At 40.8% G+C, this 130,514-nt stretch overlaps 5 protein-coding genes across 13 annotated transcripts in view; 1 reads left to right on the top strand and 4 right to left on the bottom strand.

The window, feature by feature from the left end:
• Positions 1-2,042: 2,042 nt before the first annotated feature.
• Positions 2,043-36,932, bottom strand: LOC146714994 (RNA-binding protein with multiple splicing-like). Of its 6 annotated transcripts, none has more exons than XR_014918899.1 (9): positions 36,415-36,932; positions 23,013-23,090; positions 22,259-22,297; positions 19,746-19,808; positions 16,462-16,612; positions 13,784-13,911; positions 10,123-10,192; positions 2,642-2,761; positions 2,043-2,146 (listed from the first exon to the last, which is right to left on the bottom strand). XR_014918899.1 is itself a non-coding variant. In XM_085451348.1 (8 exons), the coding sequence occupies exons 1-7, from the start codon at positions 36,475-36,477 to the stop codon at positions 10,130-10,132; spliced, it is 585 nt and encodes a 194-aa protein (XP_085307474.1). In that variant the 5' UTR covers positions 36,478-36,932; the 3' UTR covers positions 3,175-3,223; positions 10,123-10,129. The 6 variants fall into 6 exon arrangements, 1 of the variants encoding a protein (XP_085307474.1); XR_014918900.1 differs by having other exon boundaries at positions 10,129-10,192; XR_014918901.1 differs by lacking the exon at positions 13,784-13,911 and adding an exon at positions 3,066-3,223.
• Positions 36,933-48,878: 11,946 nt separating this feature from the next.
• Positions 48,879-53,860, bottom strand: dctn6 (dynactin subunit 6). The gene is made up of 8 exons (XM_085451347.1): positions 53,150-53,860; positions 52,874-53,029; positions 52,574-52,638; positions 52,362-52,467; positions 52,125-52,213; positions 50,207-50,254; positions 49,551-49,693; positions 48,879-49,442 (listed from the first exon to the last, which is right to left on the bottom strand). Exons 2-8 carry the CDS (start codon positions 52,906-52,908, stop codon positions 49,344-49,346), a joined length of 585 nt encoding a protein of 194 aa, XP_085307473.1. The 5' UTR covers positions 52,909-53,029; positions 53,150-53,860; the 3' UTR covers positions 48,879-49,343.
• A 211-nt stretch (positions 53,861-54,071) lies between these two features.
• On the top strand, positions 54,072-112,975 carry LOC146714992 (zeta-sarcoglycan-like). Of its 3 annotated transcripts, XM_085451345.1 has the most exons (9): positions 54,373-54,435; positions 55,974-56,112; positions 72,646-72,840; positions 81,472-81,573; positions 91,238-91,325; positions 93,586-93,708; positions 94,758-94,830; positions 108,598-108,721; positions 111,826-112,975. In XM_085451345.1, the coding sequence occupies exons 2-9, from the start codon at positions 56,074-56,076 to the stop codon at positions 112,015-112,017; spliced, it is 936 nt and encodes a 311-aa protein (XP_085307471.1). In that variant the 5' UTR covers positions 54,373-54,435; positions 55,974-56,073; the 3' UTR covers positions 112,018-112,975. The 3 variants fall into 3 exon arrangements, with proteins under 3 accessions (XP_085307469.1, XP_085307471.1, XP_085307470.1); XM_085451343.1 differs by lacking the exon at positions 55,974-56,112 and having other exon boundaries at positions 54,072-54,435; XM_085451344.1 differs by lacking the exon at positions 54,373-54,435 and having other exon boundaries at positions 55,768-56,112.
• Positions 112,976-117,181: 4,206 nt separating this feature from the next.
• LOC146714991 (uncharacterized) lies at positions 117,182-126,718 on the bottom strand. The gene is made up of 18 exons (XM_085451342.1): positions 126,536-126,718; positions 126,353-126,375; positions 125,224-125,290; positions 124,942-125,129; positions 124,781-124,861; positions 124,625-124,693; positions 124,377-124,544; positions 124,012-124,179; positions 123,420-123,483; positions 123,228-123,318; positions 123,006-123,147; positions 122,027-122,131; positions 121,707-121,806; positions 121,292-121,544; positions 119,331-119,405; positions 119,109-119,211; positions 118,419-118,534; positions 117,182-118,038 (listed from the first exon to the last, which is right to left on the bottom strand). The coding sequence occupies exons 1-17, from the start codon at positions 126,558-126,560 to the stop codon at positions 118,427-118,429; spliced, it is 1,830 nt and encodes a 609-aa protein (XP_085307468.1). The 5' UTR covers positions 126,561-126,718; the 3' UTR covers positions 117,182-118,038; positions 118,419-118,426.
• Positions 126,719-127,749: 1,031 nt separating this feature from the next.
• The window catches only part of mfsd8 (major facilitator superfamily domain containing 8), a 9,312-nt gene continuing 6,547 nt past the window's right edge, over positions 127,750-130,514 (bottom strand). For both annotated transcript variants that reach the window (XM_085451340.1, XM_085451341.1), the window contains exons 7-12: positions 130,034-130,092; positions 129,674-129,782; positions 129,107-129,241; positions 128,924-129,027; positions 128,554-128,780; positions 127,750-128,481 (exon numbers count right to left, since the gene is read on the bottom strand). In XM_085451340.1, the coding sequence (XP_085307466.1) occupies positions 128,275-128,481; positions 128,554-128,780; positions 128,924-129,027; positions 129,107-129,241; positions 129,674-129,782; positions 130,034-130,092 (841 nt within the window). In that variant the 3' untranslated portion in view covers positions 127,750-128,274. The remainder of the gene's footprint in view (positions 128,482-128,553; positions 128,781-128,923; positions 129,028-129,106; positions 129,242-129,673; positions 129,783-130,033; positions 130,093-130,514) is intronic.

Genomic DNA, 130,514 nt, shown 5'->3' with positions numbered 1-130,514 from the left:
ACACAGCTACACACGCGGTATACTAAAACAAGTAAAGAAATGATTTGTCACTGACAAAAGGAGGGGGAGGAGTCGTCTTATTCGTTTTTTCAGGAACTTTTGTACGGTACCGCTGGCGAAACACAAAAGACCCATTCGTTCGAGGAGTATATCTTCTTCTTCTCTGGATTTCACAGTGAATGATGCAGGTAAAACAGTATTCACATGTTACATACAGTATGCTCCAATCAGACCGATACAAACGAAGGAAAAAGCTCTAGTAATTCTTACCAAATGAAAATACAATTAAACTTACAATAATACTTACAATGAATTATATGATGGGCGTTTTCTATGAACCTTAAAAAGACAACACCCATTAAAAAACACACATAACATTCACGCACGTTGTATAAATACTTGTTCTAATAAATCTGAGTGCCACACTTGGCTTAAAAATGTCTGTAAAAGCAAAAATAAAAACCAAAACAAAAAAACCCTTCAGCTGATTTAATAGATATGATGCATATTATCATTAATTACAAACACTTGGCTACTGTATGATTCAACCAGTCCGATATAAGTGTACACAGAGGGGCTAAACATCACAGGGGACACTTGTCTCCTTACGGCGTTTGATTGTCACATCAGCGTGAAATGCGACTTGGCCTTCGGAGACTGGTTTCGTATTAGCGAATGAAGATTTTGGCGTCAAGATGTCACAGAAATATGATCACTCGATGATATGTCATACAGCAAAGACGTTATTGCAAGATTACAAAAGACTGTTTTATCTTTTCCTTTTTTTATACATCTCACTCCAATCATTATTATGTAAATTCAAACTTTACAAAAGCAGGTTGAATCACAGCGGCTCCCTAAAAATAGACAAAAGACACAAATCGCTTAAAGTGAATATCCTTTCAGATGCAGAGTGGCTCTTTGGAGTGACACCAAAAGGGACATGCTGCAAAAATAATGTCATACTTCATAAGAAATCAGACTGAGGACTACAAAAGTAGTCAAAAATGGAATAACCACTAGCCTAGATAGCTCTCCAGTGTAAAAAAAGAAAAAAGAAGAAAAAGCTTTGGTCTTGTTTCTCTATACTGTGCTGCTGTCCTCCTGCTACACAGCGAAGGAGCGATTTCCTAATTATAGCAGAGCTCAGTTTGCCGCGTATTGCCATCACGCTATACGTGACATTGGGGTCACGCTACCTTCCACCGGCGATGGCTTTTTCCTGTCAGTGCCTCTTTTCACACATCTGATTACCTCAAACAGCCAAACTACGAGCTGGATCAGGTGCGTTTTGTCACTCAACGTTAAAATCGCTTCAGACAAAAGACTTCTGTGTTTCGTTTCGTCGGGTAAAGACGCCACAGAGGGACAAAACCCCCCCCAAAAAAAAAACAAAAAACACAACACATATGAGCGAATCAAAATTCCTTTTGGAGCAGAGACAAGAGCAAACTGGCAGGACTGCTTTGGTATAGCAGGGCGACTTGTTGTTTTAAAATGGCACCGAACAGAAAGGGAACAAAAAAAGAAAAGGTATAAAACGTCCTCACAAGATTTAGCACAACATAAATCAACCCAAACAAAACCGTTTCAAACATCGTCTTGATTACAAAAATACCTTTTTGTATTTCTTTAAAATATCTAAAAATGTACAGCATTGTTTTTTCGTTGTTTTCTCTCTCACGCTCTATTTTTTTTGTTTTTTTTGCAAAGTCATGCGTCAACATGTAATTTCATAATCATAATAACATTAATATGAATGATATACAGAATAGTAATAATTATAGTCATATAATAACATTACTCAGTAGCACTTTAGCCACACTTCCGGGCGTCTGCAAAGTGGCTGCATAAAACAACGTTTGCACTCCTTTTAGGTGGCCGGCTTTACACCCGCACGTAGAGGATGCAGAGACCAGCTAGGCGGGCGATGCAGTCAGTCGGTAAACAAAGAGCGCGGACGCCTTTGTTGTGCATGCCTGGTACCTTTCACGGAGGTGTCAGAGGAGGTGTAGCCAAGCGCTGCCTGTAAATTTACGTAACAGTATAAAAAAGATTTGGAGGGACTTTCGGGGAGGGGGGGGGACTCGATGTGTGATGGAGGCTGGGGTCTAGTATGTCCTGAGGCCCATGAGGCTGCTGCTGCCTGAAAGAGAAAGACAGAACGACAGCGGGGTGAGGCTGAAGTTCGCAAATGTATAATGGGAACACCGGGGATTACGTGGAAACACTAACAGCCGTAAAAGTCACACAGATTTTTTTAAATCCCCACCCGATCCAGTGCCAAGACCACACCCACATTCAATGCACGCGCGCTCTATCTCGCGCTTAAATTCTGGTGTATTTGTTCAAAACATTTCGCAAATCTCAAACATGCACAGATGAAAGTCGACACGGTGTCAGTACCATTTGGCGCTGCTTCCTTCATTCAAGTGGATGTTTTTGACTGATGCTGTCTCTCAAATTTGTATTTTTTATTTTTTTAAAAAGGACTTTCACACCTTTTCCTGCAAATCTACACTTTCAAAATCCCCCCTCTCCCCTGCAGGGGCCCGCTACACGGGCGACGAGGTGCGATCTACACCTTTTGTCCTCGCCTGTTGGGATCAACGGTTGTGACGTTCCGAGACGTAGAACTCACCGACGGTGCGCTGCTCCAGCAGCTGGAGTTAGGTCGGTCCTCCTGGTTTCTAATAGGACACGAGAGGCAATCGGCAACGCCCGTCACAGCCGGCCACGGCCACCATCACACATCAGGAACCTGAGCACACAAAAGGAGACAGTTGGAATAAATCCTTTTGATGATGTTTCAGAGGAGTGAATTTTGGTTTTATTTCAACAAAAATGTATGATTTTTAAATGTTCTCAAGCTCTTCGATTACTGGTATGACAAAGTTCAGCTGCATTGAACACACTGGTATATGTTTGAAGGGCAACGCAGCAGCTTATTAGTGTCAGTTTTACAAAGTTACAAAGTTGTTAATCGCATGATTTTGTTACTTTCACTACACAAATTCTCTATTTATTTGCAAAAGAGAGAAAAAAGATAAACACAACTGTCTAACCTCATGGAGCGAAGACAAAAATGGCAGAGAGGTCAACAACTTTCGAATGGTGGTGATTACGTGGTGGACATTACTTAGAATTTGTTGCACAAAGGGGAAATCATTTCTGACAGTAAAGGGACCCATGCCCAGGAACGAGATCCATTCTTTCCGATTGCCTGTAAAGGCAACACAATACACAATATTACAGAGCAGGTATCAAAAGACCCCTGGATCCAGAGCGATAATTAAGCTGATTGTACAGTGTGGTGCAAAAGTCTTGAGCCTCCCATAATTTCTCTATATTTTACGTCTGAGGAACAAGACTTTCTAGTCATTTTTAAAGTGGTCTTGTGCAATAGTTCTCCAAGCTTTCTGAAAGTATTTCAAAGTTTTTCTTTGAACACTGGCTGCTGTTTCACTCATTTAGTCCAGTTCTTGACCATTTCGTTTATTTGCATATCCATGTAACACTGACCTATCAAACATAGAAAAGGCACAAAAATCAAGGGATGAACTAGAGTTTTGTCTACATAACTTGTTCTCGTTTATTTAAATAAATCTACAAAAATGTCAAAGATAATAATTTTGAAGGGTATAAAATAGTTATTTCTTCATTTTTCAGCACCTCAAACACACTTTTACAGAAACATACCTAGATGGAAAAACACACAATGACACAGTATCAGTCAAGGACTGGCCTCGAAGCAGTGTGGGATCATCGTGATAGGAAACAGAACAAAGGGTAGCCGACGTCTAAAGAAGAGCTTTGAATGTTCTTCAAGAAGCCTGGAGAACTATTCCTGAAGACTACTTAAAGAAAATTTTAAAAAGCTTTTCTAAGATAGTTCAGACTGTGTTGAAGAATAAAGGTGGTCATACCAATTATTGAATTTCAAGCTTGTCACTGTTTTTTCCTTATATACTGTATTTCCATGTATTTTTGCACGTATTTGTGCAAATTTCTGTGCCTGTTTTCAATTATCCTGGCAAAATATAAAGAAGTGAGGGGTGACTCAAGACTTATATATGTATATCAATCTGAAAGACTGATTTTAAACAAATACAGAGATATGCACTGGTTCAGACATAGTAAAGGAAATCTTGCCTATGTTATACTACTATAGTGACTTCTGTGTAACATCCTTTCTGGCTGGTTTTCCTGTGTTGACGCTAAAATAACAACACAAAAAAACCCCACTATCATATGTCTGCTCTACACATTAAATTTATGCCGGTATGTGTGCACATGAAAGGCTTAATGCTGTGTCATAACCTGGCACTTATGTGGAAATGTATCCTAGGCAATGTTGTGGAGTAACACGACAGTGATCTAAGCAGCAGTGTAACTAATTTCTTTGTTACAGAGGAAAAATCAATAGTGTATCTTGTTTCTTTAAAATCAGTAGCTCAAAAGAGACGAAACCAAGCAGCAGAAGACATCTTAAGTCAAGACTCGAGCCACATACAGAAGCCCATTGTCCAGCAGTTTTGTCAGGACGTGTATTACACAGTTTTATTTGTGAACTATTATTGTAATATCATGTCCATTCAGAAGTCTTTCAAGCTCAAAGTTTTGCATTGTCACAGGATGTCTGCCTGACATGATCTTCCACAAACCCCCAACCTCCACACTTCAAAGAGAAAGGTCAACCATGCAAGCTCCCACACCAGATGGATCACCAAAAATAGGAATTTGAGTTTGGGGGGACTCGGTGGAACAATAAACAATTACTAATCCAAATATGACCTTAAGAGAAAGAAGGAGCTGGATAGACTGTTCAGAGAACAGTGCGTTTTTGAAGGGGGATGGCTGGCCTAGCTAATGCCCCATTGCGTGTTCAATCAGGGATGAGGCAATCGATGCGTTATACAGCCGCTTGGCTAAACTGATGCGACGCATACTTCCAGAGCACCCTATTTGTTCTGGCTGAGACACCAAGGTTAAAGATTGGGTTGATCATTGAACATGTCTGTGCGGATTAGGGAAAGGTTTAGTGATTTGTCGGCTTAATGTGTTACATCCAATAACTCGGCCTGGGCGCATGATGTGAGATAAGTAAACAAGCAGTTCTGAGTGTGGGAGGTGACTCGGTTTCTCGTGAATGTGTGGGTTGTTTCCTTTTTTTTCCAAAATTTTCAACCAGGTTTCGTGTCGCAAATGTTCGTCCCGGTGTTATCACTGACACGGTGCTGCAAATGAAGAAGAGAGGACCTTTTTGTTCTTTCTTTTTATGTCTGTAAAATTTCTCTTTCAACATGTCTTTGTAAACTTTGGGTTTCAGATGAAAAAAACCTCCCAAAAATGTCCCTCGGATTCCTAATCTGCCTTTAAAGGGGTCAAAAAAATCTACAGTTTACAAAATGAACTCAGGCTTGATGTCAGTTTTTGTGAAAAAATGATGAAAAAGCAACAGCAACAACAAAAAACTGTAAAATATATCTAATATCGAGCTAAAACTTCAAACACACCCATGTGGTCCTTTAAGATCTCTACCTGCGCAGCGTGGCCATGAAAAAGATCGCCGTCTGAAACCCCTTTAATCCGGGGAAAAGCCTTTAGGCCCTGGCTGTGTTTCTCACATACCAGCAATAACTGCTGGAGCTGGGTGGTGATGAATGCAGCTGCTGACATGTATCCAGCTCCTACAAGCTGGTGCCACAGTGCAGCTACACTGTACTATACACTGTGTGTGTTTGTGTGTGTGCGTGTGTGCATCTGTCAGCAGGGGGTGGAAGAATAAAGTCCCACTTCCTTATTAGAAAGGGCCCCAGCTGGCCCTCAGCTCTCCTCCAGTGGGAGTTAGTGCAACATTGTGCAGGAACCATGGGTTTTGTCAGGCTATTGGCCAAAAAAGCTCCTGAAGGCAGGCAGCCAGGCTGCATACACACGCACATTTGTCTCTTTCAGGGTCACACACAGGCATGCATGATAGGGGTTTTACACCCCCCCTACACTTCCTCACCATGTCTTGTCAGATGGAAAATCCGGATTACCTTTCCCTCCAGTTCACTGGGCATTAATGTCCACTATTAGGTTGTCTTTGGAACCTAAGACCAGAGCACGAATGTCAAATATAGTTCAGGTTCTCAAACAGCCAGACGACTGACCAGACAAAGCCTCCTGGGGGGATCACAAGAACAAAAACTTAAAGCCTCTAATAAAAACCAGTAGCTGCTTAAACTTGCATGAGGTGCTGTAAATAAAGTTGTTGTTTTGTTAAACAGCACTTTCCTAGAGAGGCAGGAAGCCAGGTGATTGGGACAACTCATTACCAGTCACGCCTGAATGCTACCTCACTTCCAGCTGTTCACACATGCACATTCAGGCCTGCAGTTACGCTTCCTAAGTCGCATACTCAGACAGTGAGTGGTCTCCGTTCGTCGACAAGTAGCGACCGACCACAGGCCTCTCTGAACCGCAGAGCTGCGGGCTTTTGTGAGCGTGCATCTCTCAAGTTTACCCAGTTAGCTTTAGCAACAAATTCACAAATCTTGTCCTTTCTGCTGTTTTTGTAAAGACAATATCAGACAGATTGCACAACAGTGGTGCAACACAGACGCCTTCTTTCCCTAACCTCTGTTCAAGTTTATTCTTGTAGTCATGCAGCTAAAAATATTTCACAAGTATTCTGCCCAGCAGATTACATTGCACAAATCAGTTATACCCTCATCACAGCCAGCTTCGAGACATCGAGTGCAAGTCGACTGCATTTATTTGAAATGCGACGAAGGCCTAAAGACACTTGTATGGATTAACTGTTTGTTTGCTAAGATGCAAAATGTCAGGGGCAGCCTTCAGTAGTAAGGTTAACTCAACAAGGCAGACACTGAGCTACATAAGTGTCATTCAGTTTTACTATGGCAACATGGTTACTGGGGAGATGTGTTTTAGAGCATCAGTAATATCCCTGCAGCTCTACTTTGAACACAAGTAGCACATGTGTAACATAAGCTACTCTTAATAGATTTATTTATGAGACTGCTTTTGTCCACTGTAAAACCATCTCTTCTATCATTTTAATTAATACTGTAGCTTGCATTATGCTACAATACACCTGTATATAATATATATTCTTGCTTCCCCACCTATGGTTTAGGATTGTGTTTAGGAAAGCTTGTCTTTCTAGAAACCAGATTGAGGATCGAGGGAAAGAAACCTTTAGAGGTCCCACGTAAAAATTTGTGTTTAGTGATTCTAGGAGGATGTTAAAGTGTTTATTTAGAAGCATTCAGGCAATATTGGAAGCAATATAATTGGAGTGAAAGAAACAAAAACAAATCCCCTTAAAGCCGAGGCAAGTAAATCAAAAAAGTATCGGCGTGAATAGATGCAAGTAAGCGTGAGCTGTCTTCTGTAATGTTGATGAACCGAAGCTTTTCTTTTGTTTGCATACCGTGTGTGCTCGTCTGTCTGAAGCTTTATGTTTGAACATGTAGTAATGCTGCACACTGCATAATTTGTGTGCTCCTGCACCAGTCACCTGTAATTATAACAATATTCTGACTGGATGTCTCGGCTGCACTTTGCCCTCCACCGTGAGCCGGATGTGGGGTCGTTGTTGTTTCACTCAGGGCCTAATATCCACTGGGGCAGCCTGACCAGCCAAACGACTTCCTTCTGGTTTGATAGAGAAGTAATTATTTCCTCCAAGCCCCTCCCTCCTTCCTCTTTTGTACACCCCACCCACCCCCCACCCACCGCAGGCAGAGAAGGAGTCATAGAAACATCCAAATTACTCAAATGGCTCGTTTTCCTCACACAGCATGTTTACATGTCAAGAAACGGACATGTAAGCTATGATGTAGGCTTCGAAGGAGGTGATGGAGGAGTAGCACCAATCAACAGCTTGATGAATGTTAGGCTCCACACTAGCACCTCCACCACCACCCACCCACTCCCTGCTGACTCCCTGTGGGGTTGGGGCAACATGTTTCTTCCTGTCCTGAGACTGAAGGGAGGGTACTGGTGACAGTGCGACTGGCGCCACATGCACACACACAGAGTCAGAGCCAACAGAGATACACAGACTAGCAGGGGATTTGTTTTGCTTTGTGGTTTTGTTTTTCTGCAAGCACAACAGCGTTCAGTTTGTCTGAACCCCCAAGCAAAGCACACGTGCTGCATTGCTCATGCGTGGTTATAGCTGACTCATGTACTTATCAAAGCACTTATTAGAAGCCATCGGCCCTGTGTACCGTCTGCCGCTCCACTAAAATTAAGTCATCTGTAATTTATTTGAAATAAAGATCCCACGCTGATCAGTTTCTAATAAAGATTCATAAAAACGGCCCTTCCAGCAGTACCCAGGTACCTCAGTGGTTCTGGGTGAATATTTCCCATTTACGACCTTTTGGATCACGTCCTCCGTCTCCCTCGGCCCCATCTTTTTTATGCTTCTCCACTGTGCACTTTGTCAGAATGCAGAAATGCCAAAAACAGGGTTTTAAATTAAAAAATGTATTTCATCCTGCCAGGGTTTGACAAAATGACAAACAGCACCTAATATCTGTGCTATATAACTAACAACATTACACAACAATATTCCGTGTTTATTATAGCAATGCAAGAGCGGGTGCATAATAATAAACTTTCCCTCACACACAAGTATAATAAATATCAGCCGTCTTTCCGCTAGGCAGGTCTAATTTCCTCTGATCCTCCATAGAAAAACGACTGAGCACATGTAATCATATCTTAGAACTATTTCACTGCAGAAACCTGATGCTTGTCCTGAAATTGTAAAAAAATTGATCCTCATTAACTAAGGATGAAACACAAACAAAATCCAACTGTGTGGCTGCTTCAAAGACAGAGACCAGTTCAACTCAATTCAGTGTTATTTATGTAGTGCCAAATCAAGGTGCTTTATATTTTAAGGTAAAGATACTACTGATGCAGAGAAAACAGAGAACTCCAACAATCATATGACCACCTATGAACAAGCACTTTGGCAACAGTGGGAAGGATAAACTCCTTTATAACAGGAAGAAGTCTCCAGCAGAACCTGGCTCAGGGAGGTGCAGCCATCTGCAGTGACCAGGGGAAGAAAAAAAAGATTTCTTCCTGCTAAAAAAAAGAGTTTTTCATCTCCACTGTCACCAAAGCGCTTCCTCGTAGGGGTTGTCTGATTTTTGGGATTTCCTTTATATTATTGTAGGGGCTTTACTTTAAAGTTTTAAAGGATTCGTCTGTCAATGCATTTTAAGGTTTTCAGAGCTTTATTCCCACTGTGAATGGACAACTTTGAAATAGCTTAGAAAAAATAGCTTAGCAGCTTTGGTCGAGACAATTTGAGCACTTGACTTTACTTTTCAAATTAACGGTTTAAATCTTGTAAATTTTCTTCTGAACTTTGGCTGGAGTAGAGCTGATGTAAAAAGCAGCACAGAACAGAAATAGCCAGGTTAAATGTCTCAAAACTGTAGTGCGAGTAGTGAAAGAACTGAGTGACTTTCCCTGCAGCTGTGTTGCCTTTCAAAGCAGCTAGCATTAGCATTTTAGTCATATTTGCAAACCTCTTCTCGGTCTGATTTATTAAACGTTGGCATTGGCACTCATTGTATATTCTGTTTGACTTGCTGCTTTTGATGCCTGAGATCAACCATAACATCAATGGGAAAAGTCGACCCTCTGTACCTTGTGACCAGAGTGGGGAAAATAATGGAGTTCCCCTTTAGATCGCACCTTTCATCTCCTATGATCATGTGTGAGGAGCGTGTGTGGTTTCATCGAACCACAGGCTGTACTTTTGTTAGCAATTAGCATATATGTTTTTGACGTCTACTAGAGGAAACGTGACTAATTAGCCGGTTAGTTTGGCAGTTAGCAGGATGGACGTTTTGTGAGGTTTGAGGGCCAAAAGAGGTAAACACGCGTGAAGTAACACCCCGTGATATTCCTGGCATGTGTTTAAGATAACTCTACTCCTGTTTATGCAAAGTGTCATAACATTTACAAAAGAGGTTTCACACCAGAGTATGTACACTTCTTTGACGCAGCAGGGCAGGGAGCTATGTGTGCGTACGAGTGTGTGAGTGTGTGTTTGTGTGTGTGCATGTGTGTGCTGTTACTCACACATACTTCAGCAGAACTGCCTGGACTTCCATCCCTGAGGAGTTCCATCTGCAGGCGGGAGCCAACGAATCTAAACACACATAATCACATATTAACATAAAACTGTGGAGCCTAAAAGGTGAGCTCATGTTAACAGAAAGTAGATTGACCATCTCGCAACATCACACGGCAACGATCACTTTGCACGTGTCAGAATGTGTGCGTGAAGGGCGGCTCAGTCGTGGCCGCAGAGGAGACTGCTCGCCCTCTGTTTCTTTTGAGAGACAAGAGGGAGATCATAGTATTTAAAATTATACAAATACAGATCGTCTCAAAAGTGAGATCTGCAGGGAAGAGGCAGAGGGTCAGTCAGTGTGGGGTCGTTGGGGTCAGTCAACTGGCCTGACATGAATATACGACTCGATGTGTGCCATCTCAGGTAAGCAGATGCACACAAAAAAGATGCATTTAAATGAGTATTCGCAGTTTCTGTCGCTCTCTGCAAGCTGGTTCTGCCAAAGGTTTCTTCCTGTTAAAAGGGAGTTTTTCCTTCCCACTGTTGCCAAGTGCTTGCTCAAAGGGAGTCAGCCGATTGTTGTGGTTTTCTCTGTTTTATTGTGTTTACAATATAAAGTGCCTTGGAGTGACTGTTGTTGTGATTTGGCACTATATAAATAATACTGAATTGAATTGAATAAAAAAATAGTGATGCAGCTAAAAGTGGCTAATGCTGCCAGCTGGGAGCAGAAGCTACACTGCTGTAGCTCAAGATCAGTCTCAGTGAATGTGTGTGAAGTTTTTTTGTACTTTTGTTTGATGCCTCAGTTTTAAAATTGTTTGAATAGAGTATCTCCCTCTGTGTTTAAAAAGTATTACAATGGCTCGTTCTTACTCATAATATCCTACTCATTGTTATTTTCGTCTAGCGTCTTTACTGTTGTGGTTATTGATTATCTCCACTCATTACACTCATATTTCAGCTGTAATTTACTTGCAATTAAAACATTTAATTAATTGACATAAGTAGTTTTCTTTATTTATTTTCGAAATCTCATTAAACATCACAATAATAAGATTAAAGAGAATTCTTTTGGCTAGATGTGATTTCTGATAGCCACATATTGTTTTTCCTTAAACAGCAGCCAGGGTAAGGCAGCAGAATTAGCAGTCTGATGGTTTGCATGTACAGAGTAGTCTGAGAGATGATGTCCCAGCCTGAATTATAGCCTCAGTTCGCCACTGAGTCTGACGTCCTCAGGGCGGGACCTCTTCCATTAATTTAATACACTTTGGCTTCGTTCCTACTACTCTGTTAGTGAGCAGAACACGTAGCATGATGCTCTAAAGGAGGACAACCTCAGCCAGAACATCCACAGTAAAACACTGACACTGTGTTCTTCCACTCGTCAGATCTCTTCCACTATATTGTACAAACGTGATTAACTTCGTGACATTTGATTTGGGTCTTTTGAAAAAAGTGCAGGACATATAGAATTTTCCCCATTTCATTTCTCTTTTTAAAAATCAAGCAGTAGCTAGCTACTTGCACTAGCCAGTGGTAACATTAAGGCAACCATGAAGGACTAGCATAGGAAATAGATTTGGACTGGAGTGACTGGATCCCGTTGGGCAAAGGGTAGAGAGCTCTGCAGTGATGGCACAGCTTTAGCCCTCATTGCTTAAATGGTTTGGAATAAACTGACTCACTAAAATCAAAAACATCTTTCTTGTCGTACTTATTATTTTTCCAGTTTTCCCGTTTAGCTCAAGGTCGGTATCTGCGGTAGTGATCACGGTATCACTAATGTGCACAAGTTTGACCGCTCTAAACATCAGTAACTATGAAAACATGGCAATATGTAGGCTGGTAATTAGTTAACTAATTATTTTGGTGTATTATTATTGTGGGCTTCACAGAAATGCGCACTGCTGTCTGTCCCTCTGGTCCATTTAAAGGGCCAGTTTCTTCAAAATGACCAAAGCTGGCAGGCTTCAAAGAATACATACATCATTCCCATCCAGAGCACAGGCACTGTTTTACTGCTTCACCACGAGAAAATGGAAATATACTAACTATTATAACATAACATGAATTGATTTTCTCGTCCGTCCTCGTTTTTTCAGTTATCAGCTGCCGCTGGTGTGAATATACTCGATGCATGTGGGAAAATGCCAGCTAGGCAGATTCTTGCATTCATTTCAAATGCTGACATCATCTGAGCTTCAGCTAGTGTTTTCGCCCGGAGGCCTTTATACTTAAATAACCTTAGTATCTATATTATAAGTGGAAATGCTCAATTTTCCCTCGAGCAGAGAAAAGCAACACCACATGACTGTATAACACATTGAGTTTGAAACACTGCAAAGTGAGCAGTGAGAGCTTGCATTCAAAACCGTACATACTGTATGCGTGGCATTAAGACTGCATGAGGGCCTGCCTGCATCAAACGCTCTTCATGAGAAGAATTTCAAGAGATCGATAATGAACTTTAACATGAACTCACAGCAGAGCTGCGCAGATTAGAAGACCTCAATAAACTGGATCATGGCTGGTTGGAAAAGAAGGATTTGCTATAATTAATGAGGTAGATGGAGGTAAAATGATCCAAACCCTTTGTACAGCTGCAGATTTTAGCTGTGCAGATTAAGCAGCTACAAGATCTGAAAACTGTGTCCTGTGATGCCATTTTTAACATTATCTTGGTGTTGAATTCTTTATTTCATACTACCTGGTGGTGCAATGGTATCACTGTCATCTCATTGCAAGAAGGTGTCTAATTTGAAGCCAGCTGTGACCTCTCTGTGTGGAGTTTGCATGTACTTTCTGTGTGGAGGTTGTCACACAGTCCAAAGACTTACACAGTGGGTTAAGTGGTGATTCTAAATTATATGTGGATGTAAATGTATCCATGCATGGATACATTCAGGATTTTAGTCTAAAATAAAAAGCAAAACAGGACAAATCAGTTTCAGTTTGAGGAATTTATTTTTTACTGATTTAAAAAAGTATCATTTGGAATTTGTGGAAGAGTTATTTTTCCTGCTTGGACCTCCTAAAACTCAGCCCAAACCACAGGCTCCATTATGTGACATGCAGTTTGAGAGTGAGGTGAACAGCTAAGTTTACTTCGATTTCTGGAAGGTGCTGGGATCGGGTAACAGCTCCGCTGAGAAGGGTTGGTGAAAATGGACTGACAATTCAATTATTTATAAACTCACTAATTTCAGCACCAATGTAACAATTAAATTATACCAAAATTCTGCCTTCACTGTGCTACTGGTGCAGCAGATGAACATGACTGATCAGTATCAGCGGCAATAGTTATATATATGTTTGCACTTGAAAGTGTTTCAATAAAAGTCAACATGAAAACCTGCAGCCAAAGAAAATGTGTATTTAGATGCTTTTATAGAGAAGCAGCTTGTTTACACTGATGAAACTGAGTGATGCTGGGTATACATTTCCTTGTCTGTAAGGAAAATAACTCCCCAGCCCCAAAAATAGATAGACATTTGATTTAAACATGACTGTGTTTAACAGTGACAATGGGTCATGTGTGCTCTGAGGTGCACCTGTGGGATGAAGCAGAGAGTGATAACAGGGCTGACGGCAGCAGGTCTTTGTGAGGTGGGCTAGGTGACTGAGGCGGCGGTGGCGGTGGGGGAGGGGAGGTGGGTTTACCTGAGCGTGGAGCGAGGAGGGGTAGGTGAAAGCGGGTGGAAGGGCCGGCGACAGCTCCGCCGGGTACAGCGGGTATGAGGCCCACACGTCTGGGCTGCTGGGATAGAGAGCAGGCACTGTGAGCTCATCTGTGGAAAGAAGAAGAGGAGGAGTGGAGTGAGGAGAGTGGCAAGTGGATGGGTGGGGTGGCTAGAGAGACAGGGTGGAGGTGGCGGTGATGGTGGTGATTGTGAAGGTGGGTGCTGGGGGAATGTCAGTTGTCTGAAGTCGCTTCCTCTTGTTTAAACCAGAGACTGGGAGACAGACAGAGATACTCAAAAAAAGGGTTTTTTTAGAGGTAGGAGTAAAACTTCTGAAATTTGAGTTCATTTAGATAAGTTTTAAAATAACTACCCAAATAAAACTAGCCCAAATGCCGTTCTACACAACAGACCTTCTTCACAGTGGGTACTTTGATGTAATATGGTTGGTAAATACTGTTACAATAATCGTAACTGCAATCACATTACATATATCTACAATATTGTATGTTAAAGGCTGCTGTTAAAGGCTACATAAAGCTTTTGTGTTTAAGCATCATTCAGGCATCGAATAACCTCAAAATACATGAGAATAATAGTTTACTTTTTTGTTCATGATCTAATTATGATGAGGTGGTCAGGCTTTTCACAAAATGATTTTATTTTCTCTTTTTGATTAATACCTCCTGAAGAAACACAGGTGTTACTACTCACTGTAATTAAGGCTGCGTACATAAACAGAACAATGCCCTCATTACTGACATTAGTAACATCTGTGTTTATTTCATGTCAATACAGCCGAGAAAGATTTATTTTCTAAACTTGCAGCTTAACTACTGTCACGAGACAGAGACTGTCTACATAACTTTGAGTGTTTTTGTGGTTTGCTTCAGGCTGGAGTAAGAATGATCCATTCATTTTTCCGTAATAGAAAAAATGTTTCTCTCGTCAAAGCTAACGTTAGCTTTGAGGAAAGCTAAAAGCTAACAGCAATTAGCTGTTAGCTTTACTACCTACATGTCTAACCCAGCATTGCTTAAAATGCTCAAGGCTATCAGAGGCAGCTAGAAAACCCAATACTATCAGCCACCACTAAACTTCATTTACATGTTCCTACATACGAGTGTTTCCATATTATAGCAACGAGTCTGGTTCCAGTGATTGTAAAACACATCGTTAAGACGCTTGAGGCAAAAGGATAATTTACATGAGTTAAGAGGCTGCTCATCTCTGAAATATAGTTATGTTTTAGACAGAACTATGATGATCCTCTTAACTCAAGCATCGTGAACAAGCAATTAGCTAGAAAAGCTAACAGCTAATAAATACTGCATTTATTAGCTATAGCTAATTGCTACAGCTAATATTAGCTGTTCATAATAAATACAGTATTTATTTGCTATAGCTAGTATTAGCTTGTTGCTGAACTTGATGAAGTTTCTGCTTTATCATCCCAAGCCAACAGTACCTATGAAAGCCTTGCTTTAGCCAGGAAAACTGATGTCCATCAGCCACTAATGTTATTATCTAGTCGCTTCTGAAATGCAGGACCTTTAGTTTCACAAATTAAAAATTTCAAGGGGAAATTTTATTAATTCAAAATGCACATGTATTATGCAAAAACCTTGACAGTATCTGAGAACGGTCATTGACACTACATGATTAGATTTCATACTTTAGGAGAGGTTGAGAGGAAACAATGTCAGACATCACGATTTACTTGCTAAATCAAGTGCAAAGTGACTGTGAAAAACGAGCATCGGTGCATGAGTTAGGAGACGGTGCTGAGTCGTACAGAGCGGGTGAGCATTTAAAAATGCAGGGAAAAAAACACAGCAGCTCATTGGATAATTAGCAGATAATCTCGAGGAGCATTCCCTGTGCTCTCCATGTCTCCTGGTAACCATTTATCCAAGCATGATCACAAAGATGGCTGGTTTAAACATCTCTTATCAGGAAATGACAGCAATTTCTCTCCTAGTGATTACGTCACGGTTTCATTAATCGTTTCCTTCCATTTTCCTCCGGGGCCTCATGCACACACCCTTTCCCCGGCTATAAAAAAATAAAACGATCTAAGATAAAAGCAGCTTGGTCATACAGGAAGAATGTACTACCACAGCTGGCCTATGTTTAAACTATCAATAGCTGATTCTTTCAAAATCCTTAACTCTTGGAAAAATATTTAACCACAAGAAAAAAGAAAAAAAAAAAGGTGGAAAGTCGCATTAGCAAATTATTATACACACATTGTACTTGAAGACCTTGAGTCCAAGTTATTAGAGTAAACGGTTAAAGCTGAAACATGCTCTGTTAATGAATCACTAGTCTAACATCATCAGTTAACACATCACAACGACAAACAGCATTACACGCCCGCACAAAATTAACGTTTCACAGAGGGACAAATACGTAAATGTTTAATTTAGGGGCAAACAAAACAGCATTCAATGAAAGGGACCTGCAGCAGACTCAACAGTCTCCTTTTCATGCACATTTACAACAACAGCACAGAAAAGCACCTCGATTACAAAATAATATCCTAAAAGGAAACAGCTGTCCAGTCCAGTACAGCCAGAGGAAGTAGCAATGCAGACGGACAATATGTAAAAGTAAGACAAACTCAGCGACAGGCGGGTAAACAGTCGGCGTACTCACATGGGTCTCTGCTTATGAACTGTGGCCCGGGGCTCTGCTGGGAAGGAGGGGGGTTGGGAGTGCCAACCAGCTTGTTTTTGGCCATCTTGGTGTTGGCCTTGGCGAACTCCAGCCGCAGAGTCTGGGGAATCTCTGGGTCAAATCGTACCCCCTGAGATTAATGAGACAGATATGTTAGCGCAAATATTGTTTAGTGGAAAGCTTTTAGGACAGGTGAGTCAGAACTGAGGGAGCACACTGACAGGGGGTAATGCATATGGACAAGTCTTTAAAAAGGAAATATGAAGCATTTTAGCCGTGAGATTGTATCCATGTCTTAGCACTGAAAGCAGGTGTCATGAGTCATTCATCCCCAACCCCCGGGCCACGGACCGGTCCATGAGTCGTTTGGTACCGCGTCGCAAAAGTTGAGTCTCCGGTGTGAAATTTATGGTTTTCAGGGTTTTTATCGTTAACTCTGTTTCCCTGGGTGTTGTAGTTGTGTGTCTTATTTTGAAAGAAATATTTACACGTTATCAAAGCGACCAGAGCGCATTAAGGGGCAGAGAGGAGGATGTTACTCTCAATGTTTTTGGCGTATTTCAGGAGGACGCTGCTAATAAAGTTACACAATTACACAGTGAATTCGCGTTTATTATTATATTTATAAAATACCAAAGTTTTTGTCTTGGCAGTATAATTTTATTCTGTTGTATTTATTCACGACACCTCAAAGGCCGCTCCGTGAAAATACTGTCTGACTACTGTCTGACATTAAACTGGTCCGTGGCGCAGAAAAGATCGGGGACTGCTGCATTAATCAAAATCTGAGTTCTGCCATATCTGATATTCAGGGGTGCTTGAATTATGTTTTCATTATTATATGCAGTTGTGTTGAGGAATAATATTTCCTCAACACAACTGCATATAATCAGATTTATTGTTGTGATTAAATCAAGTTCATTTTCACAGCTACTATAACTTCTACATGCATGTTGTTGAATAGTAGACAGGTTGTTGTGGCACAGACAGAATACTGGAACCATGGATATTTCAGTTCTTGCATTTGGTTTCAACTTATCTTAAATTTCGACCGTTTACATATTTAAAATGTTTTTTTCCTCACATACTGCTCCCAGTCGAAATATAAGCACAGACAAGCTGTTTATAACGTTCTTATCTGTCTTTTGCTTTCCTGGAAGGTTTAGTGAAGTGAAATTAGCGCATGATCAGCATATGATGACGCTTTATGATGTTAAAAATGCAACAGCTAATACCTTGGTTTGGCAACCGTGCATTAAAGAGGCTGACCAAATAAATAAGTCTGCTCATCAGTGAAGCGATGATGTTATAAATAATAGGGAGCGACTGACCTTGTGCCTTTAAGTAGTGACGAAGCAGACTAATTTAGCCCACAGAACTTATTAGATAACGCGTACAGTTTCCATTGCTGCACTTCCTGTCTTGTTATCTGTTGTTTAGCTTGATCTGGAATTGTCACTTTGTACAGTACAATTTACTGCTGAAATCTTGGCGTGACGAGAGCGTTTTCATTTGTTTAGCCTTTGAAGCTGCTTATTCTGAGCGACACATGCAATGGGAAATCAGAACTTGATGACACAAACCTGGCTGGCGCATGATGTCATTTACAACACAAGCAGACAAGCCACAAGGCCCTCACTCTGTTCCCCACTGAATGCAGTGTAATTTAATACCATGACATCAAATACCCTGACATACGTCAGGCATCACCGCTTAGAGTGAGCCAAACATTTTGGCGAATTCTTGAGATGCCACTGCTCACGACAGGCCAAAGGAAAAAGCTGCCCTGCCATCAGATCTTCATCAAACATCTCCACATATGGGGATTAAAAAAACAACAGGAATGTGGCATCGTCAAAGTTGCTATTCATTTACTCCACTTGGACACATTTTTACCAGGAACTATAAACGCCCTGAAATTAACCTCATTTGATTGCCTGTAAACGATACAGAAAAGCACGAAGGTCAGATCAGCGGAGGAGAAAAGCAGCCAGGAGTGCAAGTTCTTGGCAGCAAACGAGAACTTGCACTCATCCCTGCAGGCTCGGGCGAAGCAAGGCTGAAACAAGCGAGGGATGACTCTTCTCATGAAGGGGAGGGAATTAACTGGGATTGCCTCGGCTCAGCGCACTCGCGGCTTCTGCCAGTAGAGGCTGCAGAGGTGTAATAAGCTACATGGCAATAATGAGGCCCGAGCACACCTCTGCTTGAAATGTGTTGGAATATCTACCTCGAAATGTCTTTTTATAGCACCTTCTCCATGTAGAGCTTTGATTCTGACTGTTGGAGGTAATTCAGTTTTTTGTTTTCGAGGCTCACAGCTTGGAGGGAATATAAGAGAGCTACTATGATAGGAAACAAATCCCCAAATTCTCCCACAGTTTTCTGCGTCTTGCCCATATTTCAATATGCAGATGGATGTTTGCAGAATCTGGCTTATCTCCATATGACCCCCCGGGACGTAGCTTTCCCTGAAAAACAAGAGCAGCGTTGAATTCTCAGCCCCACTGAGCCCTTCTACGGAAACAGTCTCGCTGTTGTTGGCTCATAATAAGATGATAATTTTTATCCTTTGTTCAACTCTCTGCTCTACCTTTGACGAGCACCGATATCTCGACATCTGAGAAAGCTGACACACCGCTCGCGCTGTCACGGTCCCACTTAAGAGGAGGGCCGTTAAAGTGATCCGCTGCCTTGATAAAGACATCAACAAAAACTTAAGAGGCAATCGGAGGAGGGCGGTGCATGGTGAAGACAAAAACAACAATGGAAAAACAAAGGTGTAGGAGACAGGCGGCGTTCATTACCGTCCGTCTACACTTTGTTTCAAGAGAGTCGAATAAAAACCGCGTGAGAAGATGAGCTCTGTTTTGTGTTAGAGTCTGCCTCATCAAGGCTTTCTACTGAGCCACATTCTGAAATACGAGAGATTAAAATTAAACCCTAGATCAATATCTTCTATTTTTATGTGGAAGAACAGCTAATTTTCTTCTGACCTTGCAGGATCTCTCGCAGAGCTTAAAGTAAAAAAAAAAAAAGACTTTATTTACTCAAACAGAAACATTCAGACACACGCTATTTTAGAGCAGCTGTGATATATTTGCCTTCGCTGCTTCACTTTTCAGCTTTTTCCTCATGTGATAGAAAACGCTTTTCCCCCGCTTTCAAATACATTTGCACTAAAGGCAGTAAAAAAAAGAAAGATGAGATTTCATGAGAAACACTAGAGCTGAGCTGGAGCACAACGAGGGCATGACACTTACGTTCAAGGCATTCTTAGCAGCCTCCGCCTCTGATCGACTGTCAAAACTGACAAACCCCACTGGCTGGGGAGACAAGGAGACAGAACAAAAGAAAGAAACATGGTTTAAGGCAGAAAACTGAGTCGGCATTTCTGTCTGAGTGACAAAGACATGTTTTTATATATATATATATATATTTTAACATCTTAGCATACCCCACCCCCTACCTCTCTGCCTCCCTCTCCCTCTCTCCTGTTTATAAAACCATTGCGACAGAGTGGGGAGGGGGAGGCGGAGGGCGATTGGAGGCTGGACGCACTTTCATTGTAGAGTTCATCATTCGGCTCCCCTTTGCCCAAATACGGGCAATGCAGGAGTGAGAACAAGCATGTAAGAGTTTAGTGTGAGACAGGCAGAGAAGGGAGTAAAAGCTGAAAAAGGAGAAGAAGATAGAAAGGGAGGGGGGGGGGGGGGGGGAATTTCAAGGGTTAAAGGTGAAAATGAAAGCAAGTGGGGCAACGGGTAGAAAAAGTTGGGGGGTTTTTTCTTAAAGACCTCCTCAAACAGGCCTGTCAGTGCAGCATTTTCTCATTCGCATCTGTTTCACCCACACTTGTTTTATATTCCAGCGACATCGCTTCAAAGCCAGTAGTAAAGGTGAGGAGAAATAAAACAAGAAAAAAAACACACACTCACAGGGGTGTAGGTGCGGCTGCAGGATTTCTGACTGCAGATATGAACAGAAAATACATATTTTTGTCTTGTATGTGGATGGGGACGTTGGGAGAAGGTGGTGGTGGTGGAGGTGGTGGTGGGGGAGAGATTGCAGAAAACTCTAAACATGTTATTCCCATGGGGTCACACTGCTGCGTGTGATCTGGAAAAGCAGTCTAGGGTTATGGGAATTCTGAAGAAGTGCAGTGGAGGAGGAGGAGGAGGATGTGGAGGAAAAGAAAACCCCCGAAAAGTAACACAAAAAGAAAAGAAAGACTAAGTGAAGACGTCAGGAGGAGGAAGCATAACAGGAATATAAATAGAAAGGCTCTGAGATCAGGCTTTTGCTATATATGGACATGGCTGGGAGTTCTTGGACTGGAAGACAGAGACGGAGATCGATTGATTTGCGTGGCCATTGTCATTAACATTAACAAGGAGGAGAGCTGCTCCAAACAAACCCTGAGGAAATGGGGGGCAGCACTTTGTCTTAACATAAGCATCAGTTCACAGCAGTTCTCTCGCTGAAGATGCCACTTAGGCTGGAGAAACATCGCTCCGAGTCACAGTTTAATCACAAAGGTAAAACAGGTTGTGAATTCCATCATAGTCTAAAAGCCAAATATTCTCCAGGGGCTGAAAATTAAGCTAGTGCAGTTTCTCTAGTGACCACTTGAGGCTGCCAACAAAAGCGAGTCAATCCCCATAGACTCTCATGTTAAAATGTCCTACTAAACAGCATTAAATAGCATCTTACAGCAAGCTGTTCAAGTCTCGGTTCATAGTTTCTTCCTTCATAACAACTATATCATACATGATGTTTTTAATAATTGATCCGTCTCGATAGGGTAAGGCTGAAACTCAGGGGAGAGGCTGCTTCGACTGGCAGGTGTCCCAAAACAGGTAGCTGCAGCTTGGCTAACTTAGGTGGAACTATCTGACAAACAACACAGTCTGCTGTGAACAACACCAAAACAACAAAAGTATCGAGCCACACCTTTTAATCTTTGAATTCGGCCACTTTCAGGCCCACTGCCACACGTGTATAAACCTTGACTGTAAGAAAATAACTGGCAACAAAATCACCAAACAAGTGAGAAGAACCGTTAATGCTAAATTAGACTTCAATCATAGATACATACATTAGAATGAGTTTTTCTGAATGCACGCAATAGCAGTGAAACAAAAAGAGAGAGCCTAAAGCTTTCCTTTGTACTTGGTTTCAGGAATAGTTTTAAGGTATTACACTCAGCAAGTTCAACCCAAATCGCTTTAAACCCTTCTAATGAGCATGTCATGTCTTTATGAGAAACAGTGTAAAGTGGCAACAAGTAAGCTGACATGAAGCTAAATTGCTCCACTCTGGACGTGGACACCTGCCAGCTGGGCTCATTTTCAGTCCCGCAACCCTGGAGGCAAAACTCAACCATCAGTGCTGCTCTTGTCAAAACGCTCACTTTGACACCTCGAAACTCTTTCCCCGTCTCTCTTCCTCGTCCTCACACAGCCCACCAGTCGACTCGCTGTAACTACAAGCACTACATCCGACTGCCAAAGGCAAGTTGGTGCAACACTTTTCCCCTCCTATCATTCTCCCTCCCCCCGGAAACCTTTGTTATTTGTTATTTTCTTTTCTATTAAAGGCACTTCCTGCTAATCCTTCTTTCTCAACAAGCTAAACACACAAAGAGAGAAGAAAAAGATGCAAAGGTGTCGATGAGCAAGAAGTAATGTGGACAGTAACAGTGTGACCAGAGACTGACCGGCTTCATTCAGGAGTTTCTTTGAACACAACACAGATCCAAGACTTGTTAGCATACCTGTTTAGAAGTGAGCTTTATCAAGGAGCCTTCATAGCCCTGAAAAAAACAGAAAACAAAATGTCAGAAATACACATAACAAAGCAAAAATTCAACTTTAGTGGCTAAAAAGCTGCAAAACACGCAGGCTGCTTACACTTACAAAAGCTTTTTTGCTAAATTACTCAAAAATGTTGGCATGTTGGGGTCACGGAGGACTAAGCTTGGCAGTTTCACAGGTCACGGCGCTCTTATGAAGACCATATGGACTAGATTGTTGTGTCTTACCTGATTAAGCAAGATTTACTGCTTTCAACACTCGTGATGCAAACCATTTACTCAGAGCACATACCATGAACATTGCTTAAGTGAGCGATTAGATGCATTAATCACTTAAACAGCGCTGCTGCTGCTGCTGCACCATTAAGGCGCGTTAGTCTTGGTCGATAGTTCAAAAAGCTTGCAACATCTACATGTATTCACCTGAACTAAACTCTGGGGGTCTGTGTTCTTGCAACAAAGTTGGAGCTTCTGAGGTGAAGCAAACAGCTTTGTTTTTGTTTCGCAGGCATTGAGCCATTTTTCCATGAGACATAAGCTTCTCATGGATCAAGATGTGATTGAACGTCGGCTTTAAGAACACAGACACTTGAACCTCGCGGGAGAGTTTCCATTGCCGTTTATTTCATCACCATTAATGGAGGTCCCATTGACTGCTGGAAAGTAAGCTGCTAAGAATAGCAGCAGGCCATCCATTTAAAACATACAAACATACCTTAAATGGTCTGAAGAGGAGATAGAGCTCCCGCGGTTTAATATCCAGTGGTAGCCCACTGACAAATAGTGTTCGGACCTGAGGAAGACACGAGAGAGACAAAGATCATGTATTTTTCATTAACCTCCACCAGTTATAAATAGCTACATTGCCTTTCTGACAATAACAGATGAGGTTAGGAGGAAAAAGAACAATGAGCATCAGTTAAACAGTTACCGAGGCTGGCTTTACACTGAAAGATAAACTTTTTAAATCCAGATACGGGTATCTTTCAGCTCTGCAAACACACTAAGACACACAGTGCGTTCTACAGTAAGAGCATTGTGTTCTCCTGTGTAATCTACAACCTGCTGTGTTTTATGGTAACCCTCCCTCGCAGCTCTAGCCTCTGTTTTACATTTGAACTTTTCAACTTGAAACTTGAGCTGGCATTGCTGGGGAATTATAATGTAAATGTTAGCTACAACAGACTAAATGGAAATGTAATTGTTGTGGTCCACAGCCCATAGTCAGAGAAGGTGCAAAACCCCCAGGGTGCAAAATAAGAATAACTACAAAAGTGCTTTCAGGGAAGGACGGGGTTCTTATGTTATTACATGCGATGATGAGGAGGAGGAAATGCACGCAGCGTGATCGCTGGAGGTGTGCTGAAGGTAAAACTTTTTAAAGCTTTTCATTTCAAGTGTGGAATCTCTAGTGTTTTTTAGGTTTTTTTTAGAGGATACAAAGTGCATAAACCCCCTAAGTGTCAAACCTTAGATGATAAAAAATAGTTAGGTGACGTCAAAGAAAGAGATACCAGACATGCTTGAGTGGGGGTTAACTCACCTGCACAGAGACTAGCAATAAATCTGGAAGTTACACAAGAAGTTTGGTACTGCTGTCAGATCTGTATAATATATGTAAAGCAAACCTAAGCAGCAAGTTAGCTTAGCTTAGCATTAAGACTAGAAACACAGAGTACAACCTACTATGTGTTTGTCTGCAGATTAGGTTATTAATACTTCTGAAGCCGCTATATTGATCTCGTTTCTTCTAAATGCTTTGCATGGCTTGACTCTTGTTCAGTTTGTAAGCATGCTAAAACATACCAACGAGTCCAATATTGATTTCCTTGCATTCCTTTCACAAGTTAAATGTTTAGTATGATAAGGTGAGCACCTCACCAAGGCCTCAGTCACACAGGCCTTTGCTTGCTGACAGAACATTTAACTAAACAATACTTCGTAGAGATTTCCTTCCTTTCAAGATTCATGAATAATTAATACCATCCTGGTTTGGCAAAACAATAACAGGAGTTACCTTAAGTTAATTAGTCAGGCTCGCTATACATATCAATTATCCCTGACATGGAAACAGTATTGATCGAATGGTTGGGTGACAGATGCATTTGTTCCACATTATTGTTCAAAATAATATTTCTAGTGACGCAGAAGGGGTGTAAAAGCACAAATCCTTCAGTTATGCAATCGGCAACCTGGCTACCAGATCTAAAAAACAGATGAATACAGCAGTAGCCCTCTAACACACATTAGCCCCAGCCGCAACATTTATGAAACGCAGAGCAACACTATAGGATGCAGATGCTGGGATGCCCCACCACAGCCCGTGAACGCAGATCCCGTTACACTCTGGAAGCCCTTGGTATTTCTCCAGTTTCTCGTGTTCCTTCTTCCTGATATTGCTGTCATTCGGAACCGCTACATCGATCACTACGGCCGTCTTCTTCTGTTTGTCTACCACCACTATGTCCGGTTGGTTAGCCACCACCATTTTGTCCGTCTGTATCTGGAAGTCCCACAGGATCTTAGCTCGGTCATTCTCCACCACCCTTGGGGGCATCTCCCATTTTGACCTCGGGACTTCCAGGTTATATGAATAGGATGAGGGACCTATATATATATATATACCTATGAGGGACCTATATATATATATACCTATGAGGGACCTATATATATATATATATATATATATATATATATATATATATATATATATATATATATACACACATATATATATATATATATATATATATATATATATATATATATATATATATATATATATATATATATATATATATATATATATATAGGTGTGCCAGCATGCAATCTAAGAAAACAAATCAATCCTCATACCTGGAACTTTCACCGAATCAAAGATCTTGGTTCAGGAAGACAAATGCTTCAGCGCACAGAAGACAATACAATCAAACAATGCAAACACACACCCCTGCAAACGTCACAACATCCCACAGCATGATACTGTAATCTGATTCTGTACAGGGCCCAGTTTAGAATAAAACCGTAGCTATGCAATTACACAGAGTATATTCAAAGCTCCCAGATTCATTAGATAGTGGATTCACAACTCAGGGGACAAAGGAACTGCTGAACTCACACGGCACCTCATTCCCACATGTAACCTGATACGCAACAGTGAAGCCAAAGGCAGAGCAACACACAAACAAAGGAGCTTAGCAACTAGGAGAGCGAGAGCTGGCGAGTGCCAAACCACCCATCCATCCGGAAGAAGAAAAAAAAGAGAAAAATCTCACCTCAGCGACTTTCTCACCTTTGCTCTTATCTTATCTGAGCTGAGCTGAACCCTGCAGGGCCGTCACTGCGCTCTGTCTCTGGCAGTTCTGTTTAAGTAAACTCAATTGAAGGTCTCCTTATATGGAGTTACATGGGAACAAAGAGTCAGAAAAGGATGGTATCAATCAGACACAAGCAAGGTCAGTCTCTGACAGCTGTTGAGGCTGATAAAACTAATAATGCCGTAGTAAAAAAAAAAAGTGCTGTAAAAATAGAAACGGTGCTCAAGCTCTAAAAATCTAAAAAGAATAAGAAAAACTCTTTGAGATGAAGACAGATAAGTCAAAAGAAAGACACCAAAGCTTTCAGATTTGAAATCTCTATCAGGGACGGTGTTTGTTTTCTCTGTCAGCTTTGCCGTTACAGTGAGTGAGCATTACTCTGCACACGACCGCAAAAATAGATGCCAAATTCATCCCAAGTGAACGACGTCGGGCTTTCGCACCGACGCGGTTAAGACGACAGATTTATACGACGCTCTTTTTAGGAGTTGTAATTTTACTCTAGGTGGAAAAAAGCCAAGAGTGAACGTCAGAATTGCACACGTTAAGAAAATCTTAGTCGTCTAACCCTTCCTTGCCAAGCTTCCTAAGATCTTATCTGTGATTTAAGTCCTGTCTTCAGCCTTGATAATAGCCACTTAGGAGCTGGATGTGATGCACGAGTAAGACAAACACAATGACTCCTGTGCACACTCGGAACAAAAGGACATTCTTGGCTGTCTTGAACCTCATTCCTGAGACTTCCTGACGTCAGCTGTTATGATATATGATCATTTTTTCCGGTGTGTGTGTGTCCAGCGTGGAGCTGGCTGCACACACGCTGGATACAGGATGATTCACAGGTAAATCTATCAGCTGCTCTCTTCTTCAGACATCTGCTGCTGATTATAATATCAGTCTATATTTATGCCTCTATCAGGTTGGCTTAAAAGAAAGAAATAAATAAAGGGAGGGAGCTGTAAAGATGCTCCCACCAGGTAAAGTGAGACATCAAACTTTCATGATGCAGTAAACTAAAGCGAAGGTCAAGCCGGAGGTTGAGCAGATTGTGCAGATTTGTAAAAAAAAGCAAAGACAAACCTTCGGCCGCTGTTTTATTGGGTCTGTTTTTATTGGTTCCCCGTGAGTCACATACCTATATTTCCATAGTGCTGAGTGGCCTGGTTTAAGCCTTTGAATCGCTGACCATTTATGGCGTGCTCAAACACTATCACGCAGGCAGGTTTCGATCAAAAACAGCAGTCCCTACCTACCACAAGCCAGCTGAGTACTTCCCAGCCGGCGTGCCAGTGCAGTTCCCTGGCAACGCCTTAGCGGTGCACAGCAGAGTGCAGAGCCCCAGGCCAAAAACATCAGATTCTATTAAGGCCACTTCTGCAGCAAGTCCTAGGGGATCTGTGCACCTCTAATCAGAGATCTTTGACTCAACAAGCACCGGGTGAGGTCATCACCCTATTGATATGCTATCATTGCCGTTGTTGCATCCTATGGATGGAGGGAGGAGCCTGTGCTCATAATAAGACTCAAGTGCTGTGTTGAAGAGGAAATCTGTTTTGTTGTTGTTGTGGGTTCAATCATTATTTCACTATGATTTGAAAGTCTTTCAGCTGGCACTAGTATTTCAGCATCAATCTATGACAAGTATCAAGGCTAGCTGGATCTCTGTGAGATGTCAGAAAACAGTAACACAATGAAATCACGATTTCCTAGATCATACGTCAACATCTGCATGTCCCTTATTGAAACAACAAAGATATACTGTATCTGTGTCTTTGTATATGAAACTGGGAGATCTGGATGGTCGAGTCAGGTTATTCAGATTTATTATTTCTGTTAACAGTGCCATGCATTGGGTTAAGCCCCAAATAAATACTTTATATTTTGCTACTCTCAAAGAATTTTCACTTTGCTTATATTCCATAAAATAAAGATGGGCATCTCAAGAAAAGATCACTGCTCACCCGACCCCAAATTACTCTGAAATAACAATTTATTGGAGACTTGTGGCATCCTAGCTTGCATTTGGCAGATCTTGCACTGGACTTCATTTTTGTTTATTTTCTGGTGGCGATCCACGCAGAACTCTGTAACAAACTCGGGGAGCATTTGCATTTTTTCTACTGTTAGTCTAATCTCACACACAGTTTTACTCTACTAAGTAGTTAATAGTTAAACTGCTGTTGGAAAACAATGGAAATACACACTTTAAGACATGAACTAGGTTCTTTTTGATGATTTATGGAGTTTTCAAATATTAGGAAATCATAAAAATAATCAAACCTTTGCACACAAGTTTTTTGAATCAATAGTAATAATAAGAAGAATGTTTTCGTATGACTGAACCAACAAAAGGCCTCAGATGTACTTCCACCAAACAGCCACAATTTTATGCAGATTTAATCACCAAAGCCACATCTGACACCACAGCTGTTTCACAGCCATAACCATGACTGAAGGCAACACCAGTCGAAATGTGTACAAATGAACGTCAAATTTTCTCCAGTGAAGACGCTGCCGTTACGAAGAGGCCCGATTTGTCTAAGTGGACAACCCCGTAACATATTAATGTGTCATTTCTATTCAGCTTACGTTGTAGACTGTTAAATTTGTTACAGCAATTGCCTGAAATGCCTCATTATATCCGGCTGCACTATGTGGCTCTCTCACATATTTGCCCTGACTTTAATTGAGTGCTTTTTTGACCGCTCGTTCTGGCTGAAATGAGGGACGCGACCTTGGTGCAATGTGAGAAGATTACTATGTGTTTCGTTCTCCCTCCCTGCGCGTGTGCGCGTGCGCGCTCGACAGCCAAGTTAATAAACGGAGGTCCTTCGAGCCAGAAGTGGCAGGACACGGCTCTAACCTTGAGGAGAGGGTACAATAGCATAACGTAGCAAGTGTGCATGCAACAGTGAGGCGAGTACCTGCACATGAAATAATAAAAGAAGAAGGAGAAGAAGAGAAAAAAAAAAGCTCAGAGGAAATGTTTCATTGCCCGTCCACCACGCGGCTTGCTTTCAAATCCACCCGAGTCCTTGTTCTCTGTGACCGAGCTAAAAAAAAATCAAAGTGAACCCGTAAGCCTACGTGAGCACAGGGCAGGTTGAGTTTTCTTGCATCAGATGAGCAGGGCGTGATTAAAACCCAGCCCGACTGACAGACTCCCACACCCCCTGAACTGTCACTGCTCCGGCTTGACATCACTCTCCATCATCCTCACAAGTTTTTCCTCTTCATCTTCTATCAGGGAATGTGAGGAGTGAGCGACCGCAGGCCCGGGAGGTGTCAAACAACCATTAATGGATGACTCGGTTTTGCCTCTTAATCGCCAGGGTTCAACGGGTCAAGTTTCACATTTGGGGTCGGAGGTCGCAGATTAGCCCGGGGTTACTGTGCACGTCTGGGGTCAACTGTGAGACTGAACACACTCCTAACGGCTTTGTTTTTCCTCTGTCTCTCTCTCTTACTCCCACAAGTGCTTTGGATGAGCAGTTCCTGCTCAGTAAGGGTCTGTAAATGTTCCAACAGGTTAACCTTTAAAAGACATTTAAAACAAACGGCCTAGGAAAAGCGAGCAGGCGCCCGCTTCAGTTTTTCCTTCTTTTGCTCTTTTCTTCCTCCCACCATAACACTTCCACTAGCTTTTAATCTAACTTAGAAAATAACCTCTTCTCTTGATCATGCACAGATGTCTTTTATTTCTCATCAACCCAACAAACGACCCATTCAAAGAGTTCATCAAAAGTCTTTCATACAAACGCCATTCTCGTCTTTCCCTTTGTTATCTGATGACACTCGCTGAATGGACTTTAAATTCCTAAGTGCTCATTAACGTGAACTAATCTCCGCATCAGCCTTTCCCGGACTTCCTTTGTTGTCGCCTACCCAACAAGGATACCTTAGACTGTTTAGTGTTGTGGTTGGTTGGGTGGGCAGAGGGTTAAAGCGTCTTGCGCAAGCGGAGGAACAAAAAACAACAGGAGGATACTCAGTCATCCTCGGCGTCACCATGAAGAAATCCTAGCCTGCTGCTAACAAGTCGTTTCCTTTATGCGTTGCAGCTGTTTCTTTTGGTTTGTCATTGATGGCACTAAGTGATCCCATATTTTCATCTGCAAATAATGACTGCTTTTTATCCATCCGTCCATCCATACAGCTTCAGCATTTTTGGTGCAATTCATTGTTTTGAGAATCAAAGGTCAAAAAAGGAAGGCATGATTGCAGAATATTACCCTATAATAAAAACCACAGCAGCTTTTCTTAAATCTTTCAGCAACTCTTTACAATTTTTTAAGCATTTGGACAACACAAAGGGTTTGGACGTGTCAGATATTGGCCACTAACACCGGTAAATGGTTTTAACCAACCAACAGAGAATGTTAAAGACTCATATAGGCTTTCTAAGACTGATACCAGTGATTTAAAATTATAATATAATAGATGATTTTTTTTCTTTCAGGTACATTAAACAAACAGATTTCCATATTATGTGTAGTTATTTATGAGTATTTACTAATTACTCACAAGTAGGGCAGTTGCAGAGCGCCCTGTAAAGGACAAACTATGCAACATCAGCACTCATAACATGGTTGAACTGTGTTTCTACTTTTTCTTTTTTCATCACTATTATAAATGTCAGTGCTAATATTACTGGCAAATAACTACTATTGGCCAATAATATTGGCCTGCCAATAATCAGTCAGGCTGTTGTACATGGCATCTTATTTTCCAAGATGGTCAAACCAACAGGGCCACGGTGTTATCAGCCAATGCAGATATTTAGCTGATATCTTGGGGATATCTAGTAAAAACACACAAAATCCCAAACATAATTAGTTTGCTAGCATACACAACAAAACAAATAATACATTTTAGAATCTAGAACTAGAAAAATACCATTATTAATTATTAGATAAGTCATTATGTATTATATTACATTATATTATATTATATTATATTATATTATATTATATTACAGTAAATTCTGAAGTCCTACAGTCAGCAGCTTTACTGTGACAAGAGAAAAAGCTAGTTTGCTATGGGTAACATTTTCTCTAGTTTTTTCAGGTCTGACCTTGGATTGCTAATTCTTGCTGGTCAGCCAAAGGGCGGCTGGCACGCAGCTGCATAGTCAGACTGGCACGTTTCTCCCTGGCTAGATTGTGTCTTTAAGGCTCTTCCATGTCCATAAATGGTCCCTATGTTCAGAGATCTCTGCGTCAAGAGTCCATGGCCCTGAGAAGGGATAAGGAGTTTGTCTGGTGGGACTAAATTGGGTGCACGGGAGGGGGGGTAAAAAGAATGGAGAGCTATGAAAGTGCAGAAGAAGAGAGAAATTATAAACAGTTACTGTGGTGGAGGGAGGGAATGTGGGAGGAAATGAAAAGAGTACGATAAGGAGGTAGCAAGGGAAGAAAAAGGGTGGGACATAGAAAAGGACGGAGGGAAGGAAACAGAGGGGAAGGGAGATAAAACTGTAGAGAGGGAGCAGGAGAGGAGGTGGGGGGGCTGGTGGCTGGGCACAAAATAAAGAAAAAATGTAATGCGCTGGGCCACCATGTGCTGCCAGCCTTGGCATTGGTTGTACCAGTCTCTGGAACTCTAGTGAGGGTATCAAATGCCATTCTTGACTTAATTTTCATCATCGGCAACCCCTCGCGGCCTGTGAAGGAAACAGACCACTGCCTTCAGGATAGAAAGGTTTCATCCCAGCATAAAGGTGATCACTCAGAACAACTTTGCATCGATTGGGAACGACCCTTCCTTTTAAACTGGATCAAAACCATTCCAGCAAAATGCAGCCTACTGCAGAAAAAGCACTGGACGGCCTCATCGTACGGCCCTAATTACTTTTGTTTCCCTTTAATTTATCGAACACCTGAGCTGAGACAATGTGGAGAGCATAAAAGGAGAGCGAAGGCAGGTGCAAAGAGACAAAGATGGGATACTGTATACAATAAGGCAGATAATTATAGCTCATGAGTAAGCAATATTAATCAGAGGTGACAGATAAAGTGCATAAACACAGTATTACCAAGCAGAACAAAATGGCTGGCGCTGTCTAGGAAAAAAGCGCACGCTTCCTTCCGCTGTGCAGCATGTGATTTATTTCAAAGCAAGTGACAGGTAAGGTTTTTAAAGAGGAGTAATATACATATAGAGGTATGTATAATTATCCACCTGGATACAGTTATTATCTCTGACTTTTGTCTTTTCCCCTCACATCTGTTTTTCAGGCTCTTTTGCCAGCCGGCTGCTCCTGACGCTGAGCCTTGTTGTTGTCTTTTCAAATACCTCTTGTCGCGCAGCTGACAAACGGCTAAGATAAGATGACAATTCCCTTGGCGCTTTTATAAATAAACGCCAAACTATCAGACGGGTAGATAGAGCAGGGTTTTACTGCTTGCCTGAGCCTGTATAGGGATTTTTTATCGTGTATATGTCTATATATCTGTCTGACATAGGCTACTTCACAGACAATCCTTTGGATGTTTTTTCCCTATCATGGCCACTTTACCCTCTATACTCCCCTCTGGTCATGCTTCTTGTCATAGAGAGTTAATATATCCTTGTGCCCTTTTCATAGATACATGCACATGTACAGACCACACACATGCCCACGCCACCGCGCTTACAGACTGGCACCGGCCTTCATCCGCTTCACCGTGCTTCTCCAGCAGCGTAGCTCCCCACCTACATCTCTTCATGGAAAAGGTCACGGTGGCCACATGACCTGCTATTTGAAGAGGACCTGCTAGATACCCAAAGCAGGCCAAGCACAATCCAATTACACCCCAGGGAGATACGCCACATTTGCTGAACTCTGCTTGAGTGATATTCGGTTTCTCTTCGGGCACTTGTAAAGATCCACTTAAATGTTTATGATCAGCTGGGAACAAGAATCAACAGATGTCTGACAAGTTTCATACTTCTGCTGCCTTTGGAGTGTTACATCCGGGGGAGAGACAGCTCCGCTTTCATGTAAACTACGATTTCGAGTAAGAGACTGTTTCACCTTGTGGAGGAACAAATAAAAAGAGGGATGTTCTGTGCTCAGTCATTTGTCAAAAGGCAAGAGGTTGGCTGGTGGACCTCCAAGTTTGGTGTGGGGAGATTCAACTTAAGTAAATACACTTTAGCTGGAGGGCAACTGACATCAAAGAGGTGAAAGGTCAATCTTCATTGGGTGAATCGGTCAGCTACAAAGCATTCCATGTAGTCATACATACACCTTTTCTCTCTGTAGTGAACTGCCTACCAAGTGCTAGAAAATCCAGGCGAAAGTTCCCCTTCAGACCCCAGAGCCAAAGGTTACGTGTAACAAAGAGAGGATTTTGTCTCATAAACTGTCTATAAGTCCAAACATGGTCCTTTCTCAGTAACAGAAGACCAGAAGACTTTATTCAGTTAATAGCCTTAATTACTAACAGATAATCAGTGTTGCAAATCACTAAAATGTGCTCATTGTGCTTACATGTGGTTTTCAAATAGGGTTGCACACAAATAACTGCCTCACTTCAGTAAATAACATGCCATTTGTCAGTATAAAGATTTTTTGCATTGCCTAAATGCTCAAAAACAGCAATTAATAAAGATTTAGTAACGTCTCCAGAAAATTTCACAGTCACTGGATTCCAACTTCTATTTATTTTCCCAGCAATCAGGTATCCGACTGATCAATAAATCAGCTAATCGTTTATAAACTGATGGGATTAATTTGAGGTGAACTGGGTTGTTTCTTCAGTGTGCCCCCGTTGTCATGGACCGTCTCCTTCCTGATAACACATCTGGAATTAATCACTTGAACTCGGGGTTTTCTGAGTACACTCCACATCGCTGCCGCCGCCGCGGTCAAGACTACAGAAAAAACACGCTAGGCCGATCTATTAAAAGCATCTTCGAGTCAAGCTTTGGAAAACCCGCTCCAGGTGTCTTGTCCATACAAGGTCTGGAAACCGGACCTCGTTCAAACTCTTATCTTTTGACATTCACCAATAAGGCGACGGCGTGTCACCTCGGCAGCATCGGCGAAGTGAAGTGCCACAGTACGCGAAAGCATCCAGAACACCTGATAATGTCGCTTATCAGAGCGGCTCATGAGATTAGATGCTGCCAGGCCCCCGAAACCTGCATACCTTGCCTGCAACAAGACCATGTTTGGTGAGCGGCGGTCCGCAGAAGATAAACATTAAGCATCGTCGAGCTTTCGTGTACACAGACGACGGCATGCGGGGTTGAGCAATGAAGCGGGCACGAGGAGCCGAGCTCGCTGCGGTGCTTTACCGGTGCGAATCAGTGATCCATTGAGTCACATACTACACTGCCCAAGAGGAGGGGCGGAGAGCTGCTGCTGCTCAGCATGTGAGAGTCATACCAGCAAGGCTGTTAAACTTTGGCTCTCTTGAGGTTATAGTTTATGGTTACCTCTGTGGTGCTGTTGCTGGCATTTTTATGCTTTCTGCATCAAGTGAAGGGACATTTGTGCAGACCAGACTTTCATGCAAACCCCCCCAAGACAAGTGAAACTAAGTCAAAGCGTGAATTAGTCTGAGTACATCCGCACGGGCCTGCAAAAAGCTTGAATATGTATCTGCGCTTGTGACAAACTCCCTGCTCCTCTGCATGCAACACACACCGTTCCACAAAAGATAAAGTGGTGCTGTCTGACCTTAACGTTAATTCACCCAAGTAAATGTAAGTCCCTGCCGGTCTGGATGGCTTCCAAACATTTCCAAAACCATTAGATCTCTCTGGCTATTAGTCTCCTTTTAAGGTCTCTGTCTGCCTGCCTTTTACACAACCTGCACCTCATCTCTGAGCTTATGGACATCACAGAATTTTTAATAGCTGGGTAGAAGTTTGAAGCCTTGTGTCTTTGGCGAACTACAGCTGCAGCTAACACAGCTTATTTCCTCGTAGACCTATCCTGCAGTTGAGATCTTTGAATAATCTGACGTCCTCATTTAACTGTTTGGTCTTACAAAAATGATCCGTAAGCGGCGTGACTGTAACCGAGTGTCACGAAAGCAAAAAGAAAAGAAGCAAATCCTCACATTTTGAAAGCTTTCGTGCTTTAATATGATCAGTCGCTCATGAGAATGAGCAACTAAACATTTCAGCTACAAAAAGCTTGTGTCGATAGTAACAGATCAAGTGCTTTTCTTGTGTTTTGCCCTATTTTGGTTTAATTATAGCTGTGTTGTGCTCAACTTAATTCAAAACAGGCAGGTGCTTAAGAAGGTGCTTTAGACAAAAAACTCAAGTATTTCTCTGGCGTCAGCTTCTGAAATGTGAGTATTTGCCACTTATGAGACTTTTAATTGGACATATTTGCAGTTTGTACAGTTAGATGGTCATACACAGACATCTTTTGGTGCTGAGTAGTCATCTTTCTTTTGTTGAATATGTTCATTTTACACGGAGTAGTTGTTTTTTATTAGATTCAATAACAAGAATACCCTCAGGGCCATGTACTGGTTACAGAGCCCTACTTGACTGACGTGTTGTTAGTAAAAGGAGAAGGTGACACAAGCTTTAAACTCAAACTCCCTAACCTCAAGAAATCAGCTCTTTGGTCTTTACCTCATCTGTGTGGTGCTACAGCAGTTCCCCCGCATCCATAGCAACCTCAACAGTGGACCAAATATGGTATTACAGCAGGCTGGCTACATCTCACTATTCAGTTACAAAGTGTCTAACGCTACACTGAGACCTAATCAAATTGCTCCAAGAGAAATATCTGATATAATCTGATACACCTTCCTTACATCACTCGACTGCGGATGTGCAGAGCTCTGAAATAACAAGTCTGTCATTTGAAGAGAGATTCATCTGAGCCAAAGAAAATCGCCTCATGCAAGGAGAGCCGTTACAGGCTTATTTACCAAAGAGGAGATATTGTTGGGCCGGATTGTGCAATGTTTACAGAGGAGAAAGGGAAGAAATGAGGCTATTATAGAGATAGAGAGGAAAACATACTTTGAGAACACGTTAAATGGATTTCCACCAAATGTTTTTCTTTCTTTCTTTTTTTTTGGGGGGGGTAAACAAAGCCATTCTGTTTGTGTTTAGATGTAATTAGAAGAGGCTATTCTTGCTCCACTGTAATGCAGTGGGCTCTCTGTTACAGCCTGCTATTACCTACATGTTGCAGCGGCAGTTGTTTCAACTTCAATTGCTCCCTCAGCTTCAGTGAAAACTAATTCGCCCTGGCTCTGAATTCCCTTTACTACTGCTTTCCAGTGCTGTGTGAAGTCTGGCTTTATTGTACAGTAAGACACAGCTAGCAATGCCGTAGCACAGCCAGGAAAAACACAATCCTGACTTCAAAGTTATTCGAGACTTGCTAGTTAGTGATTCATCAGTGCTTCGTGCCCTTCCCTGTTCTTGCTGCTGTTTTTAAATTAAAATAAAAAATGACGGCTAACTTCAACAAGGCTACAATACAATTTAAAGAAAAGTAGAGGAGAGACGTAAAAGTGAAGACAGGTGAAGAATTCAGTGCAATAACAGCGCATTACCTGCAGGAAACCGGTGATAGATGCTGTTATGAGCGAACCATACAGTCGGTCTAATAATGTAAACAGCAACACTGGAAACTTTTATGAGGTAAAACTAGATTACGGCACAGAAAACAAACAAACCAGCATACGAGCTACACCTTAATGAATACAGGAGTAGAGGAAAAGAAGCAGTCGCTGTTAGCATGACTCGGTTTTTATTAAGGATGTCATTACGGGTCAAGGAGCCACCCACAGTATCACAGACAGACGCTCGAGCACCTCGGGCTCGCATACGTACCTCCTCCTCGTGGTTGGTGAATTCACTCGGCTCGTTTTCTTTCTCGGGTTTGTTGTTATTCATTCTGAGCGGGACTCTTTCTCACTTTCACTCGGACGGCTCTTCTTTTCTTTCCTTGTTTCCCCCTCCTCCTCTTCTCTCGCTCTCTCTGAATCTGCTTCGCGCTGCGCTTCTTCTCCAGGACCCACAAATTCAAAGCACCCTCCAACAGTCCGCGCGCGAGCCCGCTGTCCCCCTACTGACCCGAACTTCCCACTAATTTGGCCACATCAATGATGACGGATAAACCTCATTAATTTTATATATATATATATATGTACATATATATAATTACAATAATTCGCTGCGGCTGATGTTGCTGTTGAGTTGGATATTCCTCGGCATTCTCTGGAAAGCCTTACTTTTCGTCTTTTTTTAATTAGTATTATTTTTCCAGAGCCTCTTGCTGTTGCTGTTCCCCAAATGAAATACAGTAATGTTCACCGGACCGCGCCGCGAGCAAACTTCTCTACCCATCTCCTGCGTGCGGCAGGGGAGGGGAGGAAGAAAGGGAGGCGGAGAGCGGAGGGGAGGGAGGGGTTTGGTGTTGGTTGGGTGGGATGCACCCTCTGCTCGGCTTTATCAAGATTTATCAAGTGCTGCAGGAGCTTCAGTGGAAAATCAGTACCAATCACCCTTTGGACCACATGAATGTTATATCTGTCACCACAGCACATATTCTTATATGTCCTGGTTTTATTCTTTGTTTTGTTTTTCATCAGCTGCTCTGGGCCTTTATTACACGTGCATGTTCTTATAGTGTGTGTTTCTTATATATTTACTCAATGTCAGAGGTGTCAAACTCATTTTACATTGTGGACCACGTACAGCTAACTTTGATCTAAAGCTCCTCTTCCTGTCAGCCTATAGAAGTTTAACCACACATTTAACCCCACTTTTGTTTTAATAAAAGAAAAAGAAATATGTGAAAAAATTAAAATTACACAAAAGGTTCTGTTAGCTGCGTAAGAAATGTGGTTATGTTTGTATTTATTTATTTGTTTGTTTGTTTTTACTGTGAAAAAACATAGGAACTTGAACCAGATTGGAGTCTTTGGTGGATCTGTTCTGGCCCCTGGGCTTTATGTTTGACACATCTGCTGTATGTTTAAGTTGTGATATTTTATATGAAACCAATTAAGCATAAAGCCAGGAAAAAGTAGAACTATTCCCTTCAAATGAATCTAAATTGAAAAACTGATTTTCCTCACATTGTGTATAAAGAATATTTTTTTCAAAAGTCTTTCGTTTGGTAATGTCCAGACCTTTATTAGACCTCTTGAGAACATTCATAAACAAAGTATGGACACAGTTAAAAACACAGTCAAAGTATCTGGGGAAATCACAGACTGTATATAAAAGATGGCATCAAACACTGTGACATCACACTTTGGTTCGTCGGCTTTTGTTATGAAGCATAATCCTCCACTGCAAAACATGAACAAGGTTTACAAAATAGTCTTAATTTATTATTCAATATGAAGTGAAGCGGGTGACTTAGCCTATAAACTCAGAGGTCAGAGCAGAAAGCTGTTTTCTGATAAACGTGTGTATGACAGGAAGTCTTTTTGCAACTACAGCTATCACCACCTGGCTTCTTTCAATAGAAAGCAGATTTAACTTTCTGCACTGGCTTCATTTGTCAGAGACAGAAGCTACATTCATGTTTATGGGTGCAGCCACAGGTTGTAAGGGATTAATCACATGGACACAGGTACTTGTTAATTAGTCCAAAAATAACATACAAAAGGCTGTACAATTAAGATAATCCACACTATCACTGGATAAATGTATAAAAAATGCTCCAAAGGCTCTAAACACTACAAACATGGACAAAAGGTCAAAAGGAGTTCATGGAGCCTGGCTGACACCTAGCAGCCTAGTCAACCACACACTTAACTTTAAAACGATGTAAACTGATCAAATGTATTTAAAAATTCAGTATCTGTACAGTTGTTATGTAGGGAAAATATGTTTTTTAAACTATGTGTTTAGTTTTGTAGTAAACTTGGGCCATTTGACTAGAAGTCTACAGGGACTGACTCACGTTTGAAATCAGCCTCAAGTGGACATTTGAGGAACTGCATTTTATGACTTTAAAATTTGACTTCAAGGTTGCTGTTGGGGATTAAATTCAGCTGAAATGATTCAGCACTCAGCAGTACTACTACATGCATGTTTATTGTTTTTCTCCCCCCCCCCACACACATCTATACATGTGAGATGTTCTAGTCACTCACGGTGACCAACACTTTTAAGTCTCACTCACATTACAGGTGCTTTTAGGACTGCAAGATGAAAACTCATATAAAAATGAATCACCAAGGCTCAAAGCCAAAACTTTATTGCAGTGGGGAAACAGCACAAATCAGCACACTGCTGTGCCACTGAAAGTATACACGAGGCGTGTGAGATTGTGAGACAGTCTTTTATACTGAGTCTTTATATATTGGTACTCGACACATGAGCAGCCTTGTATAACCGTTAAACCCTGATCAGTAAGCAGCTATTACTCGTAGTATATTTTTCAAATGCGTCTTCATGTTGCCATATAGTTTTATGCACCATAGTTTTAAAGTCACTGATTTTACTGTATGTCTATAACCTGTTGACTTATTAACCAAGTTGCACTGCAAACATGGTGAGCATAAAGGCATGCCCACTCAGGAGTATTTCTCCCCTCTTGAAACGCAGAAGTCAGCAAAATTCATTGTCTGCAAAGCAGGAGTTACAGACAATTATCAACCTGACTGCTTAATAAATTTCACGTGGCTCTCAGTTCATCAGTTCAAGGCCTCGGAGGGCTTCTGCCGTTTCACCCGAACGGTTCTTCTCAGAGTTAGAGCCCGTCTCCGTGTGGATTTACAGTGAGCAGGTTGAAAACAAAAGAGGAACTGGAGATAACACCTGTAAAGTGCTCAAGATTGGAGCGTGATTAGTTGCGTCACTTCACGGTGAGCTCACTTATAACCTCAGGGTGCAGGGGTAAAAAACAACAACAACAAAACAGCTAAACCCTGGAGGTGTGGGAATAATGGAGAAATACTAAAAGTTAAAATATTAAAAATGTCACTGGTGTTGCCTGCTGTTGTCTACGGTGAGGGCTGCAGAACAGCCTTAAAAGCGGCGATCAGGTGACAAGGCAGCCTCGAATTGTTTTTACCGTTTCAAAACATTTATTTCGAGCAACTGCCTCACTTTGTATTCCGCCGTGAAAAGTTCAGGAGCTGACAGCAGCTCCGTCGTGGGGACTTTGACTATATGTTGCGTGACACTTATTGCACAGGACAGGAGCTCGCTTTTTTATGACAGCCTGTGCAGAAAAGAGAGAGAGTCTGTCTTTTTTTGCTGAACTTGCACCTCAAAGGCAACAAAAGAAGGAAAAAGCAGTCGTCGTGGATGGGTCGTACAGATTTCTGCTCTTTCCCCTCCCCGATCACGTCTGTATCAATTACGCTGCGTCTGAAGCGCGCGCGCCAAAGAAGGGACACGGCAGAGTCTTTTTATGCTGATGAGAAGCGGCTGATGGGAGAGGGAGGAGGGTCTCGGAGCCTTCGAAGCAGATAAAAATGGAAATGTTCCCCTTTGCTTCTCGACACCCCTGTATCAAAGCTTCCAGCCCGAGTCTGGGGAGCAAGGAGGGGGAGGAGAGGTAGGAAGGCGGAGGAGAGGATGGGATAGGAGTTGAGGCGGGGTGACGGAGAGAGCGGGGTGGGGGAGATGTCCCAGCTGTGTTTGACAGGTCTCAGGGCTGAGCTGTGTGGTCTGATGCTCGGAGAGGGAGGGTGCCCACCACCATAAAAGCACACACACACACACACATGCATATATAAAGACAGACAGACACGCTGAGGATGTGTGTGTGTGTGTGTGTGTGGGGGGGGGGGGGGGGGGGGGGGTGAAAGAGGAGCCGGCAGGAGACAGACTGGTCACGGTGTCCTGGGTAACATGTCAGCAAGCTTTGACATGGTCCAGCCCAACATGAAGATATCTCTGTGTTATCTAAGGGGCTGCTGGGTTAGCAAAAAGCAACAATGTCAGGCAGGCTGCTCAGAGAAGCTTTGTTTCTTTGAGAGTTGATAAAAACAGAAATAGCGTGCATAAATCTTGTTAAAGAGTCGGGGGAAGAAGGTTAGGAGTAATACTTGAAAGCTACAATTGGGAGCCGGTAAAGTTGGATCAGCATAAACATCATCTAACCCAGCTCTGTTTGAACCTGAAAAAAAACAAAACAGGCACCTACTAATAACTCAGTTCTTACCTTATTATATTGGTTTGATATTTCACCACCTTCCCTGAAGTTCTTTTAAAAGAGCCCTGCTGGGGAATTTCCTCAGAATCAGGTCTCAACAATGTCCGAAGACTTCTCGGCTCACATGTAAAACACAACAGGAGACTACTGAAAGCACTCGAGTTTGGTTTAGCTGTCTGAGAGGGCTTCAGGAATCAGACTTCACACAGATTTTGTACTAGGGACCTGGCAACACAATGTGTGTCATTTGTGCCTTCCTATACATGCATCTCCACTGGGAAATGTCTGGGAAAGCTGAGGCCAGGGATGCATGTGTGAAAACAGCTGGCGGCTCTTGTGGAAGTGAAAATGGAAAGGCATTTTTGTAGCACTTCCCCAGTCTTACCGACCACTTGAAAGCGCTTGACTACGCCTTTCAGTACAGCCCGTAATTGTTTCATTCTTATTTTATTATTCCAAACAAAAAGTGAAAGTACGAAATTTGTTGCTGCACTGCTGCCAGATCATTAGCACGTAATAGCCCAATATGTAACTCTTATAACATAAAGTGTAATTTTTACACTCTTTTTTTTGTTAAACAGATCAAGAACACGAGCCTTTGCATAATAACTATTTGTCTTTAGAGATCAGCAGTTACCTTTTCTCTGAGCCAGACCAGCTGTTTCTTTACTGTTTCCACACTTTATGCAAGGCTACAAGCTGAAACTGAAGCTTAAAAAGTTTCCCAGTATCCTCCCATTGTTTCCCAATATGTCAAAGCACTGCTTCAAGAACCAGAGAACTTTTCTGTAACAAGCTAATCAACAACCAAAAGCAGGAGTGTTGAGACACAGATTATCTAGTACCTTCTTCTGGATCAGTGACTCATGGCTAAAATGCCAGCTTGATATTAAGCCCAAAACAAAAATCTATCATGACACATCGCCGATGTATTGACCAGCGGTGGATCCCTGAGGGAGGACTCCCGTGGATCTTGCAGTCCGCTCAGTGAGCACTGCAGTCAGATGACTCAACAATGTCTTGCTTTGCCTGTAACTCTTCCACACCCTTTCTTTGCATTCCAGCAAACTCCTTACAAATCAACAGTTAGTATCTTTATCCTGTATTACCAAAAGAAAAAAAAAATCAGAGGATGAACAATGTTGCTAGATGTCAACTGTAAAAACTGTCTGTAAACCTAGTAGATCAGTGTTTGGCAGGGCAATGCACTTCACCCCTTTGAGTGATGTGGGATAAGTGGCTCTCATTGGGCTTGGAGCCAGGTCATTCCATTCCTTGGACTTACTGATACAGAGTGTTCCTCCCTTATTCTCGCTGCCCTTTGATCTTCCTCTAAGATCACTAATGAGCAATTTGTGGTCAGATTGACCCGCTCTAATTGGGCTAGAGAGGTTTGGTGCTTTGTTTCAGTTTGATCAGTCCTTTTCGCTCTAATTAATTACCCCCACCTCCGCGCCACAAAAAAATCACACTAAGTGACAATACCAGTAATTTTTTTAAAGCTTTTTTTAATGGGCGAGCTTGTTCTCTTTCCTTTCTGTCCTTTCAAGTCGTTGTGCTCAGAGATCGCTGCCTTCAGAGACAACATTTTGCTGCAATAAAGCCTTCTCTATTTTTTACTAAGCCACTGAAGCCTTTTTTAAGCAGTGTCTTTTCAGCTATGCCTTTGCCTCTGGGCAGCCTCTGTGCATACTTATTAAATGTGCATACTGTGTTAGCTTGTAAAGTATGTTTTGATCAGTTTTCCCTGATAGCCAGAATCTGTAACTATTACGTCCATGTTGTACAGATCCTGTCACCCGCCATATCATGAAAGGAACATAAAACACAGAAGTCAGTATAGCTGACTACAAATCCAGAAAAAAATTAGAAGACAAACATTTCCTTAACAGTGTGGACAAAAGGAGGGGATGCCTGACTAAGTTCCTGGAAATCTACTAAGAATAGAAAAAAATAAAAAACATTTTGTGCTCTCTTTTCTACAATGAGATTCAGTTTTACTGTGGAGATACTGTAGCTTTTCTAAGACTTTAAGCCACGACATATCATGGGAAACATTATTTTAATCAGGGTGACCAACCGTCCTCTTTTCCCCGGACATGTCCACTTTTCACGTTCTGTCCGGGGCGTCGGGGGGGATTTTCGAGATTAATAAAAATGTTTCCTGTATTCCGACAGAGGACCCATGTGTGAGGAATGCAGTAGTTGCTCAAATATTGGTGATAAACCAAATAATTGTGCTGCTTAATTAGCTTTATTTAATTTAGCTTAGTGGTAGAAAAAAACTTAAGCAACTTGCAGAAAACAATGATTACCGTTTCGTTTTGTTTCGAGAATCCGTGTTAGCTTGAAAAGTTTATTCACGGTTACATTAATATTTCAACAGTATTAACAATATTGAAGTTGGACTGAACATAGCTTCATCATATATTGTTGTGCCACGTTTATCACCTAAGATTAGACTTTAGGGTCAATGTGAACCACAAGTCTAGCCCATAAATGTGCCTAACCTGACTCATCAAAATACCTTTCTGTCTTTATGTAATGGACCTGCAGTTGTGTGAAGATAAAACATCCTAAGCAAGAAGGCACAAACTTTTGTCAATAGACACTACCATAAACCTTAGTGGTTCGCTGGGCAGAGGACGGGTTAAGTAGAGAGCAAGGCATTGTGTCAATTCCCAACTGTTGACATAAGACATTGTAATGGACTCTGATGTTCCCTTTGAATGTTTTTGAGTGGTCCTAAAATGTCTTGGGACAACTACTCTTCTGTTGTATAGCAGAAGTAATAAAAGGTTAAAATAAAACCAGGGCCCTAAAGCCTTTCTCATTCCTACTGCCTTTAATCATTACTGAACAATGTGCAGGTTTAAAAAAAAGTAATTTGCTTTCTGCAGGTTGCTTTGACCAGCCGAATTACTTGGCACGTATGTTACATTGGCCTTTGCTTAAAGTGGATATAAATTATGTATGTATGGTCATTGTCATTTTTGCTCCATTTCGTTCTTGTTCTTTGATTCTTATTCTTGTGAAGTCACCATTTTAAGCTATCGTGATGATATTTTTTTTTTAATGAAATATTGATTTGCAGTGCAGAAAAAACATGTTCTTAAAAACTGTATTTTGAGTACAATATTTAAATTTATACAGGGGAACATCTGCGTTGAGGATGCTGAGCTTCATTTATTTATTTCACGCATTCTTGTCTTTTGTCCATTAAGTCCTTATTTCAGTGCCATATATGCACATATAAAATGGAAAAATGTAGAATTCATTTATGTAAATGGTAACATTACCATGCGAACAGGCCGGTGCTCAGGAGAGGCAAGGGCAATGGATGAGAGAAGGAGGGAGATGGAGAAACAGACAAATATTCTGTGGCAAATGGAAGCATTTAGTGCGACATTCACCTCAAAAGGTCCTGTCATCTTAATCTCAAGAACTGTCACCATTGGTGGGCAGAGTAAAAGACCTCGCCCAAGCTGGTAAACATGCTATGACTGAGTGCTTCCAGACCAAGAAGCATCACTTTTCTTGGCCTGCAATCAGAGGGTTTAACCTGGGACTTCATGATTCAGTTCTGAATCCTCTTGAAGTGTTGACCTATTTGTAAAAAACAGAAAACAAAACCCAGGAAACTTAATTAATAACCTGGAAATCTGCACCACTCGCTCATCCATCTCACAAGGTCTGGGGTCTAGCAAGCTTTATTCATCAAGATTGAGGTTGTAGGTTTTAAATAAACCTTCTAATTAGAATAATATAAAAAAATAAAATAATAAAATTGCACTTATCAACACTGAAGCAGTATTTTTTTGGATAGTCTGTATTACACAGTAAGCCTTAATATTAATCAGACGACATCATTAAATATCCAAAAATGCTCCAACAGCACAAACAAAGTGCAAAGGTCCAAATACGTGACTCATCGGTTCCAGTTTCGCATCAGGGTGTGAGAGTCGGTTCTCATTCCCAGTGTGTAACATACCGACAATTTGTCACATCCCGAGGCGTCTCATAGTAAGGTATCCTTCCGCGTCCTTATGAAACGCGCCAGATTGTGGATGGAATTCAATAGAATGACGCTCCTGGCAGTAACACAAGTTTTTGTATTCCAGCACTAACCCTAAATTTATCCCTAACCTTAACCACAAGCTTAATCATATTAGATAGTGTTTTCCAAAGTGATTCATGATGAGAAAGTAAAATAAATGTACATGTCTAGATTAATTCCAAACTGTTCTCATGTTTCCGAAGACGTAACATACTGATAATTTTTCACAAGTGTCCATCACAGCCACTGTCTGTTCTTTTCGTACTTCTGTTTTCTGATGTTTGATGTTGTTTTCACACTTTTGCCATTTCTGTTAAACTTCATTGACACATTCCCTTCCCTGCTTTGGTCTACTTGTCAACCAATCAGCATTGGACTGATGCACCCACATGGAGCATGCTATTGGGATTTCAGAGGACTGCATGTAAGCACGTTTACATTGGTTGAAAAATCCTATGTGTAGCCTCTCAGCTAGCATGGGTAAGTTAGCCAGTAAGCAATTAAGTATGCAGACTGACGCAGGTAAGTATACTCCAGTGGTACATTACATAGAACAAGGTTAACATTATTTCTTTAACTTGGCATGTCTATAATGAGGTACCACCAATGTTCCCTCTAAGCTGCGCGTGTGCGCAATTACGCAGGCACGGTCTCTGCGCACAGAAAATCTGCGTTGCGCACAAAAAAGAAAAAATCTAATCTGAATTGAAATTAAAATGAATACTTTAACAATTCTGTTTTGCAGTGTTAGTCTCTGACTGGCTGCTGCCGTATGGGATTAGAACGATGCCACCATATCCGATAGTCCAGCCAATGATTCACATTCGTATATACGCAGCTAATCAACGTCGACAGGCTATGACAGCGGTGTTTTGAGATGTGAGAGATTTGAGATGTTTAGTGCAAATCTTGTGTACTTAGTGTGTAGTGTAGTCAATAGTTTTGTTGTGTGTCAGAACAATGAGGCGACAACTGAATGTTACAGGTGTTACAGGAGCGATACATCCTGTTGTCAGGCCTGCAGGTATCAGGCTGTTGTTCTCCTTCATCTCATAGTGGACAGAAAGTATTTTTTGGAGTGGCACAAATAATTTGTGTGGCAGAAAATTTGATGCAGAAGAGCTGATTGTTCTGTAAATAGTTTGAAATGTTTATTTTAAAAAACGCCTTGGCTGCATTTTTAGGTAAACAGCTGCAAAAAACTTTGTTGTTTGCATAACTTGGATACTTTTTTGAAGAAGTAACTATATAATTAAATTGCCCAACATTGATCATTATATACTGTATTTTGCAGACACAGAGTTACAGGACTCTCTCCCAGACCACAGACTCATAATACAAGTCAGAGCTTTATATATATATATATATATATATATATATATATATATATATATATATATATATATATATATATATATATATATATATATAAAGAAAGAAAGAAAGAAAGAAAGAAAGAAAGAAAGAAAGAAAGAAAGAAAGAAAGTTGTGTTTTCAAAATTGGAGTTCAAGTTATTGTTTACTTACAATAGTGTTAACATGCCACACAGGTCATGAACAATTTTTTTTTTAAATTTTCATTGTATGTGGGCTAAAGCAGTTAATTAAAAGTAGTCTAACATAAATGTAAATGCTGTAATTGGATTATTTTAATAAACCAGGTAACTTGGATGGATTCGATGCTGGCGTGACCACAGTGCACACGTCTGCTGTTGCTCACAGTGGTCCAAGGGACCGCTCAGGGAGTTTGTGTGTTCGCTCAGACACATGAAAAATTAGAGGGAACATTGGTTACCACTACTACTACCATGACCTACCACTACTTTCATCCCACATATACTACTAAAACTAAGCTAACTTTGGCCATGTTAGCTTAGTTGGCCTGCTAGCTTATGAGAGCTTTAATTAAAGCTATTTTCTGCAGTGCCAATCATATAAAATAATTTTACAATCACACATTTAGAAAAACATGCTTTCAAGCACATGCTGCATTGTCTGTAAATATCTTTATGTTTACTGCATTACTTGGATCTAAATGTCTCCCAAGTAAAAGTGTAGGCGTAAGCTAGCAAGCTGTGTGGTTGTAATGGCTTGCTGGTACACTGAATGGAAGTGATCCATTTATCATTCCACCAGTGCTTTCCCTGCTGTAAAGTCAAAATGTTTGCCAAGCAAAAAAGTCTCTTGGCATTAGGTGCGCATACTGAAGTGACAGTCAATAATGGTTAACCAGCATCAAGCAACACCTGCCACTGGAAAGTGGCTCAATGAATACCAGCAACATACCACCCGAGAGCAGCAGGGAATGTGACATATGCCACTGAACCAGGAGTGGCATACCACTCCACACTTTTCAACAAGGGTGTCACTTGGTGTTTAGTCATAAAATAAAGTGCTGTATGTACTGAAACCGCGCAGCCACAGTAATTCAGATTTGACCAAAAGTGCTGCACTAACCGAGTGACGCTGTAAGCCACAGAGCCAGGCAGCTAACACGGCAAAAAAGGCATGACATCCAGAGGTTGTGGGTCCCCTTGTGATGAAATTAATTATTTCTGTGGGACTGCAATGGAAATCACTGCGGCCTATAGGTCACATTTCACTTTTCGAAGGTGGACCGGACCTGGATGCAAAGGTCAGCTGTCAGAAAGCTTTTATGTCCTCCAAAAGCAACTGGTGGCCTGTTTGAACATGACGGACTACAGTGGATTAGACCAAGACTCTCTGACTCTGACTGCAAGTGCTGCTGAAAGCACCATAATAGCTCATTAAAGAGCAAGAAAACACATTCTCTCACCCTTTTTTTCATACCAATAGTTACATGTTTCCAAACGGTGCTGGCTCACATTGTTTTCCAGCAGCCTGCTCAGTATCCAGCACTGTTTTCCCATCTAAGATCTCATACTTCTCTTTGTTTAAGATAAGACATTATGGAGTGTTCAAAGAATGCTGCATATTGTAGCTAAAGCCAAATAAAGACTTGAGATTTAAAAAAAGAAAAAAGTGAATACCACTGCAATCTAGAGCAGCCCGCTTTAACAAATAAGTGGAAGCTGGATAATTCAGTTTCAGAACTGTACAGTAAGGGAGGGGTATAAATAACTGCTTCCAAATATAGCACAATATTTGAACTTCCCCTCACATTCCTGCTATGAGCTGCTATCACCATGGCCATTTTGCCTGCGTAAAGAACCCACTGCAGATTAAAGGCCACACCAGCCCCCCATGAGGTGTTTGTCACTCTCCACATCCGTGCAACTGTGCGCAGCATCTGTCTTCCTTGTCACATTAAAGTAAACTGACCACTTCAGCAACACCCCAAAATAAAAATGAGGGTAGTGGAAAAAAAAAAAAGAAAGCTGAAGAAGTGAGAACAGAAAAGAGCCTAGACGTGGCCCCGGCTGCACTCCGTTGTTGAAGTAATTAGCCCCCTGGTTGACGTGCACTCCTCGTGGGACTCCACCGTGACATGTTCAAATGAGTATTGGCAGTGTGCGACACCAGCTGTGGGCCTCCTGCAGGGAGCCGCTGTAGCATGCACTGAGCACGACACCAGCCCTTTAGACTCCGAAGAGCATGAGCAGTGGCCTTGAGCTTGTTTTACAGCTAAAGGAAGCAACTGTAAACTGTGACTTCTGAACTTTTTATGTCAGGTGATTCAGGCGGTGATGCTCTACTGACTGTCCACCAAACACACACACACACACACACATTCAAATCTGTGTCTGTGCTACAGATGGGCTCAGCAACTCTAAAAGGGGGCTTAGACACGATGAGGGGAGGGCAGCCAGGCATTAATCAGACCCATTCTGCAGCAGAAATTGAACCACACCCGCTCTGTGTGGAATTCCCACTCTACCCACCCACAGCACCAATTTGGTAACCCCTGGTGGGAGGACACATGACTGGCAACACCAACATATCCAAGAAAGGGGGCTGCCACACCCATCCTTATCTTTTCAAGGCCTCACTTTTGCTCAGTGATCGCATTTATTAAATCATAAACGAGTCACAGCCAAATCACGCTTCATTTGAAAGGATTATATTTAACCACACACAAACTCGATCGTGTGAGTATTATTTCTAGAACACACACAAAAAAGATATTTTTAGTCGTGTTATTTAAGAACGCTGCTTTAATTGGATATTTTGCATCACCTGATGAAACAAAGGCTTCGTAGCCAAGAGCTGCTCAACAGTTCCTCCTAGTGGTCGAATAATATTATTAAAAAAACTGAGCTTGAAAGGAAACCTATTTGAATCTTTACTGCATTATTTATGCCATTTTATTGGAACATTTATAAACATAGATGAGACACATTAGCATAAACAGACATGATAAATTTGAGATTTCAGGTCCAAAGTAGATCATAAATAGTCACAATATTGATCTAAAAAGCGAAAGTGCACGTGGTTGTTTTCGTTGGATCCGTGAAGACGGGCATGGAGAATCAGAATCAGACAGCGAAATGCTGAAGTGTAAGATAAGTACACATGAATTCAAGTGAAGTGCACGAGTGTAAGGTGTCTGTGTGTGGAGGTGCTTGGGACTGCAGGAGGTTTCAGTCCTCTGGATTCTCATTAGTTTCTTACAGGCGTGCCGTTTCCTTTCACCGTTTTCTTCAGGTGGTGGTAGTTGGGCAGGATCTTCATGAGGAAGTCCAGCTGCAGAGTCTGAGGCTATGTGATTAAAAAATAAATTAAAAATCATCCCAGGTTATTACAAATGTGCCTACAAGCCAGCAGAACCTGGAGGATCGCAGACAAGCATCAGCGTGAAGCACTGACCTGTGGCTTTTCACTCTGCACACGCCTGATGCAGTTTGATCCGTAGACGACTGTGTTCTCCGGCACGACCTCGCACGTGTTGATTTGACAGCACGCGCCGACGATGCAGCCGCTGGTCAGGATCACGTTTCTCCCGAGATCAGCTGGGAATGAACATTACAAAAACACACTGTCAAAAATATGAAAACTGGGCTCACTGTAAAACCATATTTACATGTGAGTTTTAGTGGTTTTTGTAGATTTAAGTAAAGACGTGAACAAACAATGTGTCTTTGTGACAGGCTGCTAGTAACATAGTACCTAATGATGCGTTGTTGCAATCTTTGCTAGGTTTTCCATTATGTGTTGTGACATTGTCAAATACAAAGTTCATCTCTGAACAAAGTGACTTTCTGCTTGAATGATTTATAGGTTGGTAGTGAGTGGCTTTAAAAGACAAACGAAAATGGTTAGGTACAAGGACTGGACTGGAAATGGGTGAAAAGGCAGCCAGTATCCAAAGAGAAATTTTAAAAGACCTTCAGAAAGCCTGGAGAATTATTGCTCAAGAGCACTTTAAAACATTGTAAGAAAGTCTGGATCCTTGGAAGCAAAATATCAAGAACTCAGGGCGGGGTCAAGACTCAAGTTTTTTCTAATGTTAATGCAGTACTTACCCTTGGACTCAATCACATTGTTGTCTCCAATTTTCAAAGCTTGAGAGACTGTGTCAGACTTGTCAAGGACTTCAACCAGTACATCAGGGGAATGAAACAACTGATATGTAATCAAAAGATATTGCATACTGACTTATATTGCTGTTTTCATACGTGCTTTCCCTTATTTTCTGTCATATATATTGTTACAGTTGTGAGTAAACATGGACAAATACTAAATACTAAAGTCAGCGTATGTACAAGTAATCCCTGTGACCACTGAACTCGTTTTCTACTCTGTACAATGTCATAGCGAATGGATAGCTCAAAAATAGTCATCTCAGGCACACAGCTCTAGCTGTGACCACAGAAGCTCCACCCACCAGCCATTCAATCCTTCTGTTTGATAGGGACAGCCAATCACAAGGAAGTTGTCTTAATATGATGGTTCTTAAAATTTTTCCACAATGTCCGCTTCGGAAGCCAAAAGTTTGATTTTTTTTTAGGTTTTTTGTTTTGTTTTGTTTTTTTTACAATAAACAATAAAATAACAAAGATCCAAGATAAGTTTGAATGTGATGTGATGCAGTATGTTAAAAACTAGCCAAAAATGCATACCAAGGATCCCAGCTGAGCACAATTACAAAGAAGCGATGACACAGTGATGAATAATCAGACTTTCCCATATTTGAAATGTTTGTTATCTTAACTTCACTGTCTTCAAACATTCTCAAAACTATGTCAAAAAGAAAGTTGTTTATTTAACAGTTTGTGGGGCATAAACTGCAACTAAACATGGCACTACTTTGTCCTAAACCTCTCGGGCGTGAGAGGAAAATCCCTGCTCAGCACAGGGGTGCGACTCGGCCAGTCAGCCAACAAAAATTGCTCCCTTTGGCACTGCTGGTAACTTTTCTGTCTTTAGCCTGAGGCGATGACGCTGTGTGAGTTGTGATCATTGGTTTCCTGTAAACCTGGTGGAGTTTTTAATCAGAGATTTAATCATTTACGAATGTGCTGCTATGACTGAGTATTTTTCTACTAAATCACCGTCTTTCAAAGAATTGCCACAGTTTGACATATTCGAGTTAAAAATTCATAAAAAATAAACAAAGAGAAATTGATTAAAACTGCTTATTGGCATGGTAACCTACATGTTTTTAAATTACCGGAAGCAAAACCGTTTTCACACGCTGTGCCAAAAAAAGAAAGAAAAAAAAAACTGGCCTCCTATTTCTTAACTAACCCTTCATAAAACAGTTCATGTCACATTCAAATCATGTCCTCCAAATCAAATGAGTCTCTCACAAGGAGGCCTGCACCACATGTTTGAAAACAGCTGGGTTGAGTGGATGAATTTAGAGGCAGCACAGTTACTTTTAGAATAGTTACTAGAACAGTTACTTTTTAGAATATAATAGGAGTGTGGAGTAGATAGAAATGAGCATTAAGGAATTGCACTGTACTGTATGTATATAGTATGTGATGAGCAAGTCAAAGCCTGTTAGTGCTCTCTGGTGGACAAACTCTATATGGACAACAATATTCCCAAATGAGAAAAAGCATTTAACTTATAAAGCAACAACAACAAAATTTAAACGATAATTTAAAAAAATAATAATAATACAAAAATCAGGATTGTATATATTTATTTAATAGGCTAATAATTATAGAGGGCCACGAGTGCCAAAATGAATCAAACAAATACATCATTAAATGTGTCATTAAATCATTAAATTGGAAACAAACACAAATAATTAATTAAATGTATTATATTAATTGATATATGATTAATGATTCATGTATTTAATTAATTATTAATTTCCATTTTAATTAATTAACCACACATTTAATTAAATGATTCATTACGTATTTATTTAATTATTTTTGGCATCCGTGGGCCTACATAAATAATGGCTATTGTTACAGCAAAGGATACCACATCCAACTTCAAACACATTGTTAGTCCCGATTGTCATGGCCTTTGGCTCGACTCCCTCCGAGTCTGGCATTATATTCTCTGGATAACTATTAAGAGACATTAAAGGGATGTAAGCGTGCATGAAAATGATCACTCAGGAAAAAATAAATTTAAAAAAATAAAAATAAAAGCGAATAAATAAATAAATAAATAAATAAATAAATAAATAAAAGTCACACATCACCTATGGGTTACCTGTTAATGATAAGCGCCTGCTCCTCTATTAGATTCCCCTCTCCGATGATTATAGGCCCTGCTTCTGCTATGATCCGCGCTTTTGGGTGGACCACTGTTCTAGCGCCTGTGAATGAAGAAGAACTGGATTTACATGGAGCTTAAAGCAGCAGCTGTAGATTTCTTTATTCTTTCTTTTTATTTTGAAGGTAGTAATAATATAAAAGACTCACCGATAGTCACATCTCCTCTTATTTCGCTTTCAACACACACAACGGCTCCAGCGGCGATTTTAGCACTGCAGGAAAACACGCACAGACACACACAGATATACCGAGATCATCATTCAAATAAACGAGGACTACACGACAGCGAGAATAAGCAGCACATATAGATCATCGCCTGGCTGCTACAGTGTCAGCCAGTGCAATACATGGAGAATATGATTGAACATTTTAATTTCCTGACATCTGTCATTGCTTCAAAATACGCCACGCACGGTGCAGTGCAGGTTGGAAAGCAGGGGGGTCTACCTTTTCTGTGCCATTAGTTGCTTAGCGTCGGACATCTTCGTGATGAAGAATGAATTGATCCACGGTCGATTATTTATCCTTCAACTGGGGAGCTCTTGGGTTGATTGCATCTGTCTGGCTGGAACATCGTTTCCCCCCTCTGCTGGGACTCCAACGCTAAAAACGAGGTGCACGAAGTGCAGATTGCAACTTAAGCGACGCACAGTCTAAATTATCTGTGATTTCAAGCCCAGTTTAATGAGCACCAGAAGTTTGTTTGTGTTTTTACACACTCACGCTGACATAAAGATCGCCTCCTTTTTGCTGCACTGTCGGTGTGCCTCCTGCAGGGTGCAACAATCACCAACTTTTGGGAGCTGATGGAGCTGTACAGTGAGCCAGTGACATTGATGCCTTTAACTAACAGAGAGGAAACTCTGTGCTGACCTGCTTGTTCATTTAGTGTCAAATACTCTCACATTTTTGTGTCTACTGATTTCTCCCGGAGAGCGTAGGCTTTTTCAGAATAATCCAATTTCTGCCTTTGGATTGTCCGTTAAGTGGGATTTATATTTTGTAAAGTCAACCGGAGTTCACTAGGAATAAACCGGAAATTGAACAATGTGTTATTTTCAGATTAAAACGATCTACTTTGCCATGTTTAAAACAAGCTCAGTTCAATTTTCTAGTCATTACAAAGTGCATCTGATGTTTGTTATGTCCCCCTATTATTATTATCATTGCTATTATTATTATTATTATTATTATTATTATTATTATTATGAGAACTTGACTCGTCTTGTTAGGTCTCTTCGGGCTTCTTCAGTTCAAAAAATAGATTTGTTAGGAAATGTCATGTATTTAACCCCTTGTGGGTGTTGTGCCCTTTGGAGGTGGTCTTGAAGTCTGTGGACCCACTCTTAATCATGTGAGTCGTCCAATGAATGTAATTAAAAAGGCTTGGGTCATCATTGTGCCCTATACTCAGTGTTGGGGAGTAACGGAATACATGTACCGCCGTTACGTATTTAAAATACAAAATATGAGTAACTGTATTCCGTTACAGTTACCGTTTAAAAAGGTGGTATTCAGAATACAGTTACTTTGTTGAAATAAATGGATTACACTGCGGTACTTTCCTGTTTCATATTGTCGCGGGTCAGGACTGTTTGGGTTTTGTTTGACAGCTGTGTTCTGTTGTTCCAGGCGGCAGCGTTACGGTTGCCATGGTTACAGGGCGACGCTCTCTCTCTCTCTCTCTGCGACTGTGTGTTTCCTGGGTGAGAGAGCGCCTTTTCGTTGTTGTTGTGCTAAGCTAACAGACAGAATGCTACAAGCATAGCTTCGGTGTTCGCTGTTCGCGTTCGGTGTGAACACACCGTAAAGAATGTAGCATCATGGGCAGTGTAGTCCGTGTTGCAGGGAGAATGGACTGCCATACACGTTATGGGTCTGTGAGCGCGAGGAGGGAGAAAAAGGGGAGTGGAAAGGTACGAGTTGTCATCGAGGAAAAACGGGAGCTGGAAGCATGTAAATATAATAATAACCACTGCAGCCAAGAAGAGTGCCTGACGAGCCCAGTTGTAAGTAAGCTATTAAGACTCGACTGTACACCGTGTTCGTGTTTCCTCCGAAAACAATAAGTTCCGTTGGAGCAGCCTTTCAACGCCTCTCTCTGTCTCTCGCAAGAAAAGTTGACCCACACAACAAAGTAAAGCTATTTTTCGGCTACGAGCCGACAGGGACCCCGCCGTATTAGTCAGAGGTCCCTCTACTACAGTTCGGAGTCGCGGACCTTCAGTAATATTAATAAATCACAGCAATAGTACATTCACGTAGTTGTAAACAGCATGATAATATATTAAGTAATCCAAAGTATTCAGAATACGTTACTGTCATTGAGTAACGTAACGGAATACGTTACAGAATACATTTTGGGGCATGTAATCTGTATTCTGTAATGGAATACATTTTAAAAGTAACCTTCCCAACACTGCCTATACTATTATGCGACCTAATGAGGTCATCTGTAGCAAAGTGTGAGTGGGGGTTGAAGGGATTTCAAGATGGCATTGTGGGTGGCTGACAGCTTTCGTCATAAGCCATGATCTCCTTTTGATGATGGTCCTTTACAGTGGACATAAATAGCCTCCTTTACCCCTTTTTCAAGACACATGTCTTCTCAGTCCAAAATGTGAACATTGACATCCTTGAAAGACTGACCTTTATACTTTAAGTGCTGGTGTATTGTTGTAAAGCAGATACTTTCAGCCAGAGGTTTCTTCCTCTTAAAAGGGAGTTTTTCCTTCCCAATGTTGCCTGTGGCTGCTGGGGTTTCTCTCTATATTTTTTAGGCTCTTTACCACACATTGAGGTGACTAAGTTGAACACACCCACATTTTGATGAATGCATCAGAGAGAAACTTGGGGTTCAGTGTCTTTTCCGAGGATACTCTGACATGCCAGGGATCAAACCACCAACCTTCCAAGATGACCTGCTCTGTCTCCTGAACTAGAACCAGGACCACCCAACAAAGGACGTAGGAGAAGGAGCTTTCAGTGGGGAGGAAAAGAGGAAGACCTCAGAGGAGGCTCATGTATGTAGTAAAGGAGGACATGCAGACGGTTAGTGTGATAGAGGAGGATGCTAGGAATGATGGGGACTGCTAAATGGAGCAACTAAAGAAGATGAAGAAGAAGGTGGTCACTTCTGTATACAGATTAATTTAAAGTAAATAAAAACTCTTGTAACAACAAACAGCATGTTGACTACTGTGGGTTTCCCTTCTTGAGCGGCGCTGAATAAGCGACATCATTTTCCGACTTTTATTTTGAAGTTAAGCAGCGGAAGTCCAGCTGGTTATTCCGTCATACTTGTCGGCTGTTGAGTTTTAAAGGAGAGCGAAGCGTGTCAAAGCGAGCTGCGAAGGGGGAGCGCGCAAGTCGGAGTACATTAATTAGACCGCAGCTCGTTTGAACACCGGCTTCCGTACACAATACAGCTTAAACACAACTTAAGTGTACCGTTAATATATACATTTTAAAAAAACAGCCTTCCTGAAACAGCAGGTATATTTTTTTTTATGCCCCTTCATTTCTCTCTTGTTCTTTCTCTAATGAGAGTGAAGAAGTGGGTCTAGCGGCGCGGCGGGGGAGCTGAATTTCACGCGTTCGCCTCAACTTTGTGGAAATATGTGAAGTGTGATAAATGCCACTGGAAAATGGAGCAGTCGGCTACTCTGGACATAGAGACTCTGAAGGTAAGCCCGTCACAGTGGGAAAAAACACCTTTTTTAGTCTTCGTTTTAATTGGAACCGCGCACGTGCACAGGTGGCATTAACCATAGCTTAAGGCGCATGTCCAGTTTGGCAGCATTAAAGGGGTTTCAGGCGTGTTCTGGCCGGCAGGAGGACACCTGTGGATGCCTGTGACATTTTTATCAACGTGGATGATGTTGTTCGTTTTAAATGCAGCAGCTCAAACTCGCGCAGAGTCCTCTCTGCAACAGGTGCGCCCTCCGGCTTCAAGTGTTCCTGTTAAAGAAAAAAACTCCCAGCTAATTAAAGATGAATGGAAAGTGTCTGCTTCTCTCTACAGGCAGTAGTGTGATTAATAACAACTGACCAGCGCTCAGGCACTTCAAGAAGCCTGTCTGCATGGACTCCTTCACACATCTCCCCCTGCTCCTCCTCATCCCCCTCTTCCTTTGCACTACACCTCATATTGTATGCATCCTGCTCTTCAAGAATCACTGTAATGTGACAGCCTATGAATATTCTGCTGCTATGCTTTCTCATTATTATTCCAGCCTAGCAGTGGAGGCAGTAACCTCTGGGTACAGTATGTGCATCTTGTCAGTTCTGCAGCCCCCCCCTCCAAAGAAAAAAAAAAGAAGCTACTCTGAAGCCCATCACCCGGTGGCTGGGTGACTCTTATCAGTCGAGAAACCCCTCCTGCCCCGCTCAGAGTCCGTCCTGCAACTTTTCCTTTCACCATTTCCTCCCCGTTTCCTGCGAAGGCTGTGCTCCGTTGAATCCTCTGAATTGACACTGTGTTATCTAATTAAAACAGAGGCTTTGTTCGGGGTGCTTTGTGACAGTATTTCTGTTGATAACGCTGCGCTCAGTCTGGCACTTCACCCTACCCCTGCCCCCAGTGCGTTCCTCTGATGAATGCAAATGATGACTACGGGGTGCTGTCCAAAATGGCCCCGTTGGCTCTCGAAGGATTTGCCAGGGATTAGCAGGGAAAGCTAGTTTACTGTGGAGAAGTGTGTGCCTGTTTACATCAGCAGTTTGTCGACTGTCTCGCACACCATCACTACCACGTTCCAACCTCCCCAGAGCTGCTGAAGAGACTTCACACCAGCTCTCGACTGTAATTAACGATGCGAGGGTCAGAAGGTATCGTCGGCCACATGATAGGTGAGCCACGGCCGGCCTGCCCATGTTGCCACAGCGTCCTTGAGTAAGGCCCAAATTGCTCCCCGAGGCAGCTGCCGTTTGTGTGCGCAAGGAAAACACATTGTGAAAACACTCTGTAAGAACCCATCTACCTCTCAAAGGCTCTGTATAAGTGCAGGCAATTTGCCATTTGAGGGAAGTGTCTTCAAAAGCAGAAAGGAAACTCGCCCCCAGCCCCCCACCCAAATGGCATCTTCAAACAGCCTGTGATGTGATGCTCACTCTTGGTGCCTGTGAGTGCTCCGACTGAACAGCTGCGACCTTTTGTTGCGCTGGGCTTATTGGAGATCTTTGATCCCCGCTGGTCTCGTACTTACAGTAGAGTTACCTTGTTGCTTTGACTTTTTAAGGAAGCGCGCGCCCGTCCATCGATTTGCCTAGAAAGGGCAACCAAACCGCAGAAGATGAACCCACTGACAAACTATTGTATCTCCTGCAGAGATGAAGGAGCTGCAAAAATTGGATTTCGCGTACAAGTGGAATGACTATTGACAGCAGCACCACCCTACCCACCCCTCGCACCCAAGTGCTTGATTGTCACATCAACAAAATGTGAGAGAGTAACGTCGATGCGGCGAGCTTGGCTTTGAGGAGCGTAATTGGCTTTCCCGCTTACAGTCGTGTATTCAGGCTCAACTGTGCGACCCTTTTGATTGAACTTTCTGTCAAAATAAAAGCCCAAAGAACTGAAATAAATAGGTGCTTTAATACTGTGTGTCAGACTTGGAGCTAGATCGTGTCCATCTATTTTCCGTGCTGCTGCCTCAGCGATTGTGCAGCGCTCGCACGCGGGATGGACGCGTACGAGCTTTCCAGTCATTAGTGCGTCTCAAATGTTTTCTTACCTCCAGCTGAGGCAGCCCTGTGGGACTCCAGTGGCACCGCTGAGCGAGAGAGCGCTCGCCGATTTGCTGATTAACATTATCAAGCATTAATAATGTCTCATTTTCTTTCATTAGGGGCTTCTCAGCTGTATTTTGCTGCCTCTGCAGCATGTCGTGCATTTGATCAAAGCAGCGTGTAGAGTATCACCCTCTGTGCTAATTGCTGAAGATGAGGCACGCCAGCAGTGGGAAGGGACTGCTGGGTAATTGCTGGCTTTGGATCCAGCTTTAAGGTCTGTAGTGAAAGCAGGACCTAGTCCCACCCTCGAGGCGAAAAGTAAAGTGACAGATTCAGATCTCAGCACAAACTTAAATGGGATTGATGAAGAGGCATGTGCAAGGATAACTTTGGTTGTGCAACAAATCCACGCGGATGTTTCCAGCACACTGTTTCATCTACAGAGATAGCAGCTTTTTGGCCTTTTGTACCTCAGAGAAGCTAGTTTCTGTGTAGGCGTTTACTTCCTATGAATAGAACCTGCATGTAAAACAGGTTGTAGATGGTAAACCATCTGAGAGGATTTCAGACCCACCTGTTCACGATAATTCGTTGACATTTGTCTTGAGTGCTGTAGAACATATTTCGATGATTTCAGCACTGATAGCTCTGTTAAATTACATACAAATACAAATCGGTACCTACAGATTTTAGCCGTCAGATTAAAATCATTCTCAGACCTGCAATTGTGAACACAAACGTATGGTTGTTGTCAGTGGTGTAAAGCTTAATTGTTTATTTTCAGAAGACTCTAAAGCTTCGAGTCTCATTTTGGTTAAACTACATGAATACTCAACAATGGTCAGATTATTTTTACTTTAAAGCAGTTCTTGTGACCTGTGCAAAATTTAAAAGGTCATTATTATTATTATTATTATTATTATTATTAACAATAATAATAATAATAAATCCTTTATTTAAATTCGTGTGATCTCTTTTTTAAGAATGACCTCTGTGCAACATATTATAACGACACATGCTTCATCACAAATTTACACACGTACAAGAGTAGTTGTTGCGCGTGGGGGATCGATACAGCATATAGTGTTGTGACATGTTGCATGGTGATTATGTGTCGATACAGGGTGACCAAATTTAAAATATTTATTAAATAAATTAAAATCCTCTGGGAATAATACGAACTAGAGGGATCATCCCATGCACCACCATCCTGTTATAATGTTAGCTGAGCAAAATTACATTAAATTGGCTCAACCGAAAATCCGTCCAACACTGGGTACACTTAGTTTGACAAAGCTGCCTAATTCAGACAAAGCTGATGGAGGAGTTGCACCAGTAAAAATAGGAAGGCATCATCGTTCATCTACATCTAAAAACAAGAACCAGTGTCTGCCTGGTGATTGTATTGAATTTCAATTGTGACCGCTTTTGATGACAGGGTGATGGCACAGGTCGCCTGATAGGAGACAGCTTGTCTGCAGGCAGTCACAGTCTGACTTGGACTGACTGCAGTCACTCTCAGATTGTCAAAGGGTTGCAAATAACTGTTGTCTAATTTACAAACAGATTGCCATCAGTCTGAAAGAGTCTTTGTCGATGAGCACAACCTGAGGGGACTCAGCTCGTTGCCAGCTGCTTGTACTCTGGTTATATTCCTGTAGAACAGGAAGGCTGATGAGGGCAAATGTCATAGTTAATTGTGAGTTTACGTATATGTGATGTTTGGTGCTTTATCACAGTTAATTGTTGTGTTATTAGAAAAAGGCTGCATGTAATTGCCAGCTTGACCCCCAGTCAATCACAGACTGATATACAGTGGGGCAAAAAAGTATTTAGTCAGCCACCGATTGTGCAAGTTCCCCCACCTAAAATGATGACAGAGGTCAGTAATTTGCACCAGAGGTACACTTCAACTGTGAGAGACAGAATGTGAAAAAAAAATCCATGAATCCACATGGTAGGATTTGTAAAGAATTTATTCGTAAATCAGGGTGGAAAATAAGTATTTGGTCAATAACAAAAATACAACTCAATACTTTGTAACATAACCTTTGTTGGCAATAACAGAGGTCAAACGTTTACTATAGGTCTTTACCAGGTTTGCACACACAGTAGCTGGTATTTTGGCCCATTCCTCCATGCAGATCTTCTCGAGAGCAGTGATGTTTTGGGGCTGTCGCCGAGCAACACGGACTTTCAACTCCCGCCACAGATTTTCTATGGGGTTGAGGTCTGGAGACTGGCTAGGCCACTCCAGGACTTTCAAATGCTTCTTACGGAGCCACTCCTTTGTTGCCCGGGCGGTGTGTTTTGGATCATTGTCATGTTGGAAGACCCAGCCTCGTTTCATCTTCAAAGTTCTCACTGATGGAAGGAGGTTTTGGCTCAAAATCTCACGATACATGGCCCCATTCATTCTGTCCTTAACACGGATCAGTCGTCCTGTCCCCTTGGCAGAAAAACAGCCCCATAGCATGATGTTTCCACCCCCATGCTTCACAGTAGGTATGGTGTTCTTGGGATGCAACTCAGTATTCTTCTTCCTCCAAACACGACGAGTTGAGTTTATACCAAAAAGTTCTACTTTGGTTTCATCTGACCACATGACATTCTCCCAATCCTCTGCTGTATCATCCATGTGCTCTCTGGCAAACTTCAGACGGGCCTGGACATGCACTGGCTTCAGCAGCGGAACACGTCTGGCACTGCGGGATTTGATTCCCTGCCGTTGTAGTGTGTTACTGATGGTGACCTTTGTTACTTTGGTCCCAGCTCTCTGCAGGTCATTCACCAGGTCCCCCCGTGTGGTTCTCGGATCTTTGCTCACCGTTCTCATGATCATTTTGACCCCACGGGATGAGATCTTGCGTGGAGCCCCAGATCGAGGGAGATTATCAGTGGTCCTGTATGTCTTCCATTTTCTGATGATTGCTCCCACAGTTGATTTTTTCACACCAAGCTGCTTGCCTATTGTAGATTCACTCTTCCCAGTCTGGTGCAGGTCTACAATACTTTTCCTGGTGTCCTTCGAAAGCTCTTTGGTCTTGGCCATGGCGGAGTTTGGAGTCTGACTGTTTGAGGCTGTGGACAGGTGTCTTTTATACAGATGATGAGTTCAAACAGGTGCCATTCATACAGGTAACGAGTGGGGGACAGAAAAGCTTCTTACAGAAGACGTTACAGGTCTGTGAGAGCCAGAGATTTTCCTTGTTTGAGGTGACCAAATACTTATTTGCCACCCTGATTTACGAATAAATTCTTTACAAATCCTACCATGTGGATTCATGGATTTTTTTTTCACATTCTGTCTCTCACAGTTGAAGTGTACCTCTGGTGCAAATTACTGACCTCTGTCATCATTTTAAGTGGGGGAACTTGCACAATCGGTGGCTGACTAAATACTTTTTTGCCCCACTGTACGTGATAACAGGAATTGTATTTTTGATCTAATTTTTCAGTAAAAAAAAAAAAAAAAATACAATTAATAATTAAAAAATCAACAACTTTATCTCAGTGGATACAGCATATATTGGCAAAGATTAAGTTTAAGCACATAATTTAGAGTGGAAAATTGTTATAAATCACAATATATGTCGTTGCAGTACTAAAAATCTGAGTAATATTGCATCGTGGGGTTTCTGGTGATTATCCTGTCTTATGGTTGCCAGTGAATAGTGTCAGCAGGTAAACAGGTGGCCTTTGTAGTACAGACTTTTAAACAAGTCGTAATTCCAACACAGAATCAAGAGGCTTTGAAGTGGATGTAGAAGCAGGCATATAAACTAGATGTAGAAAGAAAATACTTTGATGAATTGCCAAATGCACTTGAATGGCCATTAAGATATCTGGGTTTGCCTAAAATGTAGACTTAAATCTTCAGTAGTTTTTGCTTAAACCCAACCTATGTATCAACTGATATTAGCTATTAGCTAGATGTATCGGTATCAGTTTCTATAACAGCTCATAAATTAAAGTTTAGAAAAGTAAAGAAGAGATGGAGGAAACACCCTTCAACAATGGTATCAGTGTTGATGTTGCCTGCTTTTTCCACTAGAGGTCACTCTGCAATTTCTCTGTTGTCAACACGTGTTTGAAACAACACAAACACAACATCCGAGTGGAGTTGGGCAAGAGTAAACGAGTAATCCACAACTTGTTGGTACAATAAAACATTAAAGTTTATAGTTTTCTCTTACTAAGGACTCATAAATAACTGCACCTAACAAATGTCAGAGATTTGCTTTGTCCGAAAGAAAAAATATATTAAAATAGATTTCTAAATCACCAAATGTCAATGAGGGGCTTAAATGCCCCGTTTCGGCTCTACTTTTACCTTCTTTCTAATTGCACAACTTGTGATATTCTGGGCCCATCATTAAAAAACTGAGAATTAGAGCAGTTCTATTTGTTATCAGTGTTTTCTTCTTAAAAGTCACTGTTGTTTCTTACACTTTGATGCAATTGGACATCTTCATCGGTCCAGGCGTGCGTGTTTGTGAGCGTCAGCTGTGACCAGCATGCTGAAATGACAAATTGACAAAGTGCCAGCCACTATGCACTCCTCCATTAGCTCTATGAATAACCAAGCTTTAGGAGGCAAGAGTGGACCAGGGTAATATATGCATTAAAAACCCTTGCAAAGAAATCACAGGATCTGCTAGCATTGGGAACAGTGGGTTGCCATAGAAATTACAAGTGCTGAAGTTTCCCCTAGCAACAGTGGATTGAAAATAGACTAAAAGTGTCCAGCAGGGCCATGGCTGTAGGCTAAAAGATTGGTTGGAAATAGTTTTTTTTTTTTTTCTTGGAGTTATTAATGTTGATAGGTCCTCTTGGATACCAGTTGTGTAAAGATCTCATGATAATTTTGAGGGTTCAGTAGCTCAGGTCAGTTTTGTGTAAACATCTTCCAGTGTTGTGAAAAGTTGTGGCTGTGAAAATGACTTGCATGACTACACAGAGAGTTGATTTTATGCCTCTGTGTAAGCACCTCTCATAGTGTTCTTGTCCCTCAGCTGTATTGCTGGTTAAATTGGAATCACTGACATTTCTAGGCCAGCGATATGGGTCATTTGTATTTGCTGCTAAGTCGCAACATCCATTTGTGAGACATCTGCCAGCACCAGCAGATGTGACCCAAACTATCCATCCATGGAAACAATCACTTGAAGAGTGGATTAGGTTGTTTAACAGCAGAAAGCTTGTGGGAGTCTTCTTTTAGATGCCGTGTTTGCAGCGAGGTATGCTGCTATTTGCAGGTATTAGTATTTTCTTCAAGGCTTAGCTGTCCTATGTTTGAATGGCTTTTTTTTTTTTTTTTTTAAAGGATCCATCACAGCAGTTAATGGCCATTTTAATTATTGAATGAGCTGTCAACATAGAAAAGGGGGTTTATTGTACTACATAGGGTGACAATGGTGGATGCTGGGCTCAGTCTGAAGTATGACTTCAAACTGCTCTAAAGGTTGTTTTTTTTTCCAGAGCAAAATAATGGTGCCAACATGGAAGTGGCAGAAATTGCAGTTTCTCTTGGTCAGGCGTGTCAAACATAAGGCCCGGGGACCAGAATTGGCTTGGCAAAGGTTACGTCCACACTAGCCCGAATAGATTTGAAAAAACGGCGTTTTTGTCGGAAAACGCTCCACGTCCCCCTAGCGTTTTCAGCCAGAGTTGTGCGTCCACATTGAAATGGCCGAAAATGCTTACGTTCTAGTACTGCGCATGCGCGAAACGCATTTCTGTCTGCCGTTTATTTACTTTCCGGCTCTTTGAAACGTCGCGGCAAAATGTTGAGCAAAAGCACCGAGTTTTTTAAATATACTGTTGGTGTTTTTATAGACTTAAAAAAGGCGTTTGATACAATTGATCATTCTATATTAATGAATAAACTAGAGAGATATGGCATAAGAGGGATAGCATACAAGTGGATGAAAAGTTACCTGGATGACAGATATCAATATGTCGAATTCAATAATGTAAAATCTAAGCAGTTGAAGGTAACTTGTGGCGTTCCTCAGGGCTCTGTGCTGGGCCCTAAATTATTTATATTATATATAAATGACATATGTAGTGTTTCCAAACTGTTAAAATGTGTATTGTTTGCTGATGATACCACTCTGTACTGCTCAGGTAAAAACTTAGAACAGCTTCTGACTACAGCGGAAAAGGAGTTAAATATATTAAAAAACTGGTTTGATGTAAATAAGTTATCATTAAATATAAAGAAAACAAAATTGATTATTTTTGGCACTAGACAAATGAAAAATGTATCTAAAATAAGGGTTAATGGAATTGAAATTGAAAGAGTGTACGAAAATAAATTTCATGGAGTGATAATTGATGATAAGCTGAGTTGGAAGTCTCATATAAACCATGTGAAAACAAAAATGTCAAAAACCATTGCTATTCTCTATAAAACAAAGCATGTCCTGAACAAAAAATCATTATACACACTCTATTGTACTCTGTTGCTTCCATATATGACTTACTGTCTGGAGATATGGGGTAATGCATATAAAACGAACACTCTTCATATTTTCAAGTTACAAAAAAGAGCTATAAGAATTATAAACCAATCAAACTATATAGAACCAACTAACATTTTGTTTATTAATCTGAATACCCTGAAATTTTATGATTTAGTTGAATATAAAATGGCACAGATAATGTATGAAGCACAAAATAACTTGCTTTGCCCCAGTACTCAGAAGCTGTTCAAAGTCAGAGAAAGTCAATATGACTTAAGGGGAACAGATTTCTTTAAAAAAAACAAGATAAGGACAAATATAAAGCAGAGATGTGTTTCTGTTAGAGGAGTTAACCTGTGGAATAGTTATGACAGTGATTTAAAAAGGTGTAGTTCATTTTCCTTGTTTAAAAACATGTTTAAAAATAGAGTATTAGAAAAATATATAAATCAAGAATGAAAAGAGCAAAAAGGAGAAAAAACAACAACAACCTCTTGATTCTTTTGCTTTGATATAGTTACTTATCTAAGGTGGAAAGTTTTTTTTTCTTTGTTTTTTTTTTTGTTTGTTTGTTTGGTTTTTGCTTTGTTTTATTATTTTCTTCAAGCCCTGTGTACAGGAGCTGCATACAAAAAGATATTTTGTGAAAAGGGTTGGCGTAATAAGCAAATGCTTCAGCCAATACCTTTTGATTAGCCTTGTCTCATGCTTTCTTTCTTTATGGTAGATTTTTGTTCTGTTTTCACTGTTTGTTTGTTTTTTCACTGTTTTCACTGAGATTTGAATTTGAATGCTAATCAATAAATCAAAAAATAAATAAATAAATAAATAAATAAATGGACTAACAATGAGGTGGAGTTGTTGCTGCGAGTAACACAAAATTTATTTATTTTATGCTTATTTATTCTATCCTGTTATTCTATTATTAATTTAGGATTTACCTAATATTTGTTTGATTTTATTCTTATTCATTTTTTAATCTTCTTATTCTATTTATATTTATATTGTATCCTGTTCTTATTTATTTTATCATTTTACCCTATATATATTGTATTGCGTCATATCTCCAGTGTTTCCTCGGAGGGCGCTCTCTGCACCGGGGCTGTTATTGACCGTGGCTGCTGGGTCTCTGGGGTCCTCTCAGCCTGGCTGGGGGGCTCCTTTGCCTCCCTCCTGCTGTGTGCCCAGCCTGGAGGCTGCGGTCTGTGACCGGCTCCCGGTGCAGACGGCTCCCTGTTATAGTGTTTCCTCACTTGGCTCATGCGAGCCCAGCCCAATTTTTACTCTTTAAGTGTGCGCGTGTGTGTATGTGTGTGTGGGTGGGGGGATATATGTGTATTGAGAGTGTGGGGAGTGAGTTGGAGGGTGGGGTGGGCTGCTTTTAACTATGTAAAGCACTTTGTGCTACATTTTCTCTGTATGAAAAGTGCTTTATAAATAAAGATTGATTGATTGATTGAAAAGTACAAAGTTGCAAAAGCGAGTGAGAATTAAAGAATTTGAAGAAAAGCTATGTGGAGCATGTACAGACTGATATTAATCTTTAATAGGGCTGTCAAAATTGAGAGCAAACAAAACAGCTGCTGTATAATGCCCTCCGCTATCTTAGTTTAATTGGTCACATGACTGCATCATCATTTTAGAAAGTCTCAGTTTTCGCTGTCCACACTGCGACGTGAAAGCACCGTTTTCAAATGTATGCATTTCGAGAGCGTTTTGAAAACGCTGCATTTTCCATGAGCGAAAATGCCAATTTATGAATGAAACCATGTTAACTTCTGGCTGCAATAAACCAAAGCGGTGGCAGATTCAATTCAGTATTTCAATAATATTTATTCTCAATATGGGCTAGAGGGCTATCAAATAAAAAAATAAAACTTCTTCTTTTACATTTCAAAAGGGCTTTTGAGAAAGTTTTCTCAAGTCCTTAAATTAACAAAAGAAAGTAGTTTGAGTTTCCCCTTTCATTCTTTTTCATTAACAACATTTCACATGTAACCAAGCTCAGGAAACACTGACAGCAGCTCTTTTCTCTCTTTCTGTTTCCCTCACTTACTTCTTGGCACGTCTGCATCTCATCTCGTCACAGACTTTTCTGTTTACGCACCTGCGCACACAGACATTTTCAATGAAGTGACATGACTGGCTGATTAGCATCATGTGGATGAATTGCATTGGTGACCTAGGTTTGGGACTGTCTGTGGGTTTGTGACTTACCAGTGTCAACTATCATAGTTAAAAATAGTGTTGTTAAGTGTTGTAAACAAAAACTGATTAATATTGTAAACAGGCGATGGTTACTCACCAGTTTATTGCATCTTTCAGTAACCAGTGCATCCTCAGCTTATTGACACACTCCAGTAGAAGAAGGTGACTGCTCCTAACAGCATTCACTCCCTCCTCTCACTGAAACTTCTCGTACTCACTAGGAAGAGACTTGCCTCCCACAGCAAACATTGAGAGTCAGACTGAGTCACTCACACAAGTGCAGTTAGGCTATTAAGTGTTGAGTGAAGCAGTTGAGACAGGCGAACTGTTGTGGACTTAATTTTGGATTTAACTACCAGTTTATTATCTGTTCTTTCTCTCTCTGCACGCTGTTTAAATGCCCCGCTGTGCCCCGTCCCTTGGCTTACAGGTGGGCCTGCAGTTTGTGCTGACTGAGTATTTGTTGTGGTTTAGGCAGGAATATTTTGCTAGCATTAGAAACATGTATTCTGGTAATGTCATTTGATATGCCACCAAGCACCTCCTTCATTCCCATAACATCAAATACCTCAATCCACTGAAATAAATGGCCATATTTGCCATGTAGTATAAAACCTATGTTCACAGTCCTCTCTTAAATGCTCACACTGACCATTTTTTCCTATTCTTGGCTCTGCATGATGTCAGTGATAAAAGATATTCCGAATACGGTCATGCTCACAGCTCTGGCTGTGAGCACAAAAGCCCCACCCACCTGCTGCTGATGAAACCTTCTCTTTAAAAGGGACATCCAGTGGGAAGAAAGTTGGCATGAAGGGGAGGGGAGAAGGGAAGGGAAAAAAAACACTTTTTACACACAGAGGATAAACTGGGGAGCTGCACGAAGGCCTGGTATAAGATAAAGAAGGATAAGTGTGAGTCATGAAAACTCTCTAGTAGAGTTCAAGAATAAAAATATGGAGCAAGGAATGAGCAGTAGAGGTCCCATTTACGTGTGTGTGTATATATAAAATATTACAGAATAGTTATAGTGTATACATGATGTGATAGGTTGCCCCTCAGTGCAGGAAAGCTATAAGATTAATTCATGTTTTGTCCCCTTGGTCTTTTGAATATCACATTCTTCAATGAAGTCACGAGTTGGAGTTGTGGAGTAAAGAATCTGAAAAAAGAAAGAAAAATGCAGGCGTTTCCATGAACTCATCCGCAGCCCGAAGGTTGTGTCTATTTCTAGCACCAACCTTTTACCACCACTCCACACACTGCCTGATGATGCAATGCTGCACAGTTGTACAAAAACACCTTCAGTGTCTCTGCTTTTATAATGACTAAAATTCATCAACCGCTCACCCTTGTAAGAGATATTGATTTGTTGCAACAACACAATACCTTCACAGACTGCGACTCTGGCCTGACTGTTAAAACAGATATTGTTCCCTCCCTCTATAAGACTCCCTCTATAAGTAAGACGTCTGCAACCATATATATATATATATATATTCTGCTTTACCGTGCTCAAACCTTGGCAAAGTAGTTGAGTTCTTCTTGGAAAAAGTCTTTACCCTGCTGAGAGTCTTTGCCCGTTCTGCCACAGCTAATGAAAGCCTGTCAGGGGGGGGGAAACACATACAAGCTAATGATGCCTGCCATAAGTGTCTTATCAGAATCAGAATCAGAATACTTTATTGATCCCTGGGGGAAATTATTTTTTGTTACATTATGCTAATGGCATGCTGAGTGTGAATAAAGCATGTGGGGCATGGCTTTACTTGTGCATGCATTACACATCTGGGGGTCTCTCAGAGGGGAACTGTGCACAGGTGTGTCAGTTATGGATGTGTGTGTAATGGAATTAAAGCATTTCATACTGCTTTGATAAATTTATAGTTTCTGCTTTGTTGGTCTAAAAAAAAAAGTAGAAAAGAACAAAATTGACATAATAAAACGGACGTTTTATCTTGGATTGTATGGGCTGGTATCTTTTCTTCATGTATATCTATGTGAGTGAGTGGCATGGCAAACTTAGTATAAATTCAGGCCAGCTACAGCTGAGCAGAGCAGCTGAGAGCTCAGCCAACCTTGCACCCTGTGATCGAGAGTTTCACGCTGTCAGCCAGCGGTCACGATCTGCTGAAGAACAGCGACTGCTCGCCCTCATTCGGACAGCCGCACTTGACAGACATCATCTTCTCTGATCTCAGATCAGAGCTCCCATGTCGCAGCTTCTTCGTGGCTGGCAGGCACCTAGTTATTCAGGCAGAGTGGTGAGGCACTTTGATGGCGCAAAATCGACCCTTCAATCAAATTCCAGTTTATCCTGTTTTGATTGATGTGGAGTGGATGGAAAAACACAGAAATGAGCATCGGAATTTAAGCTGTGTTATGTGGATGGGGTGAAGTGGAGCACTAAATTCTCTGTCATGTTTTGTTATTTTGGGTTCAGCAGACTGCATTAAAAAAAAAATGAAAGAAAAGTGTATTTTTATTTATTTTTAGTTGTTTTTAACGTTACACACTAACAGTGCCTCATTGGACATTGTTCCATCTCACAGTTAAGACCCCTAAATGCTGGCATATTGTAGAAAAAAGAAAAACAAATGTTAGTAAGAAATCAGCGTAAAGCTTTGAAGTCATAGTGTGTAGAGGGCCATCACTGTCCACGAAGCCAAAAGCTTATTGAAGTGATTTTAAGATCTGCTGGTGCCTATTTGTACAGGACAGACAGAACAGAGCAAAATGAAGATCTGAAGGGACTCTAGCAGGGCTTTAACCCCCCTGAGCACATGTTCAGATCTTTTAAGATAACGATCTGTGATGACTGAGTGTAGACATACGGCATTGTTCAAAATTCTTTAGACGCCCTTGATTTCTTTATAATTTGCTTCCCTTTTAAAATTGGTCTTGAGCAATAGTCCTACAGGCTTTCCAATGGTCTTTCAAAGTTTTTCTGTGGACATTTGGACATTTCCACGTCTGCAGAAAACGGTGGAGGCTCAGTGGTGTTGGAAACAAGCGCAGTGAGATTTTTGCTCCATTGTGTAAAAGTTTCTTGCCGAAGACAGTTCAGGCTGTGTTGAAGAATAAAGGTGACCTTACACGTTATTGACTTTAGAAATTGTTTTTACTGTATTTCCATGTATGTTTGCAAATATTTCAATAAATGTCTGAAGGCTATTTACTATTTTCCCACCAAATACAAAGTGATGAGCAGTGGCTCAGGACACTTCAGTGTCTCCGCAGTGCTAAACATGCCTGTAGCTTAAGTTATCGCTTTGGCGTGGTTTGAATCTCCAAAAGGAGGCAGCTTTAATGATGTAGAGAGAAGAGCTCGCCTTTTTAGCCTTTTACTTATTAAAGATGGCCTGATCCGGCTTTCTTCTAGTTCCATAGTGATACCTCGACTGTGTGTATCTGCTGATAACAGGAACTGAGCCGATACCAGTGTTAAATTAATAATGGGTGACCATAACTGAACAACAGAGACCGAGAATCATTGTTATATGTGTAAAGAAACATCAGACTCAACTTTAAAGATCCTTTCAAACTTTGTAACATAAAGTTTAAGAAAAAAATACATCCAAGAAATTTCCAGAATTTTTGGTTGATATCAACAAGATAAATACAATGGAACAGCAATGTACTTGTGTTATGCATCTGATTTATTTGCATCGGACTGACTTTAAAAATCACAAAGTGAATGCTACTGCTTCATTGTCAAACAGCTACGGAGCTGACAGGAGACAGCTGAAGTGAAATATTATTTAATGGCATTGACAACACGTTACTTTATCACAAGTATAATGAGAGCTTAAAGCAGCGTCCTTCTAACGTCTTGGACAAACTCTCTGAACAAAGTGAGAGTGAGTGAGAGAAAGAGAGAAAGCCACATCTGATCTTTTCACCCATGATGGCTCACTTTAACCACAGTTTGTTCTTACGTGAAACAGTTTTGCAAACATACAGACAGAAGCTGTTGGTGTAGCTACAGTGAAACACCTCCAACTCCAACAGAGAAGTGAACTGAGGGGACTGACACCGGATGATTGTCAGAGAGATTACCTTACAAAATAAAGCGCCTTGAGGCGACTGTTGTTGTGATTTGGTGCTGTATAAATAAGACTGAATTGAATTGATATGGGCTCCATCTTTTTGGGTCTATATCAGGCCGATATCCAGTCCAAATATCGAGTCGGCACAGCCCTATTACTTATGCTAATTTACCTTAGACTGTACATAAAAGATGGCTATCACCTTTTGACTTTCTGGCCACACGATTTGAAGCCTCAGAGTTGGTGCACTGGCTGGCACATTTTTGTTTTTGTAACCATAGGTGAGTGTTTGCAGATAGCTGCTGGGCACAGCTACCCATGACCAACAAAATCCAGATGATTTAGCTTTAAAAAAAAGATAATCTGTAATATTGATTTGAAGGTATAAATTCTTATCTTGTGTTGACTTGAGGCTGGAGTTGACCCATGGTCACTGTCAAAACACACTTAATAGATGAATCATTCATCACAGTAATTGGTTGTAAAAATCAGAGGGAGTTTCTAAGTTGCATACTGATCAGCAGGGCTTCGTGCATTATGTTGGTCTGTGCCGATGTCACAAGTATTTTACTTGGTTGTTAACAGTGTGTTTTCTCAAACGTTAATTTAGGTGGGCTGGATTTACAACGATGCAAAACGAGAACATCGCCGAGAAGCTGAAAATGGCACAATGACCATTTTCCTCTCGATTATCTCGTTCTCATAATCATTGGAAGTCAAATTAATTGAAAAAAAAAATAATTGAAAATAAAATAGTCTGGGCAGAACTCCTATACTTAAGTCGTGTGCTGACTGCCTGTGGCAACCGTCGCAGTGTGTTTCACATCTTGTGCTGGATGTAGCTCCATAAAGCCAGCCATGTGAAATATTTTCCACTGAAAGGTTGATGGGTAGTAACATTGTGAAGTTCTCAGCCCGAGGCGAATGCTGCACAGGTCATCTGCAGGAAGCCGTTGCTCTCAGTGACTTTCTTTTCCAAGTACTGGAATGACAAAATGTCAACAAGTAATTAGCAGTGAAAACAAAGCTGTGACACGTTATTAAGCCGGTACAAATGAAGTTTGATTTTTAAAGAACGTAAATACAAGAAGAAGAGAAAGGTCAAGGACCTTGTTTTCCAGAGTGTAGCTTACATTAATCACTATGATTAGCTCGTTAGTATCTAGTTTTGGCTGTAGATTTATGCTCATTGACTTGCAGTGTATGCTGTTTAAGAGCTTTTCCACTTCGGGGCCAGTTACTCCGACAACTGATGGCTTTTCTTCTGATCAATGAATGTTGACAGACGATCCCTCTTTCCTTCAGTGGGATGAAATGCACAACCTTTTAAGGCTTTGATTTGGTTTCTTATGTTGTTGTTTTTTAATAAAATTAAGTCAGAAAATGACTTTGTCTTTTGGACACAGCTTGATTAATCACTGGGCTACTTTGCTTGTGTTTCCAGGTTTATGCACATTGCAAACAACCAATAAATAAATTGGCTATTTGCAATTTTCTCAGTAGAAATCTGTAACTGTGGTCTAAGATGCCAGGTAATACCCTAGCTGATATTCATGCCATGCTTTCATCTTTTGTTTTTTTGCGTAGTGGCACTACTTTAAAAAAAATTGTAAAATAACACAGCCGTGCCTCAGCATAGAGTCATTTTAGCGGCACTTGCAAGGTAATAACCACTTAGAATATGGGATTGCTTCTGTGCGGAGTGAATATATCCTTGACAGCCGACTAACACACAGTTTTTTTTTTTTGGTTTGTTTTCCAGATTACCCAGGAGCAGTTTATTCTTGCATCCCAGTCCCTGCACCTCCAACGACCAGGCTGCGATGCCGTGTACCCGGTGGGTTTATACGGGTGGAGAAAAAGATGCCTTTATTTCTTCCTGCTACTGCTCCTGGTCACCATGATAGTTAACCTGGCCCTCACCGTCTGGATCATAAAGGTTATGAACTTCTCAGTGGTGAGTACAGCACGGCAAACACACACTTTGAGTTATCAGAAGGAAGCCTATGATCTCATCATTAAAGTCGACATATGAATAGATTCTGACTGATGTTAATATTTGGTGATTTAAAAAGTTGATTTGGGCCAGTAATTATTTTTCTTGCAGGCACAAAAAACATAAACAGATTTTTTTAATAACATTTGTTACATGTATTTATTTGTGAATTCTTACTAAGATAACATGACTGCTGTTTAAAAATGATCTTGTTTTATTGTCACAACAACTCGTGGATTACTGTGCCCAGATCAGCTGGTTCTTTCCAATCTTTCCAATCCAGTTTATTTATAGAGCACTTTTTATTGAAAACACAAGTTTGACAAGGTCTCATACAAAGGAGCAGTACACTCTCAAAAAGTCAGTGAAACAAAAAAACCCTTACCAATAATATTAATAATTCATTCATTCATTCATTCATTTATTTGTTCATTTCAGGCACAACAAAATACATATATTGAACATAAAGTGCACAAAACAAAAACAAAAATTACCTGAAAAGGAGTGGGACGAAGAAAACTTATTAAATCCCACCCGTGTACTCACTCATCAACAAAAAACAATAAGCTTCCCGCAACTAAATAATAAATATAAGGTAAGAAAACACCATTCTGATTTAAATACCAAGGAACAAAGATGAGTTTTAAGATGTGTTTTAAAGGGAGCCAGTTTAGCTCAGTGAGTGAGCAGGTGACCCTGTGCCTTGTTTGGTATCATCCTTTTCAGCACAACCTCAGTTGTGTTTTCATTTTGACATACTGTATTAACACAATTGATCTAAAATTAGACAAAAAAACAAAATCAGAGTAGAAAATGTTATATTTTTTACTGTAACAACCAAAAACATGTTTAATGAATCATATTTCATAACTTTAAATGCAAATATAAATAGTCAAATCTAAAATCCTATGCACAAGTTTTGCAAACAAAGTTTGCAGTTATTTATTATTTGCATCCATTTACCTTTTACCTTGATTTTTTTTAAATAACCATTTCAAACTATTTACAGAACAATCAGCTGTTCTGCATTCAATAAGATGCCACACAAATTATTTGTGCCACTTAGGGATGGGTATCGTTTAGATTTTATCTGATACCAGTGCCAAACCGGTACTTTTGAAACGGTGCCGGTGCTTAAACGGTGCTTAAAGAATGGAGAACACAAACTTTGTCCAAAAACCTCTCATGTTTAGCTGTTTTTTTGTAAAAAGATAACAATGTTAGCCTTTTCTGTAGCTATAGGTTGTATTAGAGAATTTACAGAATTTATCTGCTTGTCTTGCATAAAATGAAAGGCCAGTTTGAGACCAATATTAGCCACTGTGGTTTTAATATACGGCTGCAGAAGGCCCAGGATCAAGAGAGGAGCAGCGCACTACAGCAGTGGTTTAGGGAAGCTGACATCATTATTTTTATGGACATGTTTACCATTTCTATGCAGATAACACCCAAATTTACAACGCCATGGTTAAAAAAAAAAAATCAGTCCCAGCAGGAGACGGTAAAGAGGAAAAAAGAATTCCACATGACAGAGAGGCTAAGGAAAACAGTAGCTGTGTCCCGAAACGTAGGCCGCATCCTCCTGAGGCCGCATTTGTAGACCGATTATGTCACAGTGACGCGACAAAGGCTGTCTCAATTCGTAGACTCCTACGAATGCGGCCCACAAATGCTTCCTCCTTTTCCCCAGATTTGAAGGGTGGGTCGGGTGTATCCTTCATGGCCCAGCCAATTCCAGTTTCCAACAATGGCAGCTGCTACTAAGTTTTAATATTACTCTTTTATTCTTTGTGGGTCACAAAATAAACTTTTAAGATAGTTTCAGGCGAGAATGTAGCTGCGTAAACTTCAAATATCTGCTCGGTTTATCAAGACATCACATATTTGCAAAAGTGCTCCGATGTTTTCGGAGACGTCTGTTACCCACCAGATCGATAGCGAGTTGGGGGTTCAAGGGTCACTAGAACAGCGGACTCCCGTCTTCATCGTTTTCAGACCCCCAATGTCTTTCGCTACTCAGGTTAAACATGATATGTAAGTCACTCAGATAACTTAAAAATGTTATTGTTTGGCTTTTTTCAGTGTTTTATTTGTTCCTGAGTAAATCGGTTTGGTTGAGATCAAAGTTATTAGATTAGATTTGATTAAATAAAACTTGATTAATCCCTCGGGTGAGTTCCTCTGGTATTTTCACACAGCTGGATAAACATCAAACAGAAAACTGATTAAAAAGAAGTATGAGGTGGTCAAGAATTTCGGCAGTGTCCTGTTATATTTTAGACAGCAAGGAGCAGACAGCTGAGTTTATTAAACTCCACCGAGACAGCGGTGACGCAAATCTGAAGGCTAGACCGTCCTATTTCAGTCTTGCACTTCCGGCTTTTTCTTTGAAGGACCCGGCCTATGTAGACCGCTGCAGAGTCACCAAAGTGGACTACTTTTGTTTGTGGCTTTCCAAAAACATAATGCCTACAAGGAAGTTGGTTAGTGCCCTCTGGTGGACAGACTATGCAATGCCAGGACTCATAATATTGGTGGAATAGTGTTTCTCACCTTGCTTGTGTAATTTTTAAATGTTTATTTGCCAGCTGATAAAAATCCCAGTAGATATATATCAGCAAATGGATAATATTGGGCAATAATATCCGCCTGCTGCTATATCAGTCCCGCTCTAATCTGAAGTATGAAGAGGAGTATTTGAATAAGCCAGGGCTTGTCTGTGATTTGTGGACTCCCGTAGATAGAGGGAGCGGTCATGATTTTGGCTGCTTTGCTGCCTTCTGATTCCTAACAGGTGCCCATTATTGAGGGGAAAATGAATTCCCACATTATCTTGCAGAATAATGTCACGGTGACTGAGTAAAGTTTGCAGGAAAAATAAATCTCCGACTGAATTTCATCAGACAAAAAAAAACAAAACAGTATTGTGTTTGGGGTGGCCTGAGAGGAAATCTTATTTCTGTATGTGCAGGTAGATATTTGAGACCAGCACTAGAGATCATATATTTATACATATATTCATAGGATCTCTAGTGCTGTCCTCAAACATGTAAAGAAAACTGGTCCAGAATTTCTCCTTAAAGCTGTCCGGCTCTCCTTCAGAGCTGTCAGATGTGCACAATTAAGCTCATTGTTGCAAGGAAGGCTTGTACTCTTATTAAATCCAGCATCACTGAAATGAAGTGTTGGTCTTAGCCCGTCCTCCTGTGCCTATCAGAGGTGTCGACCGCTAACTCAGTAGGAGAACCATAATGCTGTATCCAGAACAGCATTTGTGGTGTGCGTCTTGTTCTCTCAGACACATTAACAGTCGTTGGAAGCTTTTATTGCACTTAGAGCAGGCTAACAAGTTGTTGGCAGCACTGTCTTCGCTTTACCGTCTTTACCCTCTCTGATACACTCCAGTCTGTGCTGTGTTCCAACCCTCTCCTATGAAAAGCATTTATAGTAATAACATAATTATATAAATCAGACAAATCAGCCAGTGTATAGCAGTTAGATTTGATTGAGACTGCTTTAGTGTCTAAACTAAACAAGTATTGACAGCAGGGTTACAAATATAGGGGATCAAATATATAACGGGCATCTCGTGCTGTGTACTGGATTCGTCTGGATTCTGTAGTATTAGGAAAAGCCTTGGCAGCAGAACGTGTTAATCTCAAGCAAAATCCAAACAGGCAGAAGCTGCGAGCTCCTCCCGTGACATTTTCAGGGACAATGCACACAATTTACCATTTTGTCAACAAATTCCCAATGGCAGCACCCCTCCCAACCCCCCAAACCCCCTCGACTATTACAATCACTCCTCTGCTCCTTCTTCTGTCATCAATCTATGTCATGAGTGAAAGACCTTATCAGTGGTGTTGGTGTTGCTTCAGAAAATGCACTTCGCTGCTCCAGATCTCTCAGGACTCAGCAAGTTTCATTAAAAAAAAAAAAGCATAACAGTAGCTTCTAAGAACTGCACCACGAGGGCATTGCTGTTACATTTTAAAGTTGCCACTGATTATCATTTATTAAAATGAGACGGTATTGGAGAACTTGCATTAAAAAAATAAGTCACTTTGAACACTTGGTGCACGCAACAATGCTTGATTTAAAATAAAGCAAGATTTTCCACTCAGCAGCCATATTGACAATCCTATCAAGGGAAAAAATCCTCAACATTAAGTTTCATTTTCTCCAGTACATAAAAACTGCATTACTGCATTTTGTTGCGGCAAAATGAGATTGTCAAGCACAACAACAAATTTCATTAAAACCTGCTATAAATGTTGCCAGAAAGAGTCAGTCTGCTATCAGTGAGTGATTAAATGGAGTCAAATTGGTAATATAACTGTAATAAATCATGAAAAATCTCATATCTGTTGTTGTCTACGTAGACAGAAATCCACAGAAATATAACCAGACTATAACCAGCTGGCAGTCAGTTGGGTCGAGTCCCCTGGAGTTGTGCTCACTGACAAAGACTCATTTAGACTGACGGCAACATGTTGGTAATCTGTCTATAAATGAGACAGCAAACCTTCAACAATCTCTCTCAGAGCGATTGCAGTCAGTCCAAGTCAGACTGCAGCTGTTTGCAGAAAGGTTGCCTCCTATCAGGTGACCTGTGCAATCGCCCTGTCCTCAAAAGTGATCTTGAGTGTGCAACACCCTCATGTTCTGGGTAACCACTTAGTCTGCCACACAATATGAAAAAATTCAAAACAGTCATCAGACAGCACCTGATTCTTTTTTTTCTTTTTTTCTTTTTTTGGAGATGTTGCTCTCCTATTTCTACTCATGTGACTGAGCCATTAGGTTTGGCTGAATTAGCTTTGTCAAGCTAAGTGTGTCTATTGCTGGATGGTAATTCAGTTAAGATAATTTAATGTAAGTTTTTTTGGCTAACATTATCTCTGGATGGTCGTGCATCAGATGATCACTCATATTTGTAGTATTTCCAGAGAGTTTTCATTTAATTGTTTGATGAAATATCGATATTTGGTATCCTTGTATTGATACAGTATCGTGGTAGTACAGTTTGTTTGTTTTATTGTGGTAACATGGTTTGACATGTAATATGTTGTGTAAATACAGTATAAGTAATTGCTCAATGATAATTCCATCATTAGAAAAGTAATAGACTGTCTTGCGTGTTCACTATGTTAATGTATTAGCAGGTATTCTGTTTGGCTAGAGATACACCACGGTGCTTCTATCATAACTCTGACAACCTAATCACACATTCAGTTGCTTCTGAATTTGACTCTCTATTCTGAATTTCAGTAAAAGTAGTTGTTCAGTATTTATAATCTCCAGGATGAACATTATTAGCTCAGTTCAAACAATGATGTTAAGCACTATGATGTAAGGCCAACAGGGATTCATTGCAGTTCTAGCAATCAAGCTCGTAAGACTTTGAGTCAACTATTAATCTTAGGATTAATAATCCAGTGGGACGGGATAAACACTCACCACAAAGCTGCCCGGTAAATCAGAAGTCACAACCTGAATGTTTCCAGCAAGCTGAGTGTGTGAATATCTCTGCGGTTACATCACACGGGCAGCCTGATGATGCACACTACTCAAAAGCATTGATTGTTAAAAATAAAGTTTCTCTGAAAATGCTTTTTTCCCCTCTAAATATGGGAAAATGGATTATGTGAGTCAATCCTTTTTGAAGTCACTGGTCTGAAAACCATGTGGGCTGTTTTCCCTTTTTTATTTATTTATTAATTTTTTTCTGGGTGAAGCTATGTGCGTGTGCTATCTTGGATCCTCTGACTGGATCAAATAGGATGATAAAGCAGATATGTAGCATTAAAGAAACAACTCCAAAACTTCTGCCCGTCTGTCGAGGGCAGAGGGGGTAAAGCTCAGGTTGTTTTTGGCTCTACAGTTTCTCTTTTAACTGTGGCAGGAGTTCCTCCTCTGGAACATCACCCTTTGTTTCACTGATGCTGACGGTCTCCTTTAGCCTTTGAACATTATCGAACTGGGGCTGTTTGTGACGCCCTCCTTTTTCTCCTACCTCCCATCTACTTATTTAAGTGACTGCAGCGTGTGCTGAATTCTTCACACCCACTATGCCGCCTCCTTCCAGCACAGCAGCAACTTCACAGTCTGACCTCCACACTGCCGCACACACCTCCGAAACTCCCCTGACTTTGTTCTCCTGTCTGTCCCTGCTCTTTGCTCTCATGCATGATGGCGCTCTCCCTGCTTTTCTCTGCCTCTGTAATTCACTCCATCCATTTGAGCACTATGGACTCTTTCAACACATCCCTCAGGGCCAATCTGTTCATACACATCTCTACAAAGCTGCCCTCACACTTCAGTCTGCTCATTGTGGTGCAGCTAGGCATAACCTTGTCCAATTTCTACTGAATTATATACAGCCCAAAATCAGCCCCCGAGTAAATGTGAGGTGAAGTTGCGGGATCATGCTTCATTTCATACAATATTTGGTATTTCATTTTTTTTAAAATTGATGTAGCTTCTGTTGAAACGGGATGGCAAAGAATCAATTTAAGTGCAAACCACTGGGCTGTTACCTGTGGAGAGAGGTAGGACTAGCTGTACAGCTAGATAGTTGAAAAATCAGTGTGACTTTTATTGGCGTGACTTTTGTAAAGCGCGCAGGTGAAGCAAAAGATCCCACCAATGACGTGCTGCTTTTCAGAAAGTTCAATCACACAGATGGCCAGACAACTTTTAAAGCTGAAAAGTTTAAATTTAGCTTCTTACTGCAGAAAAAATCTCAAGTGAAACAAATTCGTTATTAACGATCCCTATTTTGTTCATTCTAGCATTAATTAACAGCTACGGTTACCCAGACGTTGTGCTATTAATAATGAAAACTTAAACGTGAAATCCTGAACACGTGGAAAGGTAGTTAAGGTGGAACAAATTTCTTTTGAGAATCAATTTTTTGAAAATATTTTTCTATTTCTATAGCAAAACACAAACTAAGATGCATTGAACATATTTACAGTCCGGACAATCAGAGAGAAAAATTAATTAATTAATTAAAAGTAAAGAAATTACTTAATTAAAACAAATATAGCAATAAATAAATAAATGAACAATTTAAATAATTTTAAGTACTAGTATTGGGACAATAATGCAACACACAAAAATAAGCTGGTAATTACCAAAATCCTTTTTTATGTTAACACCATTTATTTCCAAATGTACAGTTTTACCAAAAAAGAAAAAATGAGTAAAGCACATTGTTGCTTTTTTAATCAAGATACCAAATCAGTTATTTTCTTGCATTCCTGAGTAGAAGAATCAGCTTTAGTGGTTAAACTTGAACGTTGAAGTAGTTTTAAGCAACTTTTTTGAGAGATTTCCCGAACTTCCTTGTTTTTATATATAGATATGTATATAAGATGTTTATTTGTTCATACCACATACTTTTTATTTTTTAATTTTATGAATGATGGATGTAGCCTCAATGACACATCCCATTGTGTAGCCAAATCATCAAAAAGTATCAAAGATGGTACAAAACAATGAAGCCAGTGCAAAATGGCTTAAATCTAAACACCACCACGATAGTTGTGGCTACAGAAAGACTTCCTGTCCTATAGAAGTATATGAGAAAAACAGCTTTCCGTCTTGACCTCTGTGAACTCTTTCCTGCAGAGTTTATGGGCTCAGTCACACAGTTTGAGAAGCGCTTATGTAAAACTTGAAGGTGAGTAAGATAATGGATAATAGCTGGAATATGGATGTCTTTAATGTCACGTGCCTCTCCTTTCTAATGGTTTTCCTGCTATTACATGCCAAGTGTCTGATTTGACTGTTAAATTCTAATACAGCGTGCTGCTTGAAATGTAAGTTGGTCCTTTTTCAAAGAGGAGTTGGCTGGCTCTTGCAGTTATTAATCATTAAGCCGTGTGTGGCGAGGAGCATCTTGAGCCGTTTTGATAGCAGTTAAAGAAAGCTGGTGTGTAAGTGGCAGTGACTGTCAGGTCCCATATGGTTAAAAAAGCTCTGTTGACATTGTTCGCAGCCATTATTTTCCACAGCAGTGTCTTTAATTTTGTCCAATTTATCACACGTGCCCATTTATGTAAATGCAGTGGACAAAACATTAGCAGCAGCTTTGAATGTATCACAGTGCAGTACAACACTACCCACTTTGACCTTGGTAAGAAGAAAACTCCCAAAACTTGCATATTAATATACAATATTGAGCTAATACTATTTCATGCAAATCAGCAGGACCATAAATCTAATTTCTTTCTTATTTCCATGAGTCTTCTCAACATTCGCTTCCATAGCTGCCACATTAGTCTGTTCCTCCTCAGTTTGCCTCCCACTGCATGCAGCCTGTCACCCTGACAGTGCTGAGTGTCTGTGGCATTGTCACCTCGATGTCATGTCCTACTTCTTCCCTGTCACTCAGCCCCGCTGCCTGTCCACCGGCCTGTCTGCTACACAACAGCTTGAGCTCCGTCTAATGTACTTCACCGACGCCAGGATCCTTTTTTTTTTTCTTTTTTAAAAAACGTTTGGGAAGCTATAACCCTTTAAATCAAATCAGGAAAATGAACACAGCTTCTTACAGCGTCACTGATGATCATGACTCTGTTTCAGGATGGAATGGGAAACCTCAAGCTGAACCAGGATGGGATTCGCATGGAGGGAATCAGCGAGTTTCTTTTGCCTCTGTATGTTAATGAGATTCAGTCCAGAAGGGTAAGTTGCTCCCTTTTCTCACCAGCTTCAAGTTGCTTGTTGATCAATACTCTGATGCACTAGGAATAAGTACCATTGACTGAAACGCATGTGAAAAGCTCTCAGGGAGAAAGATGTCTCTAAAGCTGCAGACAAGTTCATATTGATCTTTCACTGTTGAGGAAGTTATGATCAATTTATTATCAACAAAGGCCAACGTTCCTCCAAGCTCAGACTTTATGCATGCCTGGGTTTAAAAAATAAAATAAAATAAAAGACGACCCCTTTCCTCTCTGTGTATTACTCCTTTCCTCTTCGGCTTCCCTCATTTCCCGTCGTCCTCAAACGGCGTATTATCAGGGCCTCCCATCGGCAGGAGGTGGGTAATAGGCTGCTTCTCAGCTCCTCTCAGGCCACATACAACCTACAGGAGATTACAGACGATTACAGGGGGGGACCAGAGTGTCCCTGCTGGATTTCCAATCAAGCCAACACGATAAATTCCTCCCCCTGTGCACTTCCTCCCTCTCCTTTCTCCTCTTTGATGTTTAGTAGATTAACCAACACAGCTCCAGCCCAAAGTTGATCCAAATGTTCTTCTCCCACACAAATCACAGACACTCAGTTGGATCATCCCCTTTTTCAGTGATTAGGCATGGTGCAGAAAGCAATTTCAAGCACTGTAGGCTAGGGTTCCAGTATAAATTTGATTTTTTTTTTCTTTCTGCTTTTTCTCCTTTTTTTTTCTTTTTTTTGAGGGACATGGATGGAGGAAGTGGCTCGATTATGGCTCCAATTTGCCACAGCAGATTGAGAAACAACTCCGAATTGCCCACTCGTGCTCTTTGATGTCCTACTTGGAGCTAAATGTTGATTTAAATATAACGCTCTTGTGCCTTAGCGGTAGAAGGAAAAACCACCTCACGGCCGTAGCAGATGCCCAAAACTGAGTATTAGACAAAGCCAATATTTCACCGCTTAGTTCAATACCACCTGCAGACATTTTTACGGTCTTGTTTTACAGACAGCGCTGTGCAGGGCCCCTCTTATCTGCCGCACCAGAGATATTTGCAGGACAAAAGTCTCCATGGGTCACTCAATATTTCCTCACCTGAGGAAATATGTCAAGCACACACAGAGCAGGGATTATGGTTATGTTTACACAACAGTGCACGGTGCTTCTCTACAGTCAGATAACCAGCATTGATCAATAAGCCATTACCACAAATGGCAGTGAACTTGGTAGTGCATCAAAGGTTTCTTAAAATCAAATATAGCATGACCTTCTTTATTTATTTATTTATTTATTTTTTTTTTCAAGCTGCAGCTGCTAAACTCACAGTAAGCTGTAGTTTGATATGTTTTTTTTCCTTTTCACGAGTCAATCATTGCTTTAAATTTTAATCAGTAACTGAAGCTGTAATCTGCGGGTAACATATTGAAATACTCCCTCTGCTTATTTTGGCAGTAACTCAGCATGTACTTTGCTGCCAGCAAAGTACATGCTGAGTAGCCCTTTAAAAAGGCAGAGCAGCGTCAGAGTAGCATGTTGCGAGGTGACAGCTGTTCTCTTTCAGTTTACATTGATTAACCGAGCAAAAGGCATGGGAAAAATGCAATCAGGTTGTTTTTGTTGTGTTTGTGAGGTGTCAGCAGGTTAGCATTTTGACCTGCAGACTCTTTTGCAGGTCGAAATGATTAAAAGAAAGTCACTGTGGATGATACGCTCTGTTTAAAGGCGTGTGTGTGTGTTGTTGTGGGGTTGTTTTTTTTTTTTACTGTCATTCTGTATGATTGTTGCTGTTTGGCCCTACTTTCAAATTCAATTGAATTCAAATGAGTTGAGTTGAAGTTCAGTTTATTCCTGCACATTTAATTGCATCCACCTACCTGTCACCCAGGGGAGTGAGGCAGACAGGAGGGAAATAAGAAAGGAAGGAAGAAAGAAGCCACTGTTAATCATAAAACCAAAGTCTTGTCGGTTTTGTTTAAATCTTTATTTAACCATGAAGTGGAGCTCTTGAGATTTAAAATCTCTTTTGTGCGAGTCCGCTGGAGAGCGGGCTGCGCCAACCTAGTGTTTATTTAATGGTAGGTTAATGCAGTTTACAATCTCTGTGTGACACTGGTGATAATGGGTGGATGACTGGATATGTAAAGCGCTTTGGGGTCCTTAGGGACTAGTAAAGCACTATATAAATACAGGCCATTTACCATTTATTTTACCATAAATAGGCCACATTAATAAATCAGGGTAGTTACCCACAAAACAAAAGCTAAAGATTTAAGCAATGTTTTAATAAATATATTAGTAAGAGTTTAAATTAGATTTTTAACACATTTTATTTCATTTTTCTTGTAGTATAAATTGTTATTTAACAGTATTTATTGGTTACATGTAACAAGTTTTGTCTCGGCAGTGTACAGGATCACTGAATGTTTGGATTTCTGTGTGACTTTTGTAAACCTTTTCATATTGAGAGCTTAAAATCATGTATCATAACCATATGTATATCAGAGTTCTTGTTTTGATGAACCTACAGAAAAAGGCTCTTCAGTTTTATTTTGTGTGTGTGTGTGTCTTTTTAGTTTTTTTCACCCACAACTTTAGCGTTTTGAGTCGCTCTGTCAACCTCAGCAGCAGCATATGGCTGTTTGAGTAGAAACCTCTGATAAAATCACTGTTCACAACTTGTTAGGCACCAAACAGCAGGCAGAGTCGCCGGTCTGCTGCTGAACATTTTGCAGATAAAGAGCCCGATATATGACCGAACAGAGTTAAAAGGAAAGCGCCTAAAAGCATCAGTTCAAAGGAATGCTAATGATGGTCAGCATCTGCTGCTGTATGTGTAAATAGTGTGTTAGTGTTAATGGGTTACCCATACTAACATCATGAGATGATCATATGTCTGCGTTCACAGCTTGTTGCACTTTACCAAGTGGTCAGAAAATCAATTATTGCTGCTTTCAGTTTTGATATTATTAGTAAGTTTTTCCAGCCGTGTCTGTGTAACCTTATAGCCATGAAAATGTATTTGCTCCTTCCTGATTTTTTGCTTTTATGTTTTTTGCATATTTCTCACATTTTTTATGGTAACCTGAGTAAATAGCCACAGATGCAGTTGTTAAATGTTGATTAATTAAGAGAAAGAAATAATTCAAATCTATTTGGCCCTGTGTGAAAAAGTAATTGCCCCCCCCCCCCCCCCCGTTAAGTCATGAATTAACTGTGATAAACTGCATTTTTTGGAAAGCTGAGTTCAGTTTTACGAGCCATGCATACAAGACCTGCTGAATCAAGAAATCGCTCAAACAGAACCTGTCTGACAAAGTGAAGAAGTTTTTAAAAAAGAAGCCAAAAATGCAAAAATGCGATCTAAAGAAGTCTTTGGCATCTATCAGTCTGGAAAGTGTTATAAAGCCACTTCTAGGGCTACCGACGACTCACTGTGGAGGTCACAAAAGAACCCAGAACAACGTACAAAGAGCCGCAGGCCTCACTTGTCTTACTTAAGGTCAGAGTTCATGATTGAACCAAAGAAAGAGACTGGGCATCCACGGGAGAGAACAAGGAGAAAACCACTGCTGACCAAAGGGAACTCAAGGGCTCGTCTCACATTTGCCAAAACCCGTCTTGATGATCTCAGAGACTTTTGGAAAATATTCTGCGGACTGACGAGACAAAAGTTGAACTTTTTGTCCTTTTACGTCTGCATGAAACTAACACAGCAATAAATAAAAAGAACACCAGCATTGAGATATGGTGGTGGTAGTTTGCTTTGCTTTTTCAGGTCTTGCTGTAACTGATGCAATGATGACTTTTTCTCTCTACCAGAAAATCCTGAAGGAGGATGTCCGGCCATCAGTTTGTGCCCTGATGCTCAAACACACTTGGGTTATGCAGCAGGACAATGATCCAAATCACACCAGGTTCACTTTTGAATGCCTCATAAAAGCAAATTTAAGCTTTTACTAGTCAAAGTCCAGAATCAAATCCAATTGAGGTGCTTTGGCTTGACCTTAAACAGGCCATTAATGTTGGAAAATCCAGTTTGGCCTAACTTAAAACAATTCTGCAAAGAGGACTGGCCGAAATTCCTCCAGATTGAAAGACTCAATGACTATAATCACAAAGGCTGCCACGATGACACAACCAGTTATTAGGCTTAGGGGGCAATTATTTTTTCACACAGGGTTGAGTAGATTTCAATAATTTTGTTCCTTTTAATAAAAAATGCTTTGCCCATATTGTAGAAAATGCTCAATAACACACACGCCATCAAATGAGGGTCTATTATCTATATTCATTCTAAGTGTTACCATAATGTTGAGTTGAAGAGTTGAAATAGTAAGGACATAAATGAAGTGTAAAACGTTAGAGCCTGTGAAGGTTCTCAGTCATCCAGGTCATCGTAGTCAAAGGAGCTTGCAACGAAAAGCGTCTGGACTTCTTTAAGTTGCTTGAAGACGTTTCACCTCTCATCCGAGAAGCTTCTTCAGTTCTAAGGTCAAATGGTGGAGAGTCCCAGATATAAACCTAGTTGGAGTTTCCCCCCACAGAGGGACAAAAGGGACCCCCTGATGATCCTCTAATCGCCCCCCAGACGCTTTTCTTTGCAAAACGTTAGAGCCTAACACTCAGCTTGTTTTAATATGTGTGATAATGTTAGCCTCTTTTGCTGCAGTTCTCATATGTACCTGTGCTGAGTTGTCTGTCAAAACTGACAGGCAGATGGATGGAAGGAAGAGTTTCGATATTATTTTTTTCCTGCCCCGAAGGCTTCCTCACTGCCTGCATGTCTGTCCACCTATCTCAGCCCTCCCTCCTTCCCCGCCTCTCTCCCGTCACCTGTCAGCTTCTGCAGATAGCACATTACATGCAAACTTGAGCTGTCCCACCAAACACAGTCTTGTATGAGGACTGTGAAAACAATACCGCGAGATGACCTTAATATCAGACGTTTGGATTACAACAAAATTCAAGCATATGATTGCGAGACAATAGCTTAAATTACACCTGTGAAAGCCACAATACTGTTATAATTTCAGGCACGACAAATCAGTTTGGAACTCAACATTTTTGCCCGTCTGAGTGCAACAGCAATTTCAGGCTTTTTGAAATCGTCGTCACACTTGGAGTTTTACCTGTCAGAGGAACACTGCATTTATAATTTCAAGTGTTTGTGAAAGCAGACGTGTGAGCGGGCACTTCTTCCCCCTCCCGCTTTCATCGAGAGGAAACTTCTCACAGGGTAGATCAGTACTAATCACTATCAGTATTGCAAAGATGTTGGAATAAATAAGGGTTGGATAGCTGGTTAGTATAAACTTTTAAATGACACTGGGACTGCACAGATGAATATATATGGCTATCTGAATATTTTGGTTGGGGCAAAGTTAAAGTTGGTTAACGTCAAGTTAAATGAAAGATTTTAGGCACGTGGGATTGCATAGCTTAAAGTCTCAGCAGATTTCTCTGCAAACAGAAAATGAATGCACAAAGGAGACGCGTCTTGAGTTTAGCAATTTATCTTTTGGAATTGCTCCTGTTTTGCACATGCATTAGGCTAATAATCTCTGCTGCCTTTAAGGACAAACTGTGGTCAAATTAGATTCAGTGAACAGCAGTGATATATTTTAGCAAAGTGGCCAGTCCACTCTAATTAGTCTTTTTGCTGTTTTTTTGTAATTTAATGATGTAATTCCAAGAACTTTCAATTACTGGCGATTAAGAGGCAAGTGTTTTTATTTATGATAAGAACTTTTTTTTCTTCTGCCAGCTCAAACATTTACAGAAAGAAAGAAATCAGCTGCTGGACTGGACATAACACAAGGCAGGAGGCCTGGGATGTACACCAACTACAAATTCTCCATTTATATAGTAAAGTAATTGTAGCTGAATTCTTTAACCCTCTCAAGCCACAGCTGCTTGCAACTGTAGAATTTTACCCCCATTAGGAACGACAGTACGGAGATCAAATCTGACAGCTGGGAGGCTCTAGATGTGGGAGCAGTCAGTCTTTATTTAAAGGTAATCTTCGCAAATCATGGAGCAGACATGGATTTTATAATAACACAACATTTCTGGGGTTTTTATAAATGATCTTGTAACTTTTTAACCACTAGATACAGATGGTACTGTCGCTGATAAAGATGTAAATCAAATGAAAACTTGGTTGGAATTTGAAAACTGAACACAGTGGTACGAGTGCATCGCAGTGCCCAGATACAGTTAATCACATCTCTGCTGTTCAGACTGTTGGCTCTCGTTATCGTCTCCGGGGAGCCTGACTGATCTATAAATAGCCGCAGATGCAGGTGTATCTTTATTGGAGTGAAACTTCTCCTTCACTAAGCCTCACCTACTTGCATTTGATAAGCACGAGAGAGCTGATTGTAAGCACTATTTCTGAATTCAAGTCGGCAAAAGACGGCTTAAAGCCATCCACCTGTTAATCTCGAGCAGCTTAAACCGCAAACTGCAGCGTCGCCTCGGAAAGCTAGAACCGCTTTGATTTGCATTGCACTAAAATACAGGCAACTTTTAATATTGAATATGACTGCAGACATGTTTTTAAACAGCCTGCTGCAAGATTTCTTATTTAAATGAGGAAATTAAGGCATAATAAGCATTGCTTTTTCACGCCTGGCATTTTAAAAAAATTACATTTAGTTGTGCCGCTCAGTATGTAAATGAGCCTCCAGCACAACAATCGGTATAATTAAAATTTAAATGTATCTATGCAAATAGATAGTTAGGCTTACAGTTAAACTCTGAACAGTGCTCTTTATCTGTGCTTTAAACAGTTTTCATTTTATACTCACTCGCTGAAAGTCAACAGCGTCAGACAGCACACATTTGCTTTGTTTTGAAACTATTTCGTAGGAGCAGGGTGACGTGCTCTCGCTTTCTGCTCTGAACTTATTCATCATATGCGGGGAGGCATCCTCTGCCGTATACCAGTCATGGTAATTTTTCAGTCTGATGGGGCCCGGTACACCTACAACAACAGGCTCCGTTTACGTGCATTCACTCTGATCTGCGCTTGACCTTCCTCGGCAGACACAGTGACTTTAAAAGCCTTTTATGTGATCCCGGGGAGGTTGTAAGGAGAGCACGAGCGTCTCAGCCGTGCCCCCTCAGGATACTGTTAAACACCTATAAACTCTTTAAAGGGATACTTCAAATCAAGAAGTCAAATTTCTCCATGATGCCGCTGCCTCGTGGTGAAACTTGATGATGCACATTAACATCGGAAAGGAGCGAGCGGGGAATGAAAATGAACCAAATGACCTCTGCAAAGTTGAGATAATTATTAAGGGAACGGCAGAATTATTTGCTCAAATACTAGACTGTGATTAAATGCTTGTAAATGTCACTTGTTTTAGTACAATTGTAGAGCTAGTGACATGACGTTTTTCCTGGGTCAGAATGAGCCTGTGGTTGACTAACACACTGCAGAACGATCAGAGTGCTGCAGTAAAGTAATAGTAAAATTCTCCATCAGCACCAGTTGGTGTTTTAAAGAAAGTAGCAGCTGGCTTACCTGACTAAACATAAAAAACCTTCTACAGGTACTAGTGTACCCCTAACATGTACGGAGGTAAATTCTCATATATTCAGGCCACTAAAATAGCAAAATAAAACACACTGGCAATGAGTGCCCATGCTGTTTGGTCTGTTTGCGCAGTTGGCATCCTGCACTGCTTAATTACATTAAAATTTAAAAAACAAAAAGAATAAATCAAAGCTAAATATAGTACTGTTTATATAGAGTAAAATATATTTAAATCCCTGTGTGATCACGGGACAATGCCAGCTTTCCATTGTCTGAAAAATAAGCGCACTCCTACACTCGTCAGCCAGACACAATCCACCTCCATTTAATAAAATGTGTAATAAAATATTGGTATTCAAGACTTAAGTAAACACCCATATGGTAAAAAAGGATTTCAGAAATCAACTGTCATTATGTTTGCATGTTTATGCCTTATGGTTTACCCATACCTGTGAATAACATGCACCTGGCAAAAAAAAAGCTAAAATTACATGCTTGAAATGGACCCTGCAAAGCTCACGTGTTGTTGTACTGTATGTTGCAGCTTTAGTCTGGTCTTAACACATCATATGATCGTATTAAGGATACCCATTTTTATCGACATAGAAATAGAAGAAAGCGCCTGGAATTGACTGGTCAGCGGAGTCGCATGGATTACTTGCACATATATCTCAGCTCACATGCAAGCAGAATAGATCCACTTTTACAGAAAAGCTTTTCAGCACTGTGGCTAAAACATCGTTGGGATGCACCAGTTATTCATCTCTCTTTACTTCCTCCTGGTGACTAACTCGCATAGAAGTATCGCCCAACCAGCCCTCTGCCACTAATTTACACTGAATGGTCTTGTTGGATAGATTGAATTGTGTTATGAAACTGTGCTGAATTACATGTGTACAGGGGATCATTTTTAATATAAAAACAGCGTGTTTAAAAAGGAAACGACACACAGAGCTCTCAAAACAATTCCAAGTGAAGGGTAATTTCGCTCTGTGGCATGTGTAAAAGAGTAACTGCTTACTGCTAACTTTTCACCATAAGAGTTATACGGTGGCGCTAGGTCAGTGTTGCTACAGCTTCTTATACTGCCTGAAGATGTCCAAAAATCAATTAAGGCAGTCTTGACATACTGTCTGGGTTTGCAGCCCTAGAGCACAAGTTGTCATTATGTCACTGAGCTTCCAGCAACATCTGCTTTTACAGAATTCTTATTTATGTTGCTCTTATAGGTTTATAAAATATTTTGGTCAAGTACCAAGAGAAAGATCTCTAGCTGCTTTAGGACGTTTGACAGACCGATACAACACACAAGAAACATTGATATGTGCTTCACATTTTCGCAGACCCACATAACCCTCCCAGAGTATGTTGATGTTCAACCATATATACTTTGTGTGATAGCAAGTGTGTGATTGTAGCGGTCAGGTATTTAAAATCTAAAGTCCAGGTAGAAGTCTCCTAAATGTATTCATAAGATGATGTTACTGGGAAATGTAGACGTCTGAGGTAGAATGGGTGCATTTCAAAGCCTTTTCAAAATGCACATGTGCCATCATTCAAATGTTAACAAGCTATAAACTTGCAAAATGCAAAGCTGCCAGAAAGCAGGACAGGTCCACAGCCGAAATGTCTGCAGCGATGAAAAGAATGCACCCACGCTCATCACACACACGTCCTCGGCTGCCCCGCAAACCCCTTCCTCCTCCTCTATCTCTTTCTTCACTTCATTACTCATCTTTCAATAATTCGGTTTTAATTTGTTCCATTTTAGCCTTAATGTTGTGTAATTTGGTGGTTATTATCCAGGAAAGATCCACTTGGGAAACCTTTTTACTGTAGACTACAATCTACTTCGAACCAGCATAATTACATTAATTCTGATTTCAACAAGACAAGGCAGTCTCTGATAGCTGCTGAGTGTGGGGATTTAAATAAGTCCTGTTCAGTGATCTTACATATTTAATTTCTTCCTTCCTCTGTGGTTCTTTAACATTGAAAGAATAAGTTTAACAGTTTCCAACGCTGTTTATGAGATTTAAGCTTTTTAATGCAGCATTTTTTTTCCTCTCTTCTCCGTCTCTCTCCCACTGTGTGTCTCTTCCTCCCCCCTCCATGCTTCCCCCTAGGACAGCTTGTTGGTCTTGCGGTCAGACAAGAACGTAACGCTGAATGCCAGAAACGAACAAGGCCTGCTAACTGGTCAGCTCACAGTGGGTGAGTTTCCACTTCCTCCTTTGTGTACCTCTACACTACTACTGCTGGTGCCATTTCCATCCTGAAACTATAAATTGCTGCTTGCCTCACCTGCAAGGAAACACCTGCTGTGGAATGACTGTCTGCAATGTAGCCTACAAGTAGTTTCAGTTTTTACAGTGCTGTGCAAAGGTCTTGAGCCACCCCTCATTTCATTATATGTTGCTGTTTGCCATTTTAAACTTGTGCAAACGTTGACCAGGCTTTTTAAAGGTTTATAAAATATTTTCCTTGGAGATTGGCTGCTTTTTCACTTATTTTCCATTTTCCAATTTAAAATTTTATTTTCAAGCATTTTATCACCAGCAGGCTGTCGCAAAAAGGCTTTTCATCATGTGTATTTATGAAAATTATGATTATGAGAACACATTTTGACAAACATAAAATTTTGTTTTGAAACCTTACCTTCAAAAACTATCTTTAGTAGAAGAACAGTATCTGAAAGTTATGTTCTTAACAAAAGGAAAAAAGTCCTGACAGAGACCTGAGAGATTAGGCCACAGGTTCGACTCGAACCTTTGCTGCTCCATTTCATCCACAAGGCATATGGGCGCTTGCTCAACCAGTAACCTAAACGGGTGCCAAAGAAGCCATTCTTAAGGAAGCAAAACAAGGAGAAAAGGCTGAGTTCTGCCAAATTACAAAAGACCTGGAAAAGAAACACGCGATTAGATTTTGATCCAACATGTAATACAATCTGGAAAGCTTCTGATTGGCAACTCAATTCATTTTTCAGCATGACAATGATCCAAAACACACTGCCAATGCAGTAAAAGAATACCTGGATAGAAATAAACACACAGTGGTATGCTGCCCGTCATGGATTGGCCTCCCCAAATCCTAGAGCTGCACATTATTGAAGCAGTTTGGGATCAACTCGACAGAGAACAGAACAAAAAGCAGCCAACATCCAAAGAAGAGCTTTGAATGTCCTTTAAGAAGCCTGGAAAACTGTTCCTGAAGACTATTTAAATGACAAGAAAGCTGCCTAACAGTTCAGGCTGTGTTGAAGAATCACATTTTTATACCAGATACTGACTTTCAAGCTTGTTAGAGTTGTAGAATCTCTGTTTTTGGCTTATGAATGTTTTTCTAATAAAATATATGAAGAAATAAGATGCACTTCCAGACTTTTGCACAGCATTGTATTCCTCTCTCTTTGTACAACTTATTATTGAAAAAAACTGGTCTTGGATTAATCTGGCCACAGCTGTATAAATTACCAGATCAATACCATTTGTTGATGACTTCATTTAAGATTAGCACAACAATTTATCTTGAAGTTCTCTTTAATGCTTCTACATCTTATTCGAGTAGTTTGTTTTTTTTTTCCAGACGCTAACCTTTGATGCTCTTATTGAAAGAGCAATAGTTTCATCTCTTTATCATCAGGTTCAGCCATCAGTCAGACTAAATTACCAAAGTCATTTACATGATTAATCACCACTAGAAAGCAAATGACCTGCTTATTAACATTAATAGCTATTGATCTTAGCCAGCATAAGTAGAGAGTTGATGGTGATTTGACAAGACTGTTGATATGACACGTTTTGGTCACGCTTGACCTTCCTCTGAAAATTACGCCTGCTTTTGTGGGTACTGCGTTTCGTCTGAAATGAGATGAAACTCAGCGAGAATAATTAAATTCCCCAGCCGTCGCAGGGCATGGATTAATGGCAGAGAGAGGAGAGGAGAGCAAGAAAAGGAGACGAATTTTGTGCATGCACATCTGAAAAAACACCAAAGTCTGGAGAACAGGAATTAATATTCCTCACCAGCGGAACAGATTACTGATTTGTCTTCATTCATCAGAGAAGCATGGCTGATCCAGCTTTGTTAGGAGCCTTTCATTTGCAAAGCAAGCACTCCACAAAGTATTTCAGATTGCTAATAGTCTTACATGCACAAACATACTGTAGCTTCCCGGAGCAGATTTAAAAGACCAGAGTCGCATAAGTCAACCTTTATTTGACAGCGATATTTTCAAAAAGTGAAAGTTGTTACCACTGCAGACTAATAAAACTTTTGAGGTGGAAATTTTTCTAATCGTAACTAAAATGTATAGTTAGATCTAGAAACATTCATAAAATACTGGAAAATGCAGTAGAGGTAAATGAATACAAATAAGCTGAATCGTTCCTTTGCCGTTAAATTGAGTGCACTCAGCAACGTTTACTGAAGGTTTTCAATGGAAACTTGAGTATCTACGTCTCTCTTGCAGGTCCCGAGGCTGTGGAAGCCCAGTGTCAGAGGCTGGAGGTGCGAAGCAGAGACGGGGGCACACTTCTGTTCACTGCCGACGAGGAGGAGGTCATCATGGCAGCAGAAAAGTTCACAGTCACAGGTAAGACGATGCTGGAGTCTCACTCAGTTGTCTTTGGATATCTTAAATAAACCGTGATCAATGGTGTATTGTCTAAAACTAAAAGGGCAGATTTGAATCTTAAGTTTTTGTACTGTAGGTTTTCCCGGAGTATATTAGAAGTCCAGCACATTAATGAGTAAGGCATAAGTAAGACTTAAGACTTTAATCCACAATATGTCAACACAAGTAATATACACTATCTGGTGATTTCATTTGGTACACCCGTTTGGCTGCTTGTTTGTCAGTTTTCTAATCAGCCATGGCAGCAATGCATTTGGGCATGCAGTCAGATGACTTTGAACGTGGCGTGATTGATCTACTAGGATTTTCCCTCTAAAACATCTCTAGAGTTTGCAAAGACGGGTCCAAAAAAACAGAAAATATTCCATGAGCAGCTGTTCTCTGGGTGCTTTGTTGATGCCAGAGGTCAGACTGCTTCATGCTAATTGGAAGGCAACAGTAACTCCAATAATCACTCGTTACAACCAAGGTATGCAGAAGAGCATCTCTGAATGCAAATATACAGCAGAAGACCACACTGGGTGACACTCTCAGCTCCAAACAGGAAACTGAGGCTACAGTTGACACAGGCTGACCAAAATTGGATATTGGTCACCTGGTTGGGTGAGTCTTTTTCCTGCCACATCATGATGTTAGGGTCAGAATTTGGTGTAAACAACAGCATGAACGAGTTGCCTCCATTGGTCTTCTGGTTTTACACATTTGCTTGGCAAGTAAAAAGGCAGCAGAGCTAATCACACAGCCAGTGCTGGGCTTAGCTGTTCTAAGGATTTTAATGATTGAAAGACTGCAGCAGGAGGTTTATGTGGACAATACGTGCCCATTGCCTGCAGTCTGTTCACTTGTTTTTTCTTCTCTTTTAAATGGTGATATAATGTAATTGAATCATGCAAGTCACTGAAAAATATGGATTTAGTTTCTATGTTTAAATCGTTACCAAAAAAGTATTTTGTGGAACATAATATAAAGCTGCACTGAACACGATCTGGGATTTGTTTTATCCGCAGGCTCGGAAGGAGCCGTGTTCGGACATTCAGTGGAGACTCCTCTGATCCAGGCGAGGGCTTCTGAAGACCTGAAGTAAGTTCATATTCAATGACTTTACTGAAATTCATTAAAGCTTAATGTCATCTGTTCATGTTCTGTTAAATTAAAATTAAGATCTTTAAATAATGATGATAGATGTTCTGTGGCATTTCAAAGTCAATGACTGTGCTTAAAAAAAACACATGTGGCAGGAGCCATTATTCACCAATATCATTATCTCAAGCACCCTCTTGTACTCAAGCGTCTCCTGGTCGCCTTGTTATGATACAAATGTAAAAGAAGATTTGACCAGTTTTACAGCCGAGGGTTGAGCTAATTTGTTAGTTATTCTCTGGCAGGCAGGATTTGATTAAAGCACTAAGAGACCTTGGAGAGAAGGGGGTAAGGTTGAGCTACGTGTTGGAGTCCTATACTCCCTCGTGCATGTGATCCTCACTGCACTCTGCCTGAGGCTCTGAGCCCTGCGTCGGTCCATTAACGAGCTATAACGAGTGTGGTTTGTTGTCCACCTTACTGGTCCTGAAAGGAGGGCTGGGATCAAAGTTGGCAGAAAAAGCGGTGTTCTGGCAGCTAATTCCCCCAGAGTGAGAGGAATACTGATGAGTTTCACTTTAAAGCGTGTGCGCACACACAGGACTCACACAGACACACACAGGCTCAGCTCAGGAGCGACCATCTGCAATGTGGTCAAAGTCTTAATGAGAGGAAACCGAACAGGAGACAGTCGACACACAGAAACGGCAACATGACTTAAGCTGGGCTCTGATTTTCTTCTGTTTAAAAGCATATTCGATCAAAGATATTTAATTTATCAAAGGTTGATTCTGTTTGGGTTTAATTTAAAGATTTCCAAATTGAATTTCCTAAAATCCACGATGCCGTCTGACTGTGGACGACTGTCTTCCCTCACTGGTGAATTACTGAAGTATTTCCAAGCAAACAGATGTACAAACTGTACTGTGAGGACTAAATAAAGACTCCTTTTATATAGACCTAATTTTCTTTCCAAATGTCTTATGAAAGATTTTTATTTCTTTATTTTTTATGTTGAGTCAAACGGTTTTCTTAAAAAAGTAAAATGAAGGAAACATAATCCTGTGAGTTATTTATGACATCACTTGAAGCCTAATAACATTCTGTCTGTTTATTGAATAAGTGGGTTGTGGGAAAAACAACATTGCAGTTGATGCAAAATAAATATAAAAGTTAATTTATTTTATTTTATTATAATTCACAGAAATCTTCAGAGGATATCCTGGGGGACCTGCTTCCTCTTTAGTTATTGCAAGCTATTAAAATAATCATTAAACAAGCTTTTTAATCAGATTTTTTTCAAATTTAAATCTACAACCAAATGGATTTTTACCTGCAAATTAGCAAAATCACAATTTTTATCTCTTAGTTGCAGTCATGGAAAAAAAATGCAGGACTCTTCTCTTGTGAAAAACTTAAGCAGACCCTTAATGCTTCCATGGTAGTTAAGAAGTCACAGCAAGGTAATTCTAATCAAATATACTTGCTTAATTGATCATCAGCAAGTGTGAGCACCTCAATGAAAGCAAAGGTTTTGGCATTTTGCTGGTCTGGAGCATTTAACTGTGCGTTAACACAATGCCACAATCTTTTCAGGAGTGGAAGTGCCAGCAAATTCACACCAAGTTCAAACTATGCTCAGAGAAACTACCGAAAACCCAAGAGCTTTACTGAGACTGTACAGGCCTCAGTTAGCATGTTAAATGTTAAAGATCATGACAGTAAAATTAGAAAAACAATAACAAGCATGGCTTGTGAAGAGAAAGAATATATCAGTATGGGCTATGTTTTAAAGTGGCATCTGAACACAAGACTTCTTCAGAGAGATGAGACCAAAGTGATGTTTGGTTATAACGTGCAGCACCAAATTTGGAGAAAACGTAACACTTCATACCAGCTGTAAAGCACGGTGGTGGATGGGATGAAGACTTGGGTTTGTTTTGCAGCCACAGGTGCTGGATATCTTGCACTGGCTGAGTCGACCATGAACCCCTCTGAGTACCAAAGTGTTCTGAAGTCCAATGTGAGGACATCTGTCCAACAGATAAACTTTGACTGGACCACTGCAACATCCTGATGCTTTTCTTTTTTAGCAGATTTGTCGCTGTGCTTTGGATCATTGTCCATGACCCAATTTCAGCCAAAGTCCAGACTTCAACTGAAACTGAAATAATGTTGGGTATTACCTTAAGAGAGCTGTGCATAAATGAAAGCCCGTAAACATCAATGAACTGAAGCAACATTGTAAAGAAGAGATGCGTAAAAGTCATCCACAAGAATGTGAGAAGTTGATGTATAGATGCTGAAAACGATTACTTAAACTTATTGCTGCCAAACTTGTGATTCGTGGGGTGTTCTTGGTTTTTCAGAGATTCCTGTGAAAACTTTCTTGTCCACATGAGTGTAAATGACCAAGATTCAGATTAAAGAGTAAAAGTCTCTTGCATATTTTAAATTCAGTATGTCAGTGGTTACATTTTTTAAATACTAAACTAGGCTTTACAGTAGAAACTGGATGAAGTGGAACGTTTAATATTTTGTCCACAAAAAAATTAAAATGTAATCTTAACCTTGAATTAGTGATTTAGAAACTACTTTCCTTTGTCCATTAGATGTGTTTTTTTTCCAGCAATGAGCAGTTAAAGCAGCCATGTTTTGAGTCTGTGAAAGCGTGACTGTTTCCTAAAATAACCCAACTCTCACACCGTGCCAGCAAAACTCCATCCCCACAATCGCAAAGCAGAGACTTTTCATGATATAGCCAAACAGTAAAATGTGAGCTGGAACAGCCTCGAATGATTACACATGTAGATCTAATAAAGTAGTCAGTAAGGTGACATCATCTTCAGAAAACACTGTCACTAAAGTAAAATATATACTTAGATTTTTACTTTAATGCCCAATATAGCTCATTCAACAATCTGATTATTTATCCAAAGAAAACATTTTTTCCCACATCTCCAGTATTTCTTTTAAAAGTGGCATTTGCCTTGTTCAGCATTGTTTATGTATGCAGCTCTGGGCCTTTCCGTAAATGCTAATGAGGCTCTTCCCTCCCGCCACCTCGCTGAAATCATGACAAGTTAAGCCCTCCTTGCAAATCGTGTGTCACCTGTGCAGTAAGCCCCTCCGGATGATAAGGACACAGCTTGGCTTGCGTCCACATCACCTTTCTTTCCCCGTTTAAAGAAACATCACTCTCTTTGTGATGTGTTTTATTTCCCTGAAAGCCAGGAGTAATCTGGGAGATGAACAGAGCAGAGTCAAATCAAAGAAAGCCACATGAGAACTTCTTCCTCTTTGAAGCACCTGTTCTTCTCCTGGAGTTTACCCGTGTACGCTGGCACTCAAGTCTGTCTTTGTTTGTTATGATCATTGCCTTTTGTGATTTAATTACTTATTATGTGTGACTTTTACTGGTGGACAAGTGCAAATGACTTAGCCAGAGTGGCTTCCAGCATCTTTTGCGTTGGCAGCCTATTTAAGCGTGAGACAACTGAGATGTACAAGTTTAAACTGGAATGAGAGAACTGGAAATCTGAATTTGTAAATCTATAATATGTATATTTGTTGATGTAGATGCAGACCTAGCAGGAGAACTACATCTTTCCAAACTACAATCAAGAGCAGGAATAAAATTAGACATAGTTTCACATACTGGAAAGATTGTGCTTACTTTTCTTCATCTGCTGAGTCATCTGCTTTTTCTTAATTTGTTTTATTGGCTGGTTGCCTTGTGAGAGTTCTTAGTCTATGTGAGAATATCACCTGATAGACTTTTGTGACACAGCTTCAAGTGAATTTGTGGGGACAATCTGAAAGCCTTACGTGCTTGGGACTCTGTCCTGCTGGGGAATTTCAATGCTCACATGGTAAACAACTGTGTGACCGTTGGAAGGTACAGCCTTACAAAATAATAGTGTTTTTGTATTTGTTTTGCTTTCATGGTAATCACTTTTTCGCCATTAGTGCACTTGGCAACAGGACATCCTAAGTCAGAACTTGATGATTGATTTTATAATCATATCATCAGACCTTATGTGTTGGACACTAAGGTAAAGAGTGGAGCAAAGCTTTCAACTAATCAAAACCAGGTGGTGAGAGGGTGCTCACTTATCAGAGGCCCTGATCTACAAGATCTTCAGTTCCCACCTCCAGCAGAGCTTTGACAGCATTCTGAGGGAGACTGGTGGTCTGGTGCCTGGTCTGGTCCACTCAGTGGTTGGTGCCTGGTCTGGTGGTAACCTCAAACCAGATATTGGACACCAGAGGGCAGCTGTCAAGTTGAAGAAGTAGTCCTATTGAGTTTGATTTCACAGGCAGCCGACAAGTCAGGCCAACAGGCCAAGTGGGTTGCAACCACAGCTGAAGTCAAAATTTGGATGTTGGAGGAGTTCGGTAAGCAAGACTTTCGGTCATCCTTAAGGCAATTCTTGGAAACAGGAAGCAGGAATATCACACTGTGTAATCCTGACTCTATACTGTGCACAGTCAGGATGCAGTACCGCCTGACTGCAGCTGAGGATATTTTAAGTCCCACTGATATCCCTTATGTAGCAGGAGCAGAATTTGGGGGTGGTGGGTTGACTTGCTCATCATTGTCGTGTTAAAAAGCTGGGATTTGTAAGGCTGTTTTGGTTAACACACTTGTGCAGCATTCATTCATTCATTTCATTCATTTATTTGTTCATTTCAGGCACAACAAAAATACATGTGGAAGTTGGGGACAGAGCCAATGGAATGGGAGACTAGGGTGTTGGTCCCATCTTATATGCCAAGCTGCTGGGGAAGAGAGTCCTTTTTTTTTTTTTTTTTTAAATCAAAGTTACGATTAAAGAGGGGCAATGTGGTTTTGATTCTGGTCGTGGAACACTGGACGAGCTTTTTAATCGTCTCGAGGTTACCTAATATGCACGGAAGTTTGCCCAATGAGTCTACGTGTGTTTTGTGGACTTAAGATTTGGCATTTGACCGAGTCCCTCAGGACTTCCTGTATGCAAAGGCTGTCTCTTACTCCCTCCCAAATGAGTTTTGTCTTTCAGGAAGGGGTAAGAGACCTTGATAAGCAGAAATGAGCATTATATTAAAGATGAAAAACAAAGACCAGGGGTGTTAAACTCACTCTTGTTTATGGGTAATGTATAAACAAAGCTGCATAATAACCTGACTTTCTAGAACTACAGGTATATTGTAAAAACAGTGAACAAACAATTTATAAAGTTGTGATGAACATCTGAGATTCTCACTAATAATAATTGTAGTAATATTTAGCAATATTGATTACCACATGTGCACTGCATATTTCACCGAATCTGCAAAAGCAAAAAACCTTGACAGGTAACGTTGAACAACAGAAGTATTTCACTTTTTATGATTCAAACAACTTGTTGAAACTGATTTTCTGAGACCGACTATTTTCTTCACAGTAACACTGACATCACCTCATGTCAGATATTAATGACTTCACTGCAATTTCCACACTTTCCACCGCACTCTAGGGGGCTGAATTGGTCCATTTGGTGGGATGGTTCTAGCAACCGGTCCTCATGTTTGATGAAAACAGAAAAAGTCATTCTGAAGTAATTTCAGCCACAAATATCAAAAGACAAAATTAAATTCTTAATTTCTGAATACTTTGACAACACTGCTCTCTGCATAAGTAAGAATCTAACTAATTACTTAATCACGCTACTGTTTATGCTTTAGTCTCCTGTGTAATGAATGCTGTGACAGCAATGTGCAAGGTTTACAACTGAGTAGAGTGTTTGGTCCTCTGCTTCGTCACCTGCTAACTAAAAGGTATGCTTGCGTGCTGCGACTTGTGGATAATTGCACTTGTGCTGACAAAGAAGAGAACTCTTGATGTTAGGTCTGTAAAACGAGGGGATTGCAGTTATGAAGCGGATCTGGTCCTGCTGGAGAGGCGCCAGTTTGTCATCTCTTGCTCTCAGCTCACAGCTTCATTACCTTTAGACATAGCTGTTTTCAGACTCCGATCAGCTCCCTCGCCCCACAGTAATTTCTTTAGTTCAGTTCCACTCGTAAAATGCGCCCCCGAGACTGAGTTTGAGACAAAACGAGAGAGATAATTGCTGTAAACTTGGCTCCGACTCTCTACCTAACTGCCCTCTTAGCTTGATGATAAGGAGCAGCTTGCTTGTAGCCCACAATTATAGGCTTAAATATTAAAATGTTTCTGTCAATTACATAATGACATAATTTCACATCTCATTCTGAAGGATGGTGCTCTGATTCCTAATGCGAACGTCCCAAATCCATCAGGACAGGCAAAGCTGTGTGATACTGCTGTGATATTATCCTGGTGTAGCTGCGATACTTCTGTCATCTAGTTTGCATACACTTAGGGAGACTTCATCTATTCTTTTGACATCTCTTGACAACAGATGGTAGATTCACTTCTAATCAATGTGACACAAAGTCTCCAGGTCTCAATTGTATCAAGAACGAACATACTCAGTTTTTTGGGGTTTTTTTTTTGCTGGCTATAAACTGCTGCTTGAACCCACACAGGAATCTGCAGTGAGACAAGTCTGACATTAAGCAGCAAAGGCAGGACAGACAGGATTTGAAGGCTCTCTGGGTTCTTACAGTGCAGACATCACATGATGAATCAGGCCCAGAATCAGAGAGCAGAAAAATAGTTTTTCATTTCGTTTTCTCTGTAACTTTCTGCTACTATAAATGGCCTGGTAAATGGCCTGTATTTATATAGCGCTTTACTAGTCCCTAAGGACCCCAAAGCGCTTTACATATCCAGTCATCCACCCATTCACACACACATTCACACACTGGTGTGTACTAGAGCTCTCCTCTGCAATGCGGCCAGCTGCACGTCTGTCTACAGTTTATCTAAGCAGCTCTGAGGACAGTCCGTGCTCTAGCCGTGTCCACACATGACTGACATGTTCATTAAAGAGATAAAAACTCTTCTTGTTCCCACTTAGCTCTGGTCGGACTCTACTACTGCTACCAGTTAGGGAGCACAGAGTTATTACAGAAGTGTGCACATGTTCTTTTCCTCTTATTTTGACTGCAGCAGTGAAATATTGTTTCTTGGTTATTGCAATGGTCTTGTAGACCAGATGAAGAATGTTTGGACTGCTGATAACATTACTTACAGATATATTGGAAATAATTGGTGTAAACCTTGTTAGGGATACTGATTCACTGTCGTACTTGCTTCTCCATGTGTCTTCATAAGTAAAGACATGGACAAGTGTGTGGAGCTTTTGGGATATCTATTATCGTACCCCCTTCCTAAAGGTCCAGACGCCATCAAATCTCAGCATACGGTTAGGTCCTTAAGTATTTGGACAGCTACACAATTGGCCTCTGTACACCACCACATTGTATTTAAAGTCAAACAGACAATATGTAACTGAAGTGCAGACTCTCAGCTTTTATTTCATTTATAACAAAAGTACTCCATTAGCTGTGGCTCAAATGTAATTGGACATCATTTTAAATGTAAGGATTGCTGAGATGCTTTGCCAGGCTTTTAATGAGAACACCTTCACTTCGTGCATGTTTGTGCGTCTCTACTTTTGGCCGTTGAAGAACATCCCATTTGTTTTCTTTGAGAAGTTCTTGGGTTGCTTTCGCATTACGCTTTGGGTGATGTGCAGATTATTTTGGCTGAATCTGAGCAGAGAGTAGAGCCGTGTACACTTCACAGTTCATCCTTCTGTCAGCAGTCACATCATCAATAAACACTCGTGGCCTGGTTTCACTGGCAGCCTTACATGCCCATACATTAACTCTGGATCACGAGCAGTTTCTCTCCTTCTCTATACTTTTCTCTGTCTATCATTCTGGTACAAGTAAACCTTGGCTTTGTCTCTCAAAAGATTTTCTTCAGGCATGTGCAGGCTCTTTTAGATGTTTTCTGGTGAAATGTAAATGCCCTTCTCATCGTTTAGTGCAACGAGCTGGTTTGCACCTTGTTGTAAACGCCTTGTAATTGCGTTGAGTTGAAGCTGTCTGCAGTTTACATATTTCAATTGGTCTGAAAGATTTCTGATACTACAGCATCTGACCTGTGTCATATTTTCTGTGTATTTGAACAGTTTGAGCCATTTCAAAGCGGATGAGGATGGATGTTCCATCCTCTTTGTCTCTCCTATGGGAGATTACTAAAGGGCGGGTTGATAAGACAGGAAATGTATGCTCATGAGCAGTCGGTGGATGACGTGTCCATAATATCACATTTCTGGGGTTGGTGGTGGCGTCGACCACTGGTGATTGGCAGAGATGGTGTCTCTTCATGACTCATGTTTGGTTTAAGTTTGGGTGGGTTCTATATTTTACTCGCCTGACAGGAGATTGTGACCTGAGGAACAATTAGGTTGATTTTAGTTTTGTACTGCAAAAACCATTCATGTCCTGCCTCTTTTGTTGTGCCATTTTAGATTGCATCTGAAAGAGTTCACTGGGAGTTCAAGTAATGTCTGTGCATGCATGGCTTTTACCTTAAAGATGAGATTTCTAATAGTGTATCTAAAGAGGCCCTTTTAAATGTTTCTGATCAGCTGCTAATATGAAGCTTTCCATGTTGATGAATATGTGTCCTTCCATTGTGGCATAGTTTAAATTCTGTCCATGTTTTATATTTTTCATACTCCATCCTATGTTTTTGTGGCCACAAGCCTGAATATAGCTTTCATATTTATGGTGGGGAAAACAGTAGCATATTACCTTTTTTTCATTCTGCACCCATCACATTACTGTTTAGTGGTATGCTGTAGTAGTTTTGGAAAGTTTTTCTTTTGCTGTGTAATGTTTGAGATAGTTTTTGGGTACTGCCACACATTCACCACAACCAGTTATTGAACTTGTGCTAAAAGGGAAACTGATAAAGATGGTAGTATATAAAGCCCAGTGGATCCCTGTAAGTGATAGTAACATATAAAAATAAATTAGTCTTTCACCCCCCAAGCAAACATGCTAGATATGCACTATTTAAACAAATCTCTTTCTCTTTGGTATCACCTTTTTGGTCATCAGCACATCCTACAGCTATTTTCCTCCAAAGCTCTGTGATACAGTGACCTTTATGTGGACGTAAAGGTCAGCTTGAATACACCACAAAAGGTTGGTCAGGTTTCCCAGAGAGCGGGAGAGCCTGTCATAAACAGCCTTTACGACTGCAAATACCAGATAAGTTATCACTTGTGACGGCTTTACGTTTCAAAGCCCTGAAATATGGTGGATGCGTCAACCTCTTTTAACTGACGCCCTCATCAGTCAGCCTAATGATCGTAACGTTTTGGGGAATTGTGACATTTTAAGAAAAACTCATTTAATGTTTTATCACATTTTCCCATTCTTCTGCAAAGGCAGAAGACAGTTTACCAACTTTGTAAAAAAAAAAATGTTGAACTAATTTAAAAAATGTTTGATGAAAAGCTGTGTTTTTCTGTATTTTTACCCAAGTCTTTTAAAATGTGGTTGAAATCTGTGACACGGTAGAGAAATTTAACTGCTGATTTGTTAAATTTGAGAAGCAGAACACAAACAACTCAATCAAGTCAATCCAAAAATGTTAAATGCAGACTGTACACACTCACTGACCTTGCGTCTAGTACTGGGTTAGAGCCCCATTGTAGACTTCAGAACTGCCTCAGTTCTTTGTGGCACAGATTCAAGAAAGTTCTGGATCATTCCCCAAAGATTTTGGTCCATATTGACACAATAGCATCACGCAGTTGAAGAAGATTTGGACATCCCAAAAGGTGCTCTTTTTTTTACAATCTAAGCATAGTGAACTCATTTTTGTGTTCAAGAAACCAGTTTGAGATGATTTGAGTTTTGTGACACGGTGCGCTATCCTACTGGAAGCAGGCATCAGAAGATGGTACACTGCAGTCATAAAGGGGGATGGACATGATCAGCAACAATACTCAGGTAGTCTGTGGTGTTTAGACTTTGGTCAGTTGGTACTGAGGAGCTCAGAGTTTGCCAAGGAATTATCCCCAACACCATTACACCACCAGCCTGAATCACTGATTCAAGGGGCACTAACTCCACTGGAGTGGCTCTAGCTCAGGAGGTAGCGCAGATCACCTGCTAATCGGAAGGTTGATGGTTCAATTTGTCTGCATGCCAAATATCCTTGGGCAAGATACTAACACCAAGTTGCTCTTCGATGCATCGATTAGAGTATGAATGAGTATAGGTGTTATATAGAAAGAGCTTAGAAGAAAAGTGCTTGTGTGAACGGTGTAAAGCGCTTTGAGTGCTCAGAAAGCGTAGAAAAGCACTATACAGTGGCCTGCAAAAGTATTCAGCCCCCTTGAACTTTTCTATATTTTGTCACATTACAGCCACAAACATGAATCAAGTTTATTGGAATTCCACGTGAAAGACCGATACAAAGTGGTGCACACGTGAGAAGTGGAACAACAATCATACATGATTCCAAACATTTTTTACAATTAAATAACTGCAAAGTGGGGTGTGTGTAATTATTCAGCCCCCTGAGTCAATACTTTGTAGAACCACCTTTTGCTGCAGTTACAGCTGCCAATCTTTTAGGGTCTGTCTCTACCAGCTTTGCACATCTACAGACTGAAATCCTTTCCCATTCTTCTTCGCAAAACAGCTCCAGCTCAGTCAGATTAGATGGACAGCGTTTGTGAACAGCAGTTTTCAGATCTTGCGACAGATTCTCGATTGGATTTAGACACCAGACAGGTCAGGGATAAAGTTATTGAGAAATTTAAAGCAGGCTTGGGCTACAAAAAGATTTCCCAAGCCTTGAACATCCCACAGAGCACTGCTCAAGCGATCATTCAGAAATGGAAGGAGTATGGCACAACTGTAAACCTACCAAGACAAGGCCGTCCACCTAAACTCACAGGCCGAACAAGGAGAGCGCTGATCAGAAATGCAGCCAAGAGGCCCATGGTGACTCTGGACGAGCCGCAGAGATCTATAGCTCAGGTGGGGGAATCTGTCCATAGGACAACTATTAGTCGTGCACTGCACAAAGTTGGCCTTTGTGGAAGAGTGGCAAGAAGAAAGCCATTGTTAACAGAAAACCATAAGAAGTCCCGTTTGCAGTTTGCCTCAAGCCATGTGGGGGACACAGCAAACATGTGGAAGAAAGTGCTCTGGTCAGATGAGACCAAAATTGAACTTTTTGGCCAAAATGCAAAACGCTATGTGTGGCGGAAAACTGCACATCACTCTGAACACACCATCCCCACTGTCAAATATAATGGTGGCAGCATCGTGCTCTGGGGGAGCTTCTTTTCTGCAGGGACAGGAAAGCTGGTCAAAGTTGATGGGAGGATGGATGGAGCCAAATACAGGGCAATCTTGGAAGAAAACCTCTTGGAGTCTGCGAAAGACTTGAGACTGGGGCGGAGGTTCACCTTGCAGCAGGACAACGACCCTAAACATGAAGCCAGGGCAACAATCACCTTTCTTCCCCATTCTAGTGCTCAGTTTGAACTTCAGCAGGTACTCTAGATCATGTCTACATGCCTGAATGCTTTGGCTTGCTGCCATGTGACTTGCTGGTTAATTATTTGCATTAACAAGCAGCTGAACAGGTCTACCTAACAAATTGGCCAGCGAGTGTATAGTGTGCTAGATTTAGCTTAAAGGCCATTTTCATCTGCACCCCCTGAGCGACAGCTTCTAATGATTCACAGCTTACTAAGAAAAACAGATAACTACTGTGGTAAATTAGAACCTGGCATTTAAAAGCACAAACACAATAAAACACTTCACAAAAAAGCACAACATTAAACAAAATAACAAAACTAGAAGACAAAACAAACCCCCCCACGCACAAAAAAACAATGGTCCTTTCTATCATCAGCAAAGCAAAAAAAAAAAGGAAATTAAACATTTTATCAATGCCAGAAAGTGCTGATGCTGGCCTAAATGTTAGTGTCAACCTTTTAACATGTGGAACTTATTAAACTCACACACGGCTCTTTTCCATTCACTATATTTAATACAGTTATCAGGAATATTGGATTTAAATGAATCTAATGTTACACATGTAATGCACGTCTTGAGCAGCCATTGATGAATTCCAGTTGATATGTCGTTAGTGATTGCTGGGTTTATTTATTTATTTATTACACCAGTCAGTCTCAGGCAGAGTGAAGTGTGACTTCACGCTGCTGCGTTAGCCTCACAAAGGCCATACATGATAATGGAAGGAGTCTGAGACGGTTATAAAACCGAAGAAACATTTTTAACTTAATTCATTTAATGCTTTTTTTTCTTCTGGACTGTGCCTGAAACAAGCACTCATGGAAATTGAGCACTTTGTCTTTTGGCAGAAGCGCCTGCTCTGCTGTGTGTGTGTGTGCGTGTGTGTGTGTGCGCACAGTGGGTGATGACAGAACTGCTTTGAATGGAGTGAAAATATCACAGGCTCATGCATTACATATCACAGATTTCTTACGACACGGCTCAGTGGACGGTGTTTTAAATGGATCTTTTAATGACTGCCCTGTCCATAGAGAATCAGCAGACTCTTAACAAATAATTATTGGGGGGTTTAAGAGGAGAGATGGGATTTTGAGTGCTGCCACTGGAGATGAATGAGGTTGTTTTTTTTTTCGTTTTGGGTTTGTTTGTTTTTACACAATAAATAAAAAATTTGAAATTAGTACTTAAAATTACATTCTTGCCTTTTTTCTGTAATAAGCCGTTATTTGCATTCACAAAACCAACAACATGAAGGGTTTGAGATTAAAATTGAATTGGAAAACGTAATACGCAAACAAACATGTCATAACACTGTATGCTGAAGCGTGGCGTATCTGCTCACTGAACAGCTTTCACGGAGAAAACAATAGATGGGTATTAAAAGAAAAGCCACTCTATCTTCTTTATTCCTTCACGTCTAGAGCACAAACAATCCCGGGTCAAAGGCACGTTTTCACAGATCCCCTTCAGACTGTATCTACTGACAGGCTTTTCAAATGCAGATGAAATTCGTTTGCTCGTCTTTCTTCGCACCCTTATTTCCACTAGTGCATAATCCAAAATATGTGTCACTTTCAGAGCGTATGGAGATTTAAGCGATTTAAAGGCAGCTCCTTAAAGTCTTCCATTTAAAATTCATTGAAAACAGATTTGAGAGAGATGTGCGCGTGGGGGGGCGGAATCAATTTGAAACGGTTATGAGTTATGAAAACAAATTCCACATTGATTGGCTCTCACACTTATCTTTCCCTGTGTAAACAAATAGTCCACAGGAGGAAAATGCAAATTGCATTAGCCTCAGCGTGGCTGAAGGTCAACATCAGCTGATACAATTATGGGCTGTTTAGGACAGCCATACTGCTTTGGAATAATGAAAGCAGCTATTTAAACATGAACAGCAGCTTTAATATTCCTCCGGTAGGGAAGCAGTTGGTACGGCAAACCCCAAGCTGCACTTGCTCAGACAGAAATATCAGTGCGCTTTCTTTCCTTCTTTCTTGTTAAATTTGAGACATTTTGACTCAAATTTGAAATCCTTGGATTTGTTATGAAAACAAAGACGATTCACGTCATTAATCTGGCCTAAACACGGAGAGATGTATAAAATATCAACTGAATAACAATCAGTGTAACCTTGAATGAATTTTGTATCCTTAGCTATTAAATCCAACTGAGAGGCAACGTTTTAATAATGCAAACATGCTGAAAGTATAAGCAGAATAAATAAATGAGCTCATCCGCTGCATCACTGAGCTGCTTCTTTTTTTTTTTTTTTTTCTTTCTTTTTTTTGTCAGGCTCGAGTCTCCCACACGAACCCTGACCATGGAGGCTCCCAGAGGGGTGGAAGTGAGTGCCGCTGAAGGGTCGCTGAAGGTCAGCGGTCGCAAGGATCTACGGCTAGAGTCCACTGAAGGAGAGGTGAGGAGCATTCGTTTCTATATATGTATATCTATATATTTGTTTTAAATATTCTACCACAAGGCATGTGATATGAAGCAATCAAATGTGACTGAGTAGTTTTAGCTTTAACACAGGAGGAAATAAGAGACTTTTTTTATAGTCTTTCCATTTTCACAGACTTAAAGATCTGTCATTGTTTCTTTAATCGTAAATTAAGGAACTCACAAGTCTGGAGTTGATTCCAAGTGTTCAATTTATATTCATGAAAAATGCAAATGCAGTATTTATTCAAGTCAAGAACACCGCTGTCATGATACTCCTGATGTGATATTATTGCGATTTTAAACGTTTTGCTATATGCTGAGTATCACATTAACATATATTGCGATTTATTCCCTTTTTTTCCAAACTTGGTCAGCATCTCTTTCTTTTACTTTGTAAAGTTCTCGCATTTCTGTCATTTTATTGCAGCAAAATAGAACTGTGAAGCAGACAGACTGACCAACACGGTCATTAACACCCATCAAAATGTTGCATGCACCTGACAGACTGAGCTGTTTGTGCTACATTGTGTTACATTGTGTGCGACTGAATTCAAATGTGTGGGCTGCTGTACTATTAAAGGTATTTTAAGCAGCGGTAGCCAGTCATCTGTGAGATAATGAGCCACATATGAATCCACAGCATGTAATGTCCAGATGTCTCAAGTTAATGCAACCCTTTGCTGTACTCACATTTATGCCTAACCTCTCTGTAGAGCCTGGGTACAGCTGTATCCATCAAAGGTGTCACACACCTGGGTTCCAGTGCCTTGAGATTGGGGAGGGGAAAATGCTTCTTTTTGTCCTCCACGTAGTTGCACAGCCAGGTGTCCTTGAGTTTCTTAAAAGGCACCTATAAATATTTTCTTAGCTCTGAATTGGGAGGTAGTTTTGTCAGTGGTCCCAGTGTTGGTTGTTTTGTAGAGACAGCAGCCAGCAGTGAGGACAGAAAGTTTGCCAAAGTAAACTGTATGGTGGACCACCACGAAAACGTCCCTAATAATAAACCCAACCAGATACTATTTCACCTTCACAAACATGAACGTTTTCATGAAACTCACAAAGGCAACACGAACAAAGCTAAAGCTATTCAGAGCTCAGAGCCAACCGCGAGCTAGGAGCCTCGGTATGAGCAAAGGATCAAGACTGTGATGAGGGGAAATTATGGAGACGAGTCAAAAAAAGAGAAAAGGGCTCATCTGGTGACTTTTTAAAAACACAGTAAAAGTGATGTAAGAACCTGACATTTGTTTTGTCATGTAAATCTTTTGCTTTTGTTTGAGGCAAATATGTCAGGTAAAGGTGGATGTGCAGCAGCTCCCTTTTAATTAATTATTTGTAGCTGTCTCCAGTGTCAGAGCAGTTTTTCGGTTTCAGTGTGAGAGCACGTGCTGCAAAATCGAATAATTCATTTTAGTTTGAAGAATTTTATAATGTAGAAAATTAGATTTAGCAAAGATCACTATGAGCAGGTCACACATAGAGAATAACCGAAAATTTGCATCAGCCAAGCTAATGTTCATAGTTCTCCCAGAGTATTTTATGACACTCCCGTGTATTATATCCACCTCCTTTGTCCCTTCCTTTTTTGTAAATCCAAACATAAGTCCAAGTTCTTTTTTTCTACAATGCTGCCATCTGTTTTAAAAACTTCCTCCCGTATGCCGATGTCACTTGGGGAAAAAAAACACAAGATCACCATCTGTTGAACTGTTAAAGTAATTTCTTTTATTATTCTAGGGCTAAAAAGTTAGTATTGTCTTTGCAGATCATATAATAAAATATCAATATTTGATGGGTCTGTATCAATACAGTATTATCTCTCAAACTATTGCAGTACTCTGGCGTATCAGTACCCTCTGCCCTTGTTACCTGGATGATGGAAAGAGAGGGAAAGCAAGGACTAATTATCCAAAGCAAACATCATTACTTGTCAAATATGGAGGATGCATTGTGATTGCATGTACGGCTACCTGTGGAGCTAGGTCTGCAGTATTAATTAGCTTCAGCAAGGAGGTTATGTGGTTTGTTTATTTAGTCTGTTTGTTAGCCGGATGACTCAAAAAGTTGAAGATGATTTGCATGAAAACTTGGCCAGAGCCCGGGCTTGGCTCAACTTATTTATTTCAAATTTGTCATTTTACAAACTAGTCTAAATTCAGATATCCTTCTGGATCCAGGAACTCGTGCATGGTGCGGAGGAAATGATCAGCCTTGGCTGGGTTTTTGTAGTCTCTTGTTGTGAATGCTGATAAAAGAAGCAGGCTAAATTCTGGGCCGTGGCTCTACTTCCTGCTCAGATTCAGCCAAGTGCTGTAAAATGAAAAGGACGGTTTTTTACGGTGCAAATGAACAGTGACCTCAAACATCCCAAAACAACCCAAGAGCTTCAGAAGGCAAAGGATATTTAATGCTCTTAAATCGATGAGTCACTTGCTTGATTTTTTTAACCCAACCGAGCCAGCTGTTCACTTATCTGAGACAAAAACTGAGCCACGAACGCTGAGACAGAAGGCAGCTGCAGTAAAGGCCTGGCAGCGCATTTAGTGATGTCATTGCTTTCAAAGTCACAATGCAATCCTTATATTTATGAGTTTGTCCAGTTGCTTTGAGCCTGTGGATATGGTGGAAATGAAGTCGTTTTACTTTTCTGTTTTTCTTTTTAACATTTGAGCCTGGTGGTGGATGGAAACAGATCTCCAGAGTTCTAATAATGGTTGTTTAGAGAATTGTCAGTCACTAATTGGGAAATCTTGGCAGTCTGTTTAATAGTTGTTGAGCCATTTCAGTCTGAACCAAAGCAGCGACCCACCAACTGACACTCGGCTCCCTTGAGCCACTAGTGTGGCCAAAAAAACAAAAAGAGAGAGAGACCAATTTAATGTTCCAGGCCAAATCCACCTTCACTGCTGATCTAACTCATCAGATCAGGACTGCTGTATCTCACTCCACCTGCTACTGTATTTACTGATTGTGCCACAGTCATTTATCAGTTCCAGTTGGTACTATATCACTCCAGGACACCCCTGACAGTGTTATTTGAATGACTTCCAGCTTGTCTCCAACGTTGTGTCCTTCCAGATACTTTTAGATGCCAACGCCATTCAGTTTGGAGGCCTCCCGCTCGGCACCTACACAGTGTCGCCCAGGCAGGCCTCGCAGGAGCAGACCGTGTACGAGGTGTGCGTTTGTCCCAGTGGCAAGATCTACCTCTCTCCCGCAGAGAGCAGCTCCACCTGCCAGGCCATGAGCAACATCTGCCTCTGGAGCTGACCTGGGAGCAGCGGCGGTTGAGCGGTGACAGTTAGAACATCTGCTCTGGAGCTGCAGAGAGCGGGATGGGTCTCTCCGATGGTACAAATGACAGAGTGGGACACTGAGATGGAGCTGGTAAGAGAGACTGCAGTCAGGTCAGCACAGAAGCAGTGCGTTGAAGGAGGTCAGGACTCTTCCACCAGTGGAAGTCGCGGCGGCTCTCTGAAATCAGGAATATCCCACACGGAGAGGAGAGCCTCCATCTCCTTATTAGATTCAGAGGACACGACTTTTATTTTTCTACTCCAGGTTAAGTGCTGGCAGGCAGTGACTGTTTTTATGATAAGGAAGAAGAGGAGAGGTGGGGATGGATGAAACACAGGTGCCTTCAGCTTTAAATGGCTTCATTCTAAAACTGTCTGTGCAGCTGGAGTCAGACATTAGCTGTAATGGTAGAAAGTGGAGTAAGCACAATGATGTTTTTCCCTCTAAAAATCCCATAGACTGAATATAAAAGATGGACATAATCACTGCAAAGCCGCTAACAGGTGTGTGAAGCCTTGAGTGTAGCTTTTTGATGGTCACATCTTTGTTAGATCTAACAAACTGAGCAACACTGCACAAACACACATGAAAAACTTGCTAACTACACGCATTACCCAGTTTGTCCTTGATGGCACCAATGGTGACGTTTGTTAAAGTAGCCCTGAAAATACTGATTGAGCCCAAAACATGACAGAAAGTGGTTTATTGTGTTCATGAAGAGAGAAGTAGGATCATTTTCTCATACAGTCGAGCTTCTTTCGCAACAAGATGAGTCGCCCTCTGCTGGTCATTAAAGAAAATGCAGGTTTATCCATGTTTTATATGCAGTCTATGAAAAAATTTAGATTGTTTTTGTTTTTGAATGATCTCAATAGGTGTGTGTTTGTTTTCTACTCTGTCAGAGGCTGTGTATTAAACTTGTTTCTGTGTGGCACTCATCGTTCTTGACATTTAACTATTCCCCGAGGTTCAGGTGGACAGATTTCCAAAGACTTCGCTCTCTAAGATAACTGTGACATGACGTACTACAACTTTAGCTGGAAGACCGTCTCATTGAGAGTACACGTTTGGAGCGTATATCACATATTATGTGATATTCATTGTGTTGAAAATGAAGTTTAGCTGAATTGAGGATAACTTAAACTATAAAGAATGAACATCATGTGATCAAAAGCTCCAGAACAGCAGGTCAGTGGACCTTGTGGTAAGTGTTTCTTTGACATTTGTTCAATGAGAGGGGAAAGTCCCCCGATTCTCGAGTACTACAGCGCCACCAGTAGGGCAGAAGTTGAAAGTGCATTTAAGTCGTACTTCACAAAAAAATTAGGTGTGGTTGGATAACTTGCATCAAGCCCATTTCAAAGCACCCTATTAAGTCAGTTTCTGCCATACTGAATGTTGTTAAAGCATTTAATACACCGGGCACGTTTGTCATTTTCCCCAAGTCAGCACCAAAGAAGGCACAGACCATCTTCAGATTAAGCCTCACAAAAGCTGAAATTAGTGGCAAAGTTGACAAACAAGCAAAGCCGTGTACCATCAAAGCTGCGATTAGTCTAAACTAAACTCCAGACAAATGCACGTTGGGTGACTTAGTGAATCTAAATTTGCTGTAGACGTGAGTGTGGATGGTTGTGTGTCTCTCTGTGTGTTTTCCCTCTAAGACAAACTGGTGACCTGCTCAAGGCGTGCCCCACCTTTCCTGCTATGACAGCTGGGATAGTCTCCAGCTTCCTGCGACCTTAAATTAAACAAGTGTTTAAGAACGTGGATGGATGGAAATATATTTAATAGTCATCTCAAGGTATTTTATATAATGCATGCTGTACACCTTAACTGATATTCACTATCTTGCTTCTTCTTTTTAGGTCTTGAGGCTCAGCTGGTACTCCAGCCTCCTCTTTCATACTGGTGGATGCTGTAGGTAATACTCAAGTACTACCAGACTTACAAAACTCCAAACTAACCCTTTAAGTTGCCGTGCACGTGTCATCTGTGTGGCCACTGCAGCTTTGTCCCACAGGGTGTGTGGTGCACGTTTAGCAATGACATGTGACAGACGAAAACCTAAATCATATTATTACATTTAATTTAAACATACCTGTTTATTTAAGGTCAGCAAATGACTTGCAGAGTGTATTTAGGTTCTCTTCTCTCATGTGAAATATCTCTGGCTGAAGAAAACGAAAAGCCAGAGAAAGACACAACATGTTATCCACCGGTACTTTCATAGCTGTGATCCTTAAGCTTCTCTGCAAGTATCAGAATTCTTTCTGAATACATTTCTGCTGTCTGTTGCATCGCAGCTCTTTAACATTTTAGCCACATTTTCTTGCAGAAGGTTTGTGCATTTTCCACTCTGCATGAGAGACTATAGGGGCTTGTGTTATAGGGTGATGTCATGGTGCAAAGCCTCTATAGATTGGACGAATTACACCCACAAAAATGCATAACGGCGCTGCAGGTTGATACGCTCATTTTCCAAACCCCACCCGGTTAATCGGAGCCAGCCTAGAGTTTTATTCTTATAAATTGAGAGACAAAAAGGGAAGATTTTGGAGCACTTAAGATGACACATCCAGTGAAGGGGGGAGGAAAAAAACGCCCTGCTTTTCCAGCCTGTGGCCTGGAGAGGAATGAACAGCAGTCTGAAAAAGCAGCAGAAACGATTCAAACCTGCCTTTTAACAGACGCCGCTACCTCTCTTTTTCATAATTCTCTCTGCCCGTAATGTTCGTCGTGCATGGGAGCAGGAGCATTATAAAACCTTTTTTCTCTGCCACAGGCAGTCTGAACAGAAGAGGCAGAGGAGAGTGTTTAAGGAGCAGGGTTAAGAGCTGATATTATCGAGCCCGCTGCTGTACATTCACGGCTGGGTGCACTTCACACGTTTTCTGCCTCTAATTAGGTCCAAAGTTGCCATCAAGGAACCCGATTGGTGTCGCAGGAACTCTGTGGCTGCTGTATTTTAAAGTCTCGCTTTTCAAGAGGGGCTCTGCGGCAAGCAGGTAGTTAGACGATTCACACAATTAACACCGCAGGCCCCTTCAGAAGTCGCATCAAATCTCCAAACTAATAACTCGCTCCCCTCCACCTGTAAGAATACATAAACCCCGTATGAAGGGAGTAGGGTGACAGGTGAGAGGAAATCTGTTCACATTGGGGAGTTGAGTGTTTTCGCTCCCGGCTAAAGACGGCCTCTTTGCATTTGTGATCATGCTGAAGCATTCATTTGACTCAAACACGCACCATATGCTTAAGACCTCTGAGAGTATCCCTGCTTTGGATTCACACCTTCATATGCATATCAGTTAAGAAGCTCAGTGTGAATATTTGTTTCTGATCCCTAAGGGAGGGGGAGGCTTGATTGTTTGGCGTGCCGAGCCAGAAAAAGTTCAGATTTTGTGCTTCTGTTCAGATCTGTCCAATTCATACACCTGTTCAGAGCTTTTGCTGATGAGATGCCATGTTGTTAAAATGCCAGCTTTTTTTCTTCGTCTTCTTCGTGCACGTGGCTCTCTATTCACAGGTTGAACGCATCTTGCCAAGCTTTCTGTTTCACTCCTGTCTTTGAGTAAAATATTAAGCACACTCGTAGCACGATGCGATAGATTTGTAGAGCACTATACCTGCAGTCACCCACGTAACAAAATGACTCAAAATTGAGGCTGCAAAGAAAAGTCAGTAACACAAAACCGTGGTGTTTATTAGAGTGGGTGTGTATTAATGTTTCCAGTGGAGAAAGCATGTTTAATGATGGCAAATGTTAAAGCTGCTGTAGCTCCAGGTGCTACAAAGGAGGTGTGTGGTCCATGATTGTAACTCCATGTGCCATAAGGGTGAATTTATAAAATATAATTTGTCAGGATTTTTTTCAAGGCTGGAACACCATTTACTTCTGGCTCACATTTTCATTCGCTTGATTTTGCTGCCATCTATTGGCTGATATAGGTCTCACATTTACAGCTCCCTGTTCAAAGCTGGATTACTGCCTGAACACAAAGGGCACATGTCCCGAGAGCCACTCCCACAGTTTACTGAGAGCTAATTATTTTTGATTTAGTTTACTGTAGACATATGCACTGATCACATATATTTAATTACGTAAGTCCTGCTCTAAATGTTCATCAAGAGCTCCATCTTATGTGCACATTTTCCAAGTTTGACATTTACCTACGTCCACACACCAGCGCAGTTTTCAAGAAAAATATAAATTAGTCTTCAATCCAGACGTAATTGTTTTCATCCCTTTTCTTTTACTTATCCTCATCAGGGTCATGGGCAGGCTGGGGCCTATCCCAGCTACCACAAGTGGGATACACCCTGGGCAGAAACGTGGATTTCAGTATTCTGATTTACCAAGATTTCTGCATCTCCTGGAATGGGCTCCATACAATTTTGACTCATGTTTAGGGATGAACTGATCATGTTGGTCAAAGCGTCAGGTGACTTCACAGCAAAACAAAAGTTTAAGGCCGATTATGACAAAAGTTCAAGACATGAGCCAACAGGGTGAGTGGGTGCCCCATCACCATGGTGGTTAGCACTGTTGCCTCACAGCAAGGTCTTGGGTTTGAATCCACTGGCTGATGAGTTTGCATGCTCTCCCCGTGTCTGGGTTGGTCTCTCATGACACTTAAGACTTCCTCCCAAAGTTCAAAAGTATGCAGGTGTAGCCTACCTCTCACCTCACAGCAGCAACAGTCTTCAGCACAACTACAACCCTGTATGGGATAACTGGAAGAAGACGGCTTTGACTCTTTAGTTGTCTCTACTTATGAGTTTGAAAAATGACATTTTGCTCTGATTTTGGTGTTCCACCGTTTTTCTTGTGTGTACCCGCTGTAAGGAAATCTTTTTAGCGAGATATTTTTCTGTTTCATTTTCACCTGTTTGGATTGCAGATGGTGTGATTTGTGTAAACAATGCCCTTCTGTAGGGGGGAGCTGGAATAGCCGTAAATGTGATGTCAAGATCAAGACCTGATTCACACAGATCTGGTCCACTTCTACACTTTCAATCACATCTGTAACAGGACACCCCACTACAAGCTTTCTCTAGAAAGGTCCATCTATGCCCCATGAAGTTAGTTCATATCTTTAAAAAAGAAAAAGAAAGAAAAGGATGATGCAGGAGGCCAGAGTATAAAGAAACTTTAATTGTTGGATTAAGAACAACCTTCACAATTTGAGGACTTATATATTTTAAAAAAGAAATGTGCAATGGCCTTTCAACCCTTGAGGTTTTTCATTTAAGACACGTTTCAGGTAAAAATTAACTAGGAGCACTGAAACCGCATAATGCTTGTGTTATACAGCTGTATTAAGCGTATAAGAATTATGGATGACCATAATGACTACAGATAATTTTGGAAAACCAGCTGACCACATGTTTAGGCTCTATATATTATTTAAGTATTTCGACATAAAACTTTAGGGATTCCTGCTGCTTAACATGTTTAAAAGAAATTATGTAATACTGTATTTGATGACCAATGTTACTTGCATCACTCAAAAATTGTCCACGGAACAACTTTTTAATTAACACTCAAATTTACTTATTTACTCAAACAGACTGGTGTGCTTAGCTGTAAGCCTGCTCTGCAGTCTTAGACTAATCCGCAGACTTTAAATAAACAAATATGTAAATTATATACTGTTTTTTTCTGAATACTAACATTTAAAATACATACCCAACCCTTCCATGTAAATTGTCAGACTGAAAATTTTGGCAACATGAAGCGTTTGTTAACATCTGGATTCATCACCTTACAATAACACGATATTTTCAGACATAACTTACCAGGTAATTTTACATAAAGCTATTACATCAGGAGAACCTGTAGATACTGTTGATTAGTCTGTACTGGACAAGAAGTATTTATTGAAAACAACATTCAGGCCAAGTAGCAGCTGGGTCTTCATTCAGTAGTCCCCTCTGTGGTCGGGGATGGGTTTCTAAGGACGTACTGTCCTTTGGCTTTTCTCGTTATGCCTGCAATAAAAACAAAACTACATTTTAGGTATGAGTCACTTAAATTTAGCAGTTTAAACACATAATCGCATTATAATCCTGCTATTTATGTGTTGGATAATTAAATAGCTTGCTCCTTTATGCCAGGGAATAAAGTTTTGAACTATTCCTTTAAACTCTTGGCCCATTTTCACACATTAAGTCTCATCCTGGCAAGATGGTGTCCCCAGGTGTCCTTTTCTTATGTAGCTTTCAGCAGGACACTTCCAGTAATCAGACTGACACTGACACTCTCTCACTACTTAAAGTACTCTGTTTGGTTCAGGTGAGAGAGCCGCCCGGGTAGAGAGAGCAGGAGGCAGCACAGTCAGAGCTGTGAAGTCTGGTATGAAAGGACTCACCTCACGTTCTAATCTGGCAGGTCATCAGCTCTCAGGGCAGATCTGGAAATACCCAAGCCTGCAGGAATCCTGTCCGGATACCTGACAGCGAGCTTGTTGTGATTCAGCTCAAAGCCCTGACGAGTGAACACAATACTAGTTTAGTGGGTGGAGGAGTAACCTGGGCACGTGACAAAGTATTCACCAAAATCACAGAGAGACGCGTGACCGTGTGATAAGAGTTACACATCAACAACGCATTCACAGCATGATCCAGACAGTTTCAGACGACTCAAACAAAAACTAGACAGACACAAGTGTAGAAAAAAAACTGGCCTAAGGAGATTAGGAAAGGGGGCACACATAAAGACGAACCCCTAAAATGCAAAATTCAGGGCTTGAAGCAGGGCAGATTTCTGACCCTGGAGATTGATGCACTTCTTTGCCTGCAGTCTGAATTTTTATTATTCATATTTAGTTGAATAGATAAATGACAAATTAAAACTCCTTTCATAAATTCAAGGGCTTTTGTAGCTTCGGTGTCTCAGGGAGTTAAAATTTAATGATACATTAAAGAATCTAAAGCGGCCCCGCTTCCTGGATTTCCGCCAGAGAGCCATCCTGCAAATTACAACAGCGACTGCCTCTCTGCAACTTCACAAACAGTACTATGGAATTACGACACAGTACCACAATAAAGGATGCACTTACATGAAAACGTCGGATTGCTTCATCACAATGTTCTTGTTTTGTATAGTTAACAAAGGCACATCGTTTGGCAGTCAAAACCTTGACGCTATAGACGACCCCGACCCTGCAGGACAGGAGTGTGTAAAAAAACAAAACAAAGTTACCATAAAGTGTCTCACTACACTACAGAGCTATTTACTTTTATTACATAACAAACCCTAGAACTCCACTACAGGCTCTTACTTGTTAAACAGGTTTGCAAGCATGGAGTCGGTTACTGGGAAATTCAGGTTTCCCACCCAAACTGGAAACAGCTCCCTGTTGAAAGAAGACACCATTTAAAAAACAATATACGACCTATGCACAAGGTCTGTTTTGGGGATAGCTATACAATAATTTATAATATGCATAGTAAACAGTTTAAAAAAAAAAAAAAAAAAAAAAAGCCTAATGACTTTCTGCTCTAATGATTTCCTGGGATACACCGTCTAATTAAAGGTGAAAGAATACCAATAAAGTACCTTGTCTGTTGACTAATTAAATTTTGCAATTACAAAAACCGATTGAGAATCAGTTGTTGTTTTTTTTATATTAACCTTCCTGTCTCGCCACATATACCCACGCTGCTTCTGCTTCATGTAATCAATCCACCTGTTTACACTAGCTGTGGATGAAGTGGTGGTTATGAAGTTTGAGGCTGTGCCATTTGAGGTCATTATTATCCAATTGGAAACCAGTAAATCAGCAATAGTAACACAAAGGGCCATTTTTGAGCTAAAATATCAAACTCCGCTTTTGTTTTTTAGGCATAGATTCAATCCAAGTAGGGCTGCCACAAACAATTTTGATAGTCGACTAGTCACCGATTATTTTTGCGATTAGTCGACTAATCAGATCACGTACGTACTGATTAGTCGCTGTACGTTTTACGTCCATTGGATGTAAAACGTACAGCTTATTGCACCAGCAGCATCTGCTCTTATATAACTATCATTAGCTTACAGCTTTAAGTGTTTAAGGTCTGTGCTAACTAAAAATAAAGACAAGATGATAGTTTATTAAAGTTTAATGAAATTTGCAGATTGTTTCGGTGAAGTTTAATAAACTCCTTGCTTTCTAAAATATAACAGGACACCGGAGTATATTCTCGAGCATCTCACACTTCTGATAATCAGCTGTCTGCTTGACGTTTATTCAGCTGTGTAAAAACTATAACTTTAATCTCAGCCAAACCGATTTACTCAGGAACAAATAAAATACTGAAAAAAACCAAACAATAACATTTTTAAGTTATCTAAGTGACTTATATATGTTTAACCTGAGTAGCGAAAGACGGCGGTGGGTTTGAAAACAATTAGCTGGGAGTCCGGTGTTCTCACGGGCTCTAGTCAGCCTAGCTCCCGGCTAGCTATCGAGCTAGTGGGTAACAGACGTCTCCGAAAACGTCGGAGCACTTTTGAAAATATGTGGTGTCTTGATAAACTGAGCAGATATTTGAGGTTTACACAGTTACATTCTCGCCTGAAAATATGTTAAACGTTTATTTTGTGACCCAGAAAGAATAATAAGAGTAATATTAAAACTAACTAGCTGCCGCCATTGTTGGAAACTGAGCTATGAATTCTGGGACACAGCTTCTTCTTCTTCTGGGTTTAACGGCAGCTGGCATCCTTGTACATGCAGTGCTGCCATCTTCTGTTTCAGTCCGTTATTACACTCTTAAATCCTACTACTTATTCCTGCGTCTTTTGTGATCTTACAAAGCTTCAAACGACGCGTCGACTATTAAATTAGTCGTCGACGATTTTGATAGTCGACGTAATCGTGACTAGTCGACTCATCGTGGCAGCCCTAAATCCAAGCTGAGTGAGTGGCGTGCTTACGGTGTTCTCTCGCTTCATTAGTGGTGCCGCACGGGAACAGTAAGCAGAGAAATTAAAGGGCTCCTGGTGTACAACCTCAATCCCACATTGTTACTTCTGCACAGTTATATTAGACTACATTTACTCCAAGAATTAATCTGTTGTGAAATCAAAACTAATGTATTTTGAGAACTTTAAGCCAAGAGTCCAGTCTGGATTTTTTTCCCCCCACCATCACTTCAAAAGATCCTTCAATGTCCACTATAAACATTATCATGTTAAAAATGCAACATCTCAACCTTCCACGTAAGCACCCTGCGGTGAGAGTGAATCAGTACTCACAGTGATGGTCGATTAACGCCGTTGCTGGCCTTCATGGGCTGAGTAAGAATAGGCTTTGATTGACTCTGAGCAGCAGATGTATTCTGGACTGCGCCCAAAGGTTTGTTCATAAGTGTTTTTTTCAGCGCATCCTTGGACTGAGCAGGACGCACAGCGGCAGCAGGTGCAGCGATTGTGTTGGCTGAAAGGATTGGAGACACTCCAGTGACATTTGCTACTTGAACAGGTGGGAGAGAGCCGTTCGGAAGAGCTCCTGCACACAAAGATCAGCAATTAAACTGGATAAAAATACACAGTTAAACACATTTCGTCAGTTTAAGCCTAATATACAAGTGATACTCTCTGTGGATAATACACAGGTGGGCTACAAGAACAAAATACTTATTTCCACAACTGCGTGGAGTGAGAAACTCACCTGGTCGATCGTTTAACTTAGACAGCACTTCTAGTGCTTTTTTAACCGTCCCATGAATTATTAAAGCATTTGAGCTCTGCTCTCGAGTAAAACCGAACTCCTGAAGCAAAACAGAAACACACAGTAAGAAGCACATTCAAAAAAAAAAAGGCTCAGTCTTCATTTTCCCAACTTTCCCTCACAGCTGAAACCTCGAGCTGCAGGCCATTTTTCTCATCTCAACTATGAACATGTTAGCACTGTTTCTGGTTGGATTCAAGTACACAATGTAGTTACATGCATGTAGTGTGACTGCACCACTAAGCGCAGCTGCTACATACCATTAGCTGTGTTATCTGCACACGCATCAGCTCCTGCGCAGCTTCTGCACACGAACTGTCCAGTTTGAGAACTTCCGTGAAGGCCAGGGCAGCTTCCTCATACCTCTGAAACATTACGGACAGCAAGAACTTCAATTCAAAGTAAACCTGGGTTCAGATCAATTTGTTGCTTCACTAATTGGCCTAATTGCTGTCAGAACACTGAGTCAGAAAAAGTCTAATGCTTCTTTCTCAATAGTGTCTACTCGACTCGACTGTTTCAGTTGCTCTCTGTTACAGTTGAGGATCACCTCAATGTGTGTGGGGTTGTTATAGCAACACGGCTGATGTCATCTGTATGTGAGGCGATAGTACACGGCTTTTTAAACGGACTTTGTGGAGCCATTTCCCTCATTGACAGGTTTCAGAACTGGCGCTCTCATGACTCATCAAGTGACGTGACTGACTGGCCAATCAGTGGCACGCGATCTCTTCAGGTCACATTCTCAGATTGACTCAGCTCACTTGGAACCCCGACCGAGTAGGAAAAAAAGTTCCTGGTTCCAGGTATTACTACGTAATGGAAAACCCTGAAAACTGAGTTGAACTGAGCCGAGTTGGTCTTAGGGGAAAATAATGTGAACCTGTGCAACAACTGCAGTGATGCTGCAAACAAGGCGACATTGTCAAAGTCGCTGTAACCTGAACTGTAAACATTACAACCGCTGACGGGTCACATCCAGTATGTGCCGCTACACAGCCGACTGCAGCTGCATCAACAAGTTAAGACTAAGCTAACTTCCCTGTGACCAGCACTCAAATGTATGTCCCTTTATAATGTTTCTCATTGGTTGGAAAAATGTGTTGCTACTTTGGTTAAAGAGTGCTTTGTAACAAAGGACACTGTTGCACAAGAGTCTGCTCTTAAAATCAGAAACACACAGCATATTAAACATGACATGTGAGGGTTGTTAAGATTAGATAAAAGCTTTATTTTTACCTTTAGACCAGCCAGAGCTCTTCCCTTCCTATACAGGCCTTTATCCCAACCTGGACATATGCCAAGCGACAACTCTGCATCCATTAACGCCTTCTCGTATTCTTGCAACTTCTCAAAACAGAAGGACCGATTTCCAAATAGCCTGCGACAGATGCAAAGATGGCATTAAAGCTAGTGGTGCAAGTGAAATCACTGCTGTTACTTAAAGTGAGATGTTCTTACTTAAACTCTTTAGGGTTGTGCTTAATTGCATCTGTGAAATACTTCACAGCCATATTAAAGTCTCCAGCACTCGCATGCTTATTTCCAATGACTAGGGGAAAAAAAAGGAAGATAAATATTTATTTTACGTATTCTTTAAAAGTCAAATCACCTCACTGAGAATTTATGTGAATGAATAATGACGAAACTTACCGGCAAGCTCTGTGCTTATTTTTACATGGTCTTCAAAGGAGGGAACGCTGGACGCAGCAGAGTCCTGCGTAGACAGCAAGAACAGAGTTTCAACCTTTAACGTGCACCAAAAGACACAATACAGCAGGTTTTACAGCTTTGTGGTCATTCTCCAGCGTTTCCTTCATCACTGCTGTTTTATCTAAGATGTTTAACTAACAGATGTGCACACATTTCATTTCTCTGCGGTGAGTTTCACACACCCACACACTTTCGTTTTGACATCTTAGTGAGGACATCTAATTGACATAATGCTTACCTAACCCTTAGCCTAAACCTAACCATAACCTAAATGTAGCCCTGACACTAAAACCACATTTTGAGTCTCAAAACTTCCTTCAAACCCGTGAGGAGAGGCACTTCTGTCCTCACATGTGACTGTTGGTCCACACAAATATAGTAAAATTCCAATTTTTGGTCCCAACAAAGACGTCTAAACGGGTACAAACACACACGAGTAAGAAGGAGGAAAAGCGTAGTTTCCATCTCCTACTTAACTCACTCGTATGGAGGAAACACTGCATCAATCTGATCTGTATGCGAGCTTCTTCACCTTCTTTGCAACCTCCCGTTCTTCATGTGATTTTTCGGGGACTGTTTTGTATTCTTCTTTTTCTGGCATCTTCCTTTTCTCCTTCTTCTCCAGTTTGGGCTTCTGCTCCAGTTTATGCATGGCTATAAGAGCAGCTTTTCTCACAAAACTACTCGTCATATCAAGTTCCTTAAAAAGAGACGAGAAAAAAAATGTAATTGATGAACAGAAAGTGATATAATTTACAGCCAAATCTTATGCGATCATCTTTTCCTGTATTCAGTAAATTGGATTAAAAGAACAGTATCAGGTTAATGGCACTTTACACCATCAGGCATCAATCAGTGGTTCATTTTGAGAATGATATCCACTCTTAAAAGTGCTACCTCTGAGTCGCCTGAGTCGTTCTTGGAGTTGCCGTCTTCATCACTGGAAACGTCGCTACTGTCACTGCTGTCTGTATCTTTGGCTGAGGCCTGCGGTTTAACACTAGTATTGTTATTGGCTCTGTGTTCATCATTAACAGCTTCACCCTCCTCTGCATCATCTTTTCCCTGTAAAGCACAGAAGACAAGTTTGTGAAATAAGAGGACCGTTTCTTTTTTCGAAACGTGTTGCATAAAACAATCATCACCTCCTCGTTTTTTTCAGGGTTCAGCTTGTCCTTCTCCAGCTTCTCGAGACGTTTCCTTTCCTTCTGTTTCTGATCAACAAACACACGCAGTGAACATTACTCACACGGGCTGACATTTATTACCAATCACTTCATATTCAAGAAAGCAGGATTTACCCGTTTCTTAAGCCGCTTCTTCTCAGCTTTGTCTTTCATTTTTTTAGATTCTTCTAATAATCTGGCTTTTCTCTCAGCATCCTAAAGAAGCAGATTTGAATCATTTAGAGTCTGCAGCACAACTTCACATCAAAAAGAAAACGGTAAAACTAAACACTTACGTGCTCCTTTGTCTGAAATCTTAAAGGGGACGGGCAAGAAGAATTACGGGCTGAAGGGTATACAGGCTGATATACAGCGCTGGATGACCTCAGGCGGTTTGCAGGGTATCCATGGAAATCATGACTCCAACTACCGGTAACATAATCATCATTGCCTGGGTCGTCTAGATCGTCATCGTAGTCAATACCTGTAGGAACAACAACAAGTTTCATACAGTCACACAAATAAAGACCGACACACTCAAATGTGCACAGCAGACATGTTGCACAATATCTCCTTACCAAGAAGGCCACATCTTATTATTCTTTGCATATGAGGACGTCCTTCAAACATCCCTAAAACAGTTCTCTAAACAGGAGGGAGAGAGACAAAGAGATTTGAAAAGTATTCACAAACAGTCACGTACAGTCCTCGCTCGCAGCCTCTCCAGCCTTGAATTCTTACCCACATTCCACCTACATCTGGATCCCAGTATGATAAGTGTGGAGTATTCCCACAGCTGCTGAAAAACTGCACCACTGCCACTACTCAGCATGCCTCTGAGCTCCAGTAAGAATGCTGGCACTGAAAAGCACCATGTCCAAGAGTTTCACTTTCCTTTATCCAGAAGCTCTGAGTCACTGGATCAGCAGGCAAGCCCCTTTCTCTGGTCTTGCACTATAATAAATACACGTGAATGCAACAACAAAGCAGCCTGCATCTAATTTGGGGATGTGGAGCATATTCTCATACTGAATACTATCGTTTATTTTAGTCAGACTTATAGAAGAATCACTATAAGAGCTGTAATGTTGAGCACAAATGCAAATAGAAGGTTGGTGGGGCAACAACATGCCACTTAATGAAGAAATGTCACTAACCCAACAGATACGAAGACGGCACTTTTCCTTAGAATAATCCACGGACTGGTTTAGGATTTGTTATGGAGTCAATATATTATATTCGGAGCAGAAATGTCCAATTAAGACCACTTTGCACGTACAATACGAGATTATTACCTCAAATATCCGCCTCACTGTCACGCAAAAAAGCAAAGCGTGGTTTGTAATTCCTTGTAGACGGATTACTAATATCACTGTTTTCTAAACCATTTCACAGACATCCTGCTCACTGGTAAAACTGTGTTTAGATTTCCGTAAGAAGCAGCTGTGCACGTACAGCGTTTCTCTGAATACAGGATATGTACAGGAAGTGACACGGCGCAGTGTTTACATGTTTCCATTCAGCAAATTAGACTGTGCTGCTTTTACGGCCAACCTGCGAGGAACCCATTGATGATCTTAACACCTTACCCATCCGGTCCCCAGACCCATAAACTCCCCCCACGAAGTAAGAGCCAACACGCGGGGAGCTTTTCCACAAAGCGTAAGCTAACGCGCGCGTAAACTTTAAGGAAGAGAGCATACTTACGAACATATGAGGATCCGGAATCTCTGCAAAAGCAAACAAAAGAACAAAGAGCAATATAAATACAGTCGGTTCAATAACCAGGCTTTGGCTCCTCTCTACACAAACATGACTCCTACAAGCGAGCTAGCTTCGTAGCCACGTTAGCCAACAACTTTTTAAAAGACACAAAAAGCGCTTTCTTACCCTCCTCTTCTCTATAAATCTCCATGTTTACTAATATAAGTCCTGTCACGGCTTTACACACTCTCACGACGCAGTTAATTTCACCCTAAGTTTCATTACTAATGCTAATGTTAGCAGCCTCTAACTTTTGCTGCCAACATACTGGCGCGCTCCCTCTCGATCACTTTCAACATCGCGTGAACGCACACGAGCGCACGGGCGGGACTTGGCTTTTATTGAACGCATGCGCGCCGTCTTCCTGCCCCCTTCCCGGACACATGGATGACCTTTTGTTGTTTATTTGCAATAAAAATGTAAATGTAGTGGGTCTGTTTCAGTCCTTGAACCTGCAGATGTGTCTGCTAGCTCTGCAAAGCCTACTTTGGTATGGAATTTGGTAGGAATTAACAGCATTAGACTGTGTTGTAAATGTTATGTCATTATAACAATATAGCCAAGTACGCACCGTAGACACTGGATTGGCAAAAGCATTGGTTCGTCTGCCTTCACACGCATATGAACTTCAGCGGCCATCTTTAGGTTTAATATGATGTTGTTCCACAGCTTTTACAGCTTCCAGATCTCATGGAGAGGCTTTCTCCAAGGTTCAGGAGTGTGTTTAGGATTTTTTTTTTTTAAACCATTCTTCCAAAAGTGCAAAGTAGGGTTTACATGAGAAGGTCTCCTGTTTTTTCATGCTAACAGTGTTCTCTGGTTGAGGTCAAGACTTTGTGCAGGCCAGTCAAGTTTTTCCACACCAAACTCACTGTCTTTATGGACCTTACTTTGTCCACTGGTGTTCAGTCATGCTAGAACAGAAGGGTCCATCCTCAAACTGTTTCCACAAAGTTGGGGACGTCCAAGATGTCAGTATGCTGAAGCTTTAAGAGTTCCTTTCACTTTGAATGAAAAACAAACTCACGCCATAATCCCCCCACCACAAAACTTTATTAGTCAGAAAGTATCGTTCTCCTGGCAACCAAATGCAGAGTCATCCATCCGATTGCCCGAAGAGGTCTGCAGTGTTATTTTTTCTTTAAAGAGAGGGAACACTTCCTGCCTCTTCTCATGTTTTTTTTTTGTTATGTTTTTTCTTTAACAATTTAAAGTGCACAGCTGCTTAAGCCTTCTCTGAGGAGCAACAATGTTAGGCTACACATAATACATTGTCTGATATAAAGAAGCCCACCTCATCATAAGATATACACATTAAATACTGCCAGCACAGGGTTAGATAAAATCTTAAACAGTTTATTTATTAATCAGTTTATTGTTACCATACACACCCGCACCCACCCAGACATTTCTGAATATTTTCCAATAGACAAAAACCCGCAGTTTTAAACAACTACAGGTTAAGCCATTAACAGAAGGAAAAATAATATCAGTATTTTTTTCCATTAAGAAAAAGAGTTTAGCAGGAAATGTTAAAATTGTCAAATGTAATGTTCTATGATGTAATGCATGTGTAATTATGTTCATCACTCAAAGACACACTTCTGTCATGTTTTCTTTCCCAACAAGTGAGCGGCGCGTTCACTGCAGTTTTAGCTCCTTTATAAATCATGAAGCAGCGGTCTTCGATCATGTTATGAAAAAAAACTGTCTTTGCAAGAGTTAAAAAGTCAAAACCCTGAGTTACAAACTTTTAAAAGTTTATCCGTCCCCACTTTTCAAAGTGGCAGCGACAGAATGTCATGATGGCCAGGACTTATGTGCTGAAAGCAAGTATAACAAACGGCGATCGGTTTCCATCAATGCTACTCTACAATCCTTCCATGGCGAACAGAAAAGGCAATGAGTCTGCGGTAGGCCGAGATGAGGAGGATGATGGCTCCTGCCACCATGCCGCAGATGAGGCTGAAGGTCCAGCGAGGTCCCAGGTGGGTGTAGACATGGGAGACGAAGACCGGGCCCAGTGTCCGTGCCCCGCTGCCCGACGCCGTCAGCCAGCCCATGTACACACCCTGGTGAAACATTTGAGAAGTATATGGGCGCGTTCAAAATTATTTTAAAGCATCACACATGTTAGTATTTACCTGAGGTTTGGGTCCAAGGATTTTGGAATACAGTGTGTAGGACATCACATTGCAGGCTGGGTATCCCACTCCAATGAGGAAGTCCGCTGAGAAGAACTGAGCTATGTGTATAGCAGGAGTATACTGGCACCAGGTTTGTTCGATGGGACACCCCGTTGGCTCCACAGTACTGTTCGGGGCTGGCACGAGGTCAGGCATCTGAGTCACAAAGGAGTTGTTTTTTATGTCTGTTTGTGAAAGAGGAGGGTAGAAATTAGTTTAAATCTAAACAGATGCTTGGAAAGATGTAACAACTACACACTGAGCTGTCAAGAGTCAAAATGGCAACAACTGGAAACTAATCTGACTACTTAATTCAACCGATCAATACCTGCCCACTGGATTTTAGGATAATGGTTTCCCCATGGAAGAAGAATAAAGAAGCCACAGAAAATAATGACCAAGCCGATTAACAACACAGGCCGATCTCCGAATCTGGAAGGAAATTAACGAAATTCAGGAAAGGCGATTCTTTATTTGATGTAATTTATATGTGCAGTGAGAGGGGTGATACCTAAGAGCAGCCACTTTTACAGCCAGAAACACCAAGATTGATACAAATCCGATGCAGCAGAGAATGATCCCGTTGTACAGCACAGCTTCTTTCCTTGTCCAGGCAAACATGTCCATAGATAGGGGCGTGGTAATTCTGAAGAAAAACACAGAATCACAACAGAGTACAAAAGAGGTTTTAAAGAGAGAGAAAGACTGCCTAGACTGGATATAAAAGACAGGCATAGCTCTGGCTGAGAACTGTCACCATGCTTGCGTTTTGAAACCAGGAAGCTTGTCAATCGCAGAGATAATGTATAAAATGATCTCCTTTATATTTTTCTGTTTTATCCTCAGTTACTTTGACACAAAGTTATCTGCTGTGATGCTTACACCTCTGATGAAGTCTCACATGTACTTGTAAATGATCATTATCACAATATTTCTGACTGAGTCAAAATGAAATCAAACCGGGACCTCATCAATCAAAATTGAATAACTAATAGAAATCAGTGGCGATACCCAGCCCTACTTGGAACCAGCTTTTATGTACCATCTGTGAGTCTGACGTCTTTGAAGAAATACATACGTCTCAAAGATGGCAAAGATGAACATGATGATGAAGAACAGGATGTTGGATGTCATGACAGCCACCTGATCGATGCTTTCAACAGTTTCTTCTGAAATATCAACTCTCTCTAGAAAACAAATGTATCTTCCATCAGAAACTGTAAAACATGACTCATTTATTTCCATATTCAAAATGTATGATTCCTTTAACATTAGCCATTCAGACTCAGTGCAGTACTGCTTTATGTCACTCTGTATCTTAAATGACTTAAAAATAAATAAATGTTTTAGTCCAAATAGTTTTCATTTTTTCTGTAAATTGACTTCAGCAAGTGTCTTTCCTTGGCATACAGTAAATGCTAAAGAAAAATAGATACACCTTCTGATGTGTAGTTGATAGATTGAATGTGCCTTCCATCTTCATCAACGTGATGCTCTCTGATGGAAAGAATCAAACATTTTAGTTAAAGGGTATATCCACAGTATTTTTTAGTCCATGTAAAATAACGAAATAAACAGTCAAATACTGAAATTTTCCAGAACTATCCTACTGAAGACCGATCCTTTTTTTTTTTTCCTTCAAAAAAAAAAATGGTTAAGGAAAAACAACTTCACACGTTAAAGACAAGTCAAAAATATTTCAGGATGCAGGAGTATCATTGTCAAGGTCTACAATCACCTTCATGAATGTAAATATGGAGGATTTAAAAGGTGCAAGCAACCACTTGAAGGCCAGACTAGACTTTGCCAGCAAACATCTAAAAGAGCACAGCTCTGTAAAAAAAAATGTTTGGTCAGATAAACCCAAGATTAACTTTTATTAACTTGTATCAAAATGATGGGAAGAGAAAGGTATGGAG

The sequence above is a fragment of the Copadichromis virginalis genome, linkage group LG3 (assembly GCF_057382275.1).
Source record: "Copadichromis virginalis isolate Kocher_CV1m ecotype Utaka linkage group LG3, C_Virginalis_male_GT1.1, whole genome shotgun sequence".
Taxonomy (NCBI): domain Eukaryota; kingdom Metazoa; phylum Chordata; class Actinopteri; order Cichliformes; family Cichlidae; genus Copadichromis; species Copadichromis virginalis.
This window is presented reverse-complemented; position numbering and strand designations above follow the sequence as displayed.

What these genes read in the sequence shown, in the direction of transcription:
- LOC146714992 (XM_085451343.1), top strand. Translation starts at nt 54,250, where the DNA reads ATGGGCAGTGTAGTCCGTGTTGCAGGGAGAATGGACTGCCATACACGT. An exon ending in AACTGGTCAGCTCACAGTGG is followed by an intron (nt 91,326 to 93,585) that starts GTGAGTTTCCAC and finishes TCTCTCTTGCAG; the next exon opens with GTCCCGAGGCTGTGGAAGCC. An exon ending in AGGGCTTCTGAAGACCTGAA is followed by an intron (nt 94,831 to 108,597) that starts GTAAGTTCATAT and finishes TTTTTTTGTCAG; the next exon opens with GCTCGAGTCTCCCACACGAA.
- LOC146714994 (XM_085451348.1), bottom strand. Translation starts at nt 36,477, where the DNA reads ATGAATAACAACAAACCCGAGAAAGAAAACGAGCCGAGTGAATTCACC. An exon ending in TCACCAACCACGAGGAGGAG is followed by an intron (nt 23,091 to 36,414) that starts GTACGTATGCGA and finishes TGTCTTCCTCAG; the next exon opens with GTCCGAACACTATTTGTCAG. An exon ending in CCTCCTCGCTCCACGCTCAG is followed by an intron (nt 10,193 to 13,783) that starts GTAAACCCACCT and finishes ATGTGTGTTTAG; the next exon opens with ATTCGTTGGCTCCCGCCTGC.
- dctn6 (XM_085451347.1), bottom strand. Translation starts at nt 52,908, where the DNA reads ATGTCCGACGCTAAGCAACTAATGGCACAGAAAAG. An exon ending in CAGGCGCTTATCATTAACAG is followed by an intron (nt 52,214 to 52,361) that starts GTAACCCATAGG and finishes GTCTCTTAATAG; the next exon opens with TTATCCAGAGAATATAATGC. An exon ending in TGCAGAGTGAAAAGCCACAG is followed by an intron (nt 49,443 to 49,550) that starts GTCAGTGCTTCA and finishes TTAATCACATAG; the next exon opens with CCTCAGACTCTGCAGCTGGA.
- LOC146714991 (XM_085451342.1), bottom strand. Translation starts at nt 126,560, where the DNA reads ATGGAGATTTATAGAGAAGAGGAGG. An exon ending in ACCCTGAAAAAAACGAGGAG is followed by an intron (nt 124,545 to 124,624) that starts GTGATGATTGTT and finishes TGTGCTTTACAG; the next exon opens with GGAAAAGATGATGCAGAGGA. An exon ending in ACGACTCAGGCGACTCAGAG is followed by an intron (nt 124,180 to 124,376) that starts GTAGCACTTTTA and finishes TCTCTTTTTAAG; the next exon opens with GAACTTGATATGACGAGTAG.